The sequence below is a fragment of the Mus caroli genome, unplaced genomic scaffold, assembly GCF_978045245.1.
Source record: "Mus caroli unplaced genomic scaffold, Mus_caroli_1 scaffold_5, whole genome shotgun sequence".
NCBI classification, from domain to species: Eukaryota; Metazoa; Chordata; class Mammalia; order Rodentia; family Muridae; genus Mus; species Mus caroli.
In genome coordinates this window covers 62592245-62715846 of record NW_028227260.1, presented here as the reverse complement: position 1 = coordinate 62715846, position 123602 = coordinate 62592245, and the positions used below count along the sequence as shown (strand labels likewise).

The 123602-nt window shown below is 40.0% G+C and overlaps 1 protein-coding gene across 2 annotated transcripts; it reads left to right on the top strand.

Annotated features, from left to right (window-relative positions):
- The first annotated feature begins 4068 nt into the window (after nt 1-4068).
- Nucleotides 4069-106441, top strand: Atp7a (ATPase copper transporting alpha). Of its 2 annotated transcripts, none has more exons than XM_029473176.2 (23): nt 4069-4214; nt 47853-47990; nt 62117-62606; nt 63090-63815; nt 65114-65293; nt 68861-69024; nt 71626-71787; nt 73315-73391; nt 73874-74099; nt 75080-75313; nt 76830-76921; nt 78167-78294; nt 78640-78794; nt 79005-79139; nt 83161-83355; nt 85232-85414; nt 87147-87363; nt 93625-93771; nt 96770-96912; nt 98696-98899; nt 99836-99953; nt 101687-101789; nt 102715-106441. In XM_029473176.2, exons 2-23 carry the CDS (start codon nt 47871-47873, stop codon nt 102989-102991), a joined length of 4476 nt encoding a protein of 1491 aa, XP_029329036.1. In that variant the 5' UTR covers nt 4069-4214; nt 47853-47870; the 3' UTR covers nt 102992-106441. The 2 variants fall into 2 exon arrangements, with proteins under 2 accessions (XP_029329036.1, XP_021009003.1); XM_021153344.3 differs by having other exon boundaries at nt 65111-65293.
- The last annotated feature ends 17161 nt before the right edge of the window (nt 106442-123602 follow it).

The following is a 123602-nucleotide window of genomic DNA, read 5'->3' as shown; positions in this document are numbered from 1 at the left end:
TTTCTCTGTATAGCCCTGGCTGTCCTGGAACTCACTTTGTAGACCAGGCTGGCCTCGAACTCAGAAATCCACCTGCCTCTGCCTCCCAAGTGCTGGGATTAAAGGCGTGCGCCACCACCGCCCGGCTTTAGAACATTTTTTATGTGATCTGTAGAAATGTTCAAACTATCCATCCAAATACAGATCAATCTGAAATGTTGATTAAACAATACATTTAACACCTTAGATTGTACAGCTTTTGAGCTCAGAGCTAGCACTCATTATGATGAGGTAATGTTCTTTTTTTTTTCCATTAATCACTACATCCTAATTGCCTCCTTCCAGTTCCCCCGTCACAGTCCCTCTCTCTTGAGTTGTCCTTTCTGTCAGGTAAGTGATAGTTGTCAACTTTATGTGGCATTTTACATTTACTTACTTTGTGTGTGTATGTATGTGTGTGTTGTATTGACATGTGCCACAGTCCACATGTGAAGGTCAGAAGACAATTCGCAGAGGACAACTTGAAGGGGGTAGGCTCTTTACCATGTAGGTCCTGGCAGCAAATGCCCTACCTACTGACCTAACCCCCCAGCTTGCTTCTCTCTTGTACGTAGTTTTTCCTTTTTTTTTTTTTTTTTTTTTTGAGACAAGGTTTCTCTACCTTGGCTGTCCTGAATTCCATCTGTAGACTGGCCTTGAACTCACAAATTTCCCACTACCTCTGCCTCCTGAGTGCTGGTACTAAAGGCACGTGCCACCACACCTGGCTTTGATGGGTGATTTTTTTGTTTGTTTTGTTTTTTCGAGACAGGGTTTCTCTGTGTAGCCCTGGCTGTCCTGGAACTCACTGTGTAGACCAGGCTGGCCTCGAACTCAGAAATCCACCTGCCTCTGCCTCCCGAGTGCTGAGATTAAAGGCGTGCGCCACCACACCCATCTTGATGGGTGATTTTAGCACTACCATGACCACTAGAAAAAATGAAGCAGTAAGTTGAGTTTTGTCCCTACAATATTGGAACCTTGTTGCTTTCCTGCTTCATTCAGGCAAGTTCTACCTTTAATTAAACTGTTAGTTAGAACTAACACATTGGGGGCTGGTGAGATGGCTCAGTGGGTAAGAGCACCCGACTGCTCTTCCGAAGGTCCAGAGTTCAAATCCCAGCAACCACATGGTGGCTCACAACCATCCGTAACAAGATCTGGCGCCCTCTTCTGGAGTGTCTGAAGACAGCTACAGTGTACTTACATATAATAAATAAATAAATCTTTAAAAAAAAAAAAACCTAACACATTACTTTGGATTTTATAATTACCTGGAGCTGGGAGGTCACTAAATGAATTTCTCTGTTATGTATTTCTGTGACTGAAGACTTGAGATAGTTTACCTCAGAAGCACTAAGCAATCCTTTAAGATTCCTTGAGGGACTATGAAATATTGTTAGATTAAGATGGATACCGTAGGCCCTGTTTTTAAGTTTACTCTGAAATGGAATTATGTATTTTCTATTTCTATGGAGCTGGACTTTCAGACGGTTGTCAGCCTTTCTGGGAAGTTCTCTTAATGGAAGAGTCATTTTCTCAGGTCCAGTTGTTATGGTCTTACCTAGTGACTTCATTAAGGATATGTTGATCCCATATTGAAGGAATTTGGAGGTGTTTAGTATTTGCTGAAGTCCCAGCAAACCTGAAAACTTTTTTTTTTTTTTTTTTTCTGAGACAGGGTTTCTCTGTATAGCCCTGGCTGTCCTGGAACTCACTCTGTAGACCAGGCTGGCCTCGAACTCAGAAATCAGCCTGCCTCTGCCTCCCAAGTGCTGGGATTAAAGGTGTGCGCCACCACCACCCGGCACCTGAAAACTTTCTAAAGACATTGCCTTATAATGAATGGTCCATTCAATATAGTAAACATGAAAAGAATATTAATATGCTCGAGCATTCAGGGAATAGAGGATGCAGGCAAAGATGATATTTTAATGAGGCTGTGACGGGTAAACCAGTGTCTAGATTAACTAGAGGGATAGCTGACTTGCTATTCTGATTCTCTAAAGCTTATTTTCTGGTTCCTCCCATTGAATGATTTACTTAGTTTTTTAATTTTTTAGTTCTATGACAATTGTATTGAGGGAAAATGTGTCCCAAGTGGCCAAATGTATGTGAATAGTGATATTCTTTTAGTTCAACACCAATCATTTTGCACCTATAACTCAGTTTGCTGATATTTGGAGCCCACTTATAAGTTGCCTTAGTTTCTCTTTAAAATGTAATTTTAAGACTTCACTCTCTCTGTTCCCACATGTTCCCAGCTGGCCTTTCTTCCTGTCTTTCTCACCCCCCTTTCACTGCCTCTACCCCTCTTCTAAGTCCTTCCTTCCACCACAATAAATCTTTATACTAGAAAAAATCATTTTAAAATGATGTGCACATGTGGCTGTAAGTGACCTCAATTCAGAAGAAGGTGCTAGACACCCCCCTGCCCCCCTTACAGGAGGGCATGGAGTTACAAGTTGTTGTGAACGACCCATTATTGTACTGAGAATTCTGAGAATTTTTTTTTTTTTAGTCAACATGGAAATATAGGAATGTGTTTTAGTTTTAATCCCAGGCGTGGGATATGGGACTGCTTCGCAGTATCCACAGCAGCTGTGCATGAATTGCCTGGTACTCTAGCAGAAGCATGGTTTTGCCAGCTGCAGATAGTTTCTGCGATTGTGTGACTTTTGGCATTCTGGGTATATAAATGCTAGTGCCCCGATAGATTGGTTTGTGGTTGGTGGTCTTTCAGGAGGTTTGGTTTTGGTTTGTTAGTAGTTGTGCTGACAGAAGAAATAAGAAAGAAATTGGTTCCAGGGATCTCTCTCTCTCTCCCCTCTTTCCTTGAGGGTGAAACGGAGATTGGGGAGTTGGGGGGACGATAAAGGATGGGAAAACGAAGAGCCCACAAAGTAACCCAGCTGCACATTATCACATTGTGGATTCAGGGATCTGAACTTGGGTCCTCTACAAGAACCGTTTATGCTCTTAGCCATTGAGCCATCACTCCAGTCCTTTTTTATTTATTTTACATGTATTTATTTGTGGGTGTGCTCTATGTACTATCCCAAGCGTAAAGACCAGAGGACAATTTGGGACAATTTGGGGTAGTCCTCTCCCTCCACCAGGGATGGAACTCAGGTCAGCAGATTTGGTGGTAAACATCTTCCTGCAGGGGATTAAACTCAAGGAATTGCCAACCCCGTTGAATGATGTCGTTATGTTTTATTTGAGAAAATCGTGTGTGTGTGTGTGTGTGTGCGCGCGCGCGTGTGTGTACTACATCATTTATGTGGGTTTAGAGCGCAGTTTACAGCAGCAGTCTATCATTTGGGTAGATTTATTTTTTTGTGTATGGGTGTTTTGTTTGCATGGACATCTGTGCACAAGTAGGCAGTGCCTTAGAAGGCCAGAAGAGGGCATCGATTCCCTGGACCAGCTGTTGTGAGCTGCCTTGCATGGTCTGGAAGAGGAGTCATTAATGCTCTTAAATATTGAGCTATCTCTTCAGCCTGGAGAAAGTTTTCTTTGATTCAGGTTCTTACTCTATATCCCAGTATGGCTAGGAACTCTAGGCTGGTTTCAACTCATCTTCTTGCCTCTTCCTTTCAAGTGCTAGGATTACAGGAACAAGCCACCCCGCCAAACCACAATGCCATTTTTCATCAGAGGGATGAGGGGAAGTTCCTGGTTCTGATTTTTCCTTTCTGGAGTTAGTTTAGTAAGTAAAGACGGTTTGCCAGGTCTATGATATTTTATGCTGGCAAGCATAAATTATGGGTGGTTTATGGCAAGCCCTCACTATTCAAGTACTTTTCCTCCGTTTTGTTGCGTTTGCCTTAGGCACTGGGGTTGGGAGCCTAGGCGACTGCAAGCGCTTTACATCTTGGCTGAGGATGCATGCGTGCACCAGGGGGCGCAAGGAGCTCCTGGTGCGTGCTCCCTTTCACGTGACGTGGACCATTTCCCTAGTCGCCCCAGCTTCCGGGCCCTGGCATCGCCCGGAAGTGGGGGCCTCAGAGGAGGGCGGGGCGACTTTGTGGGCTGGGGAGGCTGGGGCTGGGAAAGCCGTCGAGGGAGGAGCTGCCGCCGCCTGCGCCTAGACTCTTCTGTGTGTGCGAGCGCGGAGGCTGCGTGCTGGTCAATCGCTGCCGCCCGGCGCCCTGCGGAGCTCCAGAGCTCGAACCCCAGCCCTGGAAACCCAGGTGAGTCCCACAGCGGCTTCCCATCGGCGACTTCACTCTTTTGTCAGTTGTCTGTACGGTCTAGGAGGGTGAGAAGGTCACCACTTTAAGCTGGGGCAACCTCCAAACTCCCTCACAACTCACATATTTAACCACACTTCGGCTTTACCCTCTCAACCAGGGTAGAGAAAGGAGGCTGGGTCCTGACCTGTGCCACTATTTTTTTTTTTTTGTACTCTCCTGGAAGGGAGTATTTTGATCATCTGTGGCCTGTGCAAATTGTGGACACGAGAAGGTCTGAACCGCGCACTGGACTTCTTGTGGACTGGGATCTTTGATTAATGACATCTCTTTCTACTTTAGAAAATGAGGTTCCGAAGATCACCATCACTGATTAAATATTTTTCTAAAACGGGGTATTTGGCTTCTTGTCACGCTCTGGGAGCATAAACTAAACGGAGGCTCGTTACCCCTTTTTGTTCTTTGTGCTCCATTTCCAGTAAAGTTACAGCCATCCCTGTCCCACCCTGCGCCGCTTTTCTGAGGCTCTTCCTCTGCTCCTTTCTCCTCCTTTCTCCCTCTTTTAAGTGCTGGGGGTTGAATTCAGTGCCTTCCACATGCTGGATTGTATCTTCCTTTTGACTCTTTTTGTTGTAGATGCTGAGGTTATTTTAAACTCGGACAACACTCATGCTTTTACAAGCCAATATTTTTCTAGGGTCTGAACTTTGTTTTAATTATAGCCTCATTACTTAGTAATACGGCTTTGTATTGAGACAGTGTGTGCAGAACATTGAATTAGGTGTGATTGAAGCGAGAGAGATGGGGTGATGTCAAATTAAGACAGTTCCTGGACTCAAAGGAGTTTGCAATCAACTGAATTGAATTTGGCCACGAAGACTGTGGGTTCTAGCAATTAATTGAATAAACAACCTAGATTGTTTCTACTATCCTTCTTAAAGAAAGATTATTTTGAACAGAGAGGTTTTAGTTTTTTTTTTTTAATTTTCAAACTTTCTTGTATCTATGGTAGTGAAAGTTTTGTTGTTGTTGTACTTGAGTGTCCCACAATGAAGTAGGAAAAGAAAGGAACACACAGTCATTTAAAATCTCAGTAACATATATTACAACCAGGAAGTGTTATAAAGTTGTACGGAAAGAAGCACTAGAGCTGTGTCTGGAACAGTGAACAGGACTTAGCTCTGTAGGGGTGGAGGAATGGGGGGATAGTCCAGGCACAGAAATACTGGTGAGATCACTGGACGTACACGTCTCTATTTCTAATAACCACGCCTTTCAAGATTTCAAGAGGGAACAAAAAGAATGAGGTCTGTGGAGGTAGTTTGGTGGTAGAGTGCAAGGCCCTGGATTCTATCGCTGACACCTTGAAATAAAATCAAAACATAAAAGAAGTCATGAAGGATAGTCATATAGAACTAACTGTTAACCCACCAAAAGCCTACATGTAGAAAAAAAAAATGGGAATGATAAACGCAGTTAATATATGAGGCTTAATTGGAATATAACCTGCAATGTAAAAGACACTAAAGTAAGTACGTACCGGCCCTGTGTGGGAGCATGCCTTGCTGTCCCCTTGTTGTGTTTCTTTGTTGAGCCTCAATCAGTTTTTAATTCTGATTGAGTATTGTATCTTAGTTTAAAAAAAAAAAAAAGGCAACTGGGTGTGGTGGTGTCCACCTTTGATCCCAGCAGTGGGGAGGCAGAGGCTGGCAGATCTCTTGAGTGCAAGGCCAACCTGGTCTACAGAGTGAGTTCCAGGACAGCCAGGGCTACACGGAGAAACCCTGTCTCGAAAAACCAAAAAAAAAAAAAAAAGTTGGTAATGAATAACAATTTTTAAAGCCAAAAGTTGTTCCAGTTTCCCCTCAAGGAATCCTTGCATTTCTTCTCCAAATTGATTTCTCTCTCTGTCTTGGTAATGTAATAGAAACTCTTCTAGCCAGTCTTAGATCTCAATTTGTGGCCCCTAGCCAGGTTAAACAGTTTTCTTCTGAAGGATAGGTTAACATCTTTGTTTCTTAATGCAGAAGGCTGCTTTCTTTAAAACAACAACAAAAAGTAACAGGCAGTGATGGTGCATGCCTTTAATCCCAGCCCTTTAGTAGATAGGGGCAGATGGATCTCCATGAGTTTGAGACCAGCCTGGTCTACAGAGTGAGTTCCAGGACAGCTAGGGCTACACAGAGAAACCCTGTCTCGAAGAAACAAAAGAGAACAACAACAACAAAAAGAACTGATTTTTGTCTATATACTATATTCAGATTTGCTTGTCAAAATATTATTTGTAAATTTTGACATTACAGAAAATGAAAATATATTCATTTTTGAACTAGGGAAGTAAATTGTCAGAGATATTTGTCTGAGCTTATCCAGTTCTTAGCATATATGAAAATCATATTTTAGAGTTTTCTCCTAAAACTCCTATTACTTATCTTTATTAAAGGGACAGTCCAAGTTTTCCAAGTATTTTTTTTTTTTTTTTTGGTTTTTCGAGACAGGGTTTCTCTGTGTAGCCCTGGCTGTCCTGGCACTCACTTTGTAGACCAGGCTGGCCTCGAACTCAGAAATCCACCTGCCTCTGCCTCCCGAGTGCTGGGATTAAAGGCGTGCGCTACCACGCCCGGCTTCCAAGTATTTTGGGTCTTAAAAAATTTTTTTTTTTTGAAACAAGAGTCTCTCACTACATAGCCCTGGCTGTCCTGGAACTCACTGTGTAGAGACCAGACTGGTCTTGAACTCATGGAGATCTGCCTGCCTTTGCCTACTGAGTTCTGAGATTAAAGGCATATACCATCATACTTGGAATAAAATTTATTTAGGTATGTGTGCATGTCCTTTGAAACTAGGAGATCATGTCTGGAGCTCTGGAGCGGAGGTTACCAAAGGTTATGAACTTACTTATCTTCGAACCAAACTCAGCTGAGGAAGTAGAAGCCATCTCTCCAGTTCCCCCACCCCCACCCCCTTTGTCTTTTTGTGGTAGGATTTCTGTATGAAGCCTCAGCCGGTCTGGATCTTGTTATCTAGATCAGTCTAGCTTTGGATTTGACAGTGATCTTTGACTAGACCTCCCTGAGTACTAGGATTGCAGGTGACCTTCCCTTTTTTTTTTTAAAAGAACATTCTCCTCTGATTAACATCCTGTCAGAAAATGTTATTTTTGACATTTTTATTCATTTTTTTGAACATGTGTATATGTTGTGTGGCTGCCTGGATGCAACAGCTCTTATGTGGTTGTCAGAAGACATGAGGCTTGGTGGCAGGCACCCTTACCAGCAGGGCCATCTTGCAAGCATGTTTTTAGACAGTGTTTCATGTAGCCCAAGCTGTCCTTGAATTCCCATTTCTCTTGTTTCTACCTGCCAAGTGGTGGGATAATAGGTGGCAGTGTTTTGTTATTAAACAGAGATCTTTCTAAGGACACAGTAAAAATAAGAATGAGTCAGATAGCTGGTACATCATGGCGAGTGGTTCAGTTCAAACTCGCATTCTGACAACTCTAATTCTTTTACTTCTTGTTCTCAGTCTGTAGCTTGACTTATTTCTGGCTGTGGTGGTATATGTTTAATTTGAAGCACTTGAGAGGCCAAGTTAAGAGTTTGAGGCCAGCCTGGGCTACATAGCAAGACCAAGAAACAAAAAAACAAAACAGAAAACTTGCAAACTCAATTTATTGAGGGAATATGGCAAGAAAAGAAGCAATTTTTATTCCCAATTTGTGTTAATTACAGAGTGGTTGCTGTGTTTCTGCTTTCATGTTGTTTGTCCTGTGTGGTCAGCAAATTGATTTCCTCATTTTGTGAGTTCAAGTATGTGAGAGAGCACACTGATTTTTCACAAATACTTCTTTTCCTCATAGAAATGAGGATAAAATATCCCATTTTGAATTGATTAAGTGGGTGTCATGATACATTGCTTGATTGTTTGGAATTGTACAACTATATCTAGGGAACTTGAAAAAATTACTAATATTTCTGTAATTACTGTAGAAGTGAAATTTTTCCAACATATAATCAAAAGTGCATTTAAATGGATTATTTCACATGGCAGGAGTTCTGTTTTAGCCTGGCTATTTACACTTGATGATTTTGTTCATTAAAAAAAAAGTATGTGTTTGTTGTATGCTGTTGTGATTGCTACTGTTCCTGCATGTGCAATTGATGTCACAACTAAAGCAGACAGAAAAGGAAAAAAAATGAATCACTTCCCTTTTCCACTCTTGATGGACAGATTGCAGAGCTCTATCTGCCTTTTGCCATTAGGAAGAAACTAGTTTCTCTGCTTCCCCCCCCCCCATGTCAGTCACTGTACCTCTCTCATTTTTTTGGTGGTGAGTATTGAATCAAGTCTTCAGATCCGTGTTAGCCAAGTGCCTCTCCACTGAGCTATCCAGCCACACTTTCCTTCCTTTCCTCTCCCCTTTCCTTTCCTTTCCTTTCCTTTCCTTTCCTTTCCTTTCCTTTCCTTTCCTTTCCTTTCCTTTCCTTTCCTTTCTTCTTTCTTTCTTTCTTTCTTTCTTTCTTTCTTTCTTTCTTTCTTTCTCTCTCTCTCTCTCTCTCTCTCTCTCTCGCTTTCTTTCTTTCTTTCTTTTAAATTTTATTTAATTTTTTTTTTACAGTCCAGATTTTAGCCCCTTCCCAGTCTCTTGAGGGTTAGGCCCTCTCTTTTCCCACCGAGTCCAGACGCGGAAGTCCTCTGCTGTATATGTGTTGGGGGTCTCAAATCAGCTGGTGTATGCTGCCTGGTTGGTGGCTCAGTGTCTGAGAGATCTCGGGGATCTACATTTTATTTATGTATGTATGTGTGTATGTATGTAGTGCTGGGAATTGCACATCCTAGACAAAAGCTCTGCAACTGAGCTATATCCCCAGCCTCAGTGGCATTTATTTATTTATTTATTTATTTATTTTGGAGAAAAAAAATCTCATTATGCAACTGCATCTGGCCTGAAAGTCACTATATAGCTCTGGCTAGCCTTAAACTTGTAATCCTGTTGCCTCAGCCTCCCAAGCACTAACATTAAAGATCGGAGCCACCATGCCCACCTTCATTCTGTTCTCTTATGGGTTCGTCTGATCTGTGTGCTACATGCCACTTAGGAGAAAGAAGAATTGAAAGCACTTCAGTTATGACCTAAAAAACCACCCTAAAAGATCAGGACAGAGTAAAAGAACTGAGACGTTGAGAGGCCTCTCTAAAGAAAACTCTCAAAACTCTGTAGGAGAAATTTGTAGTCACCACTATGATAATGTGTCTTAAAAGTGGCTCCGAAGAGGTTTGGATGTAGCTCTGTTGTAGAGCATGTGTTTACCATGTGAATTTCCCTGCTTCCAATCCTTGGCACACAGAGGAGTTGACCCTACAGCTAAGTAAGAGTTACAAAGAGCTCAGTTGTTAGAGTTCCAAGTGTGTGTGATCGCCTTTGTGGTGGGATAAAGGAAGGTATCTGACATTTGCTTTGAGATAGGATCTCCCTAACTGCTCCAGATGGTCCTGGAATTCACTGTGTAACCCTGGCTGACCTCAAACTTGAGATCATCCTGCACTTGCCTCCTGGTTGCTGGAATTATGGGTATGGACCACCACTGCTATGTCTGGAATGTCTCATTTTTCTGTTTTATCAATCATTTGCTCTAAAAAATGATGGCAATGTTGATTGTTTCTCCTCTTTTGTGTGATGCTAAATATATAACCTATTTTATGCTAGACAAATACTCTCCTGAACTCCAACTCTAGTAGAATTCTTCTTTATCAATAATAAGTTAGTATTCTATATTAATTATTGTTAGCATATTAGTAAGCAGATGCTATCAAGTTTGGAGTATAATTGTTGACAAATATATTACTAAAGTAGTAATATTTTATCATTTGAATATAGTTCATTGATTTTGATTAAAATATTTTCTGATATTTCATTTTTGATTATTTTATTTTTATTTTTATTTACATGTGTGCACTTATGTATGCCATGCATGTTTGAATAACTATGAAGTCCAGAGGGCTTTGGATTCCTTGGAGCTAGAGTTACAGAGACTCGTGAACTCCCTGATAGAGATATTGGGAAGAGTTACAAGTGCTTTTAAAAATATTTTATATATATATATTATATATATATACATATACATATACACACACACACACATATATATATATATATATATATATATATATATATATATATATATATATGTCTCTGTGTGTATGTGCACATGTCTGGAGGTTCCTGAAGAGGCCAGAAGAAGTTATGGATATCCTGGAGCTGCATTTCTGCATGGTTATAAGCCTCTGGATTTGGTTTCTGGCAACTGAGATCTGGCCCTCAGTAAGAGCAGTATGAGTTCTTCAGTTACAAAGCTATTTCTGTACCTTTTTGGTTTTGGTTTTGTTCTTTCTTTGAGACAGGGTTTTACTTCTGGCCAAGCTTGCCTAGAACTTCCTCTGTAGCCTGCTTCACTCCAGGGTGTTAGGAATGCAGGTGTGAGTTAGTGTAGCTGACTTTCGTTTGGTTTGAGACTGGTTCTTGTGTAGTCCAGGCTGGCTTGGAGCTTGGTATGTAGCCAAGGATGACCTTGCGTTTCTGATCCTCCTGCCTTTACCTCCCCAATATTGGGATTACAGGCATGCACCGTCACTACTGGCTTCCTATTTCACTGTTAATTCTCCTGTTTAAGTTTTAGTTTCAATTTATAGCCACAGTATCTTGATAGTGGCTTTTAATCACAATTCTAAATACATTTTAATGGATCAATTATATATCTTCAAATACTGTCCATCTAGAGGACATACATTTCTAGCTGGGTCTATTAATATGGGTCATGAAAAGCGTGTAGTCTTCAGATTTTTTCCTTTTGCTTTTTTGATAATGAGTTTTACTTTATAGTCCATGGTAGCTTAGCACTCACCATGTGCTCAGGATGGCCTTGAATTGAGTGGCATCCTCCTGCTATTGTGCTGCCATTATTCTCACACATAGCTTTTTCTATAGTTGGAAATCTTTAAATCCACTCAGGGATGATTGCTAGTAGGAGATTTATTTTCTCTATTGTATAATTTGATCTTAGTGCAAAAGTATGATTAGAATTGTGGAAGAATTTGTTCACAGTGGTTATTAAAAATAAAACCCACAATTTCCCATTTCTTAACTTTTGAACATGGGCTAAGTCATAGGATCAAGAGTCTTGTTTATTTAATTTTTAAGACTGTGTCTTTTTGTTTGTTTGTTTGTTTTTATTTTTTGTTTTTTCGAAACAGGGTTTTTCTGTGTAGCCCTGGCCGTCCTGGAACTCACTTTGTAGACCAGGCTGTCCTGGAACTCAGAAATCCACCTGCCTCTGCCTCCCAAGTGCTGGGACTAAAGGCATGCGCCACCACTGCCCAGCAAGACTGTGTTTTAGTATGTAAGTCAGATTAGCCTTGAACTTGGAGTATCTTAACCTCCCCAGTGCTGGGATCCGAGGCATGTACCACTAGGCACGTGCAGTACTTTGTGATAGTAACTAGAACAGTTTGGTTTGAAAAATCAATCTCACAATCTGTCTGTTGTTTGTACTTTGGTAGGGGTAAATTTTTTTTTTAGGTTCTGAGGATGAAGCTGGGGCTTTGTACGTGCCAGACAAGCTCTGTACCCCTGGACTAAGTTCCCAACCCCAAACTAGATAATATGTCACAGGGGCAGATTTTATTCCCAGATGTAGCAGGTGGCTAAATTGGAGTATAAAAGCACTTAATATTGGCTTCAAAGCCATGCTCTTACTTAGCATAAAGGAACAGAAATTTTGTTGTCATTATTTTAAGACAGTAGTTTTGCTGTGTTGCCTGGGCTGGTCCCAAACTTCTCAGTTTAAGCCATCTTCCCACTTCAACCTCCCCTATCACTGTGGTTTCAGGTACCCTCTACCATGCCTAGTTAAGACTCTGACTCACTCTCTCTCTCTCTCTCTCTCTCTCTCTCTCTCTCTCTCTCTCTCTCTCTCTATCTGTGTTGAGACCGAATCTTACTATGTAGCTTAGGCTGGCTTACAGGCTAGGAAGTATGACTTAAGAATACCTAGGTAAGCCATGAGTGCTTATGCATTCCTGTAATACTAGCAAGAGGATCAAGAGTTCAGGCCCATGTTGTAGCAAGTTGGAAGCCAGCCTATATGATATTAGAGCCTGTCTCAAAAAAAAATTCATGTATACAAGAACTGGATCTGGTAGCTCACCTTTAATCCTAGCATTTAGAGGGCTCTGTCAGGAAGATTTCCTTGAGTTTGAGGCAGACTTGGGCTAAATAATGAGTTCCAGGCTACCCTAAGCTACAGAGAAAAACCCTCTGCAGGAAAAGTTGTGATTAGCTCATTTCCTTGCTACTTTCAAACAAATTTCAAAAGTTAAGGACATGTAGTTTCCCTTTTCTTTGTCAGTATCTTACAATGGAGACCAAGCTGGCCTTAAACTCACAGAGATCCTCTTGCCTTGCTGGTATTAAAGGCATGTTCAGCACTACCAACATGTTTTCCTATCTTTACAGTAAACCTTGCTACACTTTACTATTTATATTAAAGGATAGAATGGAACTATTCTAAAAGAAAGTACAGTAGAACTTAGTAAGCAAGTAGAGATTGGAACATTCCCAGATACATTTCTTGTATCTGTGGGTGTATTATCTCCTAATATGTTATTTGTTGTAAAAGTAATTTTAGCAACCCATGTAATAAAATTCTAAATTATAGCTCTGCTCTACTATCAATTTAGTAGATTACAGGAGTTATATTCTAATCAATACTAAGCAATATGTAGTTATAATTTCATAGAAAAAGGAGAACAGGTTGGGAGGAGCCAACAGTACACCTACTGTGAACATGGCATCTTGGAACTCATGCTAACTAGCAGATGACATCATCATGATGCAGTCATCCTGCTTCCCTACCAAGAAAACCTGTAACAATATGCTTGTGTAATCAGTAAGCCACAAACGCCGGAGCTTCGAGATTTTACAGATAATTTCCCTAATTACTAAATGCTGTACCACAGCTCTGCTTAATGAGGTTTGAAATAGAATATGTCAGCAAGAGAAGAGGCCTGGACATCTCTAACCTAGTGTGCAAAAATAACTCTATTCTTACCAAGTTGGGTGTGGCTGGGATTCTCATGCAGTATATCCGTAATGTAGGGAATGTTTATGGTGTGCTTCCTGTGTCTCCAGTTTTACTTATATCCTGTAAGATAAGCAGAGATTTACAAGGTGTCTTGCTCCAGTGGAGCCTTGCTAGGGAAAGACGCTGTTAAATGCAGAGCAATGAAGTATTAGGCTGTGATACTGGTTCTGAGGTATTTGGAGTTACAAAAGCAAGTGAGTAGGAGTGTTTGGCATGCCTGTTCGTAGTGGAGTAGGACTTCAGTTCCTTTACTTACTCAACAGTGACTTACCGAGTAGCTGCCCTGCTCTCCAGAGTATGCTAGTATGTATGTATACCAGTAGACACAATTCTACCTATCTGGACTTTATAGGTGAGTCAGTGATATGATTTACACATGAGAACGTATTCTAGAGGAAGGGACAGAAAAGAATGAGGAGATTGAATACTGTGTGGCTTTCAGTGAAGGACTTGCCAGGATTTTATGTCAATACAGAACATTGAAGGTGAAGGCTTTGGGGATTGTTTAAGTCTGTGGGTTCAGTGTTTTAGAGAGCGTGAGGAGTATAAACGTTGGAGTCATACTGCTTTGGTTTGGTCTTATCTCTGATTTGTTTCCCAAGTGTTGAATATTTTGTAAGTTTTCTCAAGGGTACAACTTCATAGACATTGGTGTCAGGTGACTGGGGTCATTAACCCTTGGGCCAAGTGGTCTTAGGCTAATCAATATGTAAACAAAATGCCAGGGGAGGTCTTAGAGATGAGGATACACAGAAGGAAATTAGGTGAGGAAAGAGAAAAAGCTAGGCTGTGTGGCAAGGCTGCCAAGCATCTTCAAGGCAAAACAGTATATTTGACTAGTCTTTCCACATTCCCCTCCTGATTTTGGAGATAGGGTGTCATCAATTCATGCTGTTTTCAAACTAGCTATGCAGCTGAAGATGATAGTGACCTACTGATTCTCCTGCCTCCGTCACTTGAGTGTGTATCACCATGTCTGCCTTATATGCTACTAGAGATTGAATCCAGGGCTTCACACCGGCTAGGCTCTACCAACACACATCACTACAGACCCTAGCCCTAGTTATCTTTTCTCTTTCTGAGAGAAGGATCTCTTTCTGTAGCTACGGCTGACCTCAAACTCCTTATATAGTTTAGGATGGCTTCAAACTTTACATGCAGCCCAATCTGTCCTTAAACTTGGCTCTGTTCTGGCCTCAGCCTCCTAAGTGCTAGGATTACAGAGGTAGGGAGGGTGTGTGTGTGTGTGTGTGTGTGTGTGCAATCAGCCCTAGCTGATTGCGATTCTGTAATACTATGTTTCTCTTTCGCAAATGCGAAGAGAAGCAACAGCTACTTGGCCCATCTATTTGAGAGCTGCTGGAAGTTGTTTCATCTTGTCAGTTTCTGTGACAGTGGGGATGGGGCCCAAGGCACTCATGTGAGCTGGGCCAGCTGTCTGACGCTGAGATGCACCCTCAGCTCTGGAAATGCGGATTATGTTCTGCATCTGAAGCATGTGCTCAATTTTAGATTATCTTTCATAATGGAAGCAACTGGCCAGACCAGTTGTGTCTTGGTTGTCTGTTGCTCCTAAACACAATTTTGGATAGAGGTTTATGGAGAAAGCACTGTTTGTAACCTATGTTTGTTTTCCTGTTGCCTCATGCATGCCTGTCATGACCTGCATTTTCTCACTTTTTTTTCTTTTGTTTTGTGGAGTCAGGGTTTCTCTGTGTAGTCCTGGCTGTCCTGGAACTCACTCTGTAGACCAGGCTGGCCTCGAACTCAGAAATCTGCCTGCCCCTACTTCTGGAGTTCACTTTTAACCTTTGGGTTTGAACTTTTTAGTTCTTTCCCCCCTCACCAAACTGGTAGAAATGATGATGTAAGATTACCTTTGTCGGGCTGGAGAGATGGCTCAGCGGTTAAGAGCACTGACTGCTCTTCTAGAGGTCCTGAGTTCAAATCCCAGCAACCACATGGTGGCTCACAACCATCTGTAATGGGATCTGATGCACTTTTCTAGTGTGTGTCTGAAGACAGTTGCAGTGTACTCATATAAATAATAAATAAATTTTTAAAAAAAAGATTACCTTTGTCAGTCTAGTCTTTTGTTATGATCATCTCTCTCTTTGTTTAGCAATTTATTTCTTTGATTTTATGTTTGGAGACAGGTCTCCCTATGTAGCTTTGACTTGTTCTCTAGTCCAAGCTGGTCTTGAACTTTGATAATTCTCATAAATCTGCCTCCCAAGTGCTGGGTTTATAGACAGTTGAGCAGCAATGCACGGGGAAAGTGGCTTTGGGCCTGGTTTTGTCTTTGTTTTTGACACAAGCTCTTACACTATATTCTAGGTTTGCGTAACACTCACTGGGTAGATCAGACTAGCCTAGAACTCACAGCAATCCCCCTGTCTCAGCCTCCTGAGTGCTGGGATCATAATTGTGAATCATATTTAATATGAGGAACTGCTTCTTCACTTCTAATTTTCAAAAGCTGAGTAACATAGGTTTATTAAGAAAACATGAAAAAGAACTCTTGAAGAGGGGCTACCAGGAAGAAATACCCAGCTTCTGTAAAATTTGGTAAATATTCCTTTTAAATATGGTGTGTATACATATCCGTGTGCCATGTCATATGTGTGGAGGTCAGAGAACAGCTTAGAGGAATTAATTCTCTTCTTCTTCCCTGAGACTCTCGTCTAGGGCGTATGACAGGAAAGGGATACATCAGAGAGAAGGCACTGTTGGAACCAGCTTGGCGAAGTCAGGAACTGAAGTTTCTAGATGTGCCAGTAGATCCTGATCTGCAAGTTTGAGATGCTCTACTTTCTCACTGTTGTGCTCCGTGAACCCCCAGGACATGGGATTATGCAATGGTGGGCCTGAAAGCTGCCCAGGCCATTCTTCTTTCTTCAGGCAGTTTACCTACTGTGTACTGACAGGCAGGAGGAGTCCTGCCAAGGTCACCATTTGGATCTTTTCCTTTCCCATCTTAAGGTGCCTTTTGAACCCAACAGACAATCTTTAGGTGTTTGTGTGAGAATTTCAAGAAGGTATGTCCATTTTCTTGCTTTATTTAGTCTAAACTCCCTAGTAAAATGACAGTGCCTGCTCTGTCTAGCATGAAGGTTATAAATGTCAAGTACAATAATCATATGTAAAACACTTTGTAGATAGATCATAGTGTGTGGCACAAGGGTGAGCTGATACCCACTTTGGTTATATTGTGTAGTAGTGAGAGGTGCTCTGGCTTCCAGCAGAGTCTGGGGTTTCTCTTTTAGTTCTGCTCCTAACATACCAACCTTGAGCAAATTAGTTGGCCTTTCCAGACTTTGTTTCTTCATCTCTTAAGTTAAAGTTGATAATGCCATCCCTATCTATCTGCAAAGCTGCAGTTTGTAAATTTGTATTTCTCTTTCTTGCATATTACGTCCTATCTGCAGTTTCCCTTCCCTCCCTTCCTCCCAGCTCTCTTCCTTTCTTCCCTCTCCCCCAGATCTCCTCCTCCTCCATTTCCCTGCAGAAAAGAGAAGGCTTAGTGATATCAACTATACACAGAAGAAAAAGATGCAGTAAGACTAGGCACATTCATTCCCTTAGTTAAGTCTGGACAAGGCAACCCGGTAGGAGGGAAAGGGTCCCCAAAAGCAGGCAGAACAGTCAGGGACAGCCCTCCAACTCCTACTGTTAGGAGTCCCATAAGAACACAAAGCTGTTCAGCCAGAATGTCTGTGCAGAGGACCTAGGGCAGACCCGTGGAGGCTCCCTGGTTGTTGGTGTGGACAGGCGACTACTGTACTTACACATTTTCAGTTTCGATCAGTTTATCTTTCTCTGTGCTTATTTGTCCACATTGAATTTCTTGTATTTATGTTCACTACTTACTTTTGTTTTGTTTTGTTTTTTTGAGACAGGGTTTCTCTGTGTAGCCCTGGCTGTCCTGGAACTCATTCTGTAGACCAGGCTGGCCTGGAACTCAGGAATCTGCCTGCCTCTGCCTCCCCGGTGCTGGGATTAAAGACGTGTGCTACCATGCCCGGCACTATTTACTTTTTTAAAGAAATGAGTTACTTCTTTTTATTTTGTGTGCATGGGTGTTTTGTCTGCATGCATGTTTCTGTTATGGTGTCCATCCCTTGCAACTGCAGTTATATACAGTTGCTTCCATGTGGGTGATGAGAATTGAACCTGGGTCCTCTGGAAGAGCAGCTAGTGCTCTTAACTGCTGTGCCATCTCTTTGGCCCCTATAGTCACACCACTTTCAATTGTATTTAATTCTAAAATTTATGTGAAACTGTTTTTAGCTCTACCCTGTGTGTATAGTGCCCGCGGAGGCCAGAAAAGGGCTCAGAATCTGCTGGAACTGGAGTTAAACTTCGTTGTGGGAAGCAAATTAATATCGTCTGCAAGAGAAACAAGTACTCCTAATTGCTTTTCCAAGTCCCTTCCCTTTCAAAGGGAAGTGTTGTCAGTGAGAAAGCACTATGCACATTTAGTTTTTAGCTGGAACTTGTTAGTTCAGCATGTATGTGTATGTGCAGGATTTATCAAAGGTGGAAAGGAAAGTCTTTGTACAAAAGTACTTTACACATTTATTTCAATCCAGGCTTTGTAGGATATATTTGTATTCCCAGCACTTTGGAGACTGAGGCAGAATTGTGAGTTCTAGTCCAATCTGGGCTGTAGAATGTGTGACCCTGTCTCAAAAAAAAAATAATGAAGATGAAAGATACTTTTGTTTTTGTTTTTTGAGACAGAGTCTCGCTCTGTAGCCTTGGCTGTCCTGGAACTCACTCTGTAGACCAGGCTGGCCTCCAACTCACAGAGTCTCCTGCCTCTATCTCCCAAGTGCTAGCATTAAAGGTGTGTGCCACGACCCCCTTCAAATATTTAACGGAACATACTAGACCAACATTTAAAATTGAGTTGTAGCTTTGCTCCCCACCGGGTTTTAGAATCAAAGTGTCCATCCTAGGGCTGGGCTCTGGGGCTCTAGGTTTGATTGCCTGCACAACAAAAAAGGTGACTCATCCTTTAAAGCAAACTGCCTAAAGGCAGGAATTGACTTTGCAAAAACAACTTATCCAAATGGGGGAAAATAGCTTTCTCTTAGGTCAGGTCCATCTTTTACAAACAAATTATCAAATGACAGAACTCAGGAGTAGATTCTGGACAGAACATTCTTCCAGTAAATCATGATGAATTTGCACTTTTTTTCAGTGTTAGAGGTTGAACACCATGCATAAGTTAGACTCTACCGCCCTGAATTTGGACTTAAAATACCCTAAATAGTAAGCTTGCTTTATTTATTTATTTATTTATTTAGAGACAGGGTTTTTCTGTGTAGCCCTTGCTGTCCTGGAACTCACTTTGTAGAGCAGGCTGGTCTCGAACTCAGAAATCCACCTGCCTTTACCTCCCAAGTGCTGGGATTAAAGGCTGGAGCCACCACCGCCCGGCTAATATTAAGCATTATTATTAGTGACAATTTGTCTTGTTCTGCTATCCCCACCCTGAGACAGGGCTTCTCTGGTTCTGTAACTTGCTTTCTATACCAGGCTGACCTTGAACATAGAGATTCTCTTGCCTGCTGACTGCTGGGATTAAGGGAGTGCACTACCATGCTTGTTATTGATTTCTTTCTTTTTAAATAGGTTTTTCTGTGGAATACACATGTGAATTGCTTAAAGGTTACCATAGTGAAACAAGTGCACATTCAAGACACATGTGTTACTAGAGTTCTCGTGCTGTCCAGTGCTTCTAGACTTGTTCATGCTATACTTTCCCCATATTTTTGTTAGGCTGCATCTTCTGACTTCCTCCTCCCCATTACCAATCTCTGAACATTTGATTTTGTTGATTCTGAGTATAAGTAAGATTATGGGATATTTTTCTTTTCTGTGTTTAGCTTACTTCCTTTGGCAAATCCCCATACTTCATGAAGGACATGGAAAATGGTACATACTTTACTTTTTAAAATGAAGCTTAGCTCTTCCATTGTCTACGTGTTCTGTACATGATTTTTGCCTTTTATGTTTACCAGCATACATTTGTTATACATGAGGGTTCATTAAGGCAGTTTCATACCTGTTTTATAATGTATTTGATTAACTTCCTCCCCTCATCATTCTCTCTTGTTCCCTGTCAGTGTTGCAGATTCCTTTCTCTTCCCAATTAGTCCCCTCTCTACTTTCATGTGTTTTTAAGTGTCCTGATGAATTTCATTAGTGTTTACGTATAGGAAGTGAGAGGTTATTTGCAGGAGCGTGCACATATAACTGATGTCATCACAACTGAAGAAAACGTCTCTCTAGAGGCATATTTGTCTTGATTTCTGTTTAGCAATTATACATTTGAGGTTTTGCAGACTTTATCTTGCTCTTATGAATTCAGTACATTTGAGATGGCTGTGTTAGTGCCTCTGCTTGTTTGTGATAACAAATCACTTAAAACTTGCTAATTCAAAGCCCTAAAGGGGGCCTAGAGAGAGATGAAAAGTGCTGCAGAGCACTGGCTGCTCTTCTAAGGGACCCAGGTTAACTCCCTGTACACACTTGGTGGCTTACAACTATGTAACTCTAATGCTAGGGCACCCCCCAGGCATTTTTAGAAACTGTATGCACATTATGCACAGACATACATGCAGACAAAATAATACACAAAGTAAAAATAAATAGATCTTTAAAAAAATAAAATAAGCTCTAGAATGGTGAAGTCCTTCATGTTTGTTTGGCTAATTGTTATTTATTTTCTCTTTTTCTTAAACTGATTTCCCACTTTTTTCCAGTTCATGATTTTTTAAAAGCCTTATTATAAAAACTGGTAGAAATAAAAAAAAATACACACCAAAGTTAACCTGACCCCCAAACTATACAATTCAGTCAACTAGTAAAATTAGAGCAGCCATTTGCAATGGAAGCTGTGAGGCTTCATAGTAGATTTTATACTTTCACCATGGAGTATACTTTTATGATCTTATCTACCACAAGAAAATTGGAAGAAGATTTGTGACAGAGTTAGAACTAACAAAACAATTAGCTTTATGTCCTTTACCTGCCTGTTACCTGCATTCAGTCAGACCCAGACTAATTTGCGAAATAGGTTTTGGTAAAGACTTGTAAAAAGAATATACTTTTGAAATCCTCAACATTTAACACTGAGAAAATTAATTAAATGATAAAGTGGCAAAGGCTATAGATCTTCCACTTCGACTATATAAAAATGTTCGCTGGGCTTGGTGGTGCACACATTTAATCCCAATACTCAAGAGGGAGAGGCAGGCAGATATCCGGGTTTGAGGCCAGCCTGGTGTACAGAGTAAGTTCCAGGACAGCCAGGGCTACACAGAGAAACCCTGTCTTAGAAAAAAAACCCACCAACAGTTATATACAGGTGTGTGTGTGTGGGGGTGTGTGTGTGTGTGTATCTTAAATTGCTAAAAAAAACCCCATAGTGGCCATTGATAATAGGAGAGATTATACATATGGCAGGAGGCATATATGGGAAATGTTTGTATTTTCTGGTCAATTTTCTTATGACCTTAAGAATGCCCTAGAAATAAATTTAGTTTAGAAAATACGAATTACATTATTAGAGTGTGTAAAAATGTAAAACAAAATGGCAGCTATGTAGAGCAACTAGAGCACTTATTGCTGGTGAGTGGGAGAGCAAAAGCAGCGCTTCCACTGAAGAGAATGCCTAGCTGCAATTTCTTATGTAATTACCTGTATTTATCATATGACTCACAGTCCTCCTTCTAGGTATCTGCCAAGAGAAATGAAGACTCCGGTTCACAAAAAAGCTATACTTGGGTGCTAAGGCTGTAGCTCACAGTAAAACCGACGTATCTGTGGTTTTGATCTTCTGCTTTAGAAACCTAACTATAAAATAACCCTTGTTTAAAGAACACAAATGTTATTTAGCAGTAGTCACCAAAATTGGAAGCAAGCCACTTTTTTCAGCTAGTGGAACAGATAAGCAGATTGTTGTACTCCGTGCTATGGTATGCTACTCTTTGATAAAAAAGGAACTGCCTGTTGATTCATACAATTATGTCACTGAATCTCTCAAACTGCAGTTTACTGAATGAAAGAAGCCGGCTTCAAAAGGCCACACAATGCAAAATTCCATTTATGTGACAATTCCAGAAAAGTAAAACTAAATAGGAAAACCAGGTGCCGGGGTTTCAGGGTACAGGAAGTACTACTGGCTATAAAGTAAAGGAGTAACATGAGCTTTGTGGCTGTCCCCTCCTTTTTCTGTCTCTTCCCTAGCCCCTTCCCAGGCTTTCATCCGCTTTTTCTCTCGCCAACTCACACCAAATCCATGGGGATGTGGTTGGTGTTAACACTTGTTTTGGTTTACGAGTTCTCATAGGAAGACTTTAAGGTTGTCTTCATTATACTATCAATACTATATGAAGGACAGTTCAAGTAAAGACAGTAATAAGAGCCGGACAGTGGTGGCACATACTTTTAATCCTAGCACTTGGGAGGCAGAGGCAGGCTACCTTTGAGAGTTAAAGGCCAGCTTGGTCTACAGAGCTAGTTCCAGGACAGGCAGACATAGAGAAAATGTGTCTCAGGGGAAAAAAAAAAACAGAAAAAAAAAAAGAGAGAAAGATGTTATTTACCATCCCTATGTGGAAAGCCACAGAAATATCTTATTTAGCTAAAAATAGAGAATTGCAAGTGTTTATCATACAACATAATATAGACTTTTTACTTCAGTGGACATTGCTGGTTGTATCAGATAAACTTATCACGCTTAAGCTTTGTGTAGACTATTTGCATCCATTAATGCTAAATTCTGCACGTGTAAGGCCTGCTTCCTTGGTCCCTTGGAGAAAATCATTTATCTTACAATCCAGGCAGCCAGGAAGTAAGGAAAGTGCTTTTCTTTTACTAGTACCCTGAACATTCATAATGTCACATGCAGAACAAGATTATAATAACAAGAACATAATTTTTAATAACTTTTTAAAGTGCATTCCTACTATGCCCAGTAAAACCGCCCATAACTTCACCTTTACTCCTCCCAACTCCTGCTCGTTCCCACGCCATGCCTTTGTTGTTGTTTACAGGCCTCATTAACTTCTAGGATCTCTTTTCTTTTTTCCCCTTTTATTGAAAATAGATTTCTTTCTCACATAATAGAGCCTGATTATGGTTTCCTCTCGTCCTCCTCATTCTCCCCACTCCCTTCCCATCTTGGTCCACTTCATTTCTGTTTCTCATTAGAAAACAGACAGGCTTCTCAGGGATAATAATAGTAAAATATAACACATAAAATATAAGATAAATACTCTCACATCAGAGTTGGACAAGATAAACAAACAGAAGGAAGGGAGCCCAAGAGAAGACATAGGAATCAGAGACCCTGCTCATTCCCACACTCAGGAATCCCATCAAAATTCTAAACAGGAAGCTATAATATATACATTGAGGACCTGGCTCTGACCCTGTGCATGCTGCCTGAGTCTCTGTGAGTTCCTAAGAGCTTTGATCATGTTGATTTAGAGGGCCTTGTTTCCTTGGTGTCCTCTATCCCATCTGGCTTTTACATTCTTTATGCTCCCTTTTCTGTGAGATTCCCTGAATCCTGAGGGGAGGGATTTGATGAAGACATTCCATTTAGGGCTGACTGTTAAAAGGTCTTTTCCTCTGCAGAAAGTAGGCTGTTGGTTTCTGTGTTTGTTCCCATCTGCTGCTGGAGGAAGTTTCTGTGATTATAGTTGAGCAAGGTACATCTGATCATGTTTCTTTCTCTTTCTTTCTTTCTTTCTTTCTTTCTTTCTTTCTTTCTTTCTTTCTTTCTTTCTTTCTTTCTTTCTTCCTTCCTTCCTTCCTTCCTTCCTTCCTTCCTTCCTTCCTTCCTTCCTTTCTTTCTTTCTTTCTTTCTTTCTTTCTTTCTTTCTTTCTTTCTTTCAAGATTTACTTTTAATTCTGTGTATATATCAGTATATCACATGAGTGTGGTTTTCCACGGAGTCCAGAGATGTTAGCTGCTCTGTTATGGTTGAAGGGAAGGTTTCTGTTGTAGATATGAGGGTACAGCCAGAGGCATCCAGAGTAAGGTGAGAAGTAGTAAATGGAGCATGGTCCGCAGACTTGACTTAGCTAAGAGAGAAGAAAGGTGGGGGTGCGAGAAGGGCGAGAGAGGAAGAAAAGAGAGGAAAACAAAAGAGAGCACCGAGAGAGCCCATGGCCAAGATGGCAGGGTTTCATAGGAATGAGAAACTAGGGCACCAGGAGCTCAGGAGCTGGAGGAGTTTAGGGTAGGTGACGGGGCAAGAAGATACAGGATGCCAGCCGTAGACTCTGTAACAGTTCTGTGTGATGCTAAGAGAGCCTGGAGGCCAGCTTGTACTTTGGTTTGCTAATAAGTACCAGAGATAGTTATTTGTCCCTGGTTTCTTTTGGACCAGATACTTTGGAACTAGAGTTATAGGCTGCTTAGAGCCATCTGATGTGGATGCTGGGAATTAAACGCTGGTCTACAGGAAAGCCAATATGTGTTCTTAATCACTGAGCCATCTGTTCAGCTGCAATGGTACAGCAAAGAAGGCATCACTATAAATAAGATTTTAGCATATATGTAATAGTGAAAGCATTTCAGGGAGAAACAGCTAGCTCCCTTAGCAAATGGTTTTGGGACAAGCAATTCATGTGAGACAGGAGAGTTTCCTATGTTAGGAACTTAACTAAAACGAGTTCTAGGTTAGTTTACTATTGAAATGTGAAGTACAAGTGGTACTAGGAAAAAGGAAAAGCACGGGTTAGTGTAGGCTGGGGGTCAGGAAAGCCTTTCAAACATAATGCTAGAGTCAGAAACAAGTTCAAAAGCTGCAAAAGAGAAAGGAACCCAGAAGGAGAAACAAACTGTTTCAAAGTGTCAGCAATAAATGTGACAAAGGTATTTTTCATGTCCATAGAGGGTAAACACAAGAACAGCAGCAGTAAATGTGGATGAGCTGGGTAAGAGTTAGAGGTCTTTGGATATTTGCCCAAGAGTGGTGTAGCTGGGTCATGTGGTAGTTCTATTTTAGTTTTTGAGAACCCTCCACTAATGACTAGTTAGAAATTGGAATCAGCCTAGCTGTTCATCAGCAGACAAATATGGTACATACATACATACAACAGAAGTCTATTCAGTTAGGAAAAATTGAAATCATGAAATTTGTAGCAAAATGGATGGAGTTGGAAATTCTAGTAGTCATTGAGATAACCTAGATTCAGAAAGACAAACATTACATATTGTCTCATACACAGTCTCTAGTTTTAAATATTTATGTGTGTGACATGTATGGAGTATATTTGAGTATGGATCACGGAACTAAAGGGGCCTTAACAAAGGAAAAAGGTCTTAAAGAAGAACGGAAGTGATAACAGTGTACATGTGACATAAAAGTGGGGAGGACACTCCTGGCAGAGGAAGTGAGAGCAGGGAGGTGGGGGAGGGGTACAAGGGAAGTGTGTATGAAAATTCCAGAATGAAACCCATTGCTTTGTATGCTAATTTAAAACCAAAGCTAGAAGTGGATGGCAGAGGGCAGGCATGGTGGCAACACACCTTTTATCAGAACATTCAGAGCAGAAGCCAGTTGGGATCTCTGTGAATTTCAGGGCAACCTGGTCATATCGCAAGTTCCAAAATAACAACAAAAAGGGCATGGTGGTAAAATATAGGCACTTTATGGGCAGAAATTCAAATGTCAGAAAATCTCGTTACCAGAGGAGACTTGAGGTTATCAGTAGGTGAATGGTTTTCATAGAACAGTTTGACAAAACTTAAAAGTAATTAAATAAAAAAAAATATTTTGCCTTTTCTATGATAGGCCTGATACAGTATGAGGTCCTGGGTTTGATCCTTAGTCCTGGAAAGGAAAGCCAACCAACTATCCAAACAAACAAAGAAAAAAAAACCCTGCCGATCTTAATGTGAGAAAATAGCTATTGTGTTAAATTGCTAGCAGGCATGATGCCTCTTTCTGGAGGGTGGGTTGGTGGTAATAACAGAAGCTTTAAGACGTACTAATTAGGGCTGGGCATGGAGGCATGCACCATTAGACCTGGTTACTGGGGAAGCAGAAAGAGAGGAATCTCCTTGAGTTCAAGGCCAGCATGGTTCACACAGCAAAACCTTGTCTCAAAAAACAAAAAAATAAAAAAATCACTGTTTTTGAGGCAAGATCTCACTGGGCCCAGACTCCTGCTCCTCCTTCCTTGTTCTCTCAGGGCTGGGATCTCAGGAATGCATCACTGCCTGAATCCCAACTACTTGTTTTTGAGGCAGGATGGAGCTCAGCCTGGCCTTGGCTTTGTACTAATCCTCTAGCTTTAACTTCTCAAGTGCTTGGATTCTAGGCATGCACCACATCTGGCTCTAACCATTTTTATGAGCTGTTAGTGGGAATATAAATTGGTCTCCTTTTTCTAAGGTCAGTAGGGCACTGTTTATCAAAGATTGTAGTGTATGTACTCTGTGATTTAGCAGTTCTACTTCTAGGAATTTTGTTTAAAATAAAGATGATATATGAGGATATTCATCAAAACAATGTTTGGACTAGGACTGAACTGAAAACAACCTTAAATGTAAATCAAAAAGGAATTGTTGAAATAAATAAGACATTCATACAATGGCCTACCATGCCATAATACTTTGTGGTACTGGGAATTGAACCCAGGGCCTCGTGCGTACTAGGTACTAAGTACTCTGACTTTGATCTTTGTTCCCAGCCTTCATACAACAGTCTTATAAAATGCTAGATCCTTATTTCTTCTTCTGAGATAACACTTGTTTTGTTTTTGTGGCACTGGAAGTGAAACCCGAGGCCTCTCGTCTACTGAGTGACATCCCTAGCCCCACTTTTGTTTGATACAAGTGTTAGGTAAAGGCACTCGTTGCCAAGCCTGGTGAGAGGTCAAGAGTTGGAGTTCCAGAACTGAACTCCATACCTGTGCCATGGCATGCTTGCTTGCAGGTGTCCATCCATGGACACACAAGATAAGTAAATAAAAGATAGTAAAAATTTATTTATATCTTTAGAATACATGTTAGGAATGGATTTTTCCCCACTTTTTTCTTGTATTGAAGTTCTCTTGAATGTCATAACATATTAAGGTTAAATATAAAATATCTTTATGTGCAGATACAACTAACTATGTTTGTTTATTAGGTAAGTATATTTGTTTATTAGCTAACAGAATTTTTTCCTCTGGGAGCAGTGTCACCATGTCATAGATTTGCCGGATTCGGGCGGGGCCTTCTGTCTGGAAAGCATGCGCACAAAGTTGCTTTCATTACCTTTAAGCATGTTAAAATGAACCCAAGACCTTAGTTACCAAAACAACAGGATGTTGCTAGTCCTTTTGCCCATGACAGACTTATTAGAATTTGTTGATGTTGAATTGAGTTAAAAAGAATACTCTCTCCACTGCATCCCATCATATTCTGGTGCAAACCTTCATTTAACAGGCAAGCCTCTGGGATTGCTTTCATATAACTCCTTCATACCACTCCACTTTTCATAGACTGTGTGCATTCCTTGTTTGGGAGATGATTTGATTCAATTTAATGGGGGTGTAGGTCAGTTGGCCGTGTGCCTACCTAGGATGGACCAGGCCCTGGGTTGACTCTCTGGCAGCACAGAAACTGGAAATGGTGGAGGACTTTGTAATCCTGCACTATGAAGCTAGAGAAAGGAAGTTCAGGAAATCCTCAGATATGTAGAAAGTTTGTAGTTAGCCTGGGCTATATGAGTTAGCCTGCCTCCAAAAATATTAAACATTTAAAGATTTTCAAGTCACATGCTGCTCATTATTTTAGTGCTCAGCAACACTGCTTTGCCCTAGCACTAATAGAATTCCTGTTTTATACATTATTAACCCTCTCTTTCATTTTATTTAGTTTTTTTCTTTCTTTTTTAACTATTACTTTTACTTTTTAATTTTGTGTGCTCACTCGGAGTGTGGTGTGTGTGTGTATGGTATATCTCTTTCATTTTAAAAGGCTTATATATATATATGTATATGTGTATATGCATGTATGTATATTTGTCTGTATGTGGGATATACATGTGAGTACAGGTATCCACAGAGGTAAGAAGATAATATTAGATTCTCTAGAGCTGGAGTAACAGAGATTTGTGAGCCTCCTGTCTTAGGAGCTATGAAATGAACTCCAATTCTCTGAAAATGCAATGTGTACTCTTTAAACTAATGAACCATCTTTAGCCCTAAGTAGTCTTCTCTTGCTTTCTCCTTCCTTGTGTGTGTGTGTATACATACATGCATACAGAGAGCAAAGTTGATGTAGGACATCACCTTCAGTTGCTCTCTACCCTATTTTTTTTATCCAAAGAACTGAAAATAGGGCTCACCCAGGCTTGCAAAAGAAACAGTAGCTTTATTCAGCGTAAAGCTATAGGGCAGATTATAGAGGGTCTTAGATAGGGTTTTACTGCTATGAAGAGACTCCATGACCAAGACAACTCTTATAAAGGACAACATTTGAGCTGGCTTACAGGTTCAGAGTCCATTATCATCAAGGTGGGAACATGGCAGCATCCAGGCAGGTATGGTACAGGCATAGATGAGAGTTATTCATCTGAAGGCTGCTAGTGGAAGACTGACTTCCAGGCTTCTAGGGTGAGGGTCTTAAGCCCAGACCCACAGTGGCACACCTACTCCAACAAGGCCACACCTCCAGATTGTGTCACTCCGTGGGCGGAGCATATACAAACCATCATAGTCAGTCCCATGGATTCTTTGTTTCTGCCTTCCTAGCACTGGATTGCTGTTAGCCATGGCTTTTTATGTAGGTGCTGGGGATCAGAGTCAGACACTTATGCAGCAAGCACTTTACTGACTAAACCATTTCCACTTTGTTTTGTTTTGTTTGTTTGTTTGTTTGTTTTTTTAACAAGGTTTCATATAGCTCAGGCTACCCTTGTGCTAGCTATTTAGAGGGCTATTTTAAATCCTGATTCTCCTGCTTCTACTTTCAGAGTGCTGGGATTATAAGTGCCCAGACATTCTTTCTCCCCTTTCCTTCTTTTCTATAGTCTCTTCTTTCTTTCAAACTCTGAATCTTGGCTAGATCATATTCTTTGAAAAGGAGCTACATATAGCTAGGCATTGTGGCACAGAGGCAGGTGGATCTCTATGAGTTCAAGGACAACCTGGTCTACATAGTGGGTTCTAGGACAGAACCACCTAGTCTGCCTTGAAACACTCCTCCAACCCAAAACAAAGGAACTCCACGTTAGGCATGTATAGATAGCTCAGCTGTTAAGAGCAAGTCTTGTTCTTCCAGCTAATCCAGGTTTGACTGCCAGCACCTACATGATCTCTTACAACCACAGGTAACTCCAGTCCCAGTGATCCCATGTCATCTTCTCTCCTCTGAAGACATCAGGCATGTGTGTACTACACATACTTGGAGACAAAACATCCATATACATTAAAAAAACAAAAGGGAACTATATCTCCTGTGATTCTTCTGTACTTGAAAAAAAGTCTCCAGCTACAGAAGAAAATAAAATGCATCTCATTCAAGTAAATAAAATGGATACTTTTAGCCTTTACTTTTTCAGAATACTAGAGAAAACCAGTTTTGCTTTAATGAAATGATAGTAATAAAGACATGTATAAAGTTAAAAGAGGAAATTACTCCCTTATGTACTGTTCTAGTTTGCTTCTCTGTTGCTATGATAAATATACTGACCAAAAGCAATTTGGGAAGGAAAGGGTTTATTCCATTTTACAGCTTATAGTCTATCATGAAGGGAAGTTGAGAGAGAACCTCAAGACAGGAACTGAAGGAGAGATGATGGAGGAAGGCTGCTTACTGGCTCTTGCCCAGGAGTTGCACTGCCCACGCTGGGTTGGACTCTCCCACATCTCGTTGATCAAGAAAATACCCCACTAACTAGCCTATAGGCCAATCTTATTGAGACAGTTTGTTGATTGAAGTTCCTCTTCCTACATGACCCCATCTTGTGTCAAGTTGACAAAACACTAACCAGCACATAGAATAATAACCATTATAGCTTATTTTCTTCTAGACTCTTCATTGCACAAATCTGCTTCTCTATCACTATGAAACAGATATAAATCATTGTATTTTCTACTATGTAGTACTTTTTAGTATGACTACATCATCAACTTTTTCTGTTTGTTTTCGTTATTGTTTTGAGACAGGATCTCATATGTCACCTGTGCAGGCCTGAACTCACTATGTAGCTCAGTCTGCCTTTGAATTCATAGGGTTCTGCCTGTCTCTGTCTCTCGAGTGCTGGAATTAAAGGTATGTGCCACCAAACATCACTTGTGCTCTCATGTTCTCCCTCTCCCGCCTTCTCTCTCTGTGTATGTGTGTGTTTAAAGATCAATATTCAAAGAGCCCCCAGGTCTCTTGAGACAGGATCTTCCTATATAGTCCAGGGTGAGTTGAGATCTTCATGACTGGAATTACAAGCGTAAGCTACAATGTCTAGCTACTTTCCAAGTTTTAACTATCTTAAATGTGCCTGTTCATATTGTTTTTATACATCTGTGGAAGTAGTTTTGTAGGTTAGATTCATTTCAGTAAAATTGCTGAGTCATGTATGTATTTATCTTTGTCTTAGAGAATTGCCTGTCAGAAAAGCCACAGTGATATATAATTTCAATTAACAGTATGATAAAATATTTTTCTATATCTTAGACCATATTAGTGTTAGACACATTAAACGTTTAATTTCTTGCAAAGGCAATAAGCAAAGAAACATGCTATCTGTGGTGTTTTGAGTGAGAATGGCCCCTATAGGTTCCTATATTTGAATGCTTAGTCATCAGTAAGTGACACTGAAGATTAGGCGATGCGGCCTTGTTAGAGGGAGTTAGAGGCTTTGAGGTTTCAAAAGCCCCCACCAGGCCCAATTCCCACAGCATCCCCACCCCTTCTCTCTGCTTGTGGATCAGGATGGAGTTCTCAGTTACTGTTCCAACTAGCCCGGCTTGCCACCATGATTCCTGCTGTCATGATAATGGGCTAATCTTCTGAAAGGGCAAGCAAGTCCCCAGTTAAATGCTTTCTTTTGTAAGACTTGTCTTCATCATGGTGTCTTTTCACAGCAATAGAACAGTGACTAACTCAAGGCCATTGTTTTAGTTTGTATTATATATTTCATTTTTGAAAAAAGGTCATTATGCAGCCAGCATTAACCTTGAAATTGTGATTTTCCTGTCTTATCCTTTTGCATATTGGTATTACAGCAGGTGTGTCTCATCCTGCCTGGCATTCCAAATTTTCATTTTTAAATAATTTGATTATCTTTTCATTTAAATAGCCAAATGTATGTCAAGAAATGAGGTTGAAATAATAGCGTACACTAGAAATATTTAGCAAGAAATAGCATAAGTGCTTTAGAGGAAAGGATGTGATCATCTGTGCCTCTTTTCTTGCACATTCCTGGAATGATGTATGGATCAACCATCTTTTGAGGTGCATATGAAGAAATCCCATCTGGTAGAGTTCAGCATGTGTTGGCTAATGAGTCAACTAGCTCATTTTTTATAGCGATTTCTTATCATCTGGCTGAATAGGCTACTGATCAAATCTATTAATGAGAATGATTAACTTTGTGACAATTATGTTATTCCTTTTTATAGATTTATTTATTATTTTATATGTATGTACACTATGTGCATGTCTGGTGCTCTCAAAGATGGTGCCAAAAAGAAGGCTTTGGATTCCCCTGGAACTAGCGTTACAGAGATGGTCACAAGACACCATGTGAGTGCTGGAAATTGAACCTGTATCCTCTGCAATAGCAGCCAGTACTCTTAGCTGCTGAGCCAACTCTTCAGCTCATGCCATTCCTGATAGTAGGCTAATGTAGGCTAATTATTTTTGACTTCTTAAAATTTTCTTAACCTATATTTTAGATAACATATTTAGTTGCCTAGTGTTTAATGTCAATCTGGCGTGACAACTCTTTATGCTGTGTTTGTAGACCAGAGTCCCTGTAGGCCAATATATCTAATTGCCCAGAATTATAGAGCTAAGTGGTAGCATAAGGGTAATTTGCCAAATTACCTCAGTAGGTCAACAGAGAAATAATGAGTTGAAATTTCCTAGGATATGCTGTCACTGATGGAAACATCAAAAGCTGACCAAGTTCTTTTTTCTTCTGTGGTCTTAGTGTAACATTGTCTTCAGATAAGAGGTTTACCTCTTCCCTTTATTAGACACCTATGTTAAGAGGCCAATGAAACAGCTTAGTAGGTAAAAGGGGCCACCTATCCTGTTGACCTGATTATGATTCTTGGGACCCATATGATAGAAGGAGTGAAATGATTCCCACAAGCTGTCCTCTGACTATCACACACATGGCCTGGAGTGCATGTGTACACACACACACAAAATGTAATGAAAAATTAAAGACCTATTTTAAAATCTATATTTCTGAAGTTATAGATTAGATTTCTTACAGAATTTTAATAATCAGCTATATATATATTTTTTTTGTTTGTTTGTTTCTAAACTTCATTTATGAACTCAAAATATTCCAGATGAATTATTTTAAGCTTTATTTTCAGGCCTGTTAATTAGGAAGTAACATAATTTGTACTTTTTTTTTTTTTGGTTTTTCGAGACAGGATTTCTCTGTATAGCCCTGGCTGTCCGGGAACTCACTTTGAAGACCAGGCTGGCCTCAAACTCAGAAATCCACCTGTCTCTGCCTCCCAAGTGCTGGAATTAAAGGTGTGCACCACCACTGCCCGGCTAATTTGTACTTTTTGTCATTAGCCACTACTTATAACCAATCACATAGCTTATAGTTCTTTATATGTTTTGGGAGCCTTGAGAAATGACTCAGCAGTTAAGAGCACTTGCTGCTCTTGCAGAGGACCTAGATTTGTTTCCAAGTACCCATGTGACGGATCACAACTATTACAACTCCAGTTCCAGGAGATACTGTTCTGGCCCACCTCTCCTGACCACTACAGGTAGCAGGCATGCAGGTGATGCATGCAGATAAACATCTACATATATACAATAAAAATAAATCTTTTTTTAAAAATGTGGTTTTTGGTAAGATATTTCCATGGAAAAAGGCATCTCAGATGTTACAGTGACTTTGCCTGTATTTCTTTTGGTAGTTTCAGCCCTTTCACCCTGATTCCCAGCTCTTTCATCCACTGATTCTTCTCTTGGAGGAAGTGTTTGAAATTCACAGTACATGATTTAATTTTCTGTTCTACAGGATAGGTGTAGTCAAGAGTGAAATTAAGATCTAATGTTGGTCCTTCCATTCTAAAACCTTTTTCATAGGTACTTAGTCACATGGTGACAAGGCACCATGACCCCAAAAAACTTACAAGAGAAAACATTTAATTGGGGGCTTGCTTACAGTTTCAACAGGTTAATCCATTATCATCATGGTGCTAGGCAGGTAGGTAGACATGATGCTGGAGACGTAGCTGAGTGCTTTGTATCCTGACCTGTAGGCAGCGGGAAGAGAAAGTGAGAAACTGATAATGGGCTTTTCAAAATTCAAAGTCCACTTCCAGTGACACACCTCCTCCAACAAGGCCATATTGCCCAATCCTTCCCAAACAGTTCTGCTCACTGATGACTAAGCCTGCAGGGGCCATCTCTTTCAAACCATCATAGGTAGCATGGTGGCATTAGAAGCAGAAAAGACAGATATAGGTGTAACTCTTGAGTTTTACTGTCAATCAAAATACGTAATTTAAAGTAAATCACAAGTAATCCACTATATAAACAAACTCAAAGACAAAACCCACATGATCATCTCATTGAGGTCTGTCTACTTTGTATAGCTGTTTGAGGTCGATTTGCTTGGAGTATCTTTTTCAGTCTTTTTACCCTAAAGCTGTGCATGTATCTTTGCCAGTGAGATATTTGTTAGAGGCAATACATATTTTTGCCTATATTTTTGACCAGTTTACTGATCTGTGTCTTTTGACTGGAAGTTGAGACCATCACAGCGCAGAGGTATTGTTGAAAGGAGTGGATTGCCTGCTGTTGTTTTGTTGTTTTTGTCCTTTTCCTGTGACTGTCTCCATGTGTTTATTTTTCTTTTCAAGCATCTTCTGAATTGTCTTGGTTTGTTTATCATGGAAACTGTTTTTACAGACACGGTCTCACTATGTATCCCTTGCTGTCTTGGAACTCTGTGTTCATTGGGCTGGCCTTGAACTCGCAGAGGTTCCCCTCATTTTGCTTTGTCTCAAGTGCTAGGATTAAAGGAATGTTGTACCACAGCTAGCCAATCATGAAAGCTTTTCAGTTCTCTTTTATTAGGATAATTGTGTTGGGTATACTAATTTGGTTTGGTAGTAATTTTCTTTCTGAACTTGAAGAATATTATCTCATGTTTTCTTGGATTTTAGTTTCTGTTGATAAGTCTGCTGTTATTCTAATGGGTTTGGCTTTGTGTGTGATTTGCTGTTTGTAACAGATATAACAGGTTGCTAAAGATGATAAGTTAATTGTTTGTAGATTTTAGATAGTGTCTATATCCTCTTAACCAGCCTGTTTACTTTGCTGGACTCACTCACAGTCAGCGTTACATCATTATTACTTGGCTCCTAGTTTCTAGTGCTGAAAATCCAATACTGTATTTGCTTCTCCTTTTGTATGACTTTTAGAAGAAAGTTTAGAGAAATATGTTGAAATTTAAGAGCTAGCTAGACATTTGAAGAACTAATAGAAAGGAAATACACAACATTTCAGTTTCTTACACCACTGTGAAAGGAAGTACTTTATAAAGCTTGGACCATTCACTTAATGACCAGTTGTTTGCCTTTTTATCCGGATCCTTTTGAACTCATTCTAAATTATTATACTAACTTCTTAAGCTAATTATTCATGAACTAGAATTCAAAACTATTATTATATTTAAACTATAATATGGTGCTGTGGTGGTACTACATCCCTAGGGAGGCTGAGGCAGGAGGATTACAATTTCCAGGCTAGTTTGGGGCTACATAACAAATTCTAGGTGAACCCAAGCAACATAGAGGGATCTTGTTTCAAATAAGCCAAAAATAAATAAGTAAATAGAGTATATAAGTATATCTTATAACCAGTTCTTGTTATAAATTCAGATTAGTACATAGTGTGAAAATTAAGAAAAAATATAAAAACTACATTGAGATTTGAACAGATTTGAGCATCATTGAACAAATTAAGTTATATTCATATTTATATTTATATAAGAAAGGAAATGACTGTTAATCAAGTATATACCTTTATGTTTTATTCATATTTTAGTTCTTTTTTTAAACACAGCGTTTCTTTGTGTACCACCGTGTCCAGCCCGTATTTTAGTTTTGATTGTCCATTTTTCTTTGAAATTTCTGAGATGTGAAACCATGGCATGTTACTTGACAACCAGTATATATTAACCCTTGATGAGGAGACACCAAGACTCTTGTGCATTTTCGTAAAGTGTAGTGTGCCTAGTTATGGTAGAAACAATATGGGGGAATCCTTAACAACTAAACACAGTTACCACGTGATTCACCAGTTCTCATTCTGGGCACACACCAAACAAATTAAAAACTGAGACTTGAACAGATATTTATATAGAGCTATTCATCACAGCATTATTCACAATAGTTTAAAGGTAGAAGGAGTACAAATGGTTTGACTCACCGAATCCAAAGGGAGTTTATTGGTAGGTATTAGATTGCTTATAGATGCAACAGGAAGGATCATCAGCCAGGTTTAGAAAACGAGCACTAACTCCAAAGAGAACAAACAAAGTCACACCTTAATCTGCTGAGGACCTTTTCAGTGGTACTGGTTTTCTCAGATACATGGATAATGTGGTGTGTATATACAGTGGAGTGGTGTGTGTGTGCATGCGCACATGTGTGAGCATGCAGGAACCCTCAGCAAAGAGAAGAAAGCATCAGATTCCCCGGAACTAGAGTTAACAGATGGTTTTGAGCAATCATGTAGGTGCTGGAAATTGAACCAGGCTCCTCTGCAAGAGCAGTAGTAAATGTTCTTAACTGCTGAGCCATTTCTCTAGCCCAAGATTTTTTTTTTTAAATCTTGAAATATAATAAAGTGTAGGCTGGCTTGGAACACACTATGTTGCTCTGAAGTTGACCTTGGATTCTTGATCTTTCTGCCTTCACCTTGCAAGTGCAGAAGTTATAGGCATGTGCCAAAATGCCTGGTTAAGTCTAGTTTTTTTTTTTTTTTTTTTTTTTTTAACTAAAACATACATTCACTTATTTAACAGTATTTATATGCAGAGCCAAGGCCTTTTCTTTGTATTTGGATTCATTAAAAAATCTTCATTTTTCTTTTTAAAATGTTTTATTTTTATTATCTAATGCTATTTTATTTATTTTGTTTTATGTGTTTTGCCTACATGCATATCTGTGCACCATGTGTGTGTGCCTGGTATGTCCAAACAAGCCAGAAGGGATATCACCAGATCTCCTAGGACGGGAATTATAGAAGTTTATGAGCCTCTGTGTGTGCCGGGACTGACATAGGTCCTTTGGAGGAGTAGCCAGTGTTCTTGACCACTGAGCCACTCCTGCAGCATGCGTCATTTTCTTTTCTAAAAACAATACAGATATTGTTTCATTCCTGATTGCTAGTATCTCAATTGGTTATATTAAAACAGTGGTTTTCAACCTTCCTAACACTGTGACCCTTTAATACAGTTCCTCATGTTGTGGGGACCCCCAATCATAAAATTATTTTCATTGCTACTTCATAACTAATTCTGCTACTGTTATAAGTCTGCAGACCCTATAGGAGGAACAGCAATATGAACTAACCAGTACCCCCCGGAGCTCGTGTCTCTAGCTGCATATGTAGCAGAAGATGGCCTAGTTGGCCATCAGTGGAAAGAGAGGCCCATTGGTCTTGCAAATTTTATATGCCCCAGTACAGGGGAACGCCAGGGCCAAGAAGTGGGAGTGGGTGGGTAGGGGACCAGGGCCGGGGGAAGGTATAGGGAACTTTCGGGATAGCATTTGAAATGTATATAAAGAAAATATCTAATAAAACATTGTTTAAATAAAAAATTAAAAAATTAATTTTAACATAAATATTTTTAGAGATAGAGGTTTGCCAGAGGCCACACCGCACAGGTTGAGAACTGCTGTACTAAAAGGAAGCAAATTTAAGATGTCAAAGTTCTTCCAGATTGTAAAGTTGATCTTATACAGTTATTTAGGCCGTAGCTTTACTATTTGCCTTTAGTAACTGATTCTAAAACATTCACCTTTGTTCTCATATGGAGAACAAATCTCTCCTACGTTCTTATTTTATCAGTTTACATAGTATTTAATTTTATCCCACAGTCATGAGAAGGTCAGCAGGCACAAAGAGCTTGAAGGTCAAACCCAACTCTGTTATTGTGCCGTCAATTCTGTTGGAACGTGGAGTGTGCATTCAAGTAGCAGACCCCAGAAATTAACCATGCTGTGGAAACCTCAACAGTCACTGTTAGAAGCCAGACCATCCACTAAATTGCTGGAGGTTGCTTAAGAGAACTTCTAATAGGGTGAGCTTTGCCTTTTCTCACTTAAAGTGTTCTGACTATTTTTCCTGCATGAAAGTAGAGATCTACATCTTTGTTGAAATGGCCACCTGCTGTTTACTGCACTCATATTAGGCTTGGTTCTTGTTTGCAGCAACATAAACTATGAGTGACTCACCTAGCCAGAAAAGGGATTTCTTAGTAGGTGATTAGAGTGCTTACAGAATCAACATAAATGGGAGTCAGCTTGAGGACCCAGTGACCCATGGACAGAATGAAGTCCCATCCCAAGAACAGAGTGGTAAGGACATTTTCTCTAGGGACTAATGCCAGTGCCTCTTCTGGAATATTTTAAAGTTAGTAGTAATTGGGATTTTTGTATTTGTGATTAATTCATTATAAACAAAAGTTAACATTATCTCTTTCTCTTTAAAGGGAGGGCCATATAGTCCAGGCTCCCCTCAGATTCACTATGTACTCGAGGATGGCCTTGGGCTTCTAATCCTCCTGCCTCCACTTGCCTAGTCCTGAAGTTAAAGGCATGCTCCATCATGCCCAATTGGTTTGTGCAGTTGTAGGAATGGAACCCAGTGCACCACCTGCTAACCGAGCCACACCCCTAGCCCACAAAAGTCCTTAAAATCACAGCCTCGTGGGCAGAGGAGTTGGCTCAGTTGGTGGAGTACTTTCTGGTTTGTTACTTTGTTTTTGTTGTTGTTGTTTTTTTTTTTTTTTTAAACAGGCTCTCTGTGTAGCCCTGGCTTTTCTGGAACTCACTCTGCAGACTAGACTGGCCTTGACATTCAGAGCTCTATCTGCCTCTGTCTCTCCAGTACTAGAACTAAAGTCATGTGCCACCACCACTGCATGGCTAGGTGGAGTGCTTTCTGTACATACAAAAGCCAGGCAGCATGTGTTTGTAATCTCAGTGGTATGAGGGCAGAAATAGGTATATCCCTGGATCTCATTGGCCAGATAGCCTACCTAGCTGAACCATTGAGAATCCCGTCCCGTGAGAAATCCTGTCTCAAAAAAAAAAAAAAAAGTACAAAGAAACTGAGAAAGATACCCGATGTCAATCTCTATTCTCCATGCATGTGCATACATGTACACACCCACATAAACACAACACCTATTGGTCTTTCCTACATTCATATATCTACAACCTCCCACCCCACAATTCTAGAAAAACACAGTCATGCCAAGAGCAGACAAGAAAGCCAAACAGATGGAAAGCAAAATTGATTTTATACTGTATGTGTATTAAGTAGGGAAATCTTTTTAGCACACCACTCTACAGAACTCATGAACTCTCTAAGGCAATGTTATGTCCCTTGTAGCTTTTGGTTTTCCTTCTCTTTGCTTCAATTCCCCATTCTGGTTTCTTCTTTCTCCTCTTCCTCTTATTCCTTTTTGAATTTCAGATTTCATCTTGGCTGTTAAAAAAGTGTGGCAAGGGCTGGTGAGATGGCTCAGTGGATAAGAGCCCCCGACTGCTCTTCTGAAGGTCCGAAGTTCAAATCCCAGCAACCACATGGTGGCTCACAACCATCTGTAATGGGACCTTACTCCCTCTTCTGGAGTGTCTGAAGACAGCTACAGTGTACTTACATATAATACATAAATAAATCTTAAAAAAAAAAAGTGTGGCAAGCCGGTTGCTGAGTTCTTCAGTCTTTTCAGTATGCCAATCTGCAGCCTGGCCTCTCCTCTTTGTAAGGCCTGACTGATTAACATTTTTTGGCTAAACAAAGCACGCAAACCTATCGTCTCCAAAATAGCATGTTAACTCCTTCCACTAGCTTTCACCTGAGGACTGTACACAATTAGATTGCTTGTCATTCATTCGATTTCATGTGTTTTCTAGAAATTTTTTTCTTCATTTTGACTCCTGATATTCAGTTTTCAACTGAAAACATTTCAATTTTTTATGCAATTGTAGAGGCTGGCGCCATGGCTTAGTGAGTACAAATGCTTGCTGTAGAATCATAAATATCTGAATTTTGCTCTCAAGAACCGACATAAATGTCAGTCGGGCGTGGTGGCATGTGCCTCAGTTCTGGGATGCAAAGACCTGGAAGCTTGCTGGCTAACTAGTCTAGCCAAAACAGTGGTCTTCAGGCTCAGTGAGAGGTCTTATCTTCAAAAATAAGGTTGAGAGTGATAGTTGATAGATGGTAACTTACGTATATCTCAGACTTCCACATGTGTGTATGTGTGCTCCAAGATTTCTGCCCTCATATTGATCTTAGCCTTTTCTTTGTCCATAAATTAAGGAAGCAGCCAACCTCCCCCACCCCTTGGAGACAGGGTCTGGTTCTGGAGCTAGAATTGCCCTCATGCTCAGGATCCTCTTACCTCAACCTTCTGAATGCTGGAAAGAGCATCCCTTCACATATTTATTTACCCTGTGTATATCTTCCTTAGTGAGGACATTGGCATGTTTTGTTTTGGATTTTTGAAACAGGGTTTCTCTGTGTAGCCTTGGCTGTCCTGGAACTCACTCTGTAGATCAGCCTAGCCTCTAACCTCAGCCTAGCCTGAGTCCTGCCTCTCAGTCTGCCTCTGCCTTCTAAGTCCTGGGATTAAAAGACGCACATTTAAAAATGTCCGTTTGTGCCATCCTGTCATGTGTGAGATATGGAGGCCAGACTGCAACTTTGGTTGCTGTTCTTTAGGCTTTTCCCACCTTGCTGTGAGTCTCAGTGTCTCACTGGGACCTGAGCCTTGCTGATGAGGCTAAACTATTTGGACAGTGAGCATCAGAAATTTCTGCCTCCTCAGTGATGGGATTACAAATGAACATCACTGTGCTTGCCTTTGTATGAATATGGCACCATACACACACACACACACACACACACACACATATATATATGTGTATATGTATATATATATGTGTGTATATATATAAATTATATATAAATTACACACACACACACATAGACATACACACAAACACACCACACGTGTATGTCTGGTACTGTGGAGGCCAGAAAAAAGCATCAGATCATCTACAATTGGAGTTCCCAATGATTGTGAGCCGCCATATGGATTCTGGGAATTGAACCCAGGTCCTTAGGAAGAACCACCAGTGCTCTTAACTGTTGAATTATCTCTTCAGCCCAAGACTTTTAAATAATTAACACTATTAAGGCCGGGGATATTGCTCACTTGTAGAATATAGGCCTTTCCTCTGTCCATTCTGGCATGTCTTGGCACCATCCTCATTCAACTCATGTTTAGGCATCCATGTTGGTAAGCTTTCATGGGTATAGCTTCTCTGATGTTTCTAGGAGACACAATTACCCAGCAAACTTCCTGTTCCTCTGGCCCTTGCAATCTTTCCATTACCATCTTCTGCAGTCATCCCTGAGCCATAGGATCAAAAAAAAAGTTAATAGATTTTTGTGTTTGGTAAAACAATTATCATCATTATCCATGTAGTGCTATCTTTTATGAAACTAATGACATACTTAAAGTATGTGGTCATAGTTGTTATTTTTAACCTCAGCAAACTTTGTCAGTTTGTTTTGTTTTGTTTTTGAGACAGGCTCATTTGTGTAGTCTTGACTTGTCTGAATTTCTCTGTATAGATCAGGCTGGCCTTGAACTCACAGAGATCAATCTGCACCTGCCTCCCAGGTGCTGGGGTTAAAGGTGGGCATCGACATACTTGCTTTCATTATGGTTTTTCTGCTTTACTTCTTTCCAACCAACCAACAAATATGAAACATAGCTTTTTTTTCCAAGTATATATGAATAGTTAAATTTTGACTGTGTTTATTTCATAGATATTTAATGTTGTTGCATGTGTGGTTTGGGGTTTTAAAGTAGATCTTTTCTCATGAAGAAAGATGTATTGGGGGATAGCTGGGTTGATTAGTGGTGAGGTCCTCAGAACTGAAAAACAGCAGCGAAAATACTATTACAGGAAGTCCTTGATTTGCCTATAAGTTGTATCTGGCAAGCTTGAACCAGGTGATTGTTTCTTTCTTTGTTTTTTGTTTTTAGGGGATTGTTTGAATGGGAGGGTGCTTTACAACCACCAATCTTCTTACAATCTAAGACTCACCAACTCAATTGTTAAGTCATAGCAGGGTTGGAAAATGTGTGATTATTTCATGATGTCAAGTAGGTCAATCTGATTTCCTCCTACTTTCTTGAGGTCATGATAGCTGCCCTGTCTTAAAGCAAAAATAGTTTCCCATTCCGTGGAAACCTGCGCTTTTCTTCTGGTCTTCCTGGCATGGCAGTAGTTGTTTAGCTTGTGTAAAAAGGTTCAGAGAGACCTGAGGAATATTTATCAGGTTCTCAGGAACCTGTCTCCATCTGTTTCCTTTCCAGGGCAATCATCTTCCACATTGCTTCATCTTTGGTTTTGTTTTATGGCTTTTGCAAACATTGCCCTATTAAGTTAATCATTTCGATGCTGTGATTAGCCCTGGAACCCTTCCTGACTTGGCTGTGTGAGTGTGACTGCATCTGAGCCTTAGCTCCCTTACTTTAAAGGACTTTACCATCCTGATTATTATGAAGCAGGATTGTTGAGAGATGTATGTGAAGGTTTTCAGCTATGCAGTCTGGTAGGACTCTGAGGTACCTGTAATTGCTCGAATTTGACTTTGTAGAGATGCTCTGACTAGTGTAAGAGTCATAAAAAGGACCAGTAAAGCAAATGGCTTTTTTTAAAATTTGAGTGTTCTGTGCTGTTTTGACTTTACTAATATCTCTTTTAGTATTGACTCCTAATTTTGTAGGGATAGCCATGAGAAGAACAATTATATTTTAAAACAAACCTCCTACACACTTAACCTGTTTCATCTGGAATCCTAGTCCTTCTGTAATAACAGTTGTCTGATGAGAGAAAGTTAGCACTTACTGTTTTGAAAACAGATTAAGTAGTGGGATTTATTTTCATTTTGAAAGCTTACACAATTTAAAAGAAAGGGATGTGTGATATGTAATAACAGTGGCTGGTAATTTTTCTGTCTGTTTATATTGCAGTGAAAACAAATGGGTAGGAAAATTTAAATTGATTTGAAAATATTGTGTAGCTACGCTGGAGGGAACTAATTCAGTGTTGTTTGAATTGCTAGAAAGTATTCATTTGTTTAACTAAAAAGACATTGTGGTTGGTTTTTGGAGACAGGGCTTCTTTGTGTAGCTCTCACTGTCATAGAAGATGTTTTTTTGTTGTTTAACAAAGCAGCCATGTTTATATAGCTCTGATGTTATAGATATGGGTGACGTGGACTATTTCTATATTTGAGTTTAGTGTTTATCTCACTAAATTATTTCCGTGTCGGTAACTCCTAATTTCCATATAGTCCTTATGTCTTCTTCACTGTTTTCTCCTTTTTGTCCCTTTATTTGTTTGTAAAAATTATTATAGGGCCAGGCATAGTGGCACACACCTCTAATCCTGGCACTTGGGAGGCAGAAGCAGGAGGAGCTCTGAGTTCCAGGCAGCCAGGGCTGCATAGTAAGACCTTATCTTAAAAATCATTATATTGTTAGTCTGAGGCAGGAGGACCATGAGTTTGAGGCTAGATCAGCCTAGGCTAGATAATAAGACTATGTCTTAAAAAATATATATATTTAAGGAGTCAGGCATGCTATTGTGTGTTTATAACCTAGTACTTTGGAGACTGTGACCACCTGAGAGTTTGAGGCCAGCCTGGGACAAATAAGATCTTGTCTCAAGGGGGAAAAAACCCAGTTGGGAGTATTTCATGCTCCTAGTCCCAGCACTTGGGAGGCTCAAAGATATTGAGGGGATATTTCTGTGAGTTTGAGGCCAACCTGAACCTGTGCTACATAGTGAATTCAAGGTCAGTCTGGTATACATAGCAAGACCTTGACTGGAAAAAAGTTATAATGAGAGGCCTGTAGGAAGAGGAGAGAGTCTATAGCATACTTGTGTGTGTTCACTCTGCAGCCTAAGTTGAGCACCTCAGTAGTTGAATTGCCCTTTTGCTTTCCTATTGTTCTACTCCTTTGCCCTTTCCAACCTCCGTGTCTTCTTAAGTATGCACGCACATAAACACAATAGAAAATGGTGTTTTCTGTTTTTAACTTTTGTGTCCTTCACAGGTATTTCACCCTTAATTCTGGGCTTTCTGGGCTTGATCTTGTTGCTCTGGCTCTAGTTCAGTCTTTCAGCCTTTGTGCTGTTGGTCTTTGGGGCCAGATAAGTTTTTATGAAGGACTTCCTTCTCCATCACAGGTTGCTCGGTAGTGGCCCTGGCCTGTATTCACTGAGAGGCCAGTAATCCTCCCCTCACCACTATTTCCCACTTCCACTGAGAATCACTTTTCTACTTCACTCACTTTAAACTGCTGTGTCATGCTCCCACGTGACATTATAACAGACCTATGTTTTATTTCCCCATGGACGGACACGGGCATTTAGGTTGTTTCTGGAATGTCAGTTATTAGGAAGACCCTTTCAGTGAGGCTTTTTTTCATTCTCATTCTCATACCCCACCCCCTTTTTATTCTTTCTGACAGGATCTCACTTAACAGTCCTAATTGTCCCAAAACTCACTATGTGGATGACACTGGTCACACTTAGAACAGTCCTCCTATCTTTCTCTGCCTTCCAAGTGCTGAGATTACAGGTGTGAGCCACCTCATAATGTCTGTAATTGTAATTTATATTAGCCAGATGAATTAGTCTATATCAGTACCTTGTATGGTCAGATTGTAAATTTTGCTTGACAATTTATACTCAATTACTCATTTTAGTTTATATTTCCTTGATTGTCATAAGGATTTTTTAAAAAATCTATCTGGATGTAACTGTATCCAAAAGAGAATTGAATTTTTACTATATGAAAATTTATTAAGAATCCAGAAACCTTCAAATCATGAGGCCTTATATTACAGGAATTTAAAACTAATGTTTGTGCTTCTGTGATGAACTTTAAGAAGTGGTTTTAGGCTGTATACATGTTGGGTTTTGTATCAGAGATGATGGTCTAGTCATGATGCTGTTCTTATAGAAATGCCATTGCTGTCTGTGTTTAGGGAATGACTAAACTATTTTAATAACTAGACATTAGTCCCTTAGTGTCATTGAATGCTTGTCTCAGAGTCACGCATTATTAATAGCTGCATGCCAGGCCTGTCTCTTTGATATTATGATTTTTCCAAAGCCTGCATTTTTTTTCCGTACCATATGAAATTGCTTATATGCTATTTCCTGAGCCATTTTACTAAATGCAGTACAAGGTTACAATAGTTAGTCCTGATTTTATACTTAAAGACATTTAAAAATTTAAAGATAGGTATAACATGTATTACAAAGTCAATTGGATTTGTATATGAGTCCATATATATGTATTAGCAGTAAGAGGGAGATAGATTCCTTTGAAGTTTTGTGTGTAAGGTTCAATTGGAATAGAGTTTTGAAAAACAAAGCTAAAGAAAAATGTATACATTCGTACTTTCTTTGCTGTACTTAAATTGAGATGTAGTGGGAAATCCATTAATGGAATTTTCATTTATATTTAGACATTCTCTTCTCATCTGCCTAGTATGTAAATCCCACACACTTAAAGGGCCTGTCTTAGTTTCTTTCTGTGACAAAATACTCAACAAGAAGTAACTTGAAGGATTGATTTGATTCATGGTTTGAACCCATGAAAAGATGCTTAACTTACTAGTAATTAGGAAATCTGGATCAAAACCATCATGCGATATCTTTTTGTACCTATTAGAATGGCTAGGGGAAAAGTCAGAGCCAGGATAATTTCAATTTTTAGGATGATTAAAAATAAAAATAAATAAAAATTTTAAAAAAGTGTCTCAAAAAATAAAACTAACCCCACTCTACACATATACCATAAGAAGCAGTCAGCAGCAAGTGTCTCTGAGGAGGTAAAGAAGAAGCTGGTATCCTCATATAGTGTTGGTGGAAATTCACAGCGATACAGCTGCTTTGGAATATACCCTGGCAGTTCCTCAGACAGTTCATCAGATTTATATGATACAACATGCCCACTCTTCAGTATTAAGTAAAGGAAATCAAAATGTATACCAACATTTATAACCTCAGTATTTATAAGAACCAAAAATGGAAATAACTCAAATGTCCATCAGCTAACTAATGGATGATCAAAATGGATATTTATTCAACTATAAAAGCAATGGTGTATTGGTATGTACTACAATGTGGATTAAAGTTGAAAACAAGCAAAATGAAAGATACTGGTCATATATTACATGCTTCCAATGCTATGAAGTAATGAGGAGAGGAATTCTGTATACACAGAAAGTGGATAGTGTTTGCCTAGCACTAACAGTGATGACCTCAGGAGTTAGGGAGAGATAGGAAGGGATAGGTTTCATTATGAAGTGATAACACTGTTCTAAAATTAGCTGTGGTGATGGCTACACATGTGGGGGGCATATGTTAAGAACCAGTGAATTTTACACTTTAAACATGTAAGATGTATGCCAACTCTGTCTCAAAGCTTAAAAATGTTACCAAGAGAATTGCATGTCTTCATGTATAAGAATATAACTTGGGGTATGTAGGGTACGATCAGTGGTAGAGCACTGGGCTTAGTATGTGCAAGTCCTGGATTTGATCTCCAGCACAATAAAAAAAATAGCAAAAAAATTGATAACTTAGACGTCATAAAATTTAAAGCTTTTATGTGTCAGTGGATGTCATCAAGAGCAAAAGAATGAAATGTCAGTATATGCAGTTTGTTGATGTACTTTGAAAATACACAGACTATAAGAATCTAGACATAAAACCCCACATATTGAGGGAATCTATTTACATGAAATGACCAGTGTAGGCACATCTGTAGAGACAGGAAGTACATCAGTATTTTCTAGGGACTGAGGACACGAGAGTGGGAGCAACTGCTAGCGACACTGGGGATTTTGTTCATTTCATTTTTATTATTTTGCATGTGTGTATGCACATGCCAGAACATGTGAGTGTAGGTCAGAGATCACCTTGGAGAAGTTGATCTCCTCCTTCCAGTGTGTGAGTCTCAGGGGTTGAATTCAGATCGTCAGGCTTGGTGGTAGAAACGTGTACTTGCTCAGCTACCTTGCTAGCCTGGGGGCTTCTTTTTCGAGGGAAATGAAGATGTTCTACAACCATGTGATTGTTACGATTGTACATCTTTTCAGTGTATCAAAAGCCAGTGAACTGAAACACTTGAAAGACTTGAGTTTCTTAGCTTGTGAATTATATTCCAGTTTCAAAATGAACACCTGGGGCCAGTGGAATGGCGGAATTAAGGGGCTTGACACCAAGCCTGAGTTTGATCCCCTGGAACCCACATGGTGAAAAGACAGAACTAATTCCTACAAGTTGTCCTCTGATCGCTCTTGTGTACATGTGCATGTGCACACATAAGCAAACACGCATTTCCCTCCCCTCTTATTTATTTGACTCTAATTGTTACTATATAAGTTGGACTGATCTTGAACTATTTTTTAAAAAAATATTTTATTTTATGTGAATGGGTATTTTGTCTGCATGTATGTCTGTGTACCATGTGGACCTGGTGCTCAAGAAGGGCAGAAGTAGGTGTTGGATTCCCTGAAACTTGAATTACAGATGGCTGTGGATGCTGGAAGTTAAATCCAGGCTTTCAGGAAGAGTAGCCAGGGTTCTTGACTGAATAGTTATCTCTCCAATACCTGGCCTTGAATTCTTTATATAGATCAGGATGTTCTTGATATCCTCCTGCCATAGCCTCCCAAGTCCTGAGATTACAGGATGCACCATCACACCCGTAGTCCACAATGCCTTTTGTGAGCTAGTCTTGGAAATTATATTTTGTCATGTGCATTGTAATCTATTCAATGGCAGCATCACCAAGTCTGAGACACACTTGTGAAAGGAGTTGAAGTCAGTCTCTCGAAGGGAGAAGAGTCTATGAATGTGTTATAAACACACTATAGCAGTGGTTCGCACTCTTCCTAAGGCTGTAATCCTTTAATACAGTTCTTCATGTTATGCTGACTCCAACCGTAAAATTATTTTTCTTGCTACTTTTCAACTGTAATTTGGTACTGTTATGAATTGTTATATAGATATTGTGTTTTCCAATGGTCGTAGGCGACTCCCGAAAAGGGTCATTTGACCCCCAAAAGGGTCACACCCCACAGGTTGAGAACTGAAGTGCTGCTGCATTCTAAGATAACAGAGGACTTTGGTAAGCAATGAGCAGAGTAAATAAGCAAAGTTTGGAGCTGCATGTTAGACGATGGGGAGTTCTAAAGAAAACAACAGAGGGAAGGGGAATCAGGCTGTTTGTGTTGAAGGGCTTTAAGTTGCCATTTTAAACATGGTGTTGACATACACCTTCATTACAAAGGTTAAAGACTTAAAAGGGATCACAAAATTAGCTAAGAAGATTTCTAAAAGCCATCCGAAACCAAGAAAATAGCTCAAACCAAAGGCCATGAATGGCAGTGTGATGGGCACAGAGTCATGTGTGGTGAATGGTTGAAGGTCAGAGAGGTCAGTTTGAAGTGTGCAGACGGGAAATTATGTAGGACTGTATGAGTATTACCTGAGATGATATGTTTCATAGTCAGGAAAGTAGTTTATAAGGGCAAGTGTCTTATATTTTGCTTATTTATTTATTGTGTGTGTGTGTACATGTATGTGCCTACGTGTAGATGCCAGAGAACAATTTTAGAGAGTTGTTTCTGGGGCCTTGAACTCAGATCACCAGGCTTGGCACAAAATTCCCATACCCACTGAGCTATTTTGTTGCTCCCAAGGCAAATCAAATTCATTATTTGGAGTGTTGTATGTTTTTTATTAGCTTATCCATAGAATCTACTTTCCTTTATTTAATCAAAGGTTGGTTAAAACTTTCTCCTCAACAGGTATGAACAAGTGCATATTTTATTATTAGCACATTTTCAACTGGAGGCATGTGGGAACAGGTAAGTAAAGATTATTTCTATGGTTAAATTAATGATTTTATTGTCTCTAACAGGAATGTAAAGACATCAAAATGGAGCCAAGTGTGGATGCAAATTCAATTACTATCACTGTTGAGGGAATGACATGTATTTCCTGTGTCCGGACCATCGAACAGCAGATTGGGAAAGTGAATGGTGTCCATCACATTAAAGTAAGTTACTCTTTGTAAATTAGTAAGATGCTATCGACAAGAATTGTGTTAAGAATAGCTTCTAGGGCTGGAGAGATGGCTCAGTGGTTAAGAGCACTGACTGCTCTTCCAGAGGTCCTGAGTTCAATTCCCAGCAATGACATGGTGGCTCACAACCATCTGTAATGGGATCCGATGCCCTCTTCTGGGGTGTCTAAAGACAGCTACAGTATACTCACGTACATTAAATAAATAAATAACCTTTAAAGAAAAGAATAACTTATAATACTGGAATTGAAGCAATCACACCAACACCTTTGACAAAAAAGAATACTATTACACTGTTAACTCCGATACTAAATAATCTATGTGAATCATTATTATAAGTTATTACTACTACTACTACTACTACTACTAATCCAATTAATTCTGTTTTAAAGAAGAAAAGTCAGACATTGTTGAGGCAGGAGTCCAGGAGTCTATAGACCAGTCTGGATAACATGATCAGTCCAAGTCTACCCCCAAAAAAGCAAAGAAAAAGGACACTGTTCAAATATGGACTCCAGTGTGGTAATATATGTGTGCTTTTTGTTCCTTTTCATTTGGTAAAGGGTCTTGTTGTGTAACCCAAAATGGCCTTGAGCTCAGGATCCTCCTGCCTCAACCTCCCCCAAGGGCTAGAATTATAGGTATATAGATCATGACCAGATTTACTTTTAACTTAATGCTGGATGAAAATATATAATCTCAGAGAACGAGCTAGGAGTTTCTCTTTTATAGTATGATGGTCATTTATGAATATGGTCGATATGAAATTTATAGAACATTATACATCATTATTATTTAACATTCTTTGAGCATTAGCAGCTTTCTCACTACACTGTGCTTCCGATTAATGTTCAGGTATTTGCCTTTTGGGCGGCAGGATTGCAGTTTGAACTTTGGGCCTTGCACATGGTAGGCAAGAGCTCTATCACTAAGCTGTATGCCTAGCCGGTTATTCACTTTTACTTCTTTTGGGGGTTTTGAAAAGATACTGTGCTAGGCTGGCCTGGCAGTCTGGGGCCTAGTTGTACCTCAAACTATAAATCTTCTGTCCTCAGTTTTCAGAATGCTGGGATTATAGGCCTGGCTGTATGGCTGCTGAAGCTCAGGCTGTTAAAAAGCCTTCCCAACACTGTAGGGGGCACCTGTGGCCGACCTTTCTATTTTTTTGGTATTATATTTCACTTTGGAGGTGGCTATCAGGGCAGGGTCTATTCGTGTAGCCAGGCTTGTCATGGGCTCATAATATAGCTTAAGCTAGCCTCAAAATTGTGATTTATCTGTCTCAGCCTCCCGAGTGCTACGAGTATAGATGGGGGCTGCCCTGCTTGCTAGTTGCTTGACATTTTCTTAAGAATATTTTTCATTGTTTTGTTTATTTGTTTGAAACTTGGTCTATGTAGCTCAGGCTGACCTTGACTCGGATGTGCATCCAAGGCTATCCTTGAACTCCTGATTTTCCCACTTCAGTCTTCCAAGTACTAGGATTACAAACCTAAGCCATCTTGCCTGGCTAAGAATACTTTAATGAAGTATTTTATGAATTTATTTAAGAAGTGTTTCAGATATACAGAAGTAGAGAGACCAGTGCAAGAGACCCCCAGGTCTAGGCTAGACCTTGCTGTGTGTTTGTGTCACATTGTTACCAGTTGAATTTGGTCAGCTGTTGTGCTCCTGCTGTAGTCGGTCTAGTCCTTCCTGCCTATTGTATGTAGTAAGGCAGAGCCCCTGACTAGAGCATTATAAATATTACTATATTTCTAAGCTGATGGCTATTTCCATGCCTTTTGATTGTTTTTATTTAAATTTTTATTTTATTTTATTTTATTTTTTGTGTATGGGTGTTTTGGGTGTGTGTGTGTATATGTGTGTGTGTGTGTGTGTGTGTGTGTGTGTGTGTACCATGCGCATGCGGTGCCTTTCAGGCCAGATAAGGCCACCAGATTCTCTTGGACTAGAGTTACAGATGGTTGTGAGTTGCCATGCGCGTGCCAGGAATTGAACTAGTATCCTCTGAGATAGCAGTGAGTTCTCTTAACCACTGAGCCTTCCCTCCAGCCTCTGGTTTGTTTTTTTTTTTTTTCTTTTCCTTTTGTATTTTGAGGCAGGGTCTCTGAAGCCTAGTCTGGCCTGGAATTTGCAGTGATTCTCCTGCCTCTGTTTCCCAAATGCTGGGGTTAGAGGTGTGTGCCACAGTGTCTGGCTTCAAGCTTATTTTTTTTTTTTTTGAGACAGGGTTTCTCTGTATAGCCCTGGCTGTCCTGGAACTCACTTTCTCACTTTGTAGACCAGGCTGGCCTCGAACTCAGAAATCCACCTGCCTCTGCCTCCCGAGTGCTGGGATTAAAGGTGTGTGCCACCACTCCCAGCTCAAGCTTAATTTTTAAAAGAACTAAACGCACATATTTCTGTATATGTGATATATGAATGTATGTGTCTCTGTACTCATGGAAGCTTCATGCCACTGTCTTCCTGAATGCTCTCCAACTTGAATTTTTAGGTAGTGTCTCTTAGAAGCCTGAAGCTTACCAGTTGGCTACATTTGCTAGCTAGCACACCCCGGAGATTCTCTTGTGTCTTTCTCCTCAGTACTAGGATTACTGGTGTATGATATCATACCCGAATATTTATGTGGGAGCTGGGAACTGAGTTTGATAAGGGGTAAGGTTCCAAACCAAGGGAGCTATGGAGATGGTTCAATTGTTCCCGTTCTCGTTTAGACCTTACTTCTATCTCTTGTAGCCTTTTGAGAGTCTTCAGCACTGAGATTAATTTATCTCATTTCACCAGTTTCCCACACACCCATACTCCGCTGTCCTGCAGCTTATCCATAGAGGTCAAGGAAATGAACAAAGAGCCCCTTTCTTGTCAGAGTGTTAAAGATTCCTGGGTGTGCTTGGGAGGAGGCAGGACAATTGTTAAGATGAGGCTGGCTGGGCTTTATTAGCAAGTTCCAGTTTAAAATGGGTCACATAGCAAGATTCTGGCTCAAAAATAATTTGTTTGAAGATTCCTATTATAAGAACAATAATATACAGAACTGTTTTCTTAACAATTAAGCTACAGATTGTTTAGACTTGAGCATGGGTTTTTTTTTTTTTCTGCTGGAGTTTAATAAGTTAATTCCAGTATGTAGTGTTCTTGCTGGATTTTGTTCTCATTTGTACAGTGCATCTGGCATCTTAATATTTGTTTTCACTGTTTAAAAATTTACCTTATAGTGATGGTTGTATATTTTGGAGGTTTTCTGTAATTTTGCTTTTATGCAGTGCTCATTATAATGCTGTTGGAAAGTAAATGCCACTTCAGATTTTGATCATCTTGCTTCAATCCCAGAATGCTTTCCTGTGAGCAGTTGAGATCCATATGCAAACATTGCATTTTTAGACATACTACAGATGTTTTTGAGATGGGGTCTCACTCTGTGGCCACAGTGCATAGCTATAGCTGGCCTCATACTTGTGGCAATCCTCTTGCGTCACCCTCCAGGGTGCCAGTATCACAGGTAGAAGCTTCCAGATGTTAATATTTTAAAAGGAGCTTTGTCCAAATATACAGCCGATTTAGCACATAGTTTAAAATTGAGGATTCACCAGATTTCTTTTTATGAGAATATCGCTATTACATTGGATCTAGAAGCTTTGTGTATCCCTAGATTATTTACTTACTTGGTCTCTGCTTCATCTAAATCCTTAACTACGTAATCACCAGAGATGTCAGATGGTTTTGTTTTTTTCAGAGAAATACAGGATTTATACATTATTGTCTATATATAATATTCTTGTACATGATTCTTCTCGGCATCTTGAATAGACTGATTTGTTCACTTTGTTTTGATTACAAAATATCAACTAAGTGGCACATCATGATTCTGTTTGAATTTCCTTAACTCAAGAGTCATGTGAGAGTATTCATGTGTGTTTGGCTTCTCTTTTTTAAATAGGAATCTGTAGGTACTTTTCTCCATCTCTTTCCTACTCTTGGTTAGAGCAGATGAAACAAACTGGGTTCAGCTTAGTATTTGCCTAGTGGGAAACTGTGTCCTGCTGCCCTGACTCTGATCAGCCAAGGCTAAGCAGACAGCTGTCCTTAAGCTTCCCTCCTGTCTTACATTTGTGTTGCCTGAAGTTTTCTTCCCAGAGGCATCCATGTAGATACCTAGGCATGAACTTGCCATCTTCACATGCTTCAGATATAGATTTTTTTGTAAAGCTTATTAATTTTCTACTTTGGCCTGATTCCTTTACTTTTCACCAACAACCCAGTAAGGATTAGTATGGCTGGCTTTCATGTTCTTTGGCAAGAGAGCCAGGTTGGAAAGGCTGAGAAGTGAGGGGGTAATTATCCCATTTATTTCCCGTGCTACAGGTTTCCTAAATACACTTATCTCCCCCAATAGCCAAATTTGTAAAAAAATGTTTACATGATATTTATGAATTATAGCTTTATCAAAGCTATAAGATGAATGCTTCGTGGTTTGTCAGTTAGGGAAGATAGCAAGGAAGTCTGCATCCTTCAGGCTTAACGCTTTAAAATGAGTTCATTTCAATAAGTAATATGTATGGCACCTCTACTTTGTATATTGGTAAATGAACAGTTTTAGCTCCACTTGAGTTAAGGTAGCTTTGGTCCAGGAGGCCAGAACAGAAGCCAAATCTATACTTGTATCTGTGCTAATTGCAGTCAAGCCATTTAAGCACAGATGCTAGCTCACCTAATTTTTCTTCAGCTTGGTTACTTGCTGTCTACTGACAACTTACATATTTTTCCAAAACCTTTAACTCATGTCTAGTTACCTCTATTGAATATTTGTTTCTGTTAAAACATCTATACATAACTATAGGTCTAGATTCCACTTAACAAAAATACTTGTGCATTTAATTTGTTTTATGTATGTGTGCTTGAATGTATGTGTGTGCTCCACATGTGAGCACACACTGGAAGAGACGGAAAGGATGTTGGGTTGGCTGGAACTGGAGTTACAGGCAGTTAGGAGCTACCCAATGTGGTACTGGGAAGTGAATCTGGGTCCTCTGAAAGAACAGACAGTGCTCTTAACCTAGCTCTTCCGTCCCCTCTACTGTTTCTTCAGGCAGAGTCAGATATACCAGGTCAGTCTCAAACTCAGTCTGTAGCTGAGGATGTCCTTGAATTTTTGATCTTCCTCTCTTCCTCTGAAGTACTGAGAATATAGGCCACCATATTAGAGGCAGCCTTTTTTTTGTGGTGCTAGAGATTGAAAGTTGGGCTTTGTGTATGCTAGAAAACCCTCCATCCCCAGCTAGATTCTATTTTAATATTTTCAAGCACATTGCTATTTCTCAAAGCAGGCTACCTGTGCCCCACTCAGATGTAAAATCGCTATTTCCACTTCTAATAAGGTCTGTTTAAAGCCAGACAAATGTAAGTGCATCTTGATTAAAGAGTAAAGGCGGAAGAATGGGGCTGTAATATGAAAGCATTTTGGGAGTTATATGAATCCTAGTGATAGATCCTGATGGCTGTACTTTCCAGGACACATTTGTAATTTGATTGCTGAACCTGAACAGAAACACACCAGCCTTTTCCAGCTTTGCCTTTCCTCGGTCTCTGTCAAAAGCTTCTTATTAAATAGGGTACATTTTGACCTTTTTTCCCTTTCCTTTGAAAAAAATATTTTGCTATATGGCCTTTAGACTCAGAGATTTATTGAGAAGTTAATGAAACTTTAGTTCAGAGCTTCTGTGTGCATTAATTTCCCTTTAAGACTCTGGAAATAGTCTCAGATGTGCTCATATGAATATGTGTTTTGTTTGCTTGCTTTGAGACTGGGCCTTACTTTAACCCAAGCTGGCTTTGAAATCGTGACCTTCTGTATGCTTGTATGTTTGCTTCACTCTGCCTGACTTATTTTGTTTTTATGTTGGAACTTAGCCAAAGGTTAAGAAGTGATATAGGTTCTCTTTGTGTAGCCAAGGCAGGATTTGAGCTTGCCTCAGTCTCCTAAGGGCAGGGATTGCAAATATATGCTACTATGACACCCACGGTCATGGTTTGTACAGTTTGCAAAAGCAATTTTAACAGTCTTTTAATAGACTACTGTCCTTTCCGCTTCATCTCTCCCTCTTAACAAAGGTTCCCTTTGTGTTGAATGGCTGAAGTATATATGAACATTTGGATGATCTAAGGTTGGGTTGGTCGAGTTGGAGATATGCATAGCTTAAGGTTACTGGGCTATTTGGCTTTGGGTGGTTGGTTCTTGGTTAGATCTTTTTAGTGAGGTTTTCATTAGGAATTATGGTATAGGAATGACTCCCTATCTATTGTGCTGTCTCCCCAAGGATCTTAGCATGTAGATGCCAGGCCTGATAGAAAACTATAATTTTATATAAATTTATGTCATTGTATATAACTATTTTTATATAAAAAATAAAGAATAGAATTACCTTAGAGAATATAGAAGATTAGTCACTGCACAAGGGATTATGAAACGCCCTGAAATCTTATAACTTATGTATGAAAGAAACTCAGGACTTTCCTCCAACTTGCCAGCAGCTATGAAAACTGAATTGTTTAATTGTAATGCTGGAAAGGATCTTTCAAACAATGGCTGAACAAATATTCTAGGACTAGTGATGCTTAGGGATAGATACAGCATTCTGTCACCAGCATTATAGAACAGACAGAGGAAACTACCATTCAGACTGCAGGAAAAATGGAATTATTTTATAAAATCATCAAAACCAAATAACTATAGTTGAAAGTATAGGTAAAGAAACTTAGTTATAGAGATGTTTCAGATATCATTAATTAAAGTGTTAGTTTTATGGAAGTTTGTGACATCTTTTTCTGTGTTTACCAGACTCTCACTATGTAGCCTTGGATGTTCTGGAACTCTCAGTATAGTCTAGCCTCTAAGCCTTAGAGATCCACTTGCTTCTTTATTTCTAGTGCTAGGTACTACCATACCTGACTAAACCTTTATCTCTGGAAAGTTTATAATTTGTGTTCTTTCTCTAACTCACTCTCTTGCTCTCTCGCTCACTCTCACACACATGTAGTAAAAAAAAAGATTTAAAAGAAGTTTGTAATTTGTAGTTTATTTGTGCATGTACGTGTGTGACAGGCTTGCTGTTTGGCTCAGGCTGGCCTTCAACTCTTGATCCCTCTACCTCCGAGTGTTGGAATTACAGGCCTGTACCTCAGTGGCCTGATGTAACTTGTAATTTTTGTTTTATATTCAGACTACTTACTTCTGTATAGAATTTTGCTGTTTTATGGTTTTTTTCCTTATAGAGGTACCTCCAATTGTTTGTCTCAGAGGCCCTCAAAAGTGGATTTATTTCTTCTACGCACCATTTATAAAATGCTATTTATAAAATTATGTCTGCCTTTGTCCAGACATAATTTATAGTCAGAATGTAGTTCAATATGGAAATACACAAATCCTGATCACTTTTCAAAGAATTTAAAGGTTTAAATGTTCTGGATCATAACTTTTGAGGTTATATATACCATGTTGTTGGTGTCTTTATGTGTAAATAATGCAGGCCCTTACATATGCAAGACAAACACTCTAGCACTGACCTATATCTACAGCTTCTGTGAAGCCAATTTTAAAAGCAGGTTTGGGAGAACAAAATTCGGACTAAGTCAAGGAGTCCTTGCTGGTGTTTGGAATGAGGTAATAAAGCTGTGATGTTGAAATGAGTGAGGCTACTCTGTTGAATCATACAGCAGTGGAAGACATTGAAGCTTTAACTCAAAGAGAGTGGAGAGCCAGGAAGTCTCTACATCGGAAATAAATGGAATATCATTATTTACCTTTTTAGCTTTAGCGTTTAAATCCATTCTGGGAATTTTGTCTGAAATTATATTGTTATTGAGTGTAATATCTCTATTTGCCCTGCTAGAGCTATCACAGTAGACTTTAAAGGGATTAACCTGAAGTTTAATTGAATCACCCCAGTGGTCTGCTCAAAGGAAACATAACATGGGCAGATAATGTGAAGATCTTTCTCTGCGATTGTTTGGCTTTTTTGAAGTGGGAATGTAATCAAATTTTCTTAGATACAAGAATTGAATGGCTGCAAAGGTTAATGCCTTATTAACCTGAAACTTAGCGCGCTAACTTTTGGAGTTTGTTCCCCCTTTATTCTCTTTATATAGAGTAGCCCTTAACAGTGACCCCGGGGATCTGGGGAGATGGCTCAGTGCATACAGTGTTTGCTGTACAAGCAAGAGAAACAGAGGACTAGAGTTTGGGTCCCTTGCACCCATGTAAATCTCAGGTGGGCATAAAATGAAGTGGTGAGTTCTTGAGGACAGCAGTGGCGGCCGCAGGAACACATAAATACATATGCATTACACACCATGCACATACTGGAGAAGGATCTGCAAGTGCTAGCAGTTAGAAAAGTCCTCCTGTGGTTCAATAAACGCATTCCTTGTTCCTCTTAGGAGTGCTTAAGGTTTTTGTTAAAAGGGAGCACGCACACTGGTTGATTTTCAGACTGATGCCCTCTTACCAACACTATATATTAGGATAAACCAACATTCTGATTATTATAAATATTAGCGAATAGGAACTGTAGAACTTGCTGTTCTTGGAGAGGACCAGAGTTCAGTTCCCAGCACCCATATGGCAGCTCAATAACTATCTGTAACCCCAGGCTCAGAAAATTTGATGCCCTCTTCTGGACTCTGTGGACATCAAGTGTGCATATGGAGCACACACAATGCCAGGCTTACAGTCACATAAATAAAAACAAAGAAATCTTAAAAAAATATTAATCAGTAATCATGCATCCACAAAGACATTTTCAGTTATTCAAAGAAGCTTAGGTTTGGAACTCTAGTCCAAAAATCAAAGAAAGCTCAATTCCAAGGTAAAACCCAGTAGTAGAGAAATGGTATATTTCTCTTTCATACCGCTGCATTTGAATTCTTATGTGAATAATTAGGCATTGTATACTTTTGAAGCAATTGAAATCTATTGGAATGAGATTTAACAAATTACTCAATTTACAAATAGCTTACTCTGTGAAAAGCACTGTGTGTGTGTGTGTGTGTGTGTGTGTGTATTTGTACAAATCTAGGAAATCTCTGTCTCATCTTAAAATATTTGAAGTTTTGGATTGTTTTTGGATTATTGTCTTAGTTGTAAAGATTGCCTTTTACAGGCTCATAATTGCTGTAAGTGGTAACCTTTATTTTGATTGGTCGAATAGAATAAATACTTGCTGTTTGGGTGTGTCTGTGCATGCATGAGAGAGACAGATAGACAGATATTCATGTGTGGAGATTAGAGGACAAATCGTTGGATTTGGTTCTGGGACTCAGTCTTGAGTTGTTATACTTTGTAGTAAGTACCTTTATCCACTAAGCCATCTTGCTGGCACAGTTTTACGCTTTTATAGAACAGCACAGCCAAAAAGAAATATTTTGTGTGGTATACTCAGGAAACTAAAGAGATGAGATGATTTTTAAAGGTTATCACTTTTTATATTGTCTAAGAATAGAACATACAGACTTATGTAATTATTCAGTTTACATAGAAATTGTATGTAGAGAAATGTGCTACATCTGGATTTCTTCCCTCTTCTCCCTCCCTCCCTCCCTTCCTCCCTCCTCTCTCCCTCCCTCCGTTCTATGTTTCTTGGTTTCTTTGCTTTCTTGATAAGAGTCCCACTGTGTAGCCCCAGCTGACATGGAACTCACTATGTATTCCGGGTTGGCCTCAAACTTGCATTGCACTGATTCTTCCTCTTCAGCCTCTTAAGTGTTGGAATTGCAGGTATGAGCTACCATGCCTAGTTTTATGTCTGAATTTCATGTTTAACACTTCAAGAGACTTACAAAGTTATAAGCACTGATATAAATTATATGAACAGTTACCCCTGTCTCTAAATTGTGGTGGTGGTGGTGATAGCCTCAAACTCGACAGGTAGTATAGGATGACCTTGGAGCTGCGGCCTTCTGTCCACAGGCGGGGGGGGGGGGGGGGCACTGCACCTGTTGTTGCTAAGATCACAGAGTACCATTAGTTCGCTTTCCTTTGTTCTCTCCACTCCTGCCTTCCAACCCCGTTGATACTCCTCTGTCTCTAGTGCTTCCTGTGCTCATAATCCGTAGGCTGTTCTGATTACATTCAAAGGGACTCGACATAATGGGAAATTAGTTTCTCTGAAAATAAAAACAACAGCATTGCTTCCTAATGCAGAATTCTGTAGTGACCTTGGCACAGTGGGGAGTTGGAGGAGGTGCTTCAGGAGCATGAGAGGAGCAAATGAAAGGAGAGCTGCTCAGTCACAGAGTCACCCTGCTGCCAGCTATTTCCACCTCTCCGCAGCCCCGCCTGCTTTTCCTCACCATCGTGTCTTTAGCAGCACTACAGTGCCAGGTGCAGAATGAACACTCAGCTAGGTAAATAAATGCCGACTGAGTACCCAAGGTTTTGGCACTAAAAACTGTCCTGTGGTGATTCTCAGCTACTGCGTGACCTTTTTCTCAAAAGGAAGTTTTGCTTCCTTTGAAACTTTAGGTTTCTAAAGTCTCTTTATGGTCTTGGGAATTGAATCCTGGTTCCTTGAAAGAGGAGTCAGTGCTTCTAGTCATCTTTCTAGAAGCTGTATGTTGTCCTTTAGGGCAAAGTCTTACTATTGGTCCAGGCTGGACTATAATTTGCATATAGCCCAGACTGACCTTGAACTCACAATCTTCATACCTTATCCCCCTGAATACAGGAATAATAGGAGTGCACTATCATGCATAGCTTTTATTTCTCTGCTTTTTCACGGAAAATATTATATGATATAATCTAAAACCAATATAAATTATTTTCCCATTTATATTTTGGATCATTTACACTAGTGCTCTCTTCTAAAACTTAAAAAAAAAAAAGGCTAGTCAATTAGAGTTATCTGAGCCCTAGGATCCTCCGTGCCATGATAGCATTTCAATCTTTGCTTTGTTTTTTGAGATAGCATTTCAATCTTTGCTTTGTTTTTGAGACAGGGTTTTTCTGTGTAGTCTTGGCTATCTTGGAACTAACTCTATAGAACCAGGTTGGCCTTTAACTTGGAGATCTGCTTGCCTTTACCTCCTGAGAGCTGGGATTAAAGGTGTGCACCACCATTGCCCAGCCATATTTCAAATGTTTATCAAATGTATTGTTATCAGTTACAAAGCTAAAGGAAGAAATAAAAAATTAAGTTTATTAAAATATGCAAAGGGAGTTAGAGAGATGGCATAGTTAAGAACACTGTCTTGTTCTTCCAGAATTTGTTGTGGGTTTGATGCCCAGAACCTGTATGATGGCTAGCAACTATCTGTAACTCGTGTTTTAGGGGATATTAGGACCTGTTCTGGTTTCTTTTGATACTACATATGCACTTTACACAGACGCATATGTAGCCAAAACACATAAACACATTTTTTAAAATCTAGAGGAAAATAATTCAACAGAATATTTAACAACTTTACAATTGTCCCAGAGGGTTTAAAAGGAGGTTACCTACTTTAAATTAATTTAGTGTTGTTGTTGTTGTTGTTGTTGTATGGAACAAAGCTTTGTAGTAGAAATAATAATGGTACATATCTTTTAACTGTTGTTTGCACATTATTCTGCTGCTATCTCAAAATGAACAGTTCTTGCATTGAGTTAATCACATATCCGTTCCTTCTATTCTAATCTGCTAAGTACCTCTTGGTGCCCTCCTCTCTGATACCACTTAATACCACTGCCGTCTGCCTGTTGGCCCAAACTAGAAAACTAAAAGTCATCCTACTCAAGTGTTCTTACCATCTATCTGTATCTGTATCTGCAGAGCATGTCTTAGAACTACCTCTGTTTCTCTTTTCCTCATGCCCATGTCTTCATTCAGAGGTTGTATTATACTATTCTTGCAATTGGAGTAGCATCCTAGTTGGTATTTCTCCAGCCACCCCAACATCTTCTATACTGCTTCTGTAATAATTTTTCTCCAAAATACAGATCTCATGCCTTCTTCCTGTGTAACTTTTTCATGACACTCTATTACCACTAAGATAAAGTACAAACTATTATTGACATAAGAACTCATAATAGAACAATTCTTTCATCCCCAGGCTATCATACTTTTTTACATTTGTGCTTCTGTTTGTCTGCAGTTTCCTCATATGCCATGAATCCATTTGTCTTTTAGTACATATTATTTCCTCTGAGGAGCCTGTTTTGATCTGTAGAATCAGGGATTAATGGTTAACCACCACCTTCTCTATATTCTCTGTCCCAGTGTTGATCCATGTGAGTGTGTCATGTTCAGCATTGGGTCCTAAGAATCTCATTTCCTAGCACATATATCAAATGCTTGGTAAATATTAACTGTTCTTTGTTTACATTTATTTTATAACTCATTTGTGCTACAAAGAACTTTCTTACTTATAAAAACCCTGGAAAATAATAGGCCATGTCCTTCCCCTACCCCTGTGTTTGTGGGTTGGTACTGGGAAGTACATCTATGGCTTTATATCCGGGACCTTGTGAATGGAAAGCATCTACTCTACCACTGAGCTATACTTTCATCCTTTAATTAACATTTTAAAAAGATTAGACTTCATATTACCTTGTGTTTTATATTTTAAAAGGGTTGTTTATTTATGTACACAGATGTGAGGGCTCATGGATGCTCAAAGGCCAGAAGAGAGCTTCTAGTATCCTCATCTATCACCTTCTCACTTTCCCTTTTGAAGGAAATTTCTTCTTGCATTTTCCTCAGCTATTGAAGCCAGCAAGCCCTAACAATCCTCTTGTCTCTGTCCCACTTTGAGCTAAAGTAACAGATATGTGTGAGATTCCTAGAATGCTATGTCGATGCTGGGATATGAACTCTGGTCCTCATGATTGCACAGCAGATGCTCTTAAGTACTGAGCCATTTCTCCAGCCCTACCTTTCATTTTCTATAGTAGTCTCATTTCCTGTATAACCTTTTAAATATGTATAATGTGACACATTGCAGTAATTTATGACAAGATATGTTAGGAAAATATAGTCTATAGTCTCTTGTGAAATTCTAGCATGTACTTGTTAGTGCACATAATTCACAGGCCTGACTGGTACCACATGGAGCCCACACATTGCTCTTTTTGGAAGACATTTTGTGTGTCTTTCCAACGAGAGTAGCAAAGGTGAAAGCTTCACTGAGAAACCACTACTTTCTAGTGCTGTTATTTATTTCATTCTTGAGTATTGATTGATATTCTCTCCTTAAAATTCATTTTATTTTTAAATTTTATTTTGTTGAGATTTTGTATATGAGTATGGAATTTATCTCATTTCCATCACCTTCTCTCCCCTCACCATTTCCTCCAATGTCTCCCTACACTTCTCAAATTCATGTCCTCTTCTTTAATTATTATTGCTAATGTTGTCACACACATACATGTTGCATGTAGCTTTAGCTACCCTGCCTAAGCTCCAGGAACAGACTGCACTACCAGCCCCCACCCAGAGAATATTGCAACCACAGATGAAAACCACAGACACACACAATTATTCAATTTCAACTCGCCTTTTTTGGCACAGTTGCTGGGCTTTACTTATCTCCTGGAGAAGTGTGCCCTTATCAGTACTCTTAGCTCCGTACCTCTCCACCTGCCCTCAACTTAGTTGCTCAGTTATATCTAGTCTCTGCTCAACACTCCCAACTTCCCACCTGTAGGGGTAGGGCCCCGTGAGATTTCTTTCATCCACACTGGTGTGTCAACTGGTATTGTCGTTATGCAGGTCTTGTTTAGGTTCCATGGATGCAGCTATAAAAACTTTACCCACTCATATTCAATGTTCCCTGAGCTTTAGGTATAGGATTTATGTTACAGATGCATCAGTTGTGGATGAGGGCCTTGTTACTCATTTTGACCAGTTGTTGATTTCTGTAATCGTTCCCATCTGCTGCAGAAAAGAAAACGTCTTTGATGAGAAGTGAGAGCTGCACCTAGCAGGGACGGCCAGCATGTGAACTAAGTGTCTGGAGCTAGGCATTGGAATGTGAAATGGCTCAGGAGGGCTTGGTTCTTGATAATTGATAGTCTTAATTCCTATGTCATATAGCTGAGTTAAACTTCTGAAATTTCTTTCCCAAAGGTTTCACTAGAAGAAAAGAGTGCAACCATTATTTATGACCCTAAACTTCAGACTCCAAAGACCCTCCAAGAAGCTATCGATGACATGGGCTTTGATGCTCTTCTCCACAATGCTAACCCCCTCCCTGTCTTAACCAATACCGTGTTTCTGACTGTTACTGCTCCACTGGCTCTGCCTTGGGACCATATCCAAAGTACATTGCTCAAGACCAAGGGTGTGACTGGTGTTAAGATTTCCCCTCAGCAAAGAAGTGCAGTAGTCACCATAATTCCATCTGTGGTGAGTGCCAGTCAGATTGTGGAGCTGGTCCCAGACCTCAGTTTAGACATGGCAACTCAGGAGAAAAAGTCAGGAACTTGTGAAGAGCACAGCACACCTCAGGCAGGGGAAGTCATGCTGAAGATGAAAGTGGAAGGGATGACCTGCCATTCATGTACTAGCACCATTGAAGGAAAAGTTGGAAAGCTGCAAGGTGTTCAGCGCATTAAAGGTAATTTTTTTGGCTCATTTTGTAAAGCTATTCTTTGTTTTGATCTTTAAACTTTTTGCTTTCTTCCCAAATACGAGTTTCAGATCCGTGGGCCTAGAATTGCTTCCTGCTTCATTGAAGTTGGAGGTGTAGCATAGTCCCAGGATTACTGTCAGGAAAGTTAATGATTATAATGAAAGGTTCTGAGAGTTGAACTTCAGTTTAGCAGGAAAGGCACTGTGGTAGTGATTTGTGGAGTTTAGGCTTCCTGAACAGCCTGCCTTCGGTATATTTTATCTCTAATATATTTGTACTGGAGTGATGCAGAAACATGGAGATCATAGGAGCAGTGGTCATGTTGCTTGTTTCCAAAGTATGTCAATCCCATTTTCTGAAAAGCACAACAATCTCTAAGGAGAAGCATTGAGAAGAGTGAGAAAGAGCGATTGATGCTGAAGGGGACCAGGAATAACTATCTTGAATATGTTTCTGTTTCATAACTAGTGTCCCTAGACAACCAAGAAGCTACTATTGTTTTTCAACCTCATCTCATCACAGCAGAGGAAATAAAGAAGCAGATTGAAGCTGTGGGTTTCCCAGCCTTCATAAAAAAGCAGCCGAAGTACCTCAAATTGGGAGCCATTGATGTTGAGCGCCTGAAGAACACACCAGTCAAATCTTCAGAAGGATCTCAGCAAAAGAGCCCATCATATCCCAGTGATTCCACAACCGTGTTCATCATAGAGGGCATGCATTGTAAATCATGTGTGTCCAATATTGAAAGTGCTTTATCTACACTCCAGTATGTAAGCAGTATAGTAGTTTCTTTAGAGAATAGGTCAGCCATTGTAAAGTACAATGCAAGCTTAGTCACTCCAGAAATGCTGAGAAAAGCAATAGAGGCCATTTCACCGGGGCAATACAGAGTTAGTATTTCAAGTGAAGTTGAAAGTACTGCCAGCTCTCCCTCCAGCTCATCTCTTCAAAAGATGCCTTTGAACATAGTTAGCCAGCCTCTGACCCAAGAAGCTGTGATAAACATAAATGGCATGACTTGTAATTCTTGTGTGCAGTCTATAGAGGGTGTAATATCGAAAAAGCCAGGTGTAAAATCCATCCACGTGTCCCTCGCAAACAGCACAGGGACTATTGAATATGATCCTCTGCTAACCTCTCCAGAAACCTTGCGAGAAGCAATTGAAGACATGGGATTTGATGCTGCCTTGCCAGGTAATCATCACTTTTTCTTTGATATCTTTAACATTTTTTCTGTTCCTATTTTGTTTCTTCATTTGGCTTTTAGCAACAAGAAATGATTCACAGTCACTGAAGTTTCACCTTTTTTGTGATAGGTTTTACTATGTAGCCCTTGCTGATATAAATCTCACTATATTGACCAGACTGTCCTTGGACTCACAGAGATGGCACCTGTCTGTCTCTACCCATTTAATGTTGAGATTAAGGGCATGCACTACCATACCTGACTGAAATTCCACTTCTTACAGAGGAGTCCTTTGGCAGTAGTTACAAGTGTGTAAAAAATGCCTAAGGATATCATGAACCTAAAAACTTTTTTTGTTTTGTTTTTCGAGACAGGGTTTCTCTGTATAGCCCTGACTGTCTAGGAACTCACTCTGTATACCAGGTTGGCCATGAACTCAGAACCTAAAAACTTAAGGCACAATTGGGCGTGGTAGTGCATGCACTCATGAGAAAGAGGGAGGCAGATCTCTGAGTTTGAGGCCAGCCTGGTCTCCAAAGTAAGTTCCAGGTAGCCAGAACTTCACAGAGAAACCCTGTCTTAAAAAACAAACAAACAAATAAACAACAAAAACCCCGCACTTAAAAGCAGACCAATATGGTGGTTATGGTTTTGTACATTTTGTATATACATTATGCATAAAGCTATGTGAGAAGGCTAGAGAGATAGCTCAATGGTTAACAGTATTTGTTATAATTATTCTATTTTGTTATCAGTAGTTGAACACTTATTATGCCTCATTGGTTAATTAAACTGTATCATATATATATATATATATATATATATATATAATATGTGTGTGTGTATACACAGACACATACGTATACACATACATATATGTATACATATACACATAGGTGACATGCACCCACTAAAAAGTATCTCCTGTACATAAAGGAAGATTCCCTTGATGCCAGTGTGCAAATTGTCAGCATGATAAGGCTACTTAAATACAAGCACAAGAACTGTCTAGTAACTGGTTATTTCCTACTTGGGGTTGGGTTTGGAGATAATGGCTAGAAGAATCTGACATAACTAAATTTTTTGTACTCACTCGAGTCAGATTTTCTTGGGACCCCCTGAGGTGGACAGTAAAGAAATTCAAAGTCAGTGTTAGGAATGGGTAATAACAATATATTTGTTGAGAGCTTTTAGGACCTTGCTGATTTTATAAAAATGCATTGGCAGGCCTAGAGGTGTGTGGCTGTGACTTTTGACAAGGTGTCAGCTAGAGAATAAATGAAAAGAACCTTTCTCTCTTCAGCAGACATGAAAGAGCCACTGGTAGTGATAGCTCAGCCCTCACTGGAAACACCTCTTTTGCCCTCAAGTAATGAGCCAGAAAATGTGATGACGTCAGTTCAGAACAAGTGTTACATACAGGTCTCTGGGATGACCTGTGCTTCTTGTGTAGCAAACATTGAACGGAATTTAAGACGAGAAGAAGGTACGTGTTGTTATTTTTATGTCCCTTATTTCCAGATTCTGTCCCATCTGTGTTTTATGGCCATGCTTAGAAGTCTTTCCAAGGCTTCCTTCTCAAAGATCATCCTTGATGAACAATACATCCCTGAATTTCTGGAAGTTTTTAATTAGTGTTATTTCTTTTACAATCCCATTTTAGTGCCGGTGAAATTTACTGAAAAGTTTATAGCAGAAGGAAATACATAGCATTACTATTATGAGCCATGGCTATAATAGCCTTTAAGAAACTAAATTTTTTGTTAAACCTGTTTTAAAAAGTGATAATGAATAAGTTAGGTATTGTCTTATCTAGATTAAACAGAGAGCCAAACCATATTTGTGTAGAATTATATTGTCTCCTCTAGCAGTTTGACCTCTGATCTTTCCTTGTAAGATCCAAGTTGCCTAGTACTGTGTATTTTAACTTCAGGTTACAAAATCTTTGAAAATCAACACCACTGTTTTTCTGTAGTTGCTCAAATGTTTTAGTCTATAAATTTATACACATTTTATAGGTATATCAATATAGCATAGTACCTTAGTTAACCGTATAAATATATGATTATGTTTAATGAGACCAAAGTCTTATGTTTGGTACTTAGGCTGCCCTTACCCTAGATGCCTTGATAACAGATGTTACTCACAAGGGCTGAATAAGGAAGTAGGGATTAATGTGGGAAGCATATCCTGACAGTTGAGGAAATAAGTTAAAGTATAATTAACACACCATCCTTTACAGTAAGGCCAGAAGACTGCTTTTTATGAAACATAAGGCACATGTCTTTGGTTCATTGTGGTGTTTGCATTCAGTGGTTCATTTCAGCCCCTGCGTTTCCTGACTGAATATGGAGTCAAGGCTTTGCTTGATTCACTAAAAAGGAAAAGAGTGGCAGAGGCAGACAGATCTCTGTGCGTTTGAGGCCAGCCTGGTCTGTACAGCCAGCTGCAGGACAGCCAGGGCTACATACTGAGATCTTGTCTTATAAAAGAAAAAGGAAAGAAGGGAGGGAGGAAGGGGATAAATGAATGTTGCTAAGCAAATGAGCTCAGAGGAAGCTTGCACAGTTCCTGTTTGTTTTGTGAGAAAGAAATTTCTATATTACCCCCAAAATGCTGATCCCAGTTATAATTGTCTTCTTAGGACTGTGTGAAAGCTAAATACATGCCTGGATAGTAAGTGACATTCCTAGCTCCCATTTTAACATTTGTTAATTCTCTCAGCTAATTCCCCACTGCCCTTCTTACCACCTCTTATTTAACACTGTTGGCCTTAGCTCGTGTAAGTATGCTTACACGAGTAATGGGCTTACTTAAAAAGATATTGCCCAAAGGTTCTAAGAGTGGAGCTCGATGGCACAGCACAACTGACTGGCAGTATGTACCATGCCCAGCCTGTGTGAAGTTTGTTTAATTCCCAGTATCACCCCTGAGATGGAAAAGAGCTCTCACTATGTTTGAGAGGATTTTTTTAAATTAAAATTATTGCTTTTTGGAATTTGAATGTAATATTCTATTTTGAGTCAGGCTTCAACAGAAGCACAAAGATTTATTCTACATTCTCTCTCTCTCTCTCTCTCTCTCTCTCTCTCTCTCTCTCTCTCTCTCTCTCTCTCCCTCTTTCTCTCTCTCTCTCCCTCTTTCTCATATTTTGGTTTTTCAAGACAGGGTTTCTCTGTGTAGCCCTGGCTGTCCTAGAACTCGATCTGTAGACCAGGCTGGCCTTGAACTCACAAAGATCTACTTTTCTCTGCCTTCTGAGTGTGGAGGGGTAAAGGTGTGCCACCACACCTGGTCCTACAGATCTCTTTATACTAACACTTTCTTTGAACTGATCAGACTTCAGAGCCAACCTATGGATCCTTTTGTTTATTTTTCCCATTAACTAACTAACTAATTAATTAATTAATCCACTTTATATCCTTATTACTGCTCCACTCCTGATCTCCCCCTTACAAGTCCCTCCCCCTCTCCTTCTCTGAGAGGGTGGGACCATTTCCCCCACCTCCTCACCCCACCCCTGTATCTTAGATACTGAACTGCCAACCAAAGAGCTGGACCTAGACCTATGAATTCTTGGTCCTAATTTCTTAGGTATCTTCCAAGTTCCATAGATTCCTAGAGAGAGCCATTTTTTGTTGTGTGCTGTTAATTATATTCCTGGCAGTCATAGCTATAGCTGGCCTAGAGAAGTAGAAATTATTAACAAAAGTTTGAATCTGAAACAACATTTCTTTTTGAAGTGAACTTATTTACATTATAAAGAAGTTATGTTGTACCTTTTGAGGTTAATATGAGATAGTAAAACTTGAGAATTTTTAAATGACTGTCATTTGACAATACTATGATGTGTATATTGGTATAGTTTTAGATTCTTGACTAATTACAATGGCTTCTCTTAGAAAGGGAATTGGTGTTTTGTTTTGTTTTGGTTTTGGTTTTTCAGACAGGATCTCATGTAGATCAGGCTGGCCTCAAATGCTTTATGTAGCCAAAGATAGTCATGAACTCCTGATTCTCCTACTTTTACCTCCTGAGTACTAGGATCACAGGTGTGTACCACTGTGATCTTTTTTATGGGATGCTGGGATGAAACTCAGGGTCTCGTGTTCTAGGCAAGCAGTCTCCCAACTGAGCTACAGCCCAGTCCAGGTTTTTTTTTTTTTTTTTTTTTTTTTTTTTTTAGTTTCTAAAAGTGTTTTCTTTCTTCAATATAGAAATTTGTCTCATTGTAATATATAGATCTTATTTGGATCCTAGTTTAAGAATATGGTTTTGGATGTGAAAATGATGTTTATGCTCACTCATATTAAGCAAATGTTCTACGATTTTGAGTTTGTAAGAAGTCTATCTTTTGGAGATGCATATTTAAAAATTTGCACACAGAGTGATAAGATGTTTGGGATTTGCTTCAACATCATCTGGGTAGAGGGAAGGGAGTAGACTCAGTAAGAATTTTTAGATAAATAAGACCCAGTTGCTGTAGCCATTTGGGAGGCAGGAAGGTAGCTTGTATCTAGGAGTTCTTTGTTAGCCTGAGTAACAGCAAGATTCTGTCTCTTAGAAAAAAATATAAAAAGATGAGCCAAATATACTGGTGCATATCTTAAATCCTAGCACCCGGGAAACAAAGGCAAGCAGAGTTCTCTGTGAGTTCTACTTCAAGGCCGGCCTCAATTGCTTAGCAGTTTCCATGCCAGTTAAGGCTGCATACTGAGCCCCTGCCTTAAACACAAACAGCTGAGTCAGATGTTGTTGATAATAATTGTTTAAGCTTAGTGAAGGCACATGAAGATGGTAATATTGCCCCTTTTACAAATATATAATTAAAATTTTGTATAATAAGTTTAAGGTACTAAGGCCACTTTTTAAAACAGTTTTTAAATTGTTTGGGTTTAAGACTTGTATAAAAAGTTGATTAGTAAATTTTGGCAACTTCTCTTTCATACTTTTGCAGTTAAGTGAAAAATATGAAAAGTAGTTTTAGCATTATTCTTTTTTTTTTTTTTATAAAGCCTAAAACCTACTTTGTTTTTCTTACCGATGTTCCCAGGAATATATTCTGTACTTGTAGCCCTAATGGCTGGCAAGGCGGAAGTAAGATATAACCCAGCTGTTATCCAACCCCGAGTGATAGCAGAGTTTATTCGAGAGCTTGGATTTGGAGCTATGGTGATGGAAAATGCTGGGGAAGGCAACGGCATCTTGGAACTTGTTGTAAGTAGGAACTTTTGTATGTTTACTAAACTTCCAACAGAAACTTGGAGAGGCCTGCACAGAAAACTTGGAAAATTGGGCATATGAAGGAAACATGAAGATAGGTACTCTTCAAGCATAAAATGGAAGTATTATCTTTTTAAAGACTAAAAAGGGGGTGGGGCTTGCAAGATGGCTCATGCAGTAAAGGTGCTTGCTGATAAGTTTAGGCTTTTGTGACCCACAGGGTGAAGTAGAGACTGACTGCGGAAAGCCTCCTCTGAACAGCACATGTAAATAAATGCACTAAAAAGAGTGGGGTGTGGTGGTTCATGCTCATAATCTCAACATTTAGGAGGCAGAGGCAGGATTCCTGGGAGTTTGAGGTCATCGTGGAGTACATAGGGAAACACACTCTTAAGAAAAAGGAAGGGAGGGGAATAAAAGACAAAGATAAAACAACTGTGTACTCCAGTGTAAAGAAGAGAAATTGAACCTGATGGGTTTAAAGAAAACAGAGGACACAAAAAGTAGGGTAGGGAAGAGGGTGTGGATATAAGAAGAGTTGTGGAAGAGAGGGTTAATATGTTCAAATATGTTGTATAAATTCTCAAAGAACTAATGGGTTAAAAATAAAGTGTATTTATTTTTTCTTGAAAATAGTCATTTTCATACTATATATTCTGATTATGGTTTCCCTCCCTCATTTCCTCCCAGAGCCTCCCCACTCTTCCAGCTCCTTTCTCTCTCTTAAGAAAACAGAGAGGCACCCAAAGCTCCCTGGTCTCTGCTCTGACAGGGTTTGTTTGATCTGTGCACCCTTAGGAAGTTGCCTGTGATTGCACTGAGCAGGGAAATTCCCCATACCTGCACTGGGTACACCGGTCACAGAATCAGTTTCAGATTCTGGCACAGCCCTATGGCAACAAGCCCTGTTCTTGCCTCAGCTCCCTCCTCTGCTTAATACCCTCTGGCATCCAAGTGATGACTGACCCCCAATAAATCTCTCCTGCTCTCAGCAGGGGGGAGAGGGAGCTGGGGGAGTCAGGAGGGGGAAGAAAACAGACAGGCAAATAGAGAAGATAGACAAACAAGGATAAAGCAAAATGAACAAACTAACAAAAAAGAAACTAAGAAAGCACATGAGAAAGGCATACACATGTTCACAGACAGACACACAGACATACACACACACACACACAAACCATAAAATCGGAAACCATAATATACTGGAAAAAAAAAAGCAGTAAGGTTAAAAAAAAAAATGGCCAAAGCAATCTGAGACAACCAACGTCCAAAACTACTTTTGAGTTAATTTTGTGACGGCCTGGGGGTCTGTGCTTAAGTGGGGTTTATATTCAGCAAGACTTTTAGAGAAACTCGTTTTTCCTTTGGGAATGATTATTAATTGGGGATAGCATTCTGGTTGGGACTGAGAGCTTGTGGCTACTCCCTGAAATAATGACACCATTACTCGCTAAGAACTGTTTTCCAGGAAGGAGGCTTTTTGCACTCATTAAACTACATTCTTGCATGGGATATTTCCAAGAATTATCTACAGGAGAAATGATAAGCTTTCTAGAATCCAGGCTCTGAATAGACTCTTTGTTCTGGGAGAGCTAGTGGCCACACAGTTGCTTTTTTCCATGATTCACTCCCACAGAGCGGAGAGGAAAGGAAGGGAATGCAATTGGTAGTACACAGCTGGCTGGTTTTTTATCAAGAATCACCTTACTTGGTTTTGAATAAATGCTTCCTGGAAAAACAAATTGATTAAGACAGTGTTTTTAAATTTTTTTTTCTTTTATGGAGGAATTTGAGAGGTATTTACTTATCTTTTTAGTTTATTTAAAGTATTTTTATTTACACATATGTGTGTGAAGAGGATGTCAGATTCCTTGGAGCAGGACTTACAGGCAATTGTGAGTCAAGCCACTTGGTCCCCTGTAAGAACAGCAAGTGCTGTTTAACTCCTGAGCCATCTCTCTAGCCCTTATTTATTTCAAATATTTTAAATGGGCTGGAGAGATAAATGGCTCACCAGCTAATTTATGTGCACACTTGGCTCTTGGAAGCCAGAAAAGAACGAGCTTTGTGTTCAGCTAGAGAAGCTGCTTCAGTCATCTCAGGAAATAAACTAGAGCAATTAAGGAAAATATCGAACTTCAGCCTCTTGCCCCCCCCCACACTCGTGTATATGGGTGCACACACATACAAATCCCCACACATGATCATATACATTGACACATACATGTACACAACAGAAAATAGAATTCTTTTTTCTTTGTTAAATTTTATCAAGATAAGATATAACTCATACACTACATAATCCATTCACTGAAAATATGCCATGCCATGGGTTTTAGTATATGCCTAATTTAGTCCAGTTCTCTTCAGAACCAATTCTGGATCTTTTTCATTATTCTGAGAACCCCCAGCTCCATCAGAGGTGGTACCCCCTCATAAAATCAGAATTTTAATAATCATATCAAAAGTATACTTATTGCACAGATAAAACCTTGTAAGGCAATCCTGTGCTATGATAGTCCTTTTAGTTAGAAGTACTAAATTTTCATAGAAGAAAAGGGATATTTTTAATAACAAGGGCTTTGTTTTTAACAGGTGAGAGGAATGACGTGTGCTTCCTGTGTCCATAAAATTGAATCAACACTCACAAAACACAAAGGGATCTTCTACTGCTCTGTGGCCCTGGCAACTAACAAAGCACATATTAAATATGATCCAGAAATTATTGGTCCCAGAGATATTATCCATACCATCGGAGTAAGTCTTGACTTTGCTTTTCTGTTACACCTTTCCAGTCAGCCACCTTCTGGAATCACATCTGGTTTACATTAGATAGAGACATTGAAAAGACTGTAACCCCTTTGACTATTCCACATAAGAACATTAGTGTGTGTCTGCTTTTGTTACTCCCAACCCCCATGGCCTTCATCAGGAAACTTAGATGCATATTTGTGCTATTAAATCATGAGCAGACCTAAGCTGGAACTATCAATTACTTATTTAGGAAACGGATATAAAGTGCAATTTATAAGAAAGAATCAAGCTAATCACTATAAAAGTAAAGTATCATGCTAGATGTGTTATGGTTTGTTAAAGCAAAGCAGAACAAAAGAAAACAAACACTTTCAAGTTAAATGTAACCCTTTTCTTTTTAAAGATTTATTTATTTATTTAATGTATGTAAGTACACTGTAGCTGTCTTCAGACACACCAGGAGGGGGCATCAGATCCCATTACAGATGGTTGTGAGCCACCATGTGGTTGCTGGGAATTGAACTCAGGACCTCAGTGCTCTTACACGCTGAGCCATCTCTTTAGCCCAAATGCAACCCTTTTCTTTGTGCTAAATTTATCCCGTGTTCTTCTGTGTATCTTAAGCAGTAATATGTATGTGTATATATATATATATATATGTGTGTGTGTGTGTGTGTGTGTGTGTGTGTGTATGTGTATATGTATATATGTATTTTATATTTATATTATGCATATTTGTATTATATACTTTCAGTGTGCTATGAAATTGATGTTCTGATGATAAGACAGTGTACTATAGTTCAGGTAGTATCCTATTATTAGTTTAGGCAGCTATACCATTGATATCTGTGAAGCTGCTATTACTGAGTATCTACCCTAGTCACCTTCAGCAGGTACACAGATATGTTGCCAAGCTTCAGTTTTAGATTCTCAGAACAGGGCTGCCGTCTATTTCAGAGGTAAAACAACTTGAGAAGCTATTTTGGGGGGTTCTATGAAACTTGATGCGGGTCACTTTGACCATGTTACATTGTCAACTACTAGAAGACGGCAGTCATTTCCCTAGCAGTTGAGACTGGTGTTTTCAATTGCAGAACTGTCTGTGCCCATGTACATCTTACTAAGGTGTAGTTCTCTTTTTATACTTAGCTATGTTGGGGAAAAGGGCTTTTGTTCATGTTCTTTTTACAGTGGAACAAAGTGTTCAAGGCTTTGCCTACAGGCTATGTAGGCAAGGCCTTGAACAATGTATTTAATATAGTGCTAGAGTTTGTGCACTGTCGGTGAAAAAGGTTTCTGCGCTCAGTGAAATTGGGAGTTTAAGAGCAGCAGAATAGACAGTAGCTAGAATCAATTAATTTCATTGCAAAATTAGAAACCAGATTAGTCAAGGGTAGAACGCTCTGGACAGCTTCATGCTTTCCTTCCCCAGAATGACACTTCCTCAGGAATTGAACTGAGTCATTCTAAGTAATAGCAGCATGGCATTGAGTGAAATGACCTTTTTTTTTTTTTCATGAATTTCCTCAGAGCTTAGGTTTTGAAGCTTCTTTGGTCAAGAAAGATCGATCAGCCAACCACTTAGATCATAAACGAGAAATAAAACAGTAAGTACTTTGGGGTTATCAATAAAAACATTTCAACTCCTTTTAGAAATTTAACATCCTGTTAGCATGTCAATTTGTACTATAGCATTTTTTAGCCTTTTAGAATTTTAATATCCTGCAAGCATATCAATTTTTACTATGGCATTTTTTTAAGATTTACTTTTATGTTTTCAATTTTCTGTGTATGTGTATGTGAGTGGCTATCACATGTATGCAGGAGACTGTGGAGGTCAGAAGAGGGTGTTGGATCTGCTGGTATTGGAGTTATGGGGGTTTGTGAGCTGATGTGCGTGCTGGGAACTAAACTTGGGTCCTCTGAAACAGCAGTAGGAGCTTGTAACTGCAAAGCCATTGCTCCAATCACATGCTATCTTCTTACCCTGAGTGAGATGGTTTCTCTATAGTTCATAGAATATTTAACTTTTAGGTACTCACTAACTAAAATGGTTGTTTTTTTTCTCTTAAACTATTATCCACTTAAGATGGAGAGGGTCTTTCCTGGTGAGCCTGTTTTTCTGTATCCCTGTAATGGGACTGATGGTCTATATGATGGTTATGGATCACCACCTTGCAACTCTTCACCATAATCAGAACATGAGTAATGAAGAAATGATCAACATGCATTCTGCTATGTTTCTGGAGCGTCAGATCCTGCCAGGACTGTCCATTATGAATTTGTTGTCCCTTTTATTGTGTCTACCTGTACAGGCAAGTGACATTATCAAGTATATTATTTGGTCTTCATTAAAGGTTTAAAAGTGAGGGCTGAGGGTGTAGTTCAGTGGTAGATTACTTGTCTAGTATACCAAGAGCCCTGGGTTCAAGACCAGTACCACCAAAGCAAAAGACAGTAGTACTAACAGTTTTGGTTTTTTTTCTGAGACAGGGTTTTTCTGTGTAGTCCTGGCTGTCCTGGAACTCACTCTGTAGACCAGGCTGGCCTCGAACTCAGAAATCTGCCTGCCTCTGCCTCCCAAGTGCTGGGATTAAAGGCGTGCACCACCACACCTGGCTTGACAGTTACTTAATGCCAGTTGTACTAATGGAAGACAAGCTTTCCTGTTACACTTCCCACCAGAATCTGTGGCTTGTGATTGACGTTTGGAAAAGGGCTAGGTTTTATATATTAAAATAAACTTTCCAAAATGTCTAAATTATCTCCCTAGTTTACTTGTTCAAGCTAGAATCAAAAAGGAAAATGTGGAGCTAGAGGCAGATGGGTCTCTATGAGTTCAAGGCCAGCCTGGTCCATAGAGAGAGTTTCAGGACAGCCAGCACTACACAGAGAAACCCTGTCTCAAAAACCAAAAGAGAAAAAGAAAGGAAAAGAAAACTTGCAACAGCTGTCTGGCATTTTTATGGTATGAAGTGTCTGCTGGATTATGGATGATGTCCCTTGGTGTTTTGCACAGCAACTTGAAGCCCTTCTGTACATACCTCTGCTTAAATGCAAACTTGTTCCTGCTCAAAATCTCCCCCTTATAGCCAGGTAGGTGCATGCCTGTAACCTCAAGATCTTGTCAAGTTCAAGGCCAACCTGGGCTTACATATGAGGCTCTATAACAGTGTTTATGGACTAGTTAAAAAGCAAAGGAGGTAAACATCCATAATTTATGCTAAGTTCACTTAGGTGTACATCTGAATTTCGGGTTTAGAAAGACTCAGTCATATTTACTCTTCTGTTACAGTTTTGTGGCGGCTGGTACTTCTACATTCAGGCTTACAAAGCACTGAAGCATAAGACAGCAAACATGGATGTGCTGATTGTGCTGGCAACCACCATCGCATTTGCCTACTCTCTGGTTATTCTTCTGGTTGCAATGTTTGAGAGAGCCAAAGTGAACCCCATTACCTTCTTTGATACACCTCCTATGCTGTTTGTGTTTATCGCACTAGGCCGATGGCTGGAACATATAGCGAAGGTAAAGTAAGAAAGGGTGACATTTGTTAAGATAGTGGATCAATCAAAGACCTTACTGTTTTCTAGACCACTCATTAGAAATGTACCCCCGGAGCTCATGTCTCTAGCTGCATATGTAGCAGAAGATGGCCTAGTCGGCCATCATTGGGAAGAGAGGTCCCTTGGTCTTGCAAACTTTATATGCCTCCCTCAGTACAGGGGAACGCCAGGGCCAAGAAGTGGGAGTGGGTGGGTGGGGGAGTGGGAGTATGGGGGACTTTTGGGATAGTATTTGAAATGTAAATGAAGAAAATACCTAATTGTAAAAAAAAAAAAAGTGTGTATTGAGTAACGTAGTTAACCATTTTAGTTCTAACAATATCTTCAGTAAACTTATCAAGTTGATATTACTGCCAGGGTTAGAGTATATACTTTGGGGGTGTTTGTTTTGTTTTGTTTTGTTTTGTGTGTCTGTGTGTGTTTGGTTGGTTTTTTTTTTTTTGTTTTTCGAGACAGGGTTTCTCTGGCTGTCCTGGAACTCACTTTGTAGACCAGGCTGGCCTTGAACTCAGAAATCTGCCTGCCTCTGCCTCCCAAGTGCTGGGATTAGAGGCGTGTGCCACCACGCCTGGCCCATGGTACTTTGTGAGAACCGTTGAGAAGTACTTATTAGTCATATCATATTGTTATTTGAGATTTGACTTAACCATGTGGCTTAAAACAGTGGTGTCAAAGTTTACTCATGTTTCCATGCTGTGATGAAGGTCAGCTTCTTCCTGTTCCATGTAACTTTATGTTTAACTGAGTTAAAAGTATAATCTATGCTTCTCAGTACCATAAGTGTTTTACAGTTTTTCCCTAACTACAGTCTAGACAGTCACTTGCTAGTTCTGTCACGTGTGTCTTCATTTTTACTAAACCATTCTAGCTTTCTTAATTGTTTTTTTTCCAATTTTTTGTTCTTGACAATACTACACTGACCATATTCATGCCTAACACTCATTCTTCCCTCTGAGCTGAGTACCTTAGGAGTGATTAGAAAGAATATGATTTATAATGGTTGTCTCAAAGAGCATAATCTTCCCATGGTCTCATGCTCTTAGCTGGGGGAAATTTGGCCAGTTAGGGTCTGTCAGCAAAGTAGGTTTTACTACAATGTCCTCACTATAGCGTCTTCTCTAAATCCTTGCTAAGTTGGCAGATGGTAACTAGAATGCAAAGGGGCTCTGGTTTGAGTTTCTTCTGTGAGTAGTCTGGAAAAACTACCTATACATGGAGTGTTTATAATTCTTCTTGAGTAATCTACTTATTCAAGTACTTTGTTCATGTATACATTAGATTCCTGGTATTTTCTATTAAATTGTATTTCTTTATAAATTATAACTCGTACTTTTAAAATTATAGTTTTGATATTCCAATGTCAATTTCTCTGATCAAATGTTTTTCTTAAGCTAATGTTTGAGCAAATGTTAAAAGATTTTATCTTTATGTTTAAACACTTTCTTTCTTCAGCACTGTTGTTGTGTTTTAATCTATAGGGCAAAACCTCTGAGGCTCTTGCAAAGCTAATTTCATTACAAGCAACTGAAGCCACTATTGTAACTCTGAACTCTGAAAATCTCCTCCTGAGGTACTTATCTTCATTTGCGTTTGTAATTTGTTTTAAACATTCTGTTATTGATTTTATTGTGGTGAGTACACATATGTTATGGCACATGTGTGGAGGTCATAGGATAGCTTGTGGGAGTTTTCTCTTCCTACCATGTGTGCCCTACTGATGGCACTGAGGTTGTTAGGTTTGGCAGCAAGCTACCTTATGTGCTGAACCAGCTTACTGGCCCTCTTTTATGGACATATTTTGAGATGTATCTAGAAGTAAGGAATGTCATAATGCCACATAATCTGGCTCTCAGATTTAATGATGCTTTACTTCATCTGTCTGTTTCATCTTTCTTTATTGCAGTAGGAAATAAATCCCAGGCATGTAGTTTCTGTGGAACATTCTCTACAGGATTTCTTTATAGAAGGATGTATTCAGCTGGATGGTCGTGGCATATGCCTTTAATCCCAGCACATGGTAGACAGAGGCAGGTGGATTTCTGTGAGTTTAAGGCCAGTCTGGCCTATACACAGTGAGTTCTAGGACAGCCAAAGCTACACAAAGAAACTCTGTCTTGAGACCAACACCCCCAAAAGGACATATTCAAGCCATGTATAATCCTAACAAGCCATACCTGTAATCCTAACACTCCAGAAGCTGAAGCGGGGGGATCATGGATTTGAGAATAACCTGGGCCAATCTCTTACTTTACCTATCTTTTGACACAAGGTCTTGCTTTGGGGCTCTGTCTTCAGGATTTTTCTGGTGTCAGGAAACAATCTGAAGCCCTTAAGTATACCAGAAAAGTGCTTGGCCACTGAGTGCTTACTTATTTTAACCCTTAGTGATACCTCCTTTGACTAAAGGAAGAAGAAAGGAAAGAATGAAGGAGCTATTCTAATTTAAAAGAAATATAAGATAGCTGATATTGAAATTTATATATAGCTAGTTAGGGTCTCATGTAATATAGGCTGACCTTGAACTCATAATCCTTCTGCCTCTACTTGCCAAGTATTGGGATTACTGGTGTTTGCTATCATGCCTGACTGTGGCACTATTTTTTGAATAAATATTTAGAGTGCTTGCTTTGGGCCAAGAATTTTTTCATTACCACCAGTGAGCAAAGTTAATGTAGGTGTTGCTAGCCTAGATGTTGGATCCCGGTTCTGTTCGTAGTAATTACAGAGCCATAAGCTTGACATGGTCTCCAAATCTTGTGTGTGGAGGGTAGAATAAGCAGATGCCATGATGCTTTTTATGTTAACTCATATGCAGTGAAGAACAAGTGGATGTGGAACTTGTACAACGTGGAGATATCATTAAGGTTGTTCCAGGAGGCAAATTTCCAGTGGATGGCCGTGTTATTGAAGGACATTCTATGGTAGACGAGTCCCTCATCACAGGTATGCTCTGTCAGAGAATCATGACATGAAAAGGGAAATAGATCAAAAGTGATAATGGAAGGTAGACACTAAAGGAGAACCAATAAATATGTAAATCATGAACAAAGAATATGAGGGTTTTTTTTTTTTTAAAGAATATGAGTTCTTTAGAGACTGCTTGTAGTTTCCTCTGCAATGTGGGAAGCTCTTCCAGGCTGTATAGCCCTGTGTTTTCTGAATGAGAAAAAAAAAAAAAAAAGGAAAAAGGGGAGGGTGACTTTACCTTTGCAAGTATCTAGATCCTAGTTTAAGAAGAATGTCCTTTCCAGGTATTTGTTGACAGTCTTTTCTTCTTACTTTCTTCAGGGGAGGCAATGCCTGTGGCTAAGAAACCTGGCAGCACGGTGATTGCAGGTTCCATTAACCAGAATGGATCTCTCCTCATCCGAGCAACACATGTGGGAGCAGATACAACCCTTTCTCAGATCGTCAAACTTGTGGAGGAGGCACAAACATCAAAGGTAACCTAGTTCCCTAGGAAAAGCAGACGATGTTCTTATTAAGCCCTTCTTGGATGAGTCTTGTGTATTTTCCTTTGATTAATTCTAGTTGCATTCCTGTAGTTTGTTAAGATAGTTCTGTCTGTGCTAACTACCAAATGTACTGTGTATTCAGTATTAGAGAAAAGACTTAAAGACACTCATCATCATCATTATTATTCTAAATTCTAGGCTCCTATCCAGCAGTTTGCAGACAAACTCAGTGGCTACTTTGTTCCTTTCATCGTCTTGGTTTCCATTGTTACCCTCTTGGTGTGGATTATAATTGGATTTCAAAATTTTGAAATTGTGGAAACCTACTTTCCCGTAAGTGACTCATAATAACTTTTGACTATGTGCAAAACGCTTTGTGAAACTTTTGTAGAGGTCATTAAGTAAAGCTCATTTTGAGGAGCTGGAGAACTGGCTCAGTGGTTGATAGTACACACTACTTTTGCAGAAGGCCTGAGTTACATTCCCAGCACCCACGTTGGACAAATAGCACCCACCTGTAACTCCAGCTACAGCAGAACTGGATGCTTCTGGCTTCTGCGAATGCCTGCACTCGTATTCACACCCCCACCCCACTCCCCCAAAAACTAAATGATTGTGAGCCAGATGCAATGGTGCATAACTTTAATTCTAGCACTCAGGTGGCAAAGGCAAGCAGATCTCTGTGAGTTTGGGGTCAACCTCTGTGAGTACCAGGCCAGTCAGGGATGAACAGTGAAACCTTGTCTAAAACAAACAAACTTTGTGAATTATCAGTATTGGACAAGAGTGTAGCTTAGTGGTAGAATGCTGCCCAACATTTTTTATCTCTGAGTTTATCCTCAGTATCAAAAAGAAGGAGGGAGGGAAGAAGGGAAGAAAGGAAAAAAGGAAATGAAGAAGAGAAAGGGGAAAAAGACAAAAGTAAAAAGAAGAAATTCCACGTATTACAGTACCTATGTCCTGCTTTGGGAATATAGTTTCAGAATCCCAGTACATGTCAGAAACCACAGATAGCACCTGTCTTAGCTATTTATGGTTGCTGTGAAGAGACACTGTGGCCATGGCAACTCTCATAAAGACAAACATTTCATTGGGTCTGGCTTACACTTCAGAGGTTCAGTCCATTGTAATCATGTTGTGAAGCAGGGCAGCATGCAGCCAGAGGTGATGCTGCAGGAGCCGAGAGTTCTACATCTTGATTCACAGACAGCAGAAGGAGACTGTCCTCCACATCGGGCATACCTTGAGCATATACATATGACCTTAACGTCCATCTCCACAGTGACACACTTCCTCCAACAAGGCCACGTCTTCTAATAGTGCCACTCCCTTATGGGCCAGGCATTAAAACACATGAGTTTATGGGGGCCACACCTTTTCAAACCACCACAGCACCTAACATTGTATTTGCCATCGTTGTCCCCAATACGGACATTTGTACACAGATTGCCTACCTTTGCTCTCTTAACTAAGCACTGTCATGCACTGTGCTTATAACCTGTGCAGTTTTGAGGTATAACAGCGAAACCAGCACAACTTTCTGTTTCGTTCTTTTCATTTTTAGGAATAGAAAATTTATAGATCTTAGTAAGCTTAGCACATGATTTCTTTTTATGTCCTTATAGTCAAGAACGTTCACCTTTTCACTTAGAAGCATAGACAGCACCTCTCTGTCATATCTAAATTGTCATCCTCACACTCTTACATTTTGGGAACACAGTTTAATAAAACAGGGGTTCTGGACAAGTGCTGCAATATTTCAGTAGCTATTCAATAGCTAGGAGAAAGATATTGGTTTTCTAATGCGTTGCTAAAGGCAGATAGTATGTACAGCGTTAGTGTGTTGTTCAGATAGGACAGAATAGTATTTCAGTGTGCTTGTTAGAATGGTATGTAATTTCAATTTATTTTTTAGGTTTTTTGAGAGAGACTTTCACCATAGCCCTTGACTGACCTAGATTTCTCTTAGTAGACCAATGTAGGTTTGAATTTCTGCCTGTCTCTGTATCCCGAGTGCTGGAACTAAAGGTGTAGGCCAATATGCTTAGCTTGCAGTGACATTTTAATAATGCTCATTTTATATAACTTGTTCTGAAGGCTGAATAAGATAACATACATTTATGATATATGTCAGAGTCTCGCCTTGAACTTCTTGTGTTGCCAGGGATAACCTTAAACTCCTGGTTCTCCTGCCTCTACCTCTCAAGTGTTAGGATTACAGGTGTGTATCATCACATCTGGCTAAGAGAATGTCGTAAAAAATACATTTTAATCAATCAATCAATCAATCAATTTATTTATTTATTATTTTGTCTGTGTGTATATCTATACACAGTGTGTGACTAGTCCCTGTGGAGGCCAGAATGTTGTATTGGATTCCTTGGAACTGTAGTTGCACATGGCTAGGAGCCATCATGTGTGTGCTGGGAATCTGCTTCAACATGTGCATGCTGGGGCCTTGGGAAGAACAGCCAGCACTCTTAACTGTTCAGCCATTTCTTCAGCCCCCAATGAATACCTTATAATTAATGTTTATTTTAAAGCTATATAGTATCAGTGCCTACTTACTAAGGTCTCGGATGCTTTCTAAGTATGGAGATCTGTGATGTCCCTCACTTTATTATTTTTTTATTTATTTTAATTTTTATTTTATTTTACTTTATTTTATTTGGTTTTTTGAGACAGGGTTTCTCTGTGTAGAACTAGCTGTCCTGGAACTCACTCTGTAGACCAGGCTGGCCTCGAACTCACAAATCCGCCTGCCTCTGCCTCCGAGTGCTGGGATTAAAGGCATGTGCCACCACCGCCTGGCTTCACTTTATTATTTTAATTCAACAGTCTTTAGTGAAAGTGTCCATGAGATTCCTCTACTGTAAATTCTCAGTTGTTGCTTCCTTTCTCCCTTCATACTTGTTGAGAGTTGGCTTTCCTTTCCAGGATGGTTTTTGTAGTCTCTGTCTAGCTTTAGCCTGGCAGTAACCACATGGACGGACAGTTGTGCCATTAGCTTTTTCTCGCTGCATTCATTCAATGGAGATGACAAATTTCTTTCCTGTACAGTTGGACCACTTTGCCAATCTGCTGGGCTCTGTAGTGTCCTCAGAGCACAAACTTCACCATCTGTGCTTCTACACTCTTTGAAAAGAGAAGAAAACATGATCTTCCTTGAAGTGTGGGAAGGTGCATTGAAATACTGTTTGCTGTTCTTGATTTGAAGTCACAAAGGGATTGAACTTCATTTTGGTAGATCCAGTGATCCCTCACTTTAGATATATAAACTTATATATAAACTTTAACTCAGCTTCTCTTTTTGTAAGGGGAGACATAGGGATAATAATGCCTAAGTTAAAAGATTTAAATTCACAGAGGTGAGAGCACACAACATATGTGAAAACATTTGTATATGACCTATACAAAACTCTATGCCTAGATATTTATGAAATTCCCTTCTAACTTTATCTTTTAAAATATTTTAAAGACTTATCTCTATACATAAGTGTGTGTATGTGTGTGTGGAACTAGACTGGGAGAGTGTATCGGATCCCTTGAAGCTGTAGTTAAAGACAGGTGTGAGTTGCAGATGTGGGTTCTGAGGACTGAACTTGGGTTTTCTGTAAGAGGTGTAAGTTCTCCCAACCACTGAGCAGTCTCATTAGCCTCTTTTAACTTTTTATCTTTATTTCACTTTCTCTCTCTCTCTCTCTCTCTCTCTCTCTCTCTCTCTCTCTCTCTCTCTGTGTGTGTGTGTGAATGAATTCTGGAACATGTGCACCACTGAGCATGTGTGGAGGACAGAAGACAACTTCCAAGAGTTTGTTTTGTTTCCACTGTGATCTCGTGGAATTGGAAAGAGGTTGTAAGGTTGCACAGCAAGCACTTTTTTCTGCTGAGCCATCTTGCTCACTCTAACCTTTGTTCTTTAAAGTGAATATTTAAGTTATTGTCTTTAAAATTTTGTATGGACGTCCAATCTATGACTTCAGCATCAGAGAATCAGAATGTGTTCAGGAACAAACTTATTGAAAATTATGTCTTATGTTATTCTTGAAAGTTGCTAATAGTTCTTCTAGATATGGAAAAATTATGGAGTTCTGTGTTCTTTATTTTTCTTCATAGTTAGTAACTCCAAAATCATAAATAGAACTTATTAGCCAATTCTGCCCCCCCCCCCCAATTTTTCATGTTTATAAGTGAAAAAATGTTTATCATTAGTAACTAAAGTGTATGTAAGTAGCCAGGTAGGATACGTGACTTCGACACAGGCTTTATTTAAACAGGGTTGAGCAGTGTTTCTTTTGTTCTGAACAACTCTACCTGTAAATGAATAACCGAAGTCCATGTCTTTCTTCTAAAGGGCTATAATAGAAGCATCTCCCGAACAGAAACCATAATACGCTTTGCTTTCCAAGCCTCTATCACGGTTCTGTGTATCGCATGTCCCTGTTCACTGGGACTAGCCACTCCAACTGCTGTGATGGTGGGCACAGGAGTAGGTGCTCAGAATGGCATACTTATCAAAGGTGGGGAGCCACTGGAAATGGCTCATAAGGTAAGAGTCCTCAGGACTAAAAATTGCACTATCAAACATGCAGTCACACCCTATTGAGAAATGGGGTTCAAAGTTTTTTTTGGCTGTGGTTCTTAGGCTGAGCCTGTTCTGGGGCTACCCTGAGGATTGAGGTAGGAAAGCTGTGATGTTGGTTCTTCTTCAGATTTGCCTTGGTTACTTCAGCACTCTAATACCACTCACTCAGCCATTCCCTCAGAGTAGTCCATGAATGGAGAGCCACTGTAGTTCCAACCCTTCTCTGATTACCCACATCTCCAGCACTTGCCTGGGAAAAGTTGCCAGGGCCTCCCGCGCTTCTGACATGTTTGTGTCTGACTCCACATTGTGGGAGTTGCACCTGCCATGGCAGTGCCTTTGCTGCCACCAGCTGGCAGTTTGCACTGTGACTTCAGCCGCAATTAAGGCTACTTCAATTAAAGCTGTGCTCCCAATAATACAATCTCATTATAAGGATTTAAAATATATACAGGTACATGGAGGATACAAAGTACATAGCTTAGAACAAATCTGGAACCTAGAATAGCTAGCAAATAAATATAGGCTAGAATTTTTTAAATGTGGATGAGTGTATTGGCTGCATGTATGTCCATGTACCACATGCATACAGAGGCCAGAAGATGCTATTGAACCCTCCCCCCCCCCCTTGGGACTGGAATAATCAAGAGTTGTGAGCTGCCACGTGGGTGTTGGGAACCAAACCTGGGTCCTCTGGAAGAGCAGTCAGTGTTTTTAACCATTGAGCTATCTCTCCAGCCCTAAGGAATTTTTTAAAGGTTAGTTTTTATTTTTACTCATGTGTGCACACTTTGATGTGTATATTCCCATGTTTATGGGTTCCTGTGGAGGCCAGAAGGGTGTGTCAGATCCCCTAGAGCTAGAGTTATAGGTTGTTGTGACCTGCCCAATACTGGTGCTAGGAACTGAACTGGGGCCCTCTGCAAGAACACAAAGTGCTTTAAAGCACCGAGTCTCCAGTCCCCACGGTACTAGTTCTTATAGGAAAAAAAATGGCATAACTTCAAACCTAAAAAAGTATTGCCTTTTCTGCAGCTGTTGGGTACCTATCCTAAGACCAAGGACACTCCCTTATGTGACCACAGTACATTTATCAAAATCAAGAAATTAATATTGACATAATGCTGTTATCTAATCTGTAATTTCCTGTTCTGCTTTCCTCCCTTGTTTCCATGATACCCGTTACAGCAGTTTTTCTCTTGTCCAGATGATGGCTTTGAGTGTTATTCCTATCTTTATATCAGTTCATTGGGCTGTTCAGTCTCCAAGGTTCTCATTCTGAGTTTATAGTGAGGTGAACATGGTCTCTAACTCCAGATTTTCCCCTTCTCCTATGTAGGCTGACTTTCTCGAGCTGCTTCTCTGAGCTTCCTCTTAACAGCCCGAGTTCTTAACCAAGACCTAGCCAAGTCAAGCAACCCAGCTGGCATTCCATACAACCTATCATTTACATTTTCTCTTACAGTCATCTGCTTGCCACCCAGATTTCTCCAATAGATCTCTAATTCATTAGTATTGAAAACCTTTGTGTTTCCCCTAGAGATGCCAGTGACATTCTCTTAATTACCTATTAACAGCCAACCCATAACTTACAGCTCTAGTTGTTTAACACAGATTCACAGACATTTAACAGGATTAAAACTCAACTGTGGGGTAAGGAAATTAGTTGCTACAAGAGTATTTTTTAATATGCCTTTTGTTCATCCAGAGATGATCAGTTGTGAAGCCAAAGTCCAGTTTATTAAGAAATGAAATATCTGTCTGTTAAAAATAAACCTGTTTCTTATTTCTGGGAAGAAGATGTTACATGGATGCATCCTGTTTTTTAACTGTTCTCTAGGTAAAGGTAGTGGTATTTGATAAGACTGGAACCATCACCCATGGAACCCCAGTAGTGAATCAAGTAAAGGTTCTCGTGGAAAGTAACAAGATATCACGCAATAAGATCCTGGCCATTGTGGGGACTGCAGAAAGTAACAGTGAACATCCTTTAGGAGCAGCTGTAACCAAATATTGCAAAAAGGTACAATTTTATCTTTCATATTTATGTTACCATGTCATGTAGGAATGATAACAGACCTAATCTGGGCTGGCCTTTGAATATATTTTATGTATATAATTAGTATGAGGCTAAAGAGAATTATATTTTCCTATTTAATTGAATGGATTGGGGCAGGGACTGTAGCTGGATTGGTAGAATGCTTGCCTAGATGCTAGGGGCCCAGGTTTTGATCCCTGATACCAATAAAGTAAGCATGTTTAATCCCAGCGCTCAGGAAGCAGAGGCAGGCAGATCTCGAAGTTCAAGGCCAGCCTGGTCTACAGAGTTCCAGGACAGCCAGGGCTACACAGAGAATCTCTGTCTTGAAAAACAAACAAAAAATTTCATGGTCATCTTCATTACATAGTGAACTTGATCCCAGCCTAGATTATGTAAAACCTTGTCTCAAACTTGTATACTGCTTTGATCATATAGCAACTGTAAAGATAAAAAAGAAAGTAATTCTGATCTTATCACACAGTAACCCGTTTGACATAAAATGTTAAAATAGAAGTAATATGTATATTGATAGCATAACTTAGGTCATAAAAATGGAACCCTTACCCCTTTCCCCCAACATAATTCCTCAGTCCAAAATTTAATAATTGGTATCTGTGACTTAAACTCTCAGCTAAAAAAACCAATTCTCCCTGCCTCCTAATATTAAAGGGACAGTATGTGTTTTCCATTCAGGAATCTCCAATTAATTTTTAAAAGTGAGTTCTTGCCCAGTGGTTGAGACATCTTTATTGATTTTTTTTTAATTTATAAAGTTTAATAAACAATTTCTGATATGTTCAGAAATGTATGTTAATGTTATTTATGTAATTGTGTAAAGATTTAGTTTAGTTTAGTTATTAATGTGTTTTTCTCTGTGTGTGTATGCACACCTGAAGTGGATATTGGATACCTTGAAGATGAAGTTACATTTCTGAGCTGCCTAATGCGGGTGTTGAGACCCAAATTCTAGTCCTCTGATGGAGTCATATGTACTCTTAACTACTGAGCCATTTCTTCAGCAAAACCTCATTCTTTTAAGAGCAAAGATTTTCCTATGTTGTCCAGGCTGGTCTAAGTTCCTGGGCGTAAGTGCTGTTTCTACCTCAGTTTCCACACGGCTGGGTCTATAGGCATGTGTCATTGCACCTAGCTTATGATACTTTTTTTGTTGCTTTTGAGACAGAGTCTCATTACATAGCCAGGGCTGGTCTGGAACTTGCTTTATAGCCAGGTAAACCCTGAACTTACAGACCTGTGCAGATTTCCATCTTTTAAGAGCCAGGGTTCTAGGTGTATGCCATCATGCCCACCTGCATTTATCATTCAAAACTTTACATAGAAAACCATACAGTGACCTTGCTTTTTATTTTATTAGATGAATTTTCCCTATCAGGAAATTCAAGCCTACCCCATTGTTTTGTATTTGGTTCTGTGAGTGGGGTTTTGTTTTCAGTACACACTGAGCATGCTTGCCAGTTTCTCCAGTCTGTCTTTATGTTAAACATCAGTGAAGTTGTTAGATCATCAGAGGCTCACAGTTTCATTTTTCATGACCATTACTAACATTTATACAAATGGTTTTATCAGTTTGTGCCTGCACCCAAAATTTGGAGTGCCTGTCTTCTTTCATTCTTCTAACACTGTTCTAATTAAAAATCCTATACCATTTGTTTGTTTGTTTGTTTATTTAGTGTGCTGTGTTTCTGTTTGTTAGGAGCTGGACACTGAAACCCTGGGTACCTGTACAGATTTCCAGGTTGTACCAGGCTGTGGTATTAGCTGTAAAGTCACCAATATTGAAGGTTTGCTACATAAGAGTAACTTGAAGATAGAAGAAAATAACATTAAAAATGCATCCCTGGTTCAAATTGATGCCATTAATGAACAGTCATCAACTTCATCTTCTATGATTATTGATGCTCATCTCTCAAGTAAGTTGATTTCTTTGTAGTAGTTTATAGATTTCTCTTTTAGATTTTTCTTTTTTCTTATTTTTCTTTTTTTAATTGAAAATCGATCCTTCTCTCTTACAATGCATCCTGACCACAGTTTCTCCTCCCTTCACTTCTCCCAGCCACTCCGCCTCCTTTTTCCCCAGATCCATTCACCCTCCATCTCCAACCAGAAAATAGCAAGAGACAACATCCAAGCATGGCAGAACAAAATAGAGTAAGACAAAGCAAAAGCCCTCATACCAAAGCTCACAAGGCAACCTAGCAGGAGGAAAGGAGCTCCAAGAACAGGGAAAAGAGTATGAGACACATCCATTCTTACAGTTAGCAGTCTCACCCCATGCTTGCTGCTTCAGTGCCTGTGAGCCCCATGTGCATCCTGCTTAGTTGATTCAGTGGGCCGTGTTCTCCTGGTGTCCTCCATCCCCCTCTGAGTCCTACAATATTTGCACCCCCGCTTCTGTAGAATTCTCCAAATTCTGATGGGAGAGACCCAATGGAGACCTCTAATTTAGACCCTCCGCATAATGAGTGTCGGGCTGTGGGTCTCTGCATCGACTCCCATCTGCTGCCAGAGGAAACCTCTCTGATGACCACTGGACAAGGCACCAATCTATGAGGATAGCAGAAATCATTAAGAAGAATTTCATTGATTTTTTTGACCAGTCATGTTTGATTCCACCCTATGTCCCTGGACTATCTAGTCTCTGGATCCTGACCATCCAACCAGGGTCAGAAATGAACTCTGTCTCATGGCATGGGCCCCAAGCGAAATCAGACATTAGTTGGCTACTCCCGAAAGTTCTAAATCACCATTGCATTACCATTTTATGGAGGCAGGACAGAATGTAGACCAAAAGGTTTGTGTCTGGGTGTGAGTCCACATTTTTCTTTGATTAGCCTGCAGAGTATGTGTAAGGTTCCACACAGGCACCAACTTGACCTTTACGTGTTCAATGAGCTGTGCAGATGTAGTCGTTGGCAATGGGGCCCTGCTGTTAATTTGTAGAGAGCAAACTTCTGTCCTAGTATCAGGCTGGCTTGTTTGGACAAGCTTGTGGAGACAGGACTCCCTTGGCCAAATACTCACCAAATATAACTTAGTCCCACCACTGGAAGCCTTGCCTGGCTATTAGAGATGGCCAGTTCAGAGTCTGTATTCCTCATTGCTTAGGAGTCCTTACTAGGATTACTCTCATAGATTCCAGGAGGAAGTTTCCACTGCACTAAGTTTCCACACTGCCCCCAACTGCTCCTCAGCTCCATCCCATCTCCCAATACTACCCAATCCCTCCCATTCCCTTCCCCACCTGCCTCATTCTACCCACAAAATCCATTCTATTTCTCCTTCCCAGGGAGATCCACCTTCAACCCCTCCTCTTCACCTAACCTCCCTGGGGTCTGTGAGTTGTAGATTAATTATCATTTACTTAACAACTAATATCTACTTATAAGTGAACACATACCATGCGTGACTTTCTGTGTTTGGGTTACCTCAGGATGTTATTTTCTAGTTCCATCCATTTGCCTGCAATTTTCAGGATGTCCTTGTTTTTAATAACTGAATAGTATTCCATTGTGTAAATGTGCCACATTTTCTTTATCCATTCTTCAGTTGAGGGTCATCTGGGTTCTTTCCAGGTTCTGGCTATTATAAATAAGGCTGCTATGAACATAATGGAGCTTGTGTCCTTATTACATGTTGGTGCATACTCTGGGTATATGGCCAGGAGTGGTATAGCTGGGTCTTCAAGTAGAACTATTTCCAGTGTTCTGAGGAACCACCAGATTGATTTCCATAGTGGTTGTACAAGTTTGCACTCTGACCAGCAATGGAGGATCCTTGAGTCTCGTGGAGAGTTCTACAATCTGCATATTGTCCAGTTGTGGATCTCTGTGTTCATTTCCATCTTCTTCAAAAAGAAGCTTCTCTGATGAGGGCTGAGTGAGGTGCTGGTCTATGGGTATCATAGTATACTATTAGAAGTCATTTTATTCCTATTTCCTTTAACGAAATAATAGCATTAGGTTTTAGCCTAGATCCATTCTAGTCTCAGGGTCTTGGTTACTTAATAGTACTGGGTAAGGGTTCTATCTCATGGGCATAGCATGTGTGCCACTCTTGTACCAGTATGTCTTAAAGGCAGGCCATTGTTGTAGGTTGCAGGGTTTGCAGTTGAGTGGTGATAATTGATGGTCACCTATCTCCTCTAGTGGAATGCAGGAATGCAGAGTACCTTTCAGTACCCTGAACTCTATCTAGAGTCAGTAGGAGTGAAGCTTCTAGTTAGGCACCAGCTCGACTTTTCCATGTTCTGTGATATAAGTATTGACTTCAGCAATAGGTCCTGACAAGTAGAGAGCACCAAATAACATCGGCAGTAGCCTGTGGTGATTTGTTTGTTTGTTTTGATTTTTGAGGGTTTGTTTGTTTGTTTGTTTTGAAGGTATTCCTTTTTTGGTACCCCTTTGTGGTCTGCCATTTTCTACTCATTATTTCATTTCCTATTCTCTCCATGCAGTACCCTCACTGTAAATAGCATCTACCCTGTTTATCTTTCTAGACTTGTCTTTATGGTTGGCACTTCAACATGTGCTGATCGAAATACTTACTCATCTTAAATTATACTTGTACTTCATTTCTATTATATTAGACATACTACAAAATAATTATTTCCTGACCATTCGTACTTCTCTGTGACTTTTTGTCTATGGATGTCATTTTAAGTAACTGACATATAGAAAAATTACTCGACAGGAACATCTACTGTGTGTTGTGGACCATTAACAACACTAAAAAGAATCATTAGTGAGGACAGAGGTGTACACCTCTCAAAGCCTCTCCTCTGCTTAGCATATGTGAGGCTCTGGGTTGGATCTCCAGCACCACTGAGGAAGAAGCTAGGACCAAAGAAAGAGACTGAGTTAGTAGGCTATTGTCACTACCCTGGCAAAACATAACAATGGCTCAGGCTCGTGTGATAACAGTACAGTTTGTAAGAAGTCAAATTCCAGGTGTGTCTTGAAGAGCAAGCTGAAAGATTTAACTACCAATTAGATATATAGAATATGAGTTAAATAAGAGTTAAGGGGTTGGAGAGATGGCTCACCAATTAAGAACATTGCCTGTGTGCTGGAGAGATGGCTCAGCGGTTAAGAGCACTGACTGCTCTTCCGAAGATCCTGAGTTCAATTCCCGGCAACCACATGATGGCTCACAACCATCCGTAATGAGATGTGATGCCGTCTTCTGGAGTGTCTGAAGACAGCTAAAGTGTACTTACATATAATAAATAAATTAAAAAAAAAAAGAACATTGGCTGTTCTTCCAGAGGACAAATTTCAATTCCACGCACCCACACGGCAGCTCACAACTGGCTTGTAACTCCAGTACCAGGGGATACAGTGTTTTCTTCTGACCTCCCACGGGCACCATATGACATGGTACACAGACATACATGCAGGCAAAATACCTATCCACATACGAACCAGTTTTGAAAAATTAAAACAGAAGAGTCAAATCATGCCAAAGTTAGTGGCCCATCTTTTAGATAGATGGAGTTACCATTAAATAGGATACGGAAGACAAAAAGAACAATATTGGAGACAAGATCAGGCATCCAGTTTTATAGAAGTTACATTCTGTACCAGGGTGCCTGTTCGCTAAGTAGAAATATCATAAAAATGGAATTATTAGGTAGGCAGTTGTCTCCAGGGGCCTGAAGATCCAGGAGATTGAATTAGAAATACAGAATTGAGAGTCATTTGCTTTGTAGATCTGTGGTATCAAATACAGTAATTATAAGTTAGTTACATGTGATTGTTTAACTTTTGATTTAATCAAACTTAGTTTAATGTAAAGTCCAGCTCTTTAATTATATTTGCCCTCAATAGCCACATGTGTTGGCTAGTGGCTATAGAATTAAACAGAATAGGTGTAGAACATTTCCATTATTGCTGGAACAACTGTTCCAACATCACTAGTTTACTAAAGATCACTGAAACACTGTGGGAATAGTTCATTAGAATAGTAGAGACTAAAGCTTTACTAGACTGGGTTCATAAGAGAATAGGAAGAGGTGAGTTAGAAACAGTTTGTAGGGGAAGTGCTCTTGAGCAGTTCTGCTGTGCATGGAAGCAGAGGTATGACAGCTAGACCAGTGGTACGAAAGGGTTCTTCTGTTTTTAAAGATAGGACAATATGCAGCAGAGATGGCAGAAAGTGATTATTCAGGAAGGAGAGAAAAAAAGTAGGCAAAGAAGGGTAACCTTAGCATACAGGTAGAGACTGGCCTTCAGCAGGCTCAGGCTCTGTTTATAACAGGGGAAACAAGTTGGGTTCACCTAGGAGGCACAGGAGCTGGGACAATTTAGCCATGACAAATTCTCTTATGATAGTATCATGGGTGAGAATGGGGGAGGAAAAGTTAGAGATTTCAAATGGTCATCCTGAAGAAATAGATTGAGTGCACTAGAGACATGCAGTCAAGCATCTGTCCAACAGAGGTAAGAGCTCACTTAAAATTAGTGTGTCGCACACCTTTAATCTCAGGACTCCGGAGGTAGAGACAGGTGGATCTCTGAGTTTGAGACCAGCCTGGTCTACAGTGTGAGTTCTAGGACAGCCAAGAATATACAGAAAAACCCTGTCTTAAAAAACCAAACCATATTTTCTGTATCCATTCCTCTGTTGAGGGGCATCTGGGTTCTTTCCAGCTTCTGGCTATTATAAATAAGGCTGCTATGAACATAGTGGAGCATGTGTCCTTCTTACCAGTTGGGACATCATGTCAGCTATTGGATGGATCACAGGGCTCCCAATGGAGAAGCTAGAGAAAGTACCCAAGGAGCTAAAGGGATCTGCAATCCTATAGGTGGAACAACATGATGAACTAACCAGTACCCCGGAGCTCTTGACTCTAGCTGCATATGTATCAAAAGATGGCCTGGTCGGCCATCACTGGAAAGAGAGGCCCATTGGACTTGCAAACTTTATATGCCCCAATACAGGGGAATGCCAGGGCCAAAAGAATGGGAATGGGTGGGTAGGGAAGTGGGGGGGGGGGGTATGGGGGACTTTTGGAATAGCATTGGAAATGTAATTGAGGAAAATACGTAATAAAAAAAAAAGAAAAAAAAAGAATTGGGAACAAAACACCCATGAAAGGACTTACAGAGACAAAGTTTGGAGCTGAGACAAAAGAATGGACCATCTAGAGACTGCCACACCTGGGGATCCATCCCATTATCAGCCTCCAAACGCTGATACCATTGCATGTGCCAGCAAGATTTTGCTGAAAGGACCCTGATTATAGCTGTCTCTTGTGAGGCTATGCCGGGGCCTAGCAAACACGGAAGTGGGTGCTCACAGTCAGCTATTGGATGGAACACAGGGCCCACAATGGAGAAGCAAGAGAAAGAAGGAACTAAAGTGGTCTGCAACCCTTTAGGTGGAACAACAATACGAACTAATAAGTAACCCCAGAGCTCGTGTCTCTAGGTGCATATGTAGCAGAAGATGGCCTCATCGGCCATCATTGAGAAGAGAGGCCTCTTGGTCTTGCAAACTTTATATGCCTCAGTACAGGGGAACGCCAGGGCCAAGAAGTGGGCGTGTGGATGGGTAGGAGAGTGTGGAGGGAGGGAGACTTTTGGGATAGCATTTGAAATGTAAATGAAGAAAATATCTAATAAAAAAATAGGGTTATTTGGTTCTAAAAAAAAAAAAAAGAAACCAAACCAGCCAAACAGAAATTAGTAGTTACGAGTTTAAAATGAGACATCAACACAATTGCATATTTACATGCAGCTCTAGACTTTCAGATTCTGATTTACAATTAGGATCTGAATCTTGGTGGAGGGTCCAAGATAAAACCTCAGTAAGGAGGGAATCTCTGAGCTGATAACATTCTTACCCCTCCCCCAATCCCTGGTCTTGCTGGAGATTGAATCTAGAGCCTCATTCATGCCACTGTGCTATATTCTTGGCCTTTGAACTGGCATGTCAACAGTGTGGTGGAATTTGTTATCTGGAGAGAAAGGTTAAGGACACTGAGTGTCCATAGCAACATAGGCTCAGAGGTATGGAAGAGCAGAACATATTCTGGAAAACTTTATCACTGTTAGGTTATATTCTACCAAAACTGTACTGTGACTGCAAAGTTAGGCAGGAAGAACTTGCCTCATGAGGTGGATTTAAAGGTTAAATAAACTTACTGAATGTTATTTCTGTACTTCTAGATGCTGTTAATACTCAGCAGTACAAAGTCCTCATTGGTAACCGGGAATGGATGATTAGAAATGGTCTTGTCATAAGTAATGATATAGATGAATCTATGATTGAACATGAAAGAAGAGGTCGGACTGCTGTCTTGGTGACAATCGATGGTAAAGTTTCTCTGAACTACACTGACACAATTGTGATCTCAGTCATCGTTTTATGTGTCTACAAGACTTAAACTATGAGGTTTATTTCAAAGAGGCTTGAATTCGAAGTTAAAGGATTAGAAACTATGATTGTTACGAATTAAGGGTCTTCTCATCAGCTGTTGTGGCACATGCACATGGAAACCTGAGAGAGGCAGATTGTGACCTTAAGGACTACAGAGGGAGACTATCTCATAAAACAAGTCAGCCAGGCATAGTGGTACATGCCTGTAATCCTAGCATTTAGGAGGTGGAAACAGGAGGACCAGCAGTTGAAGGCTCGGCTTTATAGTGAGTTCAAAGGTAACCTCTGCTACATGAGACCCTGTCTTAAAAAGACAAGACAAAAGCAAAACACTAAATTGGAAAAAAAAAAAAGATAAAACAACTTTAGGTTGGACCCTAAGTTTAATTCCTAGCATGACAAAAGGTGGGGGGAACCTTTAAAAATGTACCTTGTGGCATAGTGATTCACATCTTTTAATGTCAGCACTGGGAAGCAGTTAGGCAGAATTCTGTTAGTTCAAGGTTAGCCTGCGCTACATAGCAAGTTCCGGAACCCCCAAAGCTACATGCTGAGACATGTCTCAAAAAAGTTTTCTTGCATTTTTCACCTTTGTTCTTTTCTTCCCCTTGCTTGAAAGTTAATCATGGATTTAAACAAGATTAAATGGCAGTAGTTGAATAATAAGAGTAAAATAGCATTAATAATCTTACTGTTCTAATATAGCACAAGTTTTAATTTCATGTGTTCTACTGCTGGTTTGTTGGTATATTTATATATCTTTTATATATTTATAATGCTGCTGTTTTTACTTTCTTGCATTTGTGTATATGTGGTGTATGCATGCATATGTTTGGGTGTGTGAACATGTGTAAGGGTGCAAGTGCATGCACATGTAGGCCAGATATTGGATATCTTCCTTGATGGCTTTCAGCCTTATATATTGAGGCAAGGTCTTATGCTGAGTTTGGACTGTGTTTTCCCTAGTCAAGCCAGCCAGCTTATTCCAGTCACTCTTTGTCTCTCTCTTTGACATTACAGGCAGTCAGCCAAACTCACCCAGCTTTTTCCCTGGGTTCTAAAGATGCAAACGCTGGTCTCATGCTTCTGTGACAAGCATGTTACCTCTGAATCTTCTCCCCAGTCTTCTTTGTTTTTTGAGATGAAGTTCCATGTATCCCAAGATGTCCTTAAACTTGATATGTAGCCAAGAAAGCCCTTGAACTTCTGATCTTCTTTGTACTTTCCAAGTGCTGGGTTTGTAGTTGTGCACTAGCACACCTGGTTTATGTGTGCTGGTGACTGACACTACAGCCTTGTACATGCTCAGCACTCTACCAACTGAACTACATCTCCAGCCTTGTACCACTTCTCATATATACATTTTATATGTAAGATTTATGTCAATAAACTTGGATAAACACTTTAAATCTTATTTTGGGGGACTGCTGAAAAGCTAGTTTAGTGATTAAGAGTACTTAACTGTTCTTGAAGAGGATCAGAGCTTGTTCCTGAGGACCCATGTTAGGTGATTCAGAGCTGCCTGTAATCCTATCTCCAGAAGATCTGTCCCCCTCTTCTGGTGTCCTTGTGCATACTTGCATACAGACTAGACATCAACATATACATACAAATTAAATCTAAAAAAAAAAAAAAACCCTTTAAAACTCCTGTTGGGGATGTAGCTCCTCAGTAGACTACTTGGCTAGCATGCGTGAGGCCATGGGTTTCATATCTAGTGTAGGGAGAAAAAAAGGAAAAAAGCAAGTTCCTAAGTTAAAACTCTAGTTCCACACACAAAAATAACTAAGGTTTCTTATTCACATACTATTGTGTTGTGGTTTATTTTACTTGAGGAAATATTTTTCAATGTTATTATACAATTGCATTATATATTTATTTCTGCAGTTCTAGAGACAAAACACAGGACAGTATATTCTGGACATGCACTTTACAAATAAGGCTACACCCCATAATTCTAAAATATTATTTTAATCTTCATGCAGTATAACCATTCCCATGTTGTTGAAAATGTATTCTCTTTTTACTTGCTGTATCTATTGTGTGTATGTATGTATCTGTCTGCTTGTATATATCAGAGCACATATGTTCCACAGTACAGAGGTGAAGGTCAAAGGACAAGTATTAAGAATCCTTTCAACATATGGATCTTTAAGATCAAACTCAGGTTGTCAGGCAAGCCCCCTAATTCACTGAGCCATCCCTACTGGCATAATAGTGCAATAAACATACATAAAAGTTTTAGGTGTTCCCTATTTGTTAGAGTAAATTTCCAGTCTGATGATATTTACTCAACATTTGGAATCCTTGCAAGGTATGAGCTTAGTAACTTAATTTAGGGTATGAGAAAAAGCATAGAATAATATTTTCCTCCATTGTAGTGTGTGTGTGTGTACATGCACGCATACAGACACACACACACACACACACACACACACAGGCACGCACATGGTATCCAGAGAACAGTAGATGTCTTGCCTTGTTACTCTCTACCTTGGTCCCTTAAGGCAGGGCCCAGTATTAAGGTTTCAGAATTTGAGTCCTCATACAGCTTCCCCCTAATACAAAATACCAGTTTTATCCCTGTTTACCTGTTAGTTTTTCATGCTGTTTGCTTCTAAATCAGCTAAAATGTGTTTAATATCTGAGAGTGTATTTTTTAATGTTCAGTAACATCTTTCCATTTTCTTGCTACTACCTTCATTAAATATTCCTCCTTTATGAATTTTCCACAGCCAAATATGAAAGCTTATCACAGAACATGTGGTATAAAGTTTGTTCAAGATCAGAATGTTTTGAGTTAAACCAGCTCTCAACAGCTTAACAAAATTCATTTCTTTCTGAAATTTTATTCTCTTATTTATTCTGTTATTATTTATTCTCTTACTCTTCATTCACCGTATTGCAACTGTTTTTCTGCTGTTCCTGTGTTAGATGAGCTGTGTGGCTTGATTGCTATTGCTGATACTGTGAAACCTGAGGCGGAGTTGGCTGTACACATTCTGAAATCTATGGGTTTAGAAGTAGTTCTGATGACTGGAGACAACAGTAAAACTGCTCGGTCTATTGCTTCTCAGGTAAACTGCTATACTTAGTTATTGGGATAAGAACATGTGCTAGCATTTGACTCTTAAGAATGCCACATTACTTACTGTTTGCATTATAACCAAGGAGATATTTCTAACTGCTTAAAAACAATCAGGATGATATGGGACAAGGACCTTGTATGTCACTGATGTAAGTGAAAAGGTACTTGCTTTAGCTTGTAGGATATTTGACTGACATTGCTGCACACTGGTTTCTGTTGATGCTTCCTTTGAAATGATGCACAAGCCTTCACCATCCCCTACTGTAAACACTGCCACTGTATAAGGTTCCTCTTTGATATGTTTTGGATGCCACCAGTGAGACTCTTGTCTTTGACATACCTTTTTTCTTAAGCCTACATTTATTTAGCCTCCAATATTTTTCAATTAAAAAATAAAACAACTTAGAATGCCTTTTCTCCTAGTAGGTATGTATGTAGTGTGTATGTGTTTACATGCATGTGACATACATTGAACATAGATCAGAGGACAAACTTGTGGGAGTTGGTTCTCTTCTTTACTGTATAGATTCTAGGGACTAACTTTGGGCCATCAGGCTTGATGGTAAATATCTTTACCCACTGAGCCATCTTGATGGCCCCCTTTCTAGTAAATTACAGGACTATATGAGCATATTCTTACGTAAAAACATAAAAGTTGTAAAGAATTTGTAACATTTTCCACATTCCCCTGTATGCGAGTATGGAGTTCTGCTAATTCAGCACTAATTGGATCATTTTATAGTTTATTTAGTAGGATATGTATATGTGTGTGTATATACACATATATACATACATACACACACACACACACACATATATATATATACATACATATATATGTGTGTGTATATATATATACATACATACATATATATGTGTATATATATATATATATATGTATATATATATATATATACATGTGTATTTTTTCAGTGTTCCCCAGATCTTAGCATATAAAATTGTATCATTTCTTCTAGACTGCTGCATGGACTTCTATAGTACAGATGGATGATAATTTATGTTGCCATTTCCCTAGTGGTGGACATTTAGGTAGTTTTGAATTTTTCATTTTTTAAACAGGCAATAAAAAATGTTCTTGACATCTTTGGACACAAAAGAGTCTGTCCAGAGTACAGTTAAAAGTTAATTTTCTTCCAGAGCAGATGATGTGCACACTTTGACAAATTCTGTCCAATACAAACAGTGCAGAAGATTGTTCACTGGCTGGAGAGATAACTCGGCCCTTAAGAGAACTAGCTGCTCTTGAAGAGGACCCAGGTTTGGTTCCCAACATGCATACAGTAGCTCAAAACCGTCTTTAATTGCAGTTATTGGGCATCCAGCACCCACTTCTGGCCTCTCTAAGCACCAGGCACACATACAGTGTTGTCACATATACACAGGCAAAACATTCATAAGATAAAAATGAATAAGTCTTATAAAAAGGAAGAATGTCGGGCTGGAGAGATGGCTCATCACTTAAAAGCACTGGCGGCCCTTCAAGAGAACCCAGGTTCAATTCCTAGAATCCACATGGCAGCTTACAGCTCTCTGTAACTCCAATTCCAGGGGATCCTATACCCTCACATGGGCATACATGCAGCCAAAACTGTAATGCACATAAAATAAAAAAATAATTTTAAAATATAAAAAGAGGAATGCTTGTTTCTCTCCATTATCACTGGATTTTTTTTTCTTTTAAAATGCAAGTATTTGACAGGTTAAAAATGATGCACTTCCTGAAGTGGATTGAGTTGATTTTCTTCTCATAGGTTGGCATTACTAAGGTGTTTGCTGAAGTTCTACCTTCCCACAAAGTTGCTAAGGTGAAGCAGCTTCAAGAGGAGGGCAAACGTGTAGCAATGGTAGGAGATGGAATCAATGACTCTCCAGCTCTGGCAATGGCAAACGTTGGAATTGCCATAGGCACAGGCACAGATGTAGCCATTGAAGCAGCTGATGTGGTTTTGATAAGGGTAAGTCTCGGAGCTCCGCTGGTGCAGTGAGTTAGCGGGCAGTACTTACACACTAAGAGTAGGTAGGTCCTGTGGTCTGAGGTGTGAGGAGTGGCACATTGCCTGACATGGTTAGCGGTGATCCTGTAAACATACTATGTAGTGATCCTTCCTCGAGTCCCATGTCCCTAGCTATGAGGACACAGAGTTTGGAGCAGATGGATGGTTATTCTCACTACCTACATCCTGACTTTCCTGAGAATAACAAGCTTCTTTTCTTTTTCCTTTTTTTTTAAACAATTTTTTTGCTTGTTTTTTTGTTTTTCGAGACAGGGTTTCTCTGTAGAGCCCCGGCTGTCCTGGAACTCAGAAATCCGCCTGCCTCTGCCTCCTGAGTGCTGGGATTAAAGGCGTGCGCCACCACACCCAGCTCAGCAATTATTTTTTTATTAGCTATTTTCTTCATTTTCATTTCAAATGCTATCCAGAAAGTCCCCTATACCCTCCCCCGCCCTGCTCTCCAACCCGCCCACCCACTCCCGCTTGCTTCCTGGCCCTGGTGTTCCCCTGTACTGGGGCATATGATTTTTCACAAGACTAAGGGCCTCTCCTCTCAATGATGGCCGACTAGGCCATCTTCTGCTACATATGCAACTAGAGACATGAGCTCTGGGGGGTACTGGTTAGTTCATATTGAATAACAAGCTTCTGTTATGAGAAATAAGATTTAACAATAATATAGTTCTCTGCAACAATGTTCACTGACAACCATGAAAGTATTTTCAGAACCTTCAAAAAAAAAAATCTTCTGACCTTGACTTAAGGCCTAGCATTATCTGAAATTTGTACTCAATTCCCAGTTTGTCCCACAACATATGTAATTCTGTCGCACCGTGACATGTAGAGACAGCCCAAATGAAGTGGAATGTCACTAACATCACTGATCTCTCTTCTCAGAATGACCTTCTGGATGTTGTGGCAAGTATTGACTTGTCAAGGAAAACAGTCAAGAGGATTCGAATCAATTTTGTCTTTGCTCTAATTTATAATCTGCTTGGAATTCCCATCGCTGCTGGTATGCGAGTCTTAACAGTTTTTAGTTTTGTGGTTAAAGTCATTAGATACCGTAACATTGGAAGAATAGGCTTACCGTTTTTTAGTTCTGACCTTAGTTTTTACATATACCCTGCTAGTGTGATGAGTGGCACTGTTAAAAGCAGTAATGTTCAACAAACTTTATTATAGCCTAAACATTTGTAACATCTTGATACTTTTAAAATTTTCCCTCTATTTTTATAATTTGAAAATTTTCACACTTAAGTAAATGTTGAAAATATGGTACAGAATATCTGTACTGACACACATACATAATTAAAAATAAATATTTTTAAAATAAAATATGTATATATAATTTATTATTCACTTATTTTTACTGCATAAAAGGAATTTATGCATAATTTTGCTACTTAAATACAGCCACTGTTACCATTTTAAATTTTCTTACAGTTACTTCTACTCTGTACCAGTTTGCTCTTGTCACATAGTTCTGAATTTCCTGCTTTTTGAGTAATGTTCTGTTGTAGTCAGCAGGTATTCTTTTAGACTGGCAGATCAGGTGACAGAGTGACTGTAGGAATGTGAGTGATAAACACTAACAGACTTGTGCAATAATCGTCCGTGACCTTCCTACATTAATAATGACAGAGAAAATTCTCAAAGAACTAATTAAAAAAAAAAAACCTTTCTCCTTCTTTCTGGCTTGAAATGTAAACTAACTACAGAGATGTTTAGCCCAGGGGCACATAAATGCCTACAAAGCAATGTCCAGTAAGATTAAATCATGCAGTAAAAGATTTTTAAAAAATCATCTAAGTGATGATTACTTTAAGAAAAATAGAAAAATCCAGGTAAGCTCATAAAATTAAATGTTCAAATTTATATCCACATAAGAGCAACTATTAAAATGTCTACTGAAACCCAGTGTGTTTGGACGCGGTGGCTCACATCTATAATCCCAGCATTTGAGATGCCAAGGCAGGAGGATGGCAGCAAGTTCAAACCTAGCCTGGAATACCAAGTTCCAGATGTCAGGGCTACATAGCATGGCATTGCCTCAAAAAACTTAGATTGGCAGATGGGTACAAACACACACACACACAGATTGAAAATTTTAACTTAAGACAAAAAAGTTGGCCCAAGTATGACACTGTATGCCTAATTTAATCTCAGTCTTAGAAGAAAGCACTTACACAGTTCTCTGGGAGTTTAAGTCCAGACAGGGCTCCATAGTGAGATGTTGCCTCAAAAAGAAAGGAAGGAAGGAAGAAAGAAAAGAGGAAGAAAAGAGAAAGCATGTGTGTGTGTGTGTGTGTGTGTGTGTGTGTGTGTGTGTGTGTGTGTGTGAGTGAGGGGGGGAGAGAGGGAGATTGATTTAGTAGAGCATGGCCTTCCCAGTGCAGGGTGACTGCACCTGTGTCTACGCTGGGCTGGCAGGCTGGAGGAGACAAGCTGGCCAGTGTCTGGGAATCCCCGTACACTGGAGAAGTGAAGACTACCCAGCTACAGCTGTTGGCACACAGCAGTCTCCCTCCTGGCATGCGCCCTAGGGAAACACTTAAACATGAGTACATGAAGTATCCACAAGAATATTTATGGCAGCAGTCTACTAAGGAAAAATTCACAGCAGCACACATCTCCACAAACAAGAGGATAAAACACTGATGTCATGACAAAGGAAATTGTACATGTGTTGGAAATGTGTTGATGATTCATTTAGTACTGCCTACTCTAATCTAAACTTGTTTCCAGGAGTTTTTATGCCCATCGGTTTGGTTTTACAACCCTGGATGGGATCCGCAGCAATGGCCGCTTCATCTGTCTCTGTAGTCCTTTCTTCCCTTTTCCTCAAGCTGTGAGTAGGATGGCGCACTTATATTGCTATTTCATAGTCTGTCTTTGTGTTGTTGGGGTATGCCAAAATAATTGTGTATGTGTGTCTGACGTGCATGTGTGTGCATGTAGGTATGCACATGTATACACATGTACATAGAGATCAGAGGTCAACATGGAGTATCTTCTATTTTTCTTTACATTATAATTTGAGTCAAAGTCTCTGACTGCATCTGGGGTTCATCAGTTCAGTTAAAGTGGAAATGAGCCTCCAGACTTCTGCTTCGCCTCTGTAGTGCTAGGATCACAGGTGCCAGGCACCACACTCAGCTTTTATGTGGCGCTGAGGATTCAAACTCGGGTTCTCGAGTCTTGTATAGCAAGCACTTTATCCACTGAGCTGTCTTCCCAGACTTCCAAACAACTATGGAGGGGGGATGTGGGGAGGAGGAACCCTGGGAGGGGGACCAAGAAGGGGGCAGCATTTGGCATATAAATACATAAATAAATTTAAAATAAAAAATAAATTTTAAAAAAGAAAGAGAAAGATAAAAAGAATTATTAGGTAGTAACTAGTAAATATTAGCAAGCTGTGTGTGGTGGTGCACACTTGTAATCCCAGCACTCAGAGGAAGGGGTGAGAAAATCAAAAAGTCTAGCCTCAGCTACATAGTAAAGATACTGTCTCAAAACAAAAAGAAAAAAAGCTAAGTAGTTGTTATTTTTATGTAGTGTATACATTGCAGACATAAGCCCAAAGTGGACCTCACTGTCATATAGTAGCTTTGAGAAACAGGACTTTGGATTTTGTGATAGCATGAAGTTCAGTCCAAGCTAGTTTTCTAGCAGTAACCACTTTTGGATATCTCACACTGGGCAAATCTCCTTTTGTTTGTATGTACACCAAGCATCTACCTAACATCTGATTGCTTTAAATTTACATGCAGTTACAGGAAACCTACATATGACAATTATGAGTTGCATCCCCGGAGCCACACAGGACAGAGGAGTCCTTCAGAAATCAGTGTTCACGTTGGAATAGATGACACCTCAAGAAATTCTCCAAGGCTGGGTTTGCTGGACCGGATTGTCAACTATAGCAGAGCCTCCATAAATTCACTGCTGTCTGACAAGCGCTCCCTGAACAGCGTTGTTACTAGTGAACCTGACAAGCACTCGCTTCTGGTGGGCGACTTCCGGGAAGATGATGACACTACACTGTAAAAAGCCTTGGGGGATGCTGCTAGTTAAAGCTCATGTGCACTGACACAGCACTTACGTTGATATAGAAGGATCTTCTGTCAATCTCATGCTCTTACGTGCAGGATTCTATCTGAGTTGTATTTGGTAATGGTGAAAATATCTTTCTCAGGGCAGGAGCTCTGAACCTGGCATTATCTAAAAGAAATTCCCAGCAGTTTTTGTTTCATTAGTGATACAGAGGGGAGAATAGTGAGTTTAGAACAAGCTCTATAGTTAGAAGTTGCTAATGTGCTGCTAATATGGCAGATCATTTTTATTTGACCAAAAAAAAAAAAAGTGCCCAAAGACAGGACGATTAAAAATGTGAAGATTTGAGAGCATGATTTTGAGGGTATTCTTGAGCCTATATACTTGCCCCACTGGGGAGCAATGGCTTTCAAAGCACTGTACAAAGCACCTAGTTTAGAAGGAAAACAGTTGCAACTGTCTCAAAATAGATGTGCCTTATTTATTGTAGGCTTGCTTTCACCTCATAATTCATGTGCCATTGTCCTTTAGTTCCTAAGAGCCTACAGGATGGCTTTTGTCACCTCCTTTCAAGTGAGCCAAGTTTAGGTGGTTTTTCCTTGATAAAAATAACTGACAACAATCTCTTGGAATGAGGCAGGAGGATTACAAGTTCAAAGCCAGACACTAAGACCCTGTCTTAAAACATTGTCGTAGCTGACAGCTCTTCTGAAATCTTACTTTTCATCTCAAAATCTTCCTTCAGTTTCCCCAGCCCTGTGCTAGCTTTCAGTTCGTCTTTGTTCACAGTAGATGCAGTCTCTCCATCAGTCCCAGTCTAGAAACTTAGAACCTCTCTCACTGAGAAATTCTTCAAAGATTAACACTAATATATTAACATATACGGGCCATAGAAATGTATGTGGTCTCATTAAATTCATCTTTTGGGATATAATCACTTGGCTGGTATATTATAATTTAATAAAATTTTAGTCACCTCTGTTTTAAATAACTTATCAAAATGACTTTAAAATATTCTCATCACACAAAGCTGCTTTTATCAAAATACACACCAAACTGTAATAAAGAAATCAGAATATTCCTGGTTTATGATATCTTGTAGTTAAGTATGTTGTTCTATCATTCAAAATATTTGTGCTTATAAACTCTTAATCTTTTATTTTCATGCCATATTTTAAGCTACTAGCATAATGTCTAACATATAATTTGTGCTCTGAAAATGTTCATTTCTCCTTTTCAAGTCAATATTGAGTATAAAAATCATTTTTTATATTACTGGAATATAAAGTGAAATGGAGAATGGGTTTTGTCCACTCCACCACTTTTCTCTCTTATTCCTTCACACCCAACACCCACAAACGTTTACATTTTTCAATGCTGTCTTTCCAGATTTGGAAAAGACCTAACTTCTATCTTAGCTATCTTAGAGAGGTGAAACTTTTGATGAAGGTGCTATTAATCTAGAAAGGCAAACCTGTTTTAATGAAGTATGAATAAGTTTATATGCTTAAACTGTATTTTAAACCAATACTTATGCCGTCTTAAGAGTTTGAGTTTGTATATTTGTTTCTTAATTCTAGCAGATCATCATAATATAGCTCATTGGCTTCTAGAAGAGAGAGCTAAACTATAGATGTCTAGTAGTTTTTTCTTGCTCTGGATCCAAATTGAGAACATAAGTCCCCTAGTCGTCAGCCAGTTCTGTATATGTTGTTGAGTCCTCCTCCTCCTGCCTCCACGTCAAGCTATAGGGCAGTGAGAACAGCATTTCAGGTCACACTACCAGAAAAGAACCCGTTTGAGAGAGGCTGAATTCCTTAGAGAGGAGGGTCATTTAGAGAGGAGATCAAGCACGTTACTTTCAGTTGGCCACTGGTTTAAGTAATGGGCCACTGCTCAGAACAGGTTTTGTTAGTGCATGTATGTGTGTGTATGTGTATGTATACACACATGTATATACATACATACAGAGAGAGACAGCCAGAGAGACAGAGAGGGAGAGAGAGCATACATCTTTTGAGGTTCTTTATACTTTCCTTGCCACTCTTCTGAATTCACTCAGCAACCATTGTCCCTGTCAGAAGGCGCCATGGACACTTTGCTGTCCAGTGCTAATGCGGATTCAGCTAGGGGCCACCTTTTAACTTAAATATCCAAAGATGCCTTTTGAATTTAAGATTAAAACACAGCTAGAATATTTACTCTTGTAGTTTGAAAAGGATCGTTGTTAGGTGTGAAATAGAAATGTTGCTTTTCCTACTTTAGTATCACCATTTTAGGAAGTTACATTTGATGCCTTATGAACAAATAATTTTATATTATGCTTTAATTTTTTAAAAATTTTCCTTCATTCAGATAGATATAGAGAATGATTGAAATAGCACTATAGACACGATGTTTCCAAAAATGTGACTGTGCATATATTTTCTGTACACAGCTTAAAATCAAAAACGTATAGTAGAGGATTTTTCCATTATGTGTAGATTCTGTTTTAAAATTATTTTTCATATTTATTTTACTTATTTTACTCTACTTTGTTATTTTTTTGTATGAGGCATCTGGTTAAAGCTTAAGCTGCTTCTCTTCTTCCTCCTCCTCCTCCTCTTCCTCTTCTTCTTCCTCCTCCTCTTCTTCCTTCTCCTCCTCCTTTTTATACAGACATTCCTCATAATCACTCCTTTGAGTTATTTTGCTTTCTGTATTAAAAAAACATACTTCTTTACCAAATATCGATAGATAGATAGATAGATAGATAGATAGATAGATAGATAGATAGATAGATTCATGCCAAATCTTTACCAACTTTTACACTAACTTTCTTAAGTCCTTTCGTCTGGTATGAGTAGCTAGCTATAACACAAAGCATGAATTCTTATTTCTCAATCACATTAGCTTCTTTAATGATGTTGATAATAATTGACTTTTGTAGCCAGAGCCAGGTGTCTCAATCTTGTGTTTTTAAAGAAATGTATTATGAAATTTTGGTTAGAATCCAAAACAGGAGCGGGCAACTTTGTGCAATATTTCGTTTCTGTAGTTTAGTTTGTTTTTTCTCATGTGCATGTAATTGATATTTCTGCCGAAGATGTGCCTTCAACTTTATAATTATAGTGTTGTTTAAAAAAAAATGTTGTCAAGTGTCGCTGTGTTAAGTCATCCAGCCCCCTCTACCAACAGATCCACACTGCCCTCACTGTGCTATTGTGGTTGTCTGGCTGTTGTTTCAGCTGTAAATCCATGCTGTGTCAGGATCAGAGGCAGCAGCCCACATTCAGGTAGGGGACAAAAATCTGTTGTCTCTCAGATCCCGCTGCCCTGCTGCTGTCACTTAGAACACGAGACAAAGGACTGTGCATGATCTCTTCCCCTTTGTAGTGTCTAATAAATTCTTGAGACGGTATCTCCCCTCCATGAGCTTTGCTTGATTTGGGGGAGCCCTACGTGCTGTGAAGATCCCATTTACTGCCTGAACTTTTTCTGGGGAAGTGTGAGTGAATGTCCGCTCACTGCAGATAGAGCACTAACAACAAACAGGCTTGCTGAGCCAGTGAATTTATTGGGCTTTACCGGCAGGAACCTAAGTGACCCCCATGCAGCTTAATTACTGAAAGTCTCACACCACAGCCGTTTTGTCACCTCCTGACGCCATGTACAGCTGGCTAGAAACCTATACAGGTGGGAGAGAGGTGCGAGAGCCAATAGCTGAGATCTAGTGTGAGGGTCTAGGACACTCCTCATTCCTTTTATGAAGGAATGATTAACCAGATCTCGGGGCTCCTTTGAGTAGTCCCAGCTGCCATGCTTGGGGGAGGACAGTGGTCAACCCTACACAACATGCGTTCACAGACCCAGTACACCCTTACATTTAAAAGGCTTTTTAAAAAAACCTCAATTGTGAAAGCTGATTTCCATACCCAATGTATAGGATAATTCAGTCAGAAAAGGAAAACTAGGGACGGGGATAGCTGTCTCAGGATTGGGCTCTTGCTCTCTCTCTCTCTTTTTTTTTATGTAGATAATAGTTTTATTGGATATTTTCTTTATTTACATTTCAAATGTTAGCCCCTTTCCCGGTTTCCCCTCCACAAAACCCCCTATCCCATCCCCTATCCCCCTTCTATGAGGGTGTTCCCCCACTCACACCTCACCGCCCTGGCATCCCCCTATGCTGCAGCATCCATCCTTTCCAGGACCCAAGGGCCTCTCCTCCCACTGATGCCAGACAAGGCTGTCCTCTGTTACATATGCGGCTAGAGCCATGGGTTACACTCTTATGTTCCCATTTCTCATCCCTTTCTGCAAGGAGCAGCAGTGCAGCCGATGAGGTTTCAAAACCTTCCATATCTACCAAAGTGAAGGAGCCTTTGTCCTGGGAATGCTAGGTTAAGACATCAGAGGTCCTCGGAATGAGGTTAGATACTGAGAAATAGGGCTGTCTCTGCTTTCATTGGACCTGCCAGCCTTGCTGTACGGTTTTATCTTTCAATTTGTAGACAGGGATCATGGATTGGAAGGGAGTTACAAAAGGCAAGTCCCCTCACCCTCTTTTTGAGACAGCATTCTGTTTTGTAACCTTGGCTGGCCTGGAAGTTTCCATATAGACCTTGGTTGGCCATGAACTCACAGCTGCTACTGGGATTAAGGCATGTGTTACCATGCTTGCCTGAAAGGGAAGGCTCTTGGCAAGGCTGAAAGAGCTAGGTAACAGCAGCAGCTGATGGAAACTCCCTCTCAAGCTGACGGAAACGTTTGCAATTGACTAAGCAGCCTTTGGTGTTCTGTACCTATTACCCTTAAGTGGTGTCAGTTTAAGTGTCAGCACTCTGTCCCTCAGGTGACCAAGGCTGAACTATAAACTCAAGTGCTATCCTCACCCAATCAAAACACCCAGTTTCTTCATTGCCACATACAGTCACCAAGTACCACAGAAAAGCTAAGGTTAACTCAATCCATTCTAAAGGAACAATGCCTTTCAGAGCTTGCCAGAGGGATTCGCAATTTATGTGGAAAGCATTCTCTAACACCAAATGGCAATAACAACTGAAATAACAGGCCACATATGTAGAGAACATTTGGGGCCCGATGTGCCCAAAGATCTAGCTGAGTGCAGTAGCTCACACCTGTTATTGGAGCCCTCGGGAGGCAGAGGTAGGAGGACTGTTTGACTAGCTGGAGCTACATGCTGAATTCTATGCCAGCTTGGGCTACAGTGTCAGATCTTGTCTTAATAAGTTGTTACCTTACATTCCAGGAGATCTGGAGTCCAAAAAGAAAAGCAGTGCAAAAACTAGTGTTAGTAAAGTTGTACTTCCTTCAGAGGCACTCCAGTGCCTTGAGGGTTTGAGGCTACCGAAAGCTGCCTTGACCTATGGCTTCTTCATGGTATTGCTCCATCTTCTAGTTCCACTGTTGCACTATTAGCATCACTCTTCTTACAGTGACTTGCAAGATTATTTTGGGTCTACTAAGTTCATCTATGGTGATTTCCTTGGGTGCAGATCTTCAACTTAAGCATAGCCACAAAATCCCTTTTGCACCAAAGCCACTAAAGTCATAGCTTCTGGGAATTAGGACATCTTGGGGGCCTATCATGGAATCCATAGTCAACTTATTAACTTGGCCTGAAAGTTTCCTCAAGGGCAAAATGAGAATAATGCTGACTACTTTGGGGAATTAATTGTAAGGCTTACCAAGAATGGAAGTGATGTTCCTTTTTCTTTTCTTTTTATTTTTTTGAGACAGGGTTTCTCTGTGTAGCCCTGGCTGTCCTGGAACTCAACTTTGTAGACCAGGCTGGCCTTGAACTCAGAAATCCACCTGCCTCTGCCTCCCAAGTACTAGGATTAAAGGTGTGCACCACCACCGCCCAGCTGTTCCTTTTTTTTTAATGAAGCAGAGTTAGGGTTTATTAAAGATAATTTAAAATAGAGTTTAAGCATGCGAGTTACGAGAATGAGACCCTCCAGAAGAAAGTAAGACACACCCTTAACTGTGGGTGTGGACTTCTCGAAGAGAGTCACTGGAATGGGTATTGCAAAAAACACAGTGGTTACTGTCGTTGCTTCCTTGGCCTGAGCATAAAGAAAGAGAAACTGGCCATACCACTTGGGTGTGTTGGTCTTTTTTGGTATAGAGCTGTTTAAGTTGTTAATTATATATGTCACAGCTTTTCTCTTGCCTTTAAGAAACCTTCCTATAGTGTGCGTAAGGAGCACCAGTCTCCTTGCCAAGAGCATACACTTTTGGGTGCTTAAATTTAACAGTGTTAGCCTTCTCTTCCCCCCCACCCCCATAATTTTTGTTCTTTGTATATATGCCAGTTCCACTAAAATAACACTGCCTCATTGAACTATAGCAGAGTACGTTTGTATATTTAACATAACTCATGGGCAAAGAGTTTCCTTCAAATAGTTAACAAAACCTAACTGCCTCTGCTTAAAATAGATGTGTTTGTTTCTTGGTAAGTTGAACCACTATGATAAGAAAAAGAGCGTATGGATTCATAGAAGGAACACCTTATTAAAGAGAGCATCCCTGCTACAGACAGCCATGATAGCATCCCAAAGGGAAAGAGATTGACCCTTCACTTCCCAGAATGTTAGAAGAGTTACAACATTATCATGGGCAGTGATGGATTCTCGAAGAGAGAAAGTACTTCTGATTCCAAAGAGCAAAGGGGGAAATTCTTACTCTTACAAGTTTTCAGAGTGGAAGGCAGTTCAGTTCCATGCTACATGACCTTGACTTCATGCTACAAGTCAAGAAATCAGTGGTAAAGTCTAGCTACACCTCAAGGCTGTATTGGGTCTGAGCAATAGGGAAGGCTGACCAGGTCTCATCCTATAACTGAGAACGCTTAACACTCTGAGAACTTAGGGGTCGCAGCACACCTGATTGTCAAGTCCCTGGAGAGATTTACATGTCCTGACTACAGGGAGAAGTAAAGGCTGCTGAGATGTGTGATCTAATACCAACGGGTCACATTTTGGCTCCTGCTCCTAGGCCTGTCAGATAGCTTACTGGGTAAAGGCACTTGCCACATAAGCCTCATGACCTGAGTTTTGGGGGAAGGAGAGAGTTGACTCCACTGTTTTGTCCCCTAACCTCCATGTGAGTGCTGTGGTATGTATGTAAACACACACACACACAATTTAAAAAAAAATCTTTTACTTCTTGCTACTCCCAGGGTGGACCCAGACTTACCAGTGTTAACATCCCCTGGGAGCTTGTGAGAAATTCAAGTTCTCAAACCTCACCCTAGACTGACGGAACATGTGTGTTGACAGAGTCCCAGATGACTTATATAAACCTATTTTAGCATTCACTGTAATCCTAGCACCCAGGAGGTCGAAACAGGGAACCAAAAGTTCAAGGCCAGTCTTGAGTGCCAATTTTGCTGGGGGCCCCATCACTGTCAGAGAAAATACAGAAAGGGAGGAAAGTAAGAAGGAAGAAAGGCCAACCACTGCTTAACACTTGAGAAAGAGGCAGAGACCATCCTAAGATCCTTAAGACTCTCTTCCTTTCTCCACAGAAAGCACCAACAAAAAAGCAATTAGTACCTTACACCACTGAATTTCACTGTGCCTTGGGTGTGTTAGAAATACTGATAAAACTGTCAAGGACACACCTTCAGTAGTAGTCATCTGTCTTTCTCCCTCTCTCCTATAAGCTCTGGGTAGAATTTACATTTAAAATTTGCCCAGATAATTCTGTTAAAAAATGAAAGTTCTTTCTTCATTCTTTCATTGTTTCAATAAATATTGAATATCATATATGAGGTGCCATTCTAAATGTTGATGATACATAGGGCATAAAACATTCAAAACAAAAAACCAAAGCATTGTCTCAAGGATCTTCGATTCTGGTGTAGTGAGACGCAAATAAAATAGCATGATAGATGATAATAATTTGCATTCATTTTCTGTCAGTGTGATAAAATATGTAGAGAGGATCTATTTATCTTACAGAGTGGGAAGGAGACAGAAAGAGACCCCTTTGGCTCTTTTCCACCTTCCTCCAAGGGTGGAGTGGATGAACAGCATACAGAATAAATGGGAGCTACTTTATTGTCAGTTTGGGATTATAACCATTAAATGGGTAAAACAACTTAAAACTGATTGTCACGTGGGGTTTAAATGAAACAAATTGGAACTCATAACACAGGGGATGGTGGCTGAGAGCTGTTATAGACAGAGAAAGATTGTACCTCAAACTCCTGGAAGACTCTCGGATGCCAATCAAGAGCTATTCTTTGCAGAGCAAGTAAGTCTACAGCCCTGGCAAACGTTTGCAGCAGCTGATCTCTGAAGCGTCGGGAAGCTGCCACATCTGGAACCTGGAGTCTGCCTCAGAATTCTTGTCTGAATCTGAAACCTGGAGTCTTAGAGGCTGAGGCAGGGATGAGGAATCCCCTCTGCCAGCAGGGCGTTCTGATTGCTTGATTATCTTACTACATCCCACCAATCAGGGAAGAGCTGTCAAAAATTACTGGCAATTCAGGTTATTATGGAAGTCTATGTAGGCCTGTAGCAGCTCTTTTTCCAGCCTGGTAGTACTTAGGTAAAAAGCTCTGCCTTGGAGATCATTTTAGATCCAAACTATATCAGCTACCAATGGAAAAATGAACAGAGAAGGGGACACAGGGAATACTGGAGAGGAGTTGCTATTTAAGGTCTTCAGAGACATACCTACTGAAAATCTAGCATTAGAGAAAACCCTTGGAGTCAAGAGAATTTGCCATGAAGAGACATAAGAGGAGACCATTAGAGGAGGAGGAGGATACTATATGGTACACATATTTAAAAGATGTCTGCTGTTTATCGGAAATTCAAATAGAACTGGATGCCTTGTTACATTATCTGTCAGCCCTATTGAGGAAGCACAGAAACAATAATGGTGAATGGCAGTGGATATGGCTCATCAGGGTGGCAGCAATGGAGGAGACTCCTGGCCCCTGATTTCATTATTAAAGTAAGAGAGAAAAGAGTCAAGGACAACTCCATGTTTTGTTTTGTTTTGTGTGTGTGTGTGTGTGTGTGTGTGTGTGTGTGTTTTAAGAAGGCTGTGGCCAGGCATGATGGCACATACACTCAGGAGGCAGAGGCAGGGTGATCTTTGTGAGTTCAAGGCCAGCCTGATCTACATAGTGAGTTCTAAGATAGCCAGGGCTACATAGAGAGACCTTGTCTCCAAAAGAAAATGATGTAATTAATTGGGTGTAGTAGGGCATAACTGCAGGCTTAGCTACTCTAGAAGTTGAGGCAGAAATAATTGCTTGGCATGGGAAGTTCCAAACCAGCCTGGGTAATATAGTGAGGCATTGTCTCAACAAACAAGGCTGAGGCTATCATTTACTAAGATAAGGAAGACTGCAGGTGGAATGGGTTGACTTTGGGGGGCAGGAGAGAAAGGACGGTGAAATGTTCACTCTTGGCTGTAATTGTGATATATCCAATGGTGTCCCAGAGGAGATATGAAATAAGTAAGTGAATATACAAAATTCGAATTGTGAGATATATAAAATACAAAATCAATATGTGAGCCTATGGGTGACATTTCTCATTCAAGCCATAATGGTGGGCATTCCAAAAATACATTTGAGAGTTAACTCAGCAGTTAAGAGTACCTGCTACTCTTTCAGGAGACCAAGCATGTGCATGGTATATGGACATCATTCAGACAAAACACCCATACACATTTTGAAAATATTTTTTAAAAATCTCAACTTACGCCGGGCGGTGGTGGCGCACGCCTTTAATCCCAGCACTCGGGAGGCAGAGGCAGGCGGATTTCTGAGTTCGAGGCCAGCCTGGTCTACAAAGTGAGTGCCAGGACAGCCAGGGCTACACAGAAAAACCCTGTCTCGAAAAAACCAAAAAAAAAAAAAAAAAAAAAATCTCAACTTAAATGGATGTGATTCATTTTATATACCTTGATTATTTGTGTGTGTGTGTGTCTGTGTGTATGTGTGATGCTGAGGGTGGAATCTAGGTCCTTGAGTCTTCTAGGAAAGCACCCTGTCACAGAGCTACATCCCTGACCCTTCATTTCTTTTGTGAGGATCACCTAAACTTGAGCTCCTCCTGTTTCAGTTAACAGCATCCACTGGGCTCTTTATAGCTAAAGGAAATCAAGTTTCTCAGTTCATCTTGTGATGACTTCTTGCTGCACCAGCTTTGGTAAGTAGTTTGTAGAACTGTGTTCCCTTGTATGCCAGTATTAGCCACATAACTCATTTTGCAAGAGATTTGAAAAGCAGAAGTGAAGCAACATCTCCACAGTGATTTATCTATTTATTCTGGGAAAGCCGGTGACTTGCCTGAAGCACTGCGGTGGTTAGCACACATTGTTGCTGGCCCCTGGCTCACCTTGGTGTGGGTGGCACCTGGCCCCACAGATCTTTAGCCACCACTAAAGCCCCTCTAACAGCTGGTGTTAAAGCCAGAACAGGTACAAGTGCAGCCTGTGAAGGTACCACCTTCTTCTCTTCCCCTTCAGCCATTCACAGCAGCTGGAGAGACCGTGCTGGTCATGGCTCTCCTTAGCACCCTGGCTGGCCTTGGCAGCCTGAATACTCAGGCTTCTGTGCAAGGAAGAAAGTCAATCTCAAAAGGAAGCAGAAGGGAAGAGAGCAATGCTCCAATTGGAAGACTTTCATATTTCAATGTGGCATTTAAATCCATGGTGCTGCTTTTGGTTGCTTTTCTTTTCCTAAATGCAGTCTCCGGTGTTTCCGCACTTAGAGACAACTGATGGTAATGTTGTGATAGGTGCCCTTTAAGATTTTTCTTTTGCACACAACCAAAGCCCAACCAAAGTGGTTTTCCCCTGTGGCTGAGCGACTTGGAGTAGTGAAATTTAGCAGCCAATAGTTTTTCTCACTAGAGACAGTCCCCACCCACAGATCCCTAACCTCTCTGGAAGGCAGTGGTTGGGTTAGCTGCAACCTTTGTATTAGAGAAGTAACATGGGCGGGGTTAGAAAGTGAGGGTAAGGGAGAGCACACACTTAACAAGATAGGGCATAGAGTTTGATCCCTGGCATCATAAAAGAAAGCAACTCTATCCACACACACACACAAATATACATATATACATACATACATATACATATATATATATATATTTTTAAAGGAACTATGCTTTCAGTACAAGCCAAAAATTCTCCCAAAAGAAACAAATGAGGCAGCCAACAAGCAGGTATAGGTGCAGGTTCAGAATCAATATCGTTTCTCTGTGGCTTTGGGAACATGCAGGAGTACGCGGTTGAGATGAGTGTAACATGAGTCAGAACTTCTGGTCAGATGCCTTGTGAGAAAGTCATGTTTCCTCCAGCTAGACGCTTAGAGCTGTCATCTCCACTATACCATGGCACTTGCCATAGCTGACAGATGCTTTTGCAGCAGCTGTTCTTCAGTGTGCTGCCCTCCCTGAGTGCTGCTTCATGGTCACCAGCCTTTAATTACTGTGGGGGCTGTGTGAAAGTGACCTTGAGATGTCCCCTTCTTCCAGCAGTCTGAGACCTGTGTGCCTGTCCACTGGGGTCAGCTTCTCACCATTAGATATGAACCTTTAACCTCGAGAAGAGGTGGGGAACTGGGAAGTGAGCTGAGCAGATGAGGAACTCACAGCTCCTCTTGTTTGTCGACACAGCAGAATAATAAAATATGCAGTCGGGGATTGTCATCAGAGCGGCTTCCTCTGGCGGGAGCAGATGCAGAAACCCACAGCCACGCATTAGGCTGAGCTCAGGGAACCCCATGGAAGAAGAGGAGGAAGAATTGTAGTAGCCATAGGAGTCCATGGACACCACAAAGAAACCTACAAAATTAACTAACGTGGGCTCATAGGGGCTCACAGAGACTGAACAAACAGCCAGAGAGCCTGCATGGGCTTTACCTAGGTCCTCTGCATATATGTTATGGTTGTTAGTTAACTTGATGTTCTTGTGGGACTCCTAATAGTGGGACTGGGAGCTGACTCTTGCGTGCTTTATGGACCCTTTTACTGGGTTGCCTCGTCCAGCCTTAATAGACACCTAGTTTTGGTTTTTTTGTTGTTGTTGTTTTTTGGGTTTTTTGTTTGTTTGTTTGTTTTGTTTTGTTTTTTGAGACAGGGTTTCTCTGTGTAGCCCTGGCTGCCCTGGAACTCACTTTGTAGACCAGGCTGGCCTCGAACTCAGAAATCCACCTGCCTCTGCCTCCCAAGTGCTGGGATCAAAGGTGTGTGCCACCACTGCCTGGCTTAGATACCTAGTTTTATTGCATAGTCCTGGTCTACAAAGTGAGTTTGGATAGTATCCCTGGGAGGCCTGCTCTTTTCTGAAGGGAAATGGAGGAGAAGTGGATCTGAGGGAGAGGGAGTGGGGAAGGGAATGGGAAGAGTGGAGGAGGGGAAACTGTGGTCAGGATGCATTGTATAAGAGAAAAAAATGAAAAGAATACATATATATATGTTGTATGTATAATTTTTTCTTTTTTCATGTGTGTATGTATATATGTATATATATATATATGAATGATATGTACTGGGGAAATGGCAGAGACCTAAAGTCTTCTGGGCTCCTACTACATGGTTTGATTGACATTTTTGCTCACAAGGTTGAGGTAATGGGAAATAGTAGTGGAGCTCACTTTTGTTCCCATGGTTGTCCTAGCCAAAGATAACAAAGATAAGATTAAAGCTCTTTTCATCTTCCCCTACCTCTTTCCTATATCTCTGACCTGGTTAAGTAGTCTAACCCCTGAGCAGAGTATAGGTTCTCTCACATAGCAACCCATTTGAAACTCCTTTTTGTGTCTGCCCCACTTCCCAGATCTCTTAAAGTTATACCATGCATCGTTAGCCTGAGACATTCTTCTTCAGGCAATATGACCAACATATCTTTTTAACATCCTGACTTTCTGTAAAATCAACTTTCATAAAGTTCATTTTAAACTGTGGGCCTGAAGCTGGGTGAATAGCACAGTGGATAAGAGTGTCTGCCGCAGCCAGGCATGGTGGCACACGCCTTTAATCCCAGCATTCCAGAGGCAGAGGCAGGCAGATTTCTGAGTTCGAGGCCAGCCTGGTCTACAAAGTGAGTTCCAGGACAGCCAGGGCTACAGAGAAACCCTGTCTCGAAAAACCAAAAAAAAAAAAAAAAAAAAAAAAAAAAAAAAAAAAAAAAAGCAAAGCAAAACAAAACAAAACAAAACAAAAAAAGAGTGTCTGCTACACAGTCATGAGAACCTGCGTTCAAATCCTCAGTATCTACAAACAAAGCTGGATGTGGCTGTCTTTGTCTATAATCCCAGTGCTGGGGGGGAGGATTGCTGGGGCTTAGTGAGAGATTCTCTCTCAAGAGAAGAAAGTGATAGAGCAGGACCCCCAGACAGCCTCCTCTGGCACACCTGCATAAATGTGTGCATATGCAGCATGCAAATTAAAAATCTAAGGAAATTAAAAATAAAATAAATTACCAAAATTGTGGTCCTCACCGGGGATATATCTTGCTGGAGGGATGCATGTATGTATGTGTGTGTATATAAATGTATGTATGTATGTATGTATGTATGTATGTATGTATGTATATGTAGCTCAGTGGTAGAATGCTTATCTAACATGCATATGCATAAAAACCTGAGTTCAATCTCCAGTATTAGAAAAACAAGAGTGAGTTAGTTCTAAGCCAGCCTGGTCTACAGAGAGAGACCCTCCCCCTCAATCTCTGAAAACCAAGAAAGAAGCCCTTGAAACTTGCAGGCTTGCCAGTGCTGAACCCCGTGATGCCGGTGAGATTAAATGTTGAGGGGAATGTTGTTAGTGCTGCTTTTCGAATCAACTAAACTTGCTAAGTATTCTTCAGTTGGTTACTATGAACAGGCTTCCCACTATATTTTGGAAATAATCTCTTAAGAGCAAACATACTTGTAAAAGAATTTAGCAACTATTTATGGTCTACTACCTTTGGAAGACAGAGATTAATTTCTGTTGCTCTCCAGCATAACTGGCACATAAGAAGTTTGTGGAATCGGAAAACTCACACCTTTAAATTTACCCTGATTTAATTGTGCAATGTATTTGCCACATTTTCTCGAGTTATATAAGCACAGTAGATGCGCGAGGTGTTTAGAATCTTCACACTCGCGACAATGTTAATTTAGAGTCTGAATGTGTAATTCAGTGATAGAGCATCAGCTTGTTTAGAAAGGACCAGGCTTCAGGCTCCATCTGCAGCACTGCCAGAAGCAGTTAGGGAAGAGCTGAGAGGGAAGATCTGTAGGGTGCCAACAGAGGCTTTCCTCGGCGAGCTGCTCACTTCAAGTCTTCTTTCAAATGATGTCTGAATTTTGCCAGAAACTGCTTCAAATCAACATTTGTCACTTTGTCTGTGATTTCACTTCTCCATTTCCTTTAGAAACCCATTCATGTCGACAGAAAAAGCAGAAACAGACTAGGAATGAGGCACATTTTTTTGTTCTGTCATGGAAAGCAGTGTACCATCTATCTGTCTATCTATCTGTCTGTCTGTCTATCTATCTGTCTATCTATCTATCTATCTATCTATCTATCTATCTATCTATCTATCTATCTATCTATCTATCTGTCTATCTATCTCCTTTTCCTGGTAGCTCACATTCCAGAGGAAAGCACCTTGTTATTTTGTCTTGTTTTCTGAGTCATTCTCTTCCCCATGGACTACCGCTTTTCACTTTCTGTTCTCAGATTCCCACCCCCTTGACAAAATCACATGTGAAAGCAAACTTATCAGTATATCATCAGGATCATTTTTTATTTTATCTTCTCTATTTTAGGTCCTTAAATCTTTTTTCTTTTTTGTAAATAAATATTTATTTGCAATTGTCACATTCTTTGGGGATTGTATTCCTTTTTATACACCCTCATTAGGAGATCATACTATATTTATGTTTTTCCTAATTTTTTGAACTTGATGATGATGATGATGATAATGATGATGATGATTTTTGGAACAGGATATCTCTGTGCAGCTCTGGCTGTCCTGGAAGTAGCTCTGTAAGCCAGGCTGGTCTCAAACTCAGAGATCTTCCTTCCTTCCTTTGCCTCTCAAATACTGGCATTAAAGGTATGTACAGTCATACCCAGCTCTATTGTTATTTTTAATTTTGTGTGTGCGTGTGTGTGTGTGTGTGTGTGTGTGGTTTGTGGTGTGCTGAGGTCAAGGCAGGAAGAGGAACTCAAGACAGGAATTTAAAGATAGAAACCATGGCTTAATGCTGTTTGCTGGCTCATTCACAGGCTCATGCTTAGCTATGTACAGCCCAGGACCACTAGCCTAGGGATGATACCACCTACAGTGGACTGGATCCTCCCATATCAATTATCAATCAAAATAATGCTCCATAGACATACCAACACTTGACTTCTCTCAATGACAAGCTATGATCTGGAAGTATAGAATTAATTAAACCCTTTCTTTCCCAAGTTGCTTTTAGTTGTGGTGTTTATCACTGCAACAGAAAACAATGTAGCACAATTAGTAATTAAAAAAAAAACAAATTAAAACAATGCTAGGGTTCATAAGGACTCATCTGTCCTTGAGGAATTATAGGCAATTAATAGTTGGTAGGAGAAGGGAGTCATATTCCTCAGTGATATAGGCACTGGTAAGTTGCCTTTGCTCAAGTAGATATAACCCCTAACCATGCTCATGCAAGCAACATTAATCAAATGCTGTAGGTCTCAGTAAAAACAAGATAAGAGGTGCTGAAGAGACGGTTTAGTGATTAAAAACACTTCCTGGTCTTCCAGCAAAAATTCAGTTCCCAGTATCAATGCCAGGTCGCTTAGAATTCCCTGTAACTCCAGCTCCAGGAAATCGAATGCTCTATTCTGTCCTTCTAGAGCATCCATCCATACATGCAGTCTGGTTGTTGGTCTGAGAATGGATGTCTTAGTTACTTTTCTATTACTGTGATAAGACATCATGACCAAGGCAACTTATAGAAGAAAGGGTTACTGTGGCTTACTGTTTCAGAGGGTTAGAGTACATGACTGCCATGGTAGGGAGCATGGCAGGAGGCAGGCAGGAATGGAGCTGGAGTAGTAGTTGAGAGCTCATATCTTGAAACATTGCCATGAGGTAGAGGTTGAAACAATGGAAATGGCTCTAGTCTTTTGGAACCTCAAAGCCTATCCCCAGTGATATACCTCCTCCAACAAGACCACACCTTCAAATTCTTCACAAACAGTTCCACTAACTGAGGACTACATATTCAAACACATGACCTTATGTGAGATTATTCCCATTCAAACCACTAGGGGAGGACCATCTTGGATTATGCATACAGACGGATGGATAACAGTGATGCTAGATTGATTGGACCTTAGTGGACCAGTGGGAGTAGCAAGTTAGAAGCTTCTTAATATAGGTCAAAGGCAGAATGGAATGTGACCAGATGACAGAGCATTTTAAAGTCAGTAGTGTTTTTTTTTAATTAAAAAATTATATTTATTTATTTGTGTGTGAGGAAGGTGTCCTTGCAGGAGTGACTTTTCTCTTTCCACCAGGAATAGAAGTAGCAAGTGCCTTTACCTGCTGAGCCATCTCACCAGCCTTCTAGCCTAGGTTGTTCTCAAACTGTTTATGTAGCCAAGGAAGACCTTCAAGTTTTAGTTCTCCTGGTCTCTACCTCTTATGTGCTGAATGTGCCACGATGACAAGTCTCAAATGCATGACTTCATTTTTAAAACATATACACATTGTCCCAATCAATATTCTATTGCTATGAAGAGACATCATGACCACAGCAACTCCTCTAAAGGAAAGCATTTTATTAGGACTGGCTTGGAGTTTCAGCATGCCAGGAAACATGATGTAGGAGAAGGAGCTGGGAGTTCTGTGTCTGGATCTGCAGGCAGCAGGGAAAAAGACACAGTGGGCCTGGCTTGAGCTTCTGAAATTTCAAAGCCCACCCCCAGTGGTCACACCTAATCCTCAAGTAGTGCCACTCCCTGGTGACTAAGCTTTCAAATACATGAGCTTTTGGGGGCCATTTTTATTCAAACCACTACACACATAACATCTGCTTAAGTCTACTAACTGTTGCTTGTTTGTAAGTGTGCTTAGGGTTGACCACTTGAAATTAGACAAAATATCAAGGGGGTCATCTTTAGAGAAGACTGATTCTCCTTCTCTTAAACCAGCCCCTGATGGAGTGGTGACTTGAGGATTTGGTCTTTGTACTGGTTGGGTTTTGCCAACCTGACACAATCCCAGAAATACCTGGGAAGAGGGACTCCCAATTGAGGAATTTCTTCCCTTTAGATTGCCATGTCTATGGCAGTTTTTTGATTGTTAGTTGTTGAAGCCCACTGTGGGGGCTGGCATCTCTGGGCAAGTGGGCCTGGGCTATGTAAGAAAGCTGGCTGAGCAGCCCTGCAAACAGTGTTCCTTCATAGTCTCTGCTTCAGGTTCTGCCTCTAGGTTCCCTTTGAGTTTCTTGCCTTGGTGGGACTTGATGACGGACTGTTACCTGTAAGAATATTTCTGCCTCACCCCTAGTCCCTTCTGTTAGTGTTTTATCACAGCAACAGAAAACAAATTAAGACAGTCTCATAGGGGTTTGTTTGTTTGTTTGTTTGGCCACTGTTTTAGGCAGGTAATCAAATTATGTTTCCCCAAATGAAGTAAATATAGACTAACCCAAGGAACCCAATCAATTAGGCAATAAAATGTGTGGTGGATGAAAAGTCAAAGGTCAAGTAGCAGAGTTAGCTATCCTGATCCCACAGTTTAACCACAACTGGGACCTTAAGGTATGGGGCCAGGTACGGGGCAGGATGGTTTGCAACACCAAGACATGATCTGGCTGAGCATCCCCAAATAAGCCTACACAGCAAGTAACTCAGGGAATGTATGGTGGGCAGAAGGTGAGTGCTCCCTTCAAGACTGTACTTTGCAATACACATCAAATAGGACTTTGGTACATCTAACATACACCTCCTTGCCCGCCTCTTTCACCATGCCTAAAAAAAAAAAAGAGAGAAGAGGAAGGAAATGTCTCATGTCCTAAGAGTTTAGAACAACCATCACGGGGTTTTTAAGAGTTCTAAAACAGAATGTCATTGTTTAGCAAAGATGAACAATTGTACCATGTGCTAGGAGCTTCTGAGAGGTAAGTTGAGCTTTCTTGACTTGATTCTATTTCAGCAGTATACAGCAAACAATGGAAATATTCCAATTTTTGTTTGAAACAGATCTCATATAACCCAAGCTTGCCTGCAGCTCTCTTCTTGAACCACTGATCTTCAGTTTCAAGGGTACCGGGATTACAAGCAAGCATCACCACTTCTGCTCAAGAATTTTTTTTTTAATTTGATATAACTCACTTCATGACTCCTACCATAGACAGTAGTAGTATTGCACCGAAGGGAAGTGTTATTTATTTTCTTATTACTGCAAAGTCCCTGTTCCCTGGTACTTATACTTTTTAATGTTGTTGTTGCTGCTGTTTATTGTTGTTGTTGTTGTTTATTGTTATTATTGAGACAGGGTGCTATGTAATCCAGGTGGGCCTCAAACTAGCTTGATTTTGAAGATCACTTTGAACATTTGCTTTAAAATGTACTCTTATGTTTCATATAAGCTTTCTAATGTAGTATATGCAAATTTATTTTTTTATTATTTTAATAAGCTTTTTTAAATTGTAAATTTTCCTTTGTCTTTTTTTTTGTTATTGTTGTTCATTTGTTAAAGACAGAGTCTCACTATATAGACTGCAGCATGGAAGTGACTATGTAGACCAGGTCAGCCTCAAGTTCACTGAAATACACCCGCCTCTTCCTTCACTGCCTTAAAGTACTGAGATTAAAGGTATGGGCCACAGTGCCTTCTTTGATTTTTGAGTCAGAGTCTAGCCACAATAGCCCAGATTTGCCAAGAATTTGCTTCCTGCCTTAGCTTCCAGAATGCTAGGGTTACAGATTTGCTCTCTCTCTCTCTCTCTCTCTCTCTCTCTCTCTCTCTCTCTCTCTCTTTGTCTGTCTCTGTCTCTGTCTCTCTCTCCCTTCCCTTCCTCTCCTCTCCTCTCCTCTCCTCTCCTCTCCTCTCCTCTCCTCTCCTCTCCTCTCCTCTCCTCTCCTCTCCTCTCCTCTCCTCTCCTCTCCTCTCCTCTCCTCTCCTCTCCTCTCCTCTCCTCTCCTCTCCTCTCCTCTCCTCTCCTCTCCTCTCCTCTCCTCTCCTCTCCTCTCCCCCATAGGATGCCAGGCTGTACTCAAACTCAATGTGTAAGTCCGGGGTGACCTTCAACTTCTGAAGCTCCCACCTCTACCTCCCAGGTTCTGGTAATAAAAGTGTGAGCCACCAAGCCTGGATTATTTGGTTCTGAGAATGGAACCCAGGATTTCACACAAGCTAGGCAAGCAAGCACTCTACCAACTGAGCTAAAGACACCATTTTTCTAGTGCTCATTGACAGGGTTTTGCTACACTTCAGAGGTGCCCAGCCCAAGCAGTTATGTGAATGGGGCAGAATTTCAGGCAGAAGTTCCAACCAGTAAGAAGGACACATGCTCCACTATGTTCATAGCAGCCTTATTTATAATAGCCAGATGCTGGAAAGAACCCAGATGTCCCTCAACAGAAGAATGGATACAGAAAATGTGGAACATTTACACAGCTATTAAAAACAATGAATTTATGACATATTCTTGGACAAATGGATGTATCTGGAGGATATCATCCTTAGTGAGGTAACCTAATCACAAAAGAAGTCACTAGATATGCACTCACTGATAAGTGGATATTAGCCCAGAAACATAGAACACCCAAGATACAATTTGCAAAACACAAGAAAATCAAGAAGAGGGAAGACCAATGGGTGGATACTTCGTTCCTCCTTAGAATAGAGAACAAAATACCCATGAAAGGAGTTACAGAGACAAAGTTTGAAGCTAAGATGAAAGGATGGACTATCCAGAGACTACCCCACCCCAGGATCCATCCCATAATTAGCCACCAAACCCAGACATTATTGCATATGCCAGCAAGATTTTGCTGAAGGGATCCTGTTATAGCTGTCTCATATGAGACTATGCCAGTACCTGGCAAATACAGAAGTGGATGTTCACAGTCATCTATAAGATGGAACACAGGGCCCCCAAGGGAGAAGCTAGAGAAAGCACCCAAGGAGCTGAAGGGGTCTGCAACCCTATAAGTGGAACAATATGAACTTACCAGTACCCTAGAGCTCATGTCTCTAGCTGCATATGTAGCAGAAAATGGCCTAGAAGGGCCATCACTGGGAAGAGAGGCCCATTGGTCTTGCAAACCTTAAATGCCCCAGTACAGGGGAATGCCAGGGCCAAGAAGTGGAAGTGGGTGGGTAGGGGAACAGGGTGGAGGGAGGGTATAGGGAACTTTGGGGATAGCATTTGAAATTTGAATTGTATATAAAGAAAATATCTAATTAAAAAAAATAACTAATGGGCTGGAGAGATGGCTCTGTGATTAAGAACACTAGTTGCTCCTTCATAGGACTTTAGTTAGGTTCCCAGGACCCACAATGGATGCACACAACTGCATGTAACTCCAGTTCCAGAGCATCCAATTCCCTCTTCTGGTCTCTGGGGGCACTATGAACA

What these genes read in the sequence shown, in the direction of transcription:
- Atp7a (XM_021153344.3), top strand. Translation starts at nt 47,871, where the DNA reads ATGGAGCCAAGTGTGGATGCAAATTCAATTACTATCACTGTTGAGGGA. An exon ending in ATATTATCCATACCATCGGA is followed by an intron (nt 71,788 to 73,314) that starts GTAAGTCTTGAC and finishes GAATTTCCTCAG; the next exon opens with AGCTTAGGTTTTGAAGCTTC. An exon ending in CTGATGTGGTTTTGATAAGG is followed by an intron (nt 98,900 to 99,835) that starts GTAAGTCTCGGA and finishes CTCTCTTCTCAG; the next exon opens with AATGACCTTCTGGATGTTGT.